Source organism: Salmo salar, chromosome 14 (assembly GCF_965601325.2).
Source record: "Salmo salar chromosome 14, fSalSal1, whole genome shotgun sequence".
Classification (NCBI taxonomy): domain Eukaryota; kingdom Metazoa; phylum Chordata; class Actinopteri; order Salmoniformes; family Salmonidae; genus Salmo; species Salmo salar.
Genome location: NC_138304.1, coordinates 109,552,267 through 109,696,445, shown reverse-complemented (window position 1 = coordinate 109,696,445; position 144,179 = coordinate 109,552,267). Strand labels below are relative to the sequence as shown.

The 144,179-nt window shown below is 43.1% G+C and overlaps 1 protein-coding gene across 1 annotated transcript; it reads right to left on the bottom strand.

Annotated features, from left to right (window-relative positions):
* Nucleotides 1-80,898: 80,898 nt before the first annotated feature.
* LOC106570773 (regulating synaptic membrane exocytosis protein 3) lies at nucleotides 80,899-142,888 on the bottom strand. The gene is made up of 9 exons (XM_014143271.3): nucleotides 142,640-142,888; nucleotides 123,886-124,025; nucleotides 120,358-120,513; nucleotides 119,846-120,024; nucleotides 110,023-110,164; nucleotides 97,307-97,419; nucleotides 83,463-83,564; nucleotides 83,204-83,343; nucleotides 80,899-82,794 (listed from the first exon to the last, which is right to left on the bottom strand). Exons 1-9 carry the CDS (start codon nucleotides 142,886-142,888, stop codon nucleotides 82,579-82,581), a joined length of 1,437 nt encoding a protein of 478 aa, XP_013998746.3. The 3' UTR covers nucleotides 80,899-82,578.
* Nucleotides 142,889-144,179: the final 1,291 nt, after the last annotated feature.

The following is a 144,179-nucleotide window of genomic DNA, read 5'->3' as shown; positions in this document are numbered from 1 at the left end:
AGAAGCTATGAACAGCAGACTAAAACGTGATTGTGGGCTTTGTTCCAAGCGGAATATCGTGCGGATAGACCGACATTTCAAGTCTGTCCATGCACTTAATTCAATAGCACTTATTTTTACACTCAGTGTGGGACGTTGATCCGTCTATTGTGGTCTTGCCTTTGTGTAGTAGCACTTATTATTGTCCTGTATCGGTACTTTTTATTTGTCGGGCGGTTTCCCACTCCTGAAATTCTACTCCTCGAAATCCTGATTCCCTATCCTAGACCCTTATATTCAACCCTAGCTTTAAAATCCTAATTATCTACCCTAATTTCTAGATCCTCATGGCTAACCTTAACCCCTAGATCCTAGATCTAAACCTGATTCTTGGATTGACCCTAACTTTAACCCCAACCCCTGGTTATTAGGTCCCAACCCTTATTTTTCCATTTTCACCTCAATCTCTGCACCTTTCTTACCTAACCCCTACCCGAACCCTCATATCCCTTTATCTAATCCTAATCCTCATACCCCTCTAGTTCTTATCTTAACCTTTATATCCCCTTATCTAACCCTAACCTTTACACCTGCTTACCTAATCCTAACCTTGATACCCCTTTATCTAACCCTAACCCTTATACTCCCTTATAATCCTAACCTTAACCTTTTGTATCCCTTTATGTAACCTTTATATCCCCTTAGCTCTAACCTTATACCCCTTATCTAACCCTATACCCCTTATCTAACCCTAACCCTTATACCTGCTTATCTAACCCTAACCTTTATACCCCCTTACCTACCCAAACCCTTACATCCCCTTATCTAACCCTCAGTTAACCCTTTATCTCTTTATTAAACCTTTACATCCCTTAGTTCTAACCTTAACCCTTATACCCTTTTATCTAACCTTAACCTTTATACCTTATCTAACCCTAACCTTTATACCCCCTTATCTAACTTTCATACCCCCTCATCTAATTCTAACCCTTATACCCCCTTGACCCTTATATCACCCCGTTTGGCCCTAACTCTTGGAGCTGGTGTGCCGAACTTTAACCCCTGTACTTTTATGACCATCCTAATTTCAGGTTGGTGGTCTTGACCTTGGGTTTTGGCTTCTATTCCTTAGGGATTGCATCTTGGGTTACAAACCTAGGTTTTATCTTCCGGGTAATCTGTTTATAAATATTTTTTATTTTCCTTCTTCCCCCCCCCCCCCTTTTCTTCTTTTTTCCCTCCCCTGTTCTTAATTAAGGTATTTTATACCAGGTTTTTACCATTTATTTAAAGTTTTGCCTGTGCCAGTGCATATCAGATTCGTCTGTTTTTTTTCAACCCTAACCCCTAACCCTAACCCCCTAACCCTAACATCCTAACCCTAACCCCCTAACCCCCTAACCCTAATCCTAACCCCCAGACTTTCCCTAGAAACCCCATTCCCACATTGGGTACGGGGCCGGAACCCAAGAGGCTACCAATCATCAGCACCTATTCACACATAAACCAACGCATACACTCAAGACTATAAAGCGCATTTTCTAACACACAACAGGCCTTCCCCCCACTACAACCATTCCGACCGATCTCAGCATATAGGAGGAACCCCAATCTGAAGGATCTCCTAGTCAATGCAACATTTTCAAACAGGCCCTCTCCCCCAGTACCCACTGAAAGCACCTACTACAGACAACTGACAAACATACACAACCCATACGCACACACCGGTAGCCAAATCACACAACTGATGAACATAAACAGCACCAACATAGTCTATGCAATCACCTGCGCATTATGCAGAAAAATCTATGTGGGGGAAACTGGATCGACAATTCTAACACGTCTCAAACAACATCTATATACAATCACCAATAATAAACTGTCCACGCATTTAGTTACACATTTCCAAATACACCATATTATACACCTCAATATCACTGGGCTAGAAACAGTCTACCTGGACCATAGCCCAGAGAAAGGCCGCAGAATCCAAGTGAATAGCCAACCTTAGATCTCTGGCTCCACTTGGATTAAATGGCAAAATATAAATAGGGAAACCATTCATACATTTCACATATTCATAAACACAACCCTCCCAATAAACACCAGACTGGAAACAATAACAGAGATCACAATAGGCCAGTGCAACACAGGGTAAAAAAAACACCAAAAAAAGTAGAATTTATCATAACCCTAACCCCTAACCCATCACCCAACACACACACCCCCCCCCCCCCCCCCTCCAGCCGTATAGAATAATCTCAGCATTTAGGAGGAACAAGAGTCTCCAAGACATCCTCATCCAAGCTAAATACAGTACCAAGCCCCCACAACCACCCAAACCCTACACGGCCCACTTCAGACAAAGAAAATTCATTTCAAACTCATACAGCAAGACCTCCACTCCAGTTTTTGACTCCATCTCACTCTACACTCCAAATGTCATATATATAATCACGTGCACATTTTGCAAAAAACACTACATTGGGGAAACCCAGTATACAATAGAAAATAGACTTAAACAACATCTATACAATATCAAACGGGCCCATCTACACACAGAACTAGTCACTCATTTCCAGGATCACCCCGTCACCTACCTCAATATATCAGGATTACAGTCGTGTTCTGGGTGGACCAGTGGGCGGCGAAAGGCAGTGGAACGTAGGTGGATAAGAGACCTACAAACAATTACACCCAGCGGTCTGAATGAGCGGTTTTAACAGATCAGATAGGATCCATGGAAAGGGACAGCACTTGTTTACAGGGTTCTCAAGGAGCTGGATGAAGGATGCACCATAAAACACAATAAATAAAGTTTGTGTGGTTTTTCTTATATTCAGCAGGTGCATGCTTATTTATAATAGTTTTATTCCTTTTTGTTTGTATGTATTTGAATTTGTTTTTACAACTCAGCACTTGACCTTATAGCACTTTTATAGATAAATGGGCTTATAACTGTGCATATGTACTAATAAAGCATCTATCCCCTGATCCCTTGTATATGTTAACATCTTAGTCCCTTCATGGTCATAGATAACCACTCAGACTATCATTTTTAGAAGCAATATTAACCTACTTACGTTTTGAAAAGGTTTTTAGGAGTCAATCTAGTGGATTTTAACAGTAGAATTTATTCAGATTGGAGGGGTACACAGCAATAGGCCTGCGCACCACAAGACAAATCAGTCCCTTTTTAACCCTACTTCAATTCAAAACCTAACCCTAACCCCCTAACCCTAACCCCAACCCTAACCCTAACCCTAACCCTGGACACCAGATACAGGGGCAAAAATACTCCAACATTGGATGGAACAGCTAAAATAGTGGGGGAGGGTATGCCTATATCACAGCCCCTCCAAGACACAAACATCCTTAATCTTTCATCCACATTTCACTTATCACCTTCTGAGACTCGGCTGCTGGAGAGGGGACTCACTTTTATCCCCACACCACTGCATTCTGACTATGGGGACCTCCAGAGGGACATCTACAGGTATCATAGAGCTCTGAAGCTTTTGGACCACTTTGATTATACATCTGATTACCAAACCCTACCATTCACAGCTCCATCCAGATGGGAACCAAAATCACAGACAATATCAGCACCCATTAGGAAACTCATTAAAACCAACACACACAGAGAATTCCATACCGCCACCATAACTTCACAACAGAATATCACAGTAGAAGAAAGACAAGCCATAGCTAAATTAAGGAAACAAACATATAACCATAAAACCAGCAGACAAAGGCTCAAAGATAATAATTATGGACAACCAACAGTACCTCTTTGAAGCCCACCGCCAACTCTCTAACACACAACACTATACTTCTATCCCTGCTTCTACACAGATCCAGACACAAATAAAAATTAGACAGATAATATCTTTATAAAAATAAATACATTACATATTGACAAAAGGAATATCTAGATGGACCAGACTTACCCAGACAGGGAGGAGATGGAAGAGTCTCTAAGATACATCAAACACCAGATACCTGGACAGTCCCTTTTGAGGTCCCGAAGGGAAGACCTATTGTGTCGGACTGTGGGAGTGAGTCCTCGCCAGCAGCGGAGTTTGACTACTTCCTCAACCCCATTTCACAAAGGCACCCCAGCTACCTGAAGGACACATACCACTTCATAGACACTCTTCACAACATTCCAGTCCCAGCAAATGCATACCTATTCACCATAGATATAGACTCTCTCTACACTAACATAGATATCTTGTCAGGTTTAACAGCGGTGAAATCTGCACTCCGGAGATACCCAGATCCAGACAGACCAGACTCACACCTCCTACAGCTTCTAGAACTTGGATTAAGAAACAATGACTTCACATTCAATAATAAACACTACTTACAGATTCATGGGACGGCGATGGGTAAAAAGTTTGCCCCAGCCTATGCTAATATTTATATGGCGGCCTGGGAGTTGACAGCCTTAGATAAATGCCCATTGCGTCCCATGTTTTATAGACAATACTTGGATGATATCTTCGGAGTGTGGGAACACGATCTGGTACATTTCAAAACGTTAATCGAAATACTCTAACAATCATCTAAATATGTCATTCACCCACATACAATCAACTTCCTGGATACAACAATATTCTTTCCAGATACTGACACACACAGTCTCTTTACAAACAAAAGTATACTTTAAAAGACACAGACACATGCCTTACTTCACAAGTCCAGTTATCACCCAAAACATACATTCATTGGTATTGTAAAATCACAACTCATTCGATTCCATGGACTATGTACACAACAGAAAGACTCATCTAGCCACACAGACTCTTTTTAGTGCACTGAGGAAGAGGGGATATTCAAAAGAGATCACTGAGGTACATAAAGGCTAACACACTGGCGGGCTTCCCCCAAAACAGATTGCCTGATCCTCCTAACCCTACCTCTAACCTTAACCCTAACCCTTTCCCGATTCTGGGTCCGTATCCCTATCCCCCCCATCCTATCCCTGTCCTCCACCCTTTCCCAGACCCCCTGTTCCCATTCCCCCAGACACAGAACCCCACATTATACCCATTATCAGCACCTTCTCTGACGTAAACAGACTCCTTCACTCTAGACTGAAAGCCGCTTTCACCCAAACAACGCACATTTCCCCCACTTCAGGAATTCAGACCCATATCAGCTTTCCGCAGAAACCCCAACTTAAGGGATCTCTTAATTTTTGCAAAATGTTCCAATAAACCCACTCCTAAACTACCCATTGAACAACAGTATTATAGACAACTCTCACACATTCAAAATCCACATGCACAAACCTCCAGTCCTATCTCACAACTCATGACCATTCAAAGCACTAATAGTCTATGCCATAACATGCACACTATGCCATAACATTTATATAGGAGAAACCGGTCACACAGTCTTGACACGCCTCAAACAGCACCTCTACACAATTGAAAAAAACATTTTACAAACACACCTGGTCAAACATTTTCAAACCCACCCAACCACCTCCCTCCGTATTACCGGTCTGGAGATGAAATCCACCTGGACCACAGGCCAGAGGAAGGCGGCCGAATCCAGGTGGATTTCAAAACGTAATACTTTGGCTCCACTGGGCATGAACATGAAAGAATAATAGAAAACACTAATAGTGGGAGGGGGTGGGGACCTAATTAAGGGGGCTGGAGGGGCCACTGGAACGAGGAGGAGGTTAAAATAATAAAAAATAAGCATTTGATTGCTGAACCTGGTGGTGTCTTTCTTTGTATTTGGTGCTGAATTTTATTATATTATACATTTTAACACGACAGGTGATTCCTTCATCTTATTTACTTGATTATTTATTCAACTTTTAAAAGAAATCAAATTTTTCTTTTTTAGTTATCTAATTGATCTGGTGGGCGTGTTTTAATGTGATTTTATATGAAATTTGGTTTAAGGTTAAACATTTTACTCCCAGGTTGTTTTTGGATGATTGTCCTCCTCCTACTTTTGAATTGTTGTGGATGGCCCCTCGGAGCTCTCAGTCTCCCATGTCCTCCCACTTTCTCCGGACCGGTAGGGGGTGCAATAGGCCCGTGCAACCCAAGGTTTGACACCAACACAAACATAAACCCTCTTAACCCTAACCCTAACCCTCTGGCCAGCGCGTCAGAACAGTGGAGTGCACCCATGACGGTTTCCACGTGTCAGAGATGGAAGTGGATCAACCTGAAACAATAACTAGAAAAACCTAACCCTAAACCCTAACTCTAAGGGCGGATGCATGACAACCGTAAAGAGGGCTTGCCCTTTGGGTTTTTGTCTGCTCAAACCATTGGAAGTTCAATGACTTACCACTCGACAGGGACACATGGCAACCAACTGAGGACCGGACCTACTAAGGTACGCTACTCAAGGGCCTTTGCCTGATCCTACGCCGAGTATACCCAAACAGACCAGCTGGATTTTACTAGACATGGGTTGATTGGGAGTTAGGATCCTGGAAGGGAATAACTCTTAATTATACCAATGATTGAAAACATCCAGGACTAAAAGACAGACGGACACAGAAGTAAACACATAGACAACGTGGAGAAAAAAAGAAGGATCAGATGGGGAGTAACTCCTAGGTTGAACTATGCTTTCCACTTCCGTGGACCAACAGATCTTGACAAGACTCACCTAAACCTAACCCCAACTCTTACCCTAAACCTAACCTTAACCACTCTAACCCCTACTCTAACCTTAACCCTAACCTTAACCATCCCTTAACCCGACGGACGGACGGTTCTAAGCCCAACCAATGCTACCCAGGGCATTTCTACAAGTGGGCAACCATGGGGTCTACAACTTTGGCCGGGTGCGCCCGGACCCCTCTGGCCAGTGCGTCAGAGCAGTGGAGTGCACCCATGACGGTTTCCACGTGTCAGAAATGGAAGTGGATCAACCTGAAACAATAACTAGAAAAACCTAACCAATAGCCGGTCACCGTGAGGTTGCTGGCCGCTGGGTCTGGACGCATCAAGCCATTGACCTTTTATCCTGGAATTTTATCCGGGACCTTTTTAAACCTTTTTTATCTTTTTAGACAAATTCATCTGACCTTTTTATTAGGGTGAATTTTTATCCACCAATTTTTAGGAATGATGGGTTGGTGAAAAGTTTTAAATTAGGTTAATCATATAATACATATCTAAAAGGCAACCTAAAAATAACTCCATACGGACTCCTCAGGACATCACCTCTGGAATCTTATTTTTGAACCAAATATCACTGGACATAGCGTAAAAGTGTTTTTCAAACACACTGCCTTCACAGAGGGATCTAATAACCTTCCACACATCACAGGAACTTCTGGAATGGATTATTCTAACCCTTGGGACTTCTAGTCTTATCCAAAATTCACCTTGAACTCCCCGGATACCCACAACGAAAACAGTACACCAAGATGTAAGAGGCTACCACCCTAGATAATTCCCCATAGGAATCAATGGAGGAGGTTTTTACCAACACAAACGGGCTACAGGCCCAACACCTTGAAAAAAACGGAGCAATTCCATTGGATGACAAGGGCCATACCTCTCACATGTACAGTGCATGCATGCCTCATGGACCAATAGGATTCGACCAAACCTGGGGACCACACCCCCCTCCTCTCCTATAAAAGAAGAGCATCCCCCAGTATCAGCACAATTCTGTCGAAAAACCTTTTTGAAGACGCTTCTACTGGAAGAACAGACAACTTGGATCTTTTAACCTTCAGTGAATACAGCATACTCTGGACCACCACCTTTCAACATACCACCAGGCTCCAGCCCCATTCTACACCCAGAACTTGACAACTCCAACCTACTTTAGGAACTTCCAGACTACAGAGCCTCCACCTCTCATCAAGAAACTTCATCAAACTTCAGACCATAGCGTCTCAACCTCCACGACACTCACCCACATACAAACACACACATAAACCATTTTTCCGGTCGAAAGAACGGCTTTTTTCCGTACTACGACCGAGTGCACATTTTTACTTTTTACCTCCCTGCTACCTGATGAAGCCGAGTAAGGCAGAAACGCGTCGTGGCTGGGATACCTCTAGATCCGTTGTGAAGCTGTAAGGAAGGCAGGACCCACACGGACTTCGGAGGCATCTTTTTGGCTATTATTTTCATTTGTACTTTTCTTCTCCGTTATTTTTAGTTTTACATTAGGTACATATATCATGGAAGAGGCTAGAAACAGCACATACTCCAGGCATCGTAAGGACACCCGGGAGCATAAACGGCACCTAGAAACAGACCAAAGATATCTGATACTGGACAATCATCCACTCAAACCCTCTACAGCTTCAAAAAGGAGACGCATAGAGGCAGAGGAACAACATTTCTTCAACCAACAAAATCACACCAAAGATACAGCACACCAAGAGCAACAATTTCAGACCACAACATACGAAGAAACCCACCACACACGGGACGCACCTTACCTCTACAGAAAAAAATATATTCACCAATCCACAAAAACCCATGAGAGAGAACAATCAGATGACAACACCCCTACAACATCTAACAGGAGATGTAAAGATCAACTGGAAGATGTCTCCAGCTGGAAACAAAACCCCATAAGAAATCTAACACGAGGAGACCTCAAAGAAATCCAACACCTCAATAGGATATGCTCCAAAGGTAATCAACAGGTCTCCTCCTCGAACAGAATACCACCATCACTCACCACGCCATTGGATGGTTAGAAGAGAAGGAAACGAACCAGAAAACAAATCTTCATATAGGAACAGGGAACATCAACACCGCCACGCTCCCTACGGGTACCAACGCGCTGCAGGAAACTCAAGCAGGAACATCTACTACATCCACCCTAACACCACATCACAACCACCAGAAAATCCAAAACCTTATGATAAGAGGGATAGGGACCCCCCAACAAAACAATCCACTCTGGGACACCGAACCCGCTCCATGTCGACCTCCAGAAACTCAAAGGGTGGGACCAATCGATCACATTCTGCAGAAGAACAAACCCAGCGGAGAGTTGAAAACCCACCGGTTCAGCAGCACAGGACTGATTACTCCACAAGTGAAAATATCACACAAAGAAACAGATACCGAAAGGAACACCAGGCTCACACCACGACAACCCCGACGAAACGGGTGTACTCGGTTTCTACTACCAAAGAGGAACTGGTAAAAATAAACCCCACTAGGGTAGAGACCCTTCCAAATAACCTCAACGCTACAGCCAGAACACTCTCCAAGCTAATCAGAGCAAGACATCATTTGGAGGCCATCAGCTACTACCTTTCAGGGAGTAACCTACCTCCGGGCTACATAAACAAAGCCAGAACCCTAACTGCAACATACATTCCATCAGGAGCATTGGATACCACACTGGAAGAACTCTCATCGGCTTCGACACTCTGGATAGAACAAAGCCATGAGATTCTACAACGACACTACAGGGAAGAGGAGGAAAAAATGTATGCTTCACTCTAACACACCTACATGCACCGACTGGAAGGAAGCCTGGTATTTAGGTATACAATGGTCAAGGAAACTACTCAGTGGACCACTGCTGGACCGCTTACTCCAGGATATCAGAGACTCACTCCCAAACTTCTATGGGAACTGGCCGATCCAAGACCTTAGCCAATTCAAACCACCACTTACCCGGAGCAGAAGGAATAGCGAGGAAAAGAAGAGGAAATACCAATAACAAGCACAAGGAAGAAATCACCACCTCCACAAACCAACAGATACCTCACCTACGAACGGTACCTCACGACAGATGGAAAATCATTTTCCCCTGAGGGAATCCTACATCCTACTACCTCAGGAAAAAACATTCATCAAGCAGAAAACCAAATAATGAAAGAAGCCCTCAAAGAAAGCAGCCCACCCCCACCACACCTAAGGGACCTGAGAAAAACTGGAACGGGAAGATATTAGAACCAGCAGGAACAGATCCGAATCCAATCAACATCCATGTCAACACACCTCAGCAAGGAAATAAACACCTCTCAGAAACAATGGGCTTACCAAAAGAAACAGGACTACATAGAATCCAAGGGGATAGAAGAACTAATCAACGAATGGGCAGCTCAGGCTACCAATCTCCCCACATTCCAAGACTTAACCATTCACTGGGACTCTCAGGACCACCACTCTCACCCATACCCCCATCAAAACCATCATCCCCACAGCACCCAGAAGAGTTAGAGTGAACAGATGATGACATCTTCATAAGTGCGGCATCAAAGATGGAGAAACTACACACCTCTACTTATACTTCACCACCAACTACCCCACAGAAGGATAATACTCAGAGAACAAACGACAATTCAAACCCGCCACCCACACAGAGACTAGATCTTTCCTCTTCTCGAACCCAAAAAAACCCCAACCTTCCGGAAAACCCCATGGACAGAAGGGAAGAGACCCTACAAATCCTGTGACTCACCAACATCAAGAAAACAAAAAGAAAAACATCAGGTAACAGAGGAGGAAAGTAGCTCCCAGCCTTCCACCAGCAAAACCAGTTCTTTCAACTCAACAGCTACACCAACACTACCATTGGAACCGCCAGTAACACCAACAGATCTGACACCACCAAAACCAGTAGAGAACAGCTACTTCAGAAAAAACCCGGGAGAGGGTAACAAAAATTGGTGGAGAATCAAACCAATCCGACCCATCCTAATCATGGGGGACTCCAATCTCTGCAGACTCCCTCCAACATACTCAGACCAGATCCAAATTGAAGCATACCCAGGAGCAAGAATCGAACATGCCACTAACATGCTAAAACGCCTCCTACCAAAAGGAGTACCTCTAGTTAAAAAGGCCATCCTCTCTTTCGGAATCAACAACAGAGAAGATAACATGACAGCGAAAAACTGGAAAAACATCAAACACCTCTACCAAACTGCCACCTCAGTCTTCCCAAACGCCGACATCCTCATCCCACTCAACTACTCACCAAAAATGCCACCTTTTGAGAGAAGGAACCTGAGCATCCTTAACAATTGGATCAAACAGCATGGACATATCCCACTCCTACCAGCTGAGAACTTCTACACCATCCAGGACTGCATACACTGGACACCGAAGACAGCCACAGCCATATGGAACTGGTGGAAACACTATACCGAATAGGATAACGCATCTCCTACCCTGACCAGGGGGAGAACGATAAAATCCCAGATGAAAGCCACTTTACCACAGAAAGAACTTAGGAATCAAATGAAAGGTAACACCCAATTACCAGACTACCCCCCCATCAAACTATTACCATTCAAAGGGAAAGAAAAGCAACTTCTTGAAAGGAATAAAAACTTACCAACACCACTTTCCACACCAACGGATAAACAACAAGAAACAACAAAATCTGAGGTGATACATTTATCACGCTCCTTCACACCAACCCCTAAAGAGCTTAGCCTCTTAAGCAGAGGCCTCTCCTTCATCCCAACAAAAAACGGAAACTCCACCCGCATCACATTAAAAACAGAAATCAACAACTACCACAATAAACTCAAAGTGGCATCATTCTTCCATAACCAAGAACACCTAGAGAATGGAACTATGGATAACAAAGAAAAACAAATAACATTTAAAAAACCCTCTGGTTGGATCCCCGAGGATGCAAAATTACCTTTAACAATACATAAACTTATCAAAAAAGACTGGAGAATATTCAAGACAACCACCTTTCCAAAATAACCAATAAACAACCTCATGAAGGAAGAAAAAATAGCACTGCAACAACTTAAAAATAATTCTTCTATCATCATAAAACCAGCTGATAAAGGTTCAGCAATTGTTATAATGGACAAAAAAACAATACCTCTTCGAAGCAGATAGAATTCAGTCTTTTGGAGTTGTCTATCACAAAATCCCGGGCCCAATCTACCTCCGATCCACAGCACTCATCAGAAAATAATTAAATAAATTAGAACGCAAGAAACACATCACCCCCAGAGAAAAGGAATACCTGATAGGAGATAAACCCACTAGAAGCAGGAGCTTCTACTCACTTCCCAAAATCCATAAAGAACCCTCCTCCTGGCCTCTCCCCTTCGAAATACCATCAGGAAGACCGATTATCTCGGACTGCGGGAGCGAAACATATGGAATATCACAATGGATAGACAAACACCTACGCCCATTGGCATCAAAACATTATAGTTACATCAAAGACACCAACGACTTCCTCGCTAAAGTTGCAAACACACCCATAACGGAAGATCCTCTTTACCATGGACATTGAGAGCCTTTACACTAACATCGAAGTAGAACCAGGACTTGCAGCAATAAAAACTTACTTGCTACGATACCCACAACCAGACAGACCAGATGACCACCTCCTACGTCTTCTGGAAATAGCACTCACCCGCAACGACTTTGAATTTAACGGCAGCACCTACCTACAGGTAAAAGGAGTGGCAATGGGCAAGAGATTCGCACCAGCATACGCGGACATCTACCTAGCAGAATGGGAAAATACTGTCTACCCTCTATGCCCACTCAAACCATTCCGCTTCTACCGATACCTAGATGACATATGGGGAATATGGAAACACAGCATGGCAGAATTTCTACAATTCACCACTATCCTAAACAACCACCATCCTTCCATCAACCTGACGCATGAAATAAACCACTCAGAAGTACACTTCCTGGACACTATTACCTACAAAGGACCCAACCTCCTCCAAACTAACAGACTGGATACAAAAATGTACTTCAAAAAAACTGACACACATGCCCTCCTGCATGCAACCAGCTTCCATCCTCCACACACCAGCAGAGGAATACTGAAATCTCAATTCCTTAGATACAAAAGGATATGCACACAACCAAAGGACCTAAAAGATGCAACCCATACCCTCTCAAAGGCCTTAACTAAAAATAGAGGATACGCCCGCTCAACCCTCAAACAAGCAAAAGAGGACCTCAGGAAACACGCATGGAAAGGAAAACCAAGAGTAAACACAAAAATAATACCTATCATCATCACCTACAACTCACCAAACCTCAGGATGGCGAAGGGTATCAAGAAAAGATTAATCTCTAAGAAACTACTCCCCCTTCACACACCAATCCTGGCATTTAAAAGAAATAAAAATTTGAGGGACACCTTGGTACACAGCCGCATCTAGAGCCTCAATTAATAAACCAAAGAAATCCCACCAAGAATTGCAGACCGAGGAGGACAGTCCCACATCCATTCGAACATTATACCACTACCACCAGCTGAATTAATCACCAAAAAGAACCACAAAATCTCAACCGGGTTCTACAGAAACAAGAGGGGACTCTCAAACCTTCTTGGACATCAATATCATCAATACAACGGGACCATCTCCAAAAAAAGAAAACAAACCTCCAAACAGCAAACCAATACATACTCCATACACCACACCAATACACCCATACTCCACACCTCATAAAAAAGAAAGAGGGTCATTAGGACCATAACAGATCTGTAAATAGCTCGAGTTACCGTGACCACGGACTCTCAAAAAAATAGTTCTTATTGATCACTTGGATCTTTATAAAAACAATTAATTAATATATATATATATATATATATACATAAATATTAACCTAAAAGCATCCTCTCACCAACCTACCATCTTCAGAAAACATTTTTAACTTATTTTTGGATATACCCACCTACACCCCCAACGGACGAGAAGTATTTTTTCTCCAACAACTCTGGGGAACCCGACCTTGGGGACTCCCCCGCAGCGATTGCTCTTCTAAGCAAAATAGGCCCTTCCACTCCCTGTAGGAAATCACAGGGTCAAGTGGATAGACTGGACTCCTTCGGGACCTCTCCGAGACCCGTTGTGCAGACCGACAGGCCAACAATCTCAACCCCGCCAAATGAGGGCTCACGTATCGCGCTGGACGACTACCTACCCCAGTTTAGAATTGGATTGGTAGTATGTCCAGTAGCGCGTGTTTACTTCGTGTGGGTGGAGTTCTTTTAAGTTAAGGTAAAATGGTGCTTTGGGAGGTGGGCGGTGCCGCTGGAATTATCCCCGGGCCGGGAGATCCCTGGGGTGCCCAGATGATGTCTGGCGGAGCATTTCATCCCACAGAACATTTTTTCACTGAGGGAGACCTCGCCCTGCCGTACTCAGCCTGGACAACCAAAACACTTTTTGACCTCTCGGACTACGACAAAATCCACTGTCTAGGGATGACATACCACTTGCACACTACGATCCTGAAAGGGAGTAGCCCAATTGGTCACTGCCACCCGCACCACCGGATGACCAAGGACTACACTTGGGGCGGATGCACGACAACTGGGAGGTTTCCTCCTTGAGGGTTTCTTTGTCTGCTGAAACTCACAAGTATGACAGACTGACATGACTGGTATGGAAACATGGCAACCAATCCGAGAAACCGGACCCTCATACAGTAAATGACTATGGGGTTTTGCCTGATCCTTAACCTGACATGTATCTACAAGGACGCTGGACGGAACTCTAAGGGCGGATGCATGACAACCGTAAAGAGGGCTTGCCCTTTGGGTTTTTGTCTGCTCAAACCATTGGAAGTGCAATGACTTACCACTCGACAGGGACACATGGCAACCAACTGAGGACCAGACCTACTAAGGTACGCTACTCAAGGGCCTTTGCCTGATCCTACGCCGAGTATACCCAAACAGACCAGCTGGATTTTACTAGACATGGGTTGATTGGGAGTTAGGATCCTGGAAGGGAATAACTCTTAATTATACCAATGATTGAAAACATCCAGGACTAAAAGACAGACGGACACAGAAGTAAATACATAGACAACGTGGAGAAAAAAAAGCAGGATCAGATGGGGAGTAACTCCTAGGTTGAAATATGCTTTCCACTTCCGTGGACAAACAGATCTTGACAAGACTCACCTAACCCTAACCTTTAACCTAACCCCAACTCTTACCCCAACCACTCTAACCACTCTAACCCTAAACCTAACCTTAACCACTAACCCCTACTCTAACCTTAACCCTAACTTTAACCATCCCTTAACCCGACGGACGGACGGTTCTAAGCCCAACCAACGCTACCCAGGGCATTTCTACAAGTGGGCAACCATGGGGTCTACAACTTTGGCCGGGTGCGCCCGAACCCCTCTGGCCAGCGCGTCAGAGCTGTGGAGTGCACCCATGACGGTTTCCACGTGTCAGAGATGGAAGTGGATCAACCTGAAACAATAACTAGAAAACCCTAACCCTATTTTACACCATTTTAAAGACAAGACTCTCGTTAATCTAACCACACTGTCCAATTTCAAAAAGGCTTTACAATGAAAGCAAAACATTAGATTATGTCAGCAGAGTACACAGCCAGAAATAATCAGACACCCATTTTTCAAGCTAGCATATGTCACATAAACCCAAACCACAGCTAAATGTAGCTCTAACCTTTGATGATCTTCATCAGATGACAACCCTAGGACATTATGTTATACAATACATGCATGTTTTGTTCAATCAAGTTTTACATTATTCAACCAGCTTTTTACATTAGCATGTGACTAGCATGTGACTAGCATTCCCACCGAACACTGCCGGTGAATTTACTAAATTACTCACGATAAACGTTCACAAAAAGCATAACAATTATTTTAAGAATTATAGATACAGAACTCCTCTATGCACTCGCTATGTCCGATTTTAAAATAGCTTTTCGGTGAAAGCACATTTTGCAATATTCTCAGTAGATAGCCCGGCATCACAGGGCTAGCTATTTAGACACCCAGCATGTTTAGCACTCACCAAAGTCAGATTTACTATAAGAAAAATGTTATTACCTTTGCTGTCTTCGTCAGAATGCACTCCCAGGACTTCTACTTCAATAACAAATGTTGGTTTGGTTCAAAATAATCCATCGTTATATCCAAATAGCGGCGTTTTGTTCGTGCGTTCAAGACACTATCCGAAAGGGTAAATAAGGGTGACGATCATGGCGCAATTCGTGACAAAAATTTGAAATATTCCATTACGGTACTTCGAAGCATGTCAACCGCTGTTTAAAATCAATTTTTATGCAATTTTTCTCGGAAAAAAACGATAATATTCCGACCGGGAATCTGCATTTAGGTAAATAGACGAAAGAAAATAAAGCATTCGGTCGACTCGGGCACGCGCCTAAGCCCATAGTACTCTGATCGGCCACTTGCCAAACGCGATAAAGTGTTTCAGCCAGAGCCTGCCTCGATATCGTTCAGCTTTTTCCCGGGCTCTGAGAGCCTATGGGAGCCGTAGGAAGTGTCACGTTATTGCAAAGATCCTCAGTCTTCAATAAAAAGAGCCAAGATGAAACACAACTTTTCAGACAGGCCACTTCCTGCATGGAATCTTCTCAGGTTTTGGCCTGCCATATGAGTTCTGTTATACTCACAGACACCATTCAAACAGTTTTAGAAACTTTAGGGTGTTTTCTATCCAAAGCCAATAATTATATGCATATTCTAGTTACTGGGCAGGAGTAGTAACCAGATTAAATCGGGTACGTTTATCCGGCCGTGTCAATACTGCCCCCTAGCCCTAACAGGTTAACACATCTAGGTGTTCCGCTAGCGGAACGCCACGACAACAACACAGAACGTGAGACACAAAATGAATTATTATAACTATTTTAACTTTCATAAAATCACAAGTGCAATACACCAAATTAAAGCTATACCTCTTGGTAATTTAGCCCCAGTGTCATATTTAAAAAATACTTTTCTGCGAAAGCAAACCATGCATTATCGCTCAGTAGACAAAACATTAAGTACAGCTACTAACGATGTATATTAGTCACAAAAGTCACAAATACCAATGAAATTCATGAATTACCTTTGAAAATCTTCTTCTTTGGCAATACAGAAGGTCATGATGAAACAATAAATGGTTGTTTTGTTAGATAAAATCTATTTTTATAGCCTAACACGAAACATTTTGTAAACGGCTTCTGTCGTGAATTCAGTGTCCTTCAACTTTTGGACGTAACTTCTCAGTCTAAAGTAGTGTTTATCTAGTCATGGTTGGCTTCATTGCAATACTGTGTTTGTTAGTAGTACAGCCAAACTTGCTTGTTCTTTCCCGGGACCTATTGACCGATAGGTACTCATTTGAACACACCAACCTCCGACCTCATTGCGCACCAATGATATGGCCATCGCTTCATTGATTGACTGTATTTCGGCCCAATGACACTGATCGTCTTGAAATCTAGCTTGGTAGATAGCCAATGAGCTGAGGTAAACGGCGATGTGGGCCGATTCTAACCAGGGAGATGATCCTACGTCTAAAACTCACGCGTAAAGACAAGACAACCATTCACCATTGAATTTCAACTGGAGTAGCCACGTTATTTACGCGCAGGATTTTCGCTTATTAGTATTGTTTTTACCTGAGTTATGGCAGCCAAATCAGGGAAATCTAAGGCGAAATTGAATTATAGAGATGTTAGAGAGATTATTGAGGAAATAGATCGTGAAAGTGATAGTGAATTATATACATTTGATACATTTGATTCGGATAGTTTGCACTCTGTGGATTCTAAAACTGAGGACATGTTCATTCATGGAGAAGACGCAATATTAGACATGTGAGTACCGTTATTTGAAATTAATAATATAAGATATTATTCATTTGAGTTATAATTTTATTTTAAAAAAAAATTTGGAAAGGCAGTTGACCTTAGTGAATGGTTCCCTGCTCCTATATAGAATCTGTGTCTGTGCGTCTGTATATGTTAGCAATTTTATTTACATTGTATATTATCAAAACAATATTTTGGAAATGCAATTTACCTTATTGAATGGTTCTGTGTGTGTTATTATTTCACAGTGATAGCGACTCTAACTGGGAGCCCCCATTGCCAAGATGCCCATCCCCCACTGAAGCTGGTCCTTCCAGGAGGACCCCTGCTGTCTCTGGCACCACACCCGCCCGGCCATCTAGAGGTGTGAAGTCCGGGACAAGAGGCGGAGGAGGGAAGGTGTGGAACCTGCTGGCAGAGAGCAGGGGTGCTGGCACTCTGTGGAAGAGGGGGATGTGGCCCCACCTCCTCCATTGTTCAGACCAAAAAGGCCACCAGGACCTCAGCTAGACATGACCTCCAAGTACAGCCCCATGCAACTTTTCCAGCTTTTTTTTACCACCTCTGTTGTTGATTCCCTGATCTTTAATACGAACAAGTATGGTGCAAAGAAGCAGGACGGAAAGAAAGAGGCATGGAAGCACATTTCCGTGGCACACATGTTCAGCTATTTTTCCATAGTAATTTACATGGGTATTGTAAAGCTAAAGACCCTCAAAGACTACTGGAAAACTGCACCCCTTTATAACCTGCCTTTCCCCACCACTGTCATTTCATGTAAAAGGTTCCTGACCATCTCACAGGCTCTTCACATCAGTGACCCTCAAGTTGATGAGGAGAACGAGAAGAAGCGAGGAACAGCAGGGTTTGATAGGCTCTGCAAGATCAAACCTCTCTACCACAGTATGGTTGAGGCCTGCAAGACCTATTTCCAGCCCGCCCAGAACCTGTCCATAGATGAGAGGATGGTAGCCTCAAAGGCCAGAATTGGACTAAAACAGTACATGCGTAACAAGCCGACCAAGTGGGGTTACAAGCTGTTTGTTTTAGCCAATTCTGCGTGTGCATACACGTGCAATTTTTTTGTCTACGAGGGGAAGAGCAGTTGTGCGACCGGTAAGCGGCTTAGCTACGACTGTCATGGAGTTGCTAGATTTTCAGCTCCTGGGGAAGGGCTACAAATTGTTTGTGGACAATTTTTATACAAGCCCTACCCTATTTGCTGACCTCAGGAAGCTGGAGGTGTGGGCCTGTGGCACCATCCGGTCCAATCGAGTGGGATTCCCCAAGACAAAGGTAAATTACATGCCTAAGCGGGCTGATCGGGGTGCCATGAGATGGATTCGCCAGGATGGACTACTCTTTGTGAAGTGGATGGACACCAGAGAGGTGGTCATGTGCTCCAGTATCCACAAGGCCTTCAGTGGTGATCACGTCGTCCGTCGCGTGAAGGGCGCTACTGGGGCATGGACCACCAAGAATGTGCCCATTCCTGCAGCAATAAAAGACTATAACAAGAGCATGGGGGGTGTAGACCTATCAGACGCACTGATCGGCTACTACAATGTCCTCCATAAGACGAAGAAATGGTATAAGACATTGTTCTACCATTTCATTGATATAGCTGTAGTGAACTCATTCATACTCCACAGGGAAATGGCAAAGAGCTGTGGGCAGTCCCTCATCTCACAGCTGGCTTTTAGAGAGCTGCTCATCAGCGAGCTTGCTAGCTTCAGCAAGTCCACTGTCGCAGCTTCTGTCCCCTCTACCTCTGTACCTCCTGCAACTGGTGGCCTTAACATGCTGAAGTTTATAATTGCAGGCAGGGATGTGCCTCAGGGCAAGAAGGGCTCAGTAGGGAGGCTTCGTTGTGCTCTCTGCCACAAGAAGTCCCCTGTGACCTGTGTAACTTGCTCGGTGACCCTGTGTTTCACACCAGAAAGAGACTGCTATGGGCTTTGGCATCAGCAGCAGGGTTTGGTGTAGAGGATTGAGGTCTGCACAACATAAGGCTGTATACTCAAACTGTAAATAGTTCATGTTATTTGTAATGTTTCTAAAATGTAAAAAAAATAAAAATAATAATGTTTCTGGTGTGTTAGAATTGATTTTTTGGTAATTTGTATATAGTCATTTGCATCAGTGTATCACTGTACCAATTCGGCCACTTGGGTACATTCGGGAAACTTGTGAGGGACACCTGGGTGACCTCATGCTCAAAGTCATGTTCCTCACTCATTCCTGAAGGTATCCGTCCAGAACTTTGGAAAAAATGTGTTGCCCACTTCTGTTATAATTTCAAATTATCTCCAGCATCATATCAATGTTTGTCTGAGTGTTTGTTCATTTCAATGAACCCACAACTACAAAAGAACAGAAAACGTATGCTTATTTCCTTGTCTTTTCTTCTACCAAATCTATTGTGTTATATTCTCCTACATTAATTTTACATTTCCAAAAACTTCAGAGTGTTTCCTTTCAAATGATACCAAGAATATGCATAACCTTGCTTCTGGGCCTGAACTACAGGCAGTTAGATTTGGGTATGTCTTCAGGCGGGAATTAAGACGAGGGGGGGGGGGGGGGGGTAGCCATAACAGGTTAACAGAGCCATGGTAATGTGGCCGTATTGTCTCATGAGTTTCACAAAATTGTACCCAACGGACCAGTTCGTAGCTGGATTATACACCGATCTTTTATACCTTCTCCAGAACATAAATGTCGTTCGGTTCTCCAGTCCTGTGAGGTGTAAGAATTCCTGGGTTCTTTATGAAACCCACTCTTTATACTGTGGCCATGAGGCGGGACATTTTCTTAGGAATTTACGACCTCTCTCACAGGGCCTGGGTAGGGGGAGATAGGGATGGTGCATAGAAAACCCAAAGAGGGCAACGTCATGACACTAACTTTAAGCATCAGCTATCTGAGCAGTTTGCTGCAGCAGTACACAGCCCATCTGTAAATAGCCCATCCAACTACCTACCTCATCCCCATATTGTTTTTGCTCACCAGTATTTCTACTTGCACATCTATCACTCCAGTGTCAGTTTACTAAATTGTAATGACCACTACATTGGCCTATTTATAGCCTTACCTCCTTACTCCATTTGCACACACTGTATATTGATTTTTCTATTGTGTTATTGACTGTACTTGTTTATCCCACGTGTAACTTGTTTTGTCGCACTGCTTTGCTTTCCCTTGGCCAGGTCGCAGTTGTAAATGAGAACTTGTTCTCCACTGGCCTACCTGGTTAAATAAAGGTGAAATAAAAAAATACAAATAAAATGCTGTTTGGTCAGGAAGGAGGGAGGTTGAAAAACTGGGAAGAGAGCCTGTTTCAGGTTACCAGGTGCATGTGGTTCCTGACAGCGGGACAGTAGATGTCTTCATGCCAGAGGCGAGGTTATGGAGGTGGCTGAGCCCCGGACGCATGCCCAGAGGGGTGTTGACCGGGTAGGCAGAGTAGGTGTGGAGGCCAGGATGTCTGTAGTTCCAGGGAGTAAGCTATACACACACACTCAGGCCCAGGGAGAAGGCAGGCAGGTGAGTGTAGGCCAATAGGCCTGGATGTCTGTAGTTCCAGGGAGTAAGCCACACACACACACACACACAGGGAGAGGGCAGGCAGTTGGGCAGGGAGCGTAGGCCGATAGCCTGGATGTCTGTAGTTCCAGGGAGAGGGCAGGCAGGTGGGCAGGGAGTGTAGGCCGATAGGCCTGGATGTCTGTAGTTCCAGGGAGTAAGCTATACACGCTCAGGCCCAGGGATAGAGCAGGCAGGTGGGCAGGGACTGTAGCCCTAGAGGTCTGGATTCAGGACACGCGACTCCCATTCATTCCCTATGAAAACTGAATTTATAAACTTTTTCAAAATCAGATTAATGGTGGGAATCCGTTTTTGATCGCTCCAACGTCACTTGGATAACTGTGGCAATTCTAGAGCTAATACATGCCAACGAGCACTGACCTCCGGGGATGCATGCATTTATCAGACCCAAAACCCATGTTGGGTGCCCTCAGGCTAGAAAATGAGCTACCTTCCAGTGCCTGCATTGTAACATTGGCTGAAATAGTACTCACACATAACTACTTCATGTTTCTAAATGATTTCTTTATTCAGACGAAGGGTACTGCTATGGGATCCCCCATGGCTCCTAACTATGCTAATTTGTATGTGGGTTACATGGAGAAACAATCCATTTTCAACCCTCTCAAAAATGTTTTCTTGCCTAACATCATTATTTGGAAACGGTATATTGACGATATTTTTGTTCTATGGAGGGGTGATGCAGAACTGCTCCAGGCGTTTTATGCTTTCCTTAACTCCTGTTCTGAACATTTGAGATTTACTATGCAATCTGATACACGTCAAATTAGTTTTCTTGATCTTCTGATCGTGTGTGAAGATGTTTTATACACTGATCTTTACAGGAAACCTACTGATCGTAACAGTTTGTTGAGGGCTGATAGTTGTCACCCACTGCCCTTGAAAAATAGTTTGCCCTACAGCCAATTCTGTCGAATCAAAAGAATGTATTAAACAATCAGATTGACAGAAATATGGCTGAGACTCAGGATAAGTTCAAGGAGAGGGGGTACAACAATGATCAGATTAATATTGCCATTGAGAAAATTCAAAACAAAACGAGACATGACCTTTTTCAAGGTCAGTCTCGCAAAAAGACGCATTCTTGCGTTCTCACTACCCGCTATTCAAAGTGCTCTGAACAAATTAAAGGAATCGTTCACAAACATTGGCACATTCTGAAATATGATGATAGTCTCGTTAATGCGTTTTCTGATCTTCCCCTGGTCGTATTCTCGCGGGGAAGAAATCTCAGAGACCAATTGGTACACTCTGATTTACCACCCCAAGATATTCCTGAACAACGTCTATTTGCGCCCATACTGGATGGAAATTACAAGTGTAATGGCTGTGCTCAATGTAATGGCACTTATAAATGTAGATCCTTCAAACACCCCCAAACAGGGAAATCTATCCCAATTAAAGGTGTTATTACGTGTTCCACTAAGGCAGTTATTTGTCTTATAACTTGTCCTTGTGGTAAAAATGATGTGGGTAAAACAAAGCGTGAATTAAAAGTACGTATCTCAGAGCATCGTAGCACCATTAGGTGCAAAAACTTAACTTACCCAGTTGCGGCCCACTTTTTGGAAGCAAACCATCCGATTTCGTCTCTGCGTTATATTGGAATTGAACATGTCACCCTCCCGAGGAGAGGGGGTGACCTTGATAATTTATTGTTGAAACGAGAGGCTGCCTGGATCTTTAATTTAAAGACCCTTGCTCCCTTCGGTCTCAACATAGACTTTGATCTGAAGCCATTCTTGTGATAATTGTGATTTTGCCATTGTAATTGTTTGTTAGATACATTTTAGACTACAAATGCTATGATCGTATGCTATCCATTTGTTTGTCTTTTTGTATGTTCTTTGTATGCCATTTTTTTAAATATTTGAGTTAACCAATGATATTAGGCCATACTTGGCCATGATTAAAAACACCTGTGTGTCTCTTGACACTATATAAATGACTCATCTCGCAGTGTTTGATGATACCCTGATGAAGACAGCTTCGCTGTCGAAACGTTGGTGATAAAATTTTTGCATCTGAGCTCTTAGAGTGTGCGGCTTTCCTTTATTTTCTAGTGTTCTACTCCGCTAGCCAGCACCTCGCCTTTAAAGGTGTGCGTTTCTTTTTTCTAGGGTGCCCTCAGGCTACCACATCCATATATTAAACACACCTGGTAAAACACTTTCAAATCCACCCTACAACCTCCCTCCGCATTCCCGGTATGGAAATTAAAGCCTCCTGGACCATAGGCCAGAGAAGAGCAGCTGAATAGCAAAATGTAAGACCTTGGCTCCACTTGGTATGAATGGTAAAGAGTAGGATAAAGCAATGACAGTGGGAGTTAGTGAGGGCTTAATTAAGAGAGCTGGAGGGGCCACCGACACGAGGAAGTTAAATAAAAAATAATTGATTTGCTCAATCTGGTTTTGTCTTTTTTATATTTAATTTTTATTATCAAGCACTTCATCCATTGGGGGGGATTTCTAATGATTTATTTATTCATTTAATTGAATAGTTTGCATTATGAGTTTATTTAAACCTTTATCAATAATTGTCTTCTTCCTGTTACTGAACTGTTGTGGGTGACCCCTCGGCCGTTACCTCTCCAGACCGGTGGGATGTACAATATAGAAACAGGGCAGAAAGTTGCAATAGGCCCGTGCAACCCAAGTTTTAATACCTGCATAAAACAGAAACCCTCTTAAACCCTACCCTCTACAACTGACAGACATAACCATCACACTCTATAACCAACGGGTCTACAATGGCAGTGACTGGTTCACTAGCCACAACACATCCAACCAGGAAGTGGAAAGTCTGAGAATTGTAGTTCTTTTGATTCTCTATCGAAACTACAGTTTCTGTGGGGTCACGTTGCACTTCCTAAGGCTTCCATTGGCTGTCAGCCTTCAGAAAGTTCTTTCAGCATTCTCCTGTCACTGGGCAGATAATAGGAGCTCAGTCACTGAGTGGACTGCCTGGAGACAAAGGGATTGGATATGCACGGTCCCGCGAGTGCGCCATTCCTTTTTCTTCTTGAATGAATATGCCATTGTCCGGTTGGAATATTATTGCAATTTTACGTTAAAAATACGGAGGTATTTGGACATAAATATGGATTATTTCGAACAAAAACAACATTTCTTGTGGGAGTAGCAGTCCTGGGAGTGCATTCTGACGAAGATCAGCAAAGGTAAGAGATATTTATAATACTAATTCTGAGTTTAGGTGACCCCGAACTTGGCGGGTGTCTGTATAGCTTGCTGTGATGGCGAGCTATGTACTCAGAATATTGAAAAATGTGCTTTCTCCATAAAGCTATTTTAAAATCGGACACAGCGGCTGCATCCAGGAGTAGTCTATCTATAATTCTTTAAATAATTGTTATATATTTTGTCAATGTTTATGAGTATTTTTGTAAATTGATGTGCACATTCACCGACAGTTTTGGTGGGAATACATTTTCTGAACATCACGCGCCAATGTAAAATGCTGTTTTTGGATATAAATATGAACTTTATCGAACAAAACATACATGTATTGCGTAACAATGTCCTAGGAGTGTCCTCTGATGAAGATCGTCAAAGGTTAGTGCTTCATTTAGCTGTGTTTTGGGTTTTATTGACACATGTCCTTGCTTGGAAAATGGCTGTGTGATTATTTTTGTCTATGTACTCTAACAATCTAATGTTTTGCTTTCGCTGTAAAGCTTTTTTGAAATCGGACAATGTGGTTACATCAAGGAGAAGTGTATCTTTAAAATGGTGTAAAATAGTTGTGTTTGAGAAAGTTGAATGACATTGTTGTTTTGAATTTGCCGCCCTGATATTTCACTGGCAGTGTCCCGCAGGTGGACGCTAGCGTCCCACGTAGCCCATAGAAGTTAACACCCCGGCCATCCAACAATCTAAGCTAGATGACCTCAACCTCACAAATGATCAATGAAGCTACCAGGTACAACCCCAAATCCATAAACATGGGCATATTTATTGCCTTACCTCCCTAATCTTACCTCATTTGCACACACACTGTATATAGATTTTTTTCTATTGTGTTATTGACTATGTTTGTTTATCCTACGTGTAACTGTTGTGTCGCACTGCTTTGCTTTCTCTTGGCCAGAACGCAGTTGTACATGATTACTTGTTCTCAACTGGACTACCTGGTTAAAAAAAAGGGTTTCCCCCATAGTGGAATCTGTCTGGGACAGGTAGGATGACTGACAGTGAAGGTGAACAGGTGGTCACGGGTCAGGTGACAGAGGAATGGATGAGACTGAGGCAGGAATTCCTTTAGCCATAAAGTGGTATATTTACTGAGTAGTCTGCTGCATAACAGAATATTTATCCAATCAAATTTATAATCATAACAGTCATTCATTATTAACATAATTAGGTAATTCAGCAATTCAGTTCAATAAGAATCTTCCTTGAGTCAATAAGGCTCTTAACTATTCATCATAATCATAAGAATAATACAATCAGTGATCGGTTATTCAATCTACAGTACCATCAGTTTGATATCAGAATTGATCAGTTCAGCAAATAATTACGTTTCATATTTCACCATTTCAAGTTCGTCTTCATATGTACATCTAATTTCATTACATATTAACCATATATCGATGGCATAATTGGCCTGTGATGATCTGTAGGGCCGTGATCATTGACCATTTACATTACACAATAGGTTTGACGCGTGCACTCCAAGCCACGCGGTAATAACTATAAACAACTGATGGCCCGTTCTCCCGATCGCAGCAGATAGTTCAGATGAAAAGGTAACAGTTGGTGGATTTACGTGGATTCATGGATGCACAGAACTTCTGGATTAGATGGAGTTAAGGAAGAGAAAGCAGCGAGATATGGCGATTTCCTTTTAATGAGATCTGTCGGACATTTCCACCTGACCTAATTAAAGCGCCCCTGGCCCAGCTGAGCAAGTGGCCATGAATTAAAGGATTATTCCACCAACTCCATGCACCTCCTCAAACCACCCTTCTGGTCAACAGGAGTAGATTGCTTTGGCCCCTTGACGATCAAGCTAGGTCGTTGAGTGGAAAAGTGCTGGGGTATTCTATTCAAGTGTTAGACAAGTAGATGTGTCCACCTGGACCTACTGGAGAGTTTGGATACTGAAGCCTTCCTCATGGCCCTACAGTGGTTTATCTCCCGATGGGGGAAAACCTTTCTTCAATTTTCGCCTAAAATGACATACCCAAATCTAACTGCCTGTAGCAAGGATATGCATATTCTTGGTTCCATTTGAAAGGAAACACTTAAGTTTATGGAAATGCAAAAGGGATGTAGTAGAACAATAGATCTGGTAAAAGATCATGAAAAAAAATAAAAATAACGTCTTTTGTATTTTTTGTAACATCTTTGAAATGCAAGAGAATGGCCATAATGTATTATACCAGCCCAGGTGCAATTTAGATTTTGGCCACTAGATGGCAGTGTATGTGCAAGGTTTTAGACTGATCCAATGAACCCTTGCATTTGTTAAAAAATGTTGTATAGACTGCCCAAATGCACCGAATTTGTTAATTAATAACTTTTCATGTTCAAAATTGTGCACTCTCCTCAAATAGCATGGTATCCTTTCACTAATAGCTACTGTAAATTGGACAGTACAGTTAGATTAACAAGAATTTAGGCTAATCGCATTAGCCTACGTTAGCTCAACCGTCCCATGGAAGGGACGCCGATCCCGAAGAAGTTTAACCTCACTAGAGTAGGGGGCACTATTTTCACCTCTGGATGAAAAGCATGCCCAAAGTAAACTGCCTGCTACTCAGGCCCAGAAGCTAGGATATGCATATAAATTGGTAGATTTGGATAGAAAACTCTAAAGTTTCCAAAACGGTTAAAATAATGTCGGTGAGTATAACAGAACTAATATGGCAGGTGAAAACCTGAAGAAAAAAAATCCCACTTCCTGGATGGATTTATGTTTGTAGTTTTCTATTGAATGCCATTACAGTATCCATTGAATTAGGACTCAAATTGCACTTCCTATGGCTCCCACTAGATGTCTGTCTTTAGAAATTGTTTCATGCTTGTATTCTGAAAAATGAGGGAGTAAGACCACTGAGTGAGTGGACCCTGGGAAGCCGCCAGACCTGTTTCCTGCACACGACCGAGAGCACGCCTTTCTTTTATATTGATGACTATTATCCGGTTGAAATAGTATTGATTATTTAGGCTAAAAACAACCTGAGGAATGATAAACATCGTTTCACATGTTTCTATGAACTTCACGGATACTATTTGTATTTTTCGTCTGCCTGTTGTGACTGTCATTGAGGCATTGGATTACTGAACAAAACGCGTCAACAAAGGTTTTTGGATATAAAGAGGGACTTTATCAAACAAAACAAACATTTGTGTAACTGGGAGTCTTGTGAGTGCAACCATACGAAGATCAAAGGTAAGGCATTTTTTATGTCGCTATTTCTGACTTGTGTCGCACCTGCCTGGTTGAAATATGATTTTCATGCTTTTGTATGCGGGGCTCTGTCCTCAGATAATTGCATGGTTTGCTTTTGCTGTAAAGCCTTTTTGAAATCTGACACGGCGGCTGGATTAACAAGTTGAGCTTTATTTTGATGTATAACATATTTTCAAGAATGTTAAATATTTGATTTGAGTAGTTTTGAATTTCGCGCTCTGCAATGCTGCTTCCATAGAGTACCAAATTCATGCACAACCCCAAATACATATCCGCTGTCTGTGTAAATAGTCAGTTTTATCCTTTGCCAAAATGAATGCTCTAGTCAAAGCAAACAGTTGGTAGCTTAGCACTTTCTAGGGCGGTGGCAGCAGTAGTTCTTGCATATGCCACCAATGGCTCACATTTATCTGACCTCTGAGCAGAGCCATCAACAAACAGTTCCAAATCAGCATTCATTAAATGGCACATCAGATAAGTCAGGGCATGGCTTTCAGACCTGTTCCACCAGGGCAGCACAATCATGCAGTTCACCATCCTGTCATTGGCAAAAGGGTAGCCGGATTAAGAACTGTACAGAGCTTAAGAGAGACATTCTTAGTAGCACATTCTGATAATGCAACAGTCTGGCAGGAGTAAGGTGTACAGTCTTAGCCTGAGAGGTAAGGCCATGAACTGCGTGAGGAACATGAATGGTCAATGGGCATACAGCCTCAGAAGCCACAGCTCTCAAATATACCAACCCCATTACAACACTGGCAAGTCGATTAAAAATATTCTATTTAATTAGGCAAGTCAGTGAATAACAAATTCTTATATACAATGACAGACAACGCTGGGCCAACTGTGCGCCACCCAATCACAGCCAGTTGTGATACAGCCTGGATTTGAACCAGGGTCTGTAGTGACACCTCTAGCACTGAGATGCAGTGCCTTAGACCACTGTGCCACTTGGGAGCCCCAGAAAAGTAAGCAGTTGACACCATCTTTGGCAAGAGATCAACACTGTCTAACCCAAGTGCACCCCTCTGAACAGGAACTGCCCAAGTACAGACTGAAACAAGACTCCAGTATCCTCTCATTTTACATAATCAGATCTAGCTAATGAAATGTGTGACACGCCTACATCAAACAAATAAAACTCATTCTGTTCCTCAGAAATATTGGCTACTATACATAACTGTTTACTTAGAAGGAGTTCTGTCAGCCAATTATTTTTTAAATGCAAGTCTCTTGTCAATGGTGAGAAATGGGAAGTACAATGTAAGCTAGTGCATGGCATGAAGTTGCCTACGTGATCCCAACAGCATTTTGCTGCTGAGAAAACACGCTCAACATCAGTGCAGTCATTTTTCACATCCCATGAATAGCGCGAGTCGCAGAATTCAGATATCACGAGGGAGCATTGTTCTCGGTCCTCATGGACAACAGTCAACCCCATTTCTTTGCAATGGATGTATACATTTAACTTAGAGGTCTCTCCCTAGCAAGCTAACAGCACTCAGTAGAGAAACTGGTGCGTAAGGGTTAAAAAATGTTTTTTTTTTAAATCACAGAATTCAACAGGAAGAGTCATCGATAGGCATTCTCTCATATGAACCCCCGATGCCCCCACCGTTCTAACTGATTCAGTTGACATGGGAGGTGGCCTAGACATAGCCTTACAATTAAGACATGGCAGCTCCCGTATCTACTAAAAATGAAATACTCACCATTGACAATGCAGATCGTAGGTTCGTTTAGGGATATTTAACTGTTGCAGTTTGATTACATCATGTCTCGTAAGGTCTTGTCTGGGTTGTAAAAAGTGGTGGAACGAGGCAGTCCCATTTGCCAACCCCCCCACTGCTCCTCCTGTTGTTTTGGTGCAGTGGCTAATAAAATGTCCTTCCCCACACCGGTAGCAGGCGTATGGTGGGCCCCCCTCTGCCTCTTCCCCTTCTTCCAGGAGCTCCCCTTGTGGCTCCTCTTCCACGACCTTCCCCAGCTTCGATCATCATTCTGGAAACCAACACCTTGTTGTTTGAACCCACCGCTATTATGTTGAGGCTCACCACTTCCTTGGTAGAAAGCCAGTTGGTATAGATGGTATAGCGTAGAGCATATACACATGGGATGAGTAATGTAGGGTATGTAAACATTATATAAAGTGGCTAGTGATAAATTGATTACATACATTTTTCCATTATTAAAGTGGCTGGAGTTGAGTCAGTATGTTGGCAGCAGTCACTCAATGTTAGTGATGGCTGTTTAACAGTCTGATGGCCTTGAGACTGAAAAACAGCTTCTGTCTCTCGGTCCCTGCTTTGATGCACCTGTACTGACCTCACCTTCTGGATGATAGCGGGGTGAACAGGCAGTGGCTCGGGTGGTAGTTGTCCTTGATGATCTTTTTGGCCTTCCTGTGACATCGGGTGGTGTAGGTGTCCTGGAGGGCAGGTAGTTTGCACCAGGTGATGCGTTGTGCAGACCTCACTACCCTCTGCAGAGCCTTCCGGTTATGGGCGGAGCAGTTGCCGTACCAGGCGGTGATAGAGCCCGACAGGATGCTCTCGATTGTGCATCTGTAAAAGTTTGTGAGTGTTTTTGGTGACAAGCCAAATTTCTTCAGCCTCCTGAGGTTGAAGAGGCGCTGCTGCGCCTTCACCACGCTGTCTGTGTAGGTGGACCATTTCAGTTTGTCCGTGATGTGTACGCCGAGGAACTTAACTCTCCACCCCTCCACTACTGTCCCATCAATGTAGATAAGGGGCTGCTCCTGAAGTCCACGATCATCTCCTTTGTTTTGTTGACATTGAGGGTGAGGTTATTTTCCTGACACCACACTCCGATGGCCCTCGCCTCCTCCCTGTAGGCCGTCTCGTCATTGTTGGTAATCAAGCCTACCACTGTAGTGTCGTCGGCAAACTTAATGATTGAGTTGGAGGCGTGCATGGCCACGCAGTCGTGGGTGAACAGGGAGTACAGGAGAGGGCTGAGAACGCACCCTTGTGGGGACCCAGTGTTGAGGATCAGCGGGTTGGAGATGTTACCTACCCTCACCACCTGGGGGCGGCCCGTCAGGAAGTCCAGGACCCAGTTGCACAGGGTGGGGTCGAGACCCAGGGTTTCGAGCTTAATGATGAGTTGAGGGTACTATGGTGTTAAATGCTGAGATGTAATCGATGAACAGCATTCTTACATAGGTATTCTGTGGACCTATTGGAGCGGTAAGCAAATTGGAATGGTCTAGGGTGTCAGGTAGGGTGGAGGTGATATGGTCCTTGACTAGTCTCAAAGCACTTCATGATAACGGAAGTGAGTGCTACAGGGCGGTAGTCATTTAGCTCAGTTACCTTAGCTTCTTGGGAACAGGAACAATGGTGGCCCTCGAAGCATGTGGGGACAGCAGACTGGGATAACGATTGATTGAATATGTCTGCAAACACGCCAGCTGGTCTTCGCATGCTCTGAGGACGCGGCCGGGGATGCCGTCTGGCACTACAGCCTTGCGAGGGTTAACACGTTTAAATGTTTTACTCACGTTGGCTGCAGTGAATGAGAGCCCGCAGGTTTTGGTAGCGGGCCGTGTCAGTGGCTCTGTATTGTCCTCAAAGCGAGCAAGAAGTTGTTTAGTCTGTCTGGGAGCAAGGCATTGTGATCCGCGACAGGGATGGTTTTTCTTTTGTAGTCCGTGATTGACTGTAGACCCTGCCACATACCTCTCGTGTTTGAGCCGTTGAATAGCGACTCCACTTTGTCTATACTGACGCTTAGCTTGTTTGATTGCCTTGGAGGGAATAGCTACACTGTTTGTTTCCGGTCACCTTGCCCTGATTAAAAGCAGTGGTTCGTGCATTCAGTTTTGCGAATGCTGCCATCAATCCACGGTTTCTGGTTGGGGAATGTTTTAATAGACGCTGTGGGTACAACACTGATGCACTTGTTAAACCTGTTAGGGCTAGGGGGCAGTATTGACACGGCTGGATAAAAAAAACGTACCCGATTTAATCTGGTTACTACTCCTGCCCAGTAACGAGAATATGCATATAATTATTGGCTTTGGATAGAAAACACCCTAAAGTTTCTAAAACTGTTTGAATGGTGTCTGTGAGTATAACAGAACTCAAATGGCAGGTCAAAACCTGAGAAGATTCTGTACAGGAAGTACCCTGTCTGACCATTTCTTGAACTTCTTTGCCATCTCTATCCATTACAAAGGATCTCTGCTATAACGTGACACTTCCTACGGCTGCCATAGGTTCTCAGAAGGCGGCAAAAAGCTGAATCGTGGCTTTGCAGGCTCTGGCTGAAACAAAGTAGCGCGTTTGGGTAGTGGCTGGTTACAGTACTGTGAGACTCAGGCTCGTGCCCGCGTCGACCGAAAGCTTTGTTTTCTTTCCTCTGTTTACCTAAAAGGAGATTCCCGGTCGGAATATTATCGCTTTTTTACGAGAAAAATGGCATAAAAATGGATTTTAAACAGCGGTTGACATGCTTCGAAGTACGGTAATGGAATATTTAGATTTTTTTTGTCACGAATTGCGCCATGCTCGCGACCCTGATTTACCATTTCGGATAGTGTCTGGAACGCACGAACAAAACGCTGCTATTCGGATATAACGATGGATTATTTGGGACCAAACCAACATTTGTTATTGAAGTAGAAGTCCTGGGAGTGCATTCTGACGAAGACAACAAAGGTAATCAAACTTTTGTAATAGTAAATCTGACTTTGGTCAGGGCTAAACTTGGTCGGTGTCTAAATGGCTAGCCGTGATGGCTGGGCTATCTACTGAGAATATTGCAAAATGTGCTGTCACCGAAAAGCCATTTTAAAATCGGACATAGAGTGTATAGAGGAGTTCTTTATCTATAATTCTTAAAATAATTATGTTTTTTGTGAACGTTTATCGTGAGTAATTTAGTAAATTCACCGGAGGTTTGCGGGGGGTATGCTAGTTCTGAACGTCACATGCTAATGTAAAAAGCTGGTTTTTGATATAAATATGAACTTGATTGAACAAAACATGCATGTATTGTATAACATAATGTCCTAGGGTTGTCATCTGATGAAGATCAAAGGTTAGTGCTGCATTTAGCTGTCTTCTGGGTTTTTGTGACATTATATGCTAGCTTGAAAAATGGGTGTCTGATTATTTCTGGCTGGGTACTCTGCTGACATAATCTAATGTTTTGCTTTCGTTGTAAAGCCTTTTTGAAATCGGACAGTGTGGTTAGATAAAGGAGAGTCTTGTCTTTAAATAGCTTTAAAATAGTAATATGTTTGAGAAATTGAAGTAATAGCATTTCTAAGGTATTTGAAAATCGCACCACTGGATTAGACTGGCTGTTACGTAGGTGGGACGAATTCGTCCCGCCTAGCCCAGAGAGGTTAATAAAACTCGCACACAGAATCAGCGTATTCGTCAATGTTGTTGTTCGCCGCAATGCGGAAGACATCCCAGTCCACGTGATCAAAGCAATTTTGAAGCATGGAATCCGATTGGTTGGACCAGCGTTGGTCGGACCAGCGTTGAACAGACCTGAGCGCGGGTGCTTCCTTTTTTAGTCTCCGTCTACAGGCTGGGAGCAACAAAATGGAGTTGTGTTCAGCTTTTCCGAAGGGAGGGCGGGGGAGGGCCTTATATGCGTCGCGGAAGTTAGAATAACAGTGGTCCAGGGTTTTACCAGCCCTGGTAGCACAATCAAAATGCTGATATATTTTGGGGAGCCTTGTTTTCAGATTAGCCTTGTTAAAATCCCCAGCTACAATAAATGCAGCCTCAGGATATGTGGTTTCCAGTTTACATAGAGTCCAATGAAGTTCTTTCAGGGCCGTCGATGTGTCTGCTTTGGGGGGGGAATATACACGACTGATTATGATCGAAGAGAATTCTCTTGGTAGATAATGTGGTCGGCATTTGATTGTGAGGAATTCTAAGTAAGGTGAACAAAAGGACTTGAGTTCCTGTATGTTGTTATGATCACACCACGTCTCGTTAATCATAAGGCATACACCCCCGCCCTTCTTACCAGAGAGATGCTTGTTTCTGTCGGCGCGATGCGTGAAGAAACCAGGTGGCTGTACCGCCTCAGATAGCGTGTCTCGAGTGAGCCATGTTTCCATGAAACAAAGAACTTTACAGTCTCGGATGTCTCTCTGGAATGCTTCCCTTGCTCGGATTTTGTCTACCTTGTTGTCAAGAGACTGGACATTGGCGAGTAGTATGCTCGGGAGCGGTGCGTGATGTGCCCGTCTACGGAGCCTGACCAGAAGACCGCTCCGTCTGCCCCTTCTACGGCGCCGTTGTTTTGGGTCGCCAGCTGGGATCCGATCCATTGTCCTGGGTGGTAGGCCAAACAGAGGATCCGCGTCGGGATCCTCCGATTCATTAGAGTATTGGGATTCATTAGAGTATTGGGTACACGAGTGGATGGCAGCCCAGTCAGTTTTAGGTGGATAGTGTCTTTAACCTCTCGTAGAGGCCGTGAAGCTGGTACTGGCAACTACCCCCAGTGGTCCAGGTATGGTTTTTGTCAAATTGCTTTTCTAAGTCCCCGCATCTGAGCTGCAGCTTTTTCCTAAAAATGTGAGCGACCTCAGCCGTGGAGGGTTTGTATTGTCTCACCAGTCGGATCATATTCATAACAAAATCAGCTGCATCCTTTGTTGGGTCAGAAAGGTATTTTGCAATGTCATTCAACTCATGGTCGGCAGTTTTTTTGTAGATAGGGCGCCACTCAGCATATCCGACATCACCAGCAGCTGGCCTCGGCTGCTAATTTGGATATGCCACCGACGGCGCGTGTAAGAAAGCTTTGTTCTCCATCATTTTAAATGTTCTAATCTCACCTTTGATCTAGTCACTGCTGGTGATGGATCCATAGGTCAACATGATGAGTCAGAGGTAGAGGCAGCAATATAGGAAAACGGATTTGTTGAAGCCTTTGGAGGCGAGACAAGACAAGACCGGTCAGTTGCTCTATCAGGAATACCGCTCTGTCTAGGTGCTGGTAGAGTCGAATCATTTTTTACATAATTCCATTACATTGCTTTTCTGATCTCAGTCCTGCCCCTTTCCCATTTTCTAAACATACCCCAATCTATCCTACTTGTCTTTCCTTGTTTTCTCAAAATCTTTTAACTCCTCTATAATCAACTCATTTTGTTTCCCTTAAAATGCCCTTCATAGGAAAGTCTGCTACTTTGTGCCATAGTTGGACCTGATCCAGAACATCCCTGCCCCACTTATCAGCCATTAACTTAACATGACCGGTCAGTGGATCAGGCAGACACGGCTCCTTACCATTTTCTGCTCCCATTGTGGCAACTCCCCCTGTTTGTTTTACCTGAGTGTTACAATCTAAGACCAAAACAAACATTAAGGAACATATTCCTTTCAATATCAAAATGGATATTTATTTCCCCTCGACATATTTTGTAACTTCTGGATGTTAGATCCAAAAAGGTATTTACCCTTACAAAGGGACATGCATACACTTTCTTTAAATTGATAAATACTTGACCATCGTGTGCTGACTTGTTTTACCAGTCCATTGATCACTCAGTTGTGGACTAAGTTATTTATTTTTTGATCTGCAGGAATTAGCTATTTTTTCCAAGAAAAAAAAAACAATTTTAAAACATGCATCTACTTCTCACTAGGTTGTACCATGTCACTGCATAGAACACCTTTGGCTTATTCCTAGGGTTCATAATAAGATACCCGTTTATCTTTTCCAAACCTACTCCACGTCCCTCAGGAATTCTATAAAGACAACGAACACCCTTTTCACCCAACTGCCCATTTCCTTCCTAGGTAAATAATGGACTATACATGCTTTTCCAACCTACCCCACAACTTAGGATAAGGGTAACATTTCTTTCAAGAGAAATCTCATTAGCTATTGGAAATGTTCTTGCCCACTCAACATTTGCCTAAACTGCTCACCTCAACATTAACAATGTTCAATTAATACAATTACATTCTGTGCACTTAAGTTTAATTTATTGAAATAAATCATTCACCCTTAATCTAATTCTGTTCAAAATTATGTATCCATTCAGCTGACGCTCCCAGCCAGGTGGGGATCCGATCTGCTCCCTATAGTGAAGTGTGGCTTCCCCAGCTGCATCTAATGCAACTCACAGTTAACTTGAGTTTCGCTGCAAACTCTGAGAAATTCAAGAGCCCATCCTCGACGCCAAATTGTCGTGGTAATTATTCTAATCAAAGGAGAGACTTTCAGATTCTCAAAACCAAACTTTATTAATAATTACTGCAGTAATGGAGCGTTAAGTCACCCAATGGTGTAGAGTTAAAGCCCAATTACCAGGGTTAGGTTAAAAAACTCTTTAGTCTTCAGACTGTGAAATTATACAAAGGTACATTGTTCTCTCATACAACAGACAGCAAGATTAACATTACACCAGGTTGTCTCCAGGTCATTTACTACTTGTTTATACAAAAATACTAATGCAAGATGGGACACTAGATCCTTCCCTTAATAAATAAAGTCCAGTATTCATTGGTCATGTGGGAGATATAAACTGGAGGGAGGGTCTGCCTGGCACCAGCAGACAGGCATCATGGAATGGAATGTTGTCTTATCACCAAACCATAAATCATCAATCAGCATTACTTCAGGAAGCTCCTTTCAGAAAAACAGTGTGAATGTACTAATGTTGGAATACATTCCAATATAAAAGTAATGTCACATATACTGCCTCTGGCCTCTAGGTCACCAGACTGCTGATTATTACGCACACTTGTCACACGCACCAGCGCTTATTGACACTCGCCTGGACTCCACCTCCTTGATTACCTGCCCTATTTATGTCACACTTTGGTTCCTTCCCCAGGCGTTGTTTGTTTCATGTTGGTGTGCTGTTCGTGTTTGTTTTGTTTGTTTATTTATTAAATGTATTCACTCCCTGAACTTGCTTACTGTCTCAGTGTACATTGTTACAGAATAACTCCTCAAAATGGAACCATCAGGGAGTGTTTTGTGTTGTAGGTGACGCCGTGTCTGGGTTCTGCTGCCGGAGAAACTGAGGATGCCTCAGCCGGCTCTTCAGGCTTTCATGGTGTCAAGACTCGGTTAGCGGGTCAAGTGTCTGTTGCCGAGTCTACTGAGGATGGCTCAGCTAGCGCATCAGGCTTCCATGCCTCAGCTGGCGTATCAGGCTTTCAAGACTCGGTAGGCTCTGCAGGTTCCTGTGCCTATACGGAGTGCTGCTGATTACACACATCTGTCACCGTCATTCTTGACCTGCTCGAAGTTAAATCTTCAAGGTCCATGACCTCGAGAACCACACCACCGATCAAAAAGACATGCATGTTCCTTTGAACTCGACATGGCTTTGTGATTCTGTCTTTCATCAGTTACGGAACTGTTGTCTGTGTGCTTCTGGGACCAACTCATAAGACCGAAAGATAGCAGCTTTAACAGTGTCATAATCTGAAATCTGGTCAAGAGAAAGTGGCATACACTGAGCTTTTTCCACCAGAACACTTGAGGAGCAGTGACCAAATATCTCATGGCCATTTTAGGAAAGAGGCAATCCGCTCAGAGTAAAATATACATCCACCATCTATTGAAAAAGGTGGTACAAGTTGGCTGTTTCAACCAAGCTCAAACTGTTGAGGGTGCAGGATGGCCTGATTGGATTCAGAGTGCTTCCAGAGCCCTTTGTTGCGCTCTTTTAAATCTAATGACATGAGCACACTGTTCTTGTTCTAGTCTGGCTGCACTTTTTCGTTCTTTGGCTCCTTCTCTGTGCTCGAGCTCAAATTTGTGTTACAACTTTGCGTTTAGTTCTAACTTCCTTAGTTGCACATCTACAGGATGTACCCTGCCACCCGTAGGACCCATTTCAGCAACTTCCCTCTCCGGAAGGATTTCCTCCACCAAAGCAGCACCGATCCACTCTGACTACTGCTTTTGGATCGCCAGATGCCACGTTGTCATAATGCTTTGCAATGACGAGCAGATTCACTTTTGTACAGCTATCTAGTATCTCCCATGTAGGGTTTTCCACAAATGCTTCCTACTTAAAGTCCATGGTTTTATTTTATTAGCCTGATTCCAATCTTATAACCATTCAAGTTTGATGTCAGTGACAAACTCTACCTAAGTGCATTTTGAACAGTCATATCTGGACACATCAAAGCTTCATAGTAGGTGACTAGAGGGACTACCATACTCATGGGAAACAACATCCCGGGCAAGCCCCCATTTTGTTACATTCCCACAAGATTAACTCAAAATGTTGTTCACAACAAAGGGAACTAACAAAGAAAATCACTGACAACCAAACATAACAGAAAGGGGTTCTGAACAGCACCTATGTGGGTGCCCACTGACAGTTGACAAAGCCACTAGTCAGGCAAAAGAAAAACCCACAACTACTTAGGATAGGGAGTAAAAATAATATGGAGCAAAACAGAGGTAACCAAAACTCAGACTTCTTTCAACCTTAGAGAGGTTGAGCTTGAATTCACACCTCAGCTGATGTGAAGTGTAGCTCTCCCTAACATCTCTCAAGCTCCACTGGAGCACTGGGCCAGCCACTCCTAAATAGCACCTGGGCCAACAGGTGAAACACTTTCCCACTAACGAGACGGCAACCAGCACAGGTGTAACACATACTGACTGACGAGGTGACACCAATCTGTGCGCCGTACGTGCTAAAATGCTATACGTGCTAAAAGTCCAACCTCAAAACATAAACGGAAAAACAAAAGCCTGTAACAGTTGTACCCTCTTGTCTCTCGACCCCAGTGGTGGAACTTTTTTAGAACTGACATCCTAATGAATACTTTGATGATTGATTGTGGGCTTGGAGCACCTTGTGCAATCTTCTCCCTGACCTCTCCCCCTCAGTCCTATTTAGTGTAGTGTTGAGGATCCCCGCCTGTCACGTGGGGGCCAGTTGTGTCCAGTCGTACCACGATTTTGGTGACCTTATTTGACCTTTTCTACCATTTTTTGAGACATGGTTTGATCTCACCCAGGGACACATGAGTATTTACAATACTTGTTACACTGTACTCAAATTTGAGTCCTATTATTAAAGTATACTCTGTTTATTAAAATAAACATGACAGTTTTAGTCCCTCAGACATTGGTACACTGTACTTAAAACAACAACAATTCCATTACAACTTGTGATGGTTTTAATATAATTTAATCAGTTAATGGCTTTTTTGTCTTAAATTCTTTATTATAATAACTTTTATTACCTCAGAGCAAATAGTTTTACAGGAGAGGAGGGGACCCACTGTGATGAACTAGTTTTACAGGAGAGGAAGGGACCCACTGTGATTAACTAGTTTTACAGGAGAGGAGGGGACCCACTGTGATTAACTAGTTTACAGGAGAGGAAGGGAGCCACTGTGATGAACTAGTTTACAGGAGAGGAGGGGAGCCACTGTGATTAACTAGTTTACAGGAGAGGAGGGGAGCCACTGTGATTAACTAGTTTTACAGGAGAGGAGGGGAGCCACTGTGATTAACTAGTTTTACAGGAGAGGAGAGGAGCCACTGTGATGAACTAGTTTACAGGAGAGGAGGGGAGCCACTGTGATTAACTAGTTTTACAGGAGAGGAGAGGACCCACTGTGATGAACTAGTTTTACAGGAGAGGAGGGGAGCCACTGTGATTAACTAGTTTTACAGGAGAGGAGGGGAGCCACTGTGATTAACTAGTTTACAGGAGAGGAGGGGACCCACTGTGGTTAACTAGTTTACAGGAGAGGAGGGGAGCCACTGTGATGAACTAGTTTACAGGAGAGGAGGGGACCCACTGTGATTAACTAGTTTTACAGGAGAGGAGGGGAGCCACTGTGATTAACTAGTTTTACAGGAGAGGAGGGGAGCCACTGTGGTTAACTAGTTTACAGGAGAGGAGGGGAGCCACTGTGATTAACTAGTTTTACAGGAGAGGAGGGGACCCACTGTGATTAACTAGTTTTACAGGAGAGGAGGGGACCCACTGTGATTAACTAGTTTTACAGGAGAGGAGGGGAGCCACTGTGATTAACTAGTTTTACAGGAGAGGAAGGGAGCCACTGTGATGAACTAGTTTTACAGGAGAGGAGGGGACCCACTGTGATTAACTCGTTTTACAGGAGAGGAGGGGAGCCACTGTGATTAACTAGTTTTACAGGAGAGGAAGGGAGCCACTGTGATGAACTAGTTTTACAGGAGAGGAGGGGACCCACTGTGATTAACTCATTTTACAGGAGAGGAGGGGACCCACTGTGATTAACTAGTTTTACAGGAGAGGAGGGTGTATTAATGGGGTTCTGAGTGATGGTTTACAACACTCTTTTATGACACCTGTGGTATATGTGTGGCAATGGCGGAATAACATTAAAACGTAACTATGATCGATAGTGTTGGTTGTTCTTGCTCGCTGTAACTAGCAAGGTAATACATGGTACCAGGAGTGGAAATCGTGTTTTTTTCTGTGAATGTTTATGGAAGTGCAATGGATGTAATGAAGTCACCAGAGGCTTTGATCCTGGATGGGAATGTGGACGCGAATTGGAAAACATTTTGGCAGCGTTTTTTGCTATATATGTCTTCCATTGGATTTACAAGGAGCCAGATGAACGTAACATTGCTCTCTTTCTTAATATAGCTTATTATATTATAGATCACAGGCAATTGATATATTCAAAACCTTCACGTTTGCAAATGAGGAGGATAAAGATGAGTTCATGGAGGGACTGATCAGTTTGATGCATAATGTTCACCTAAGACATATGAACGTTACGTTGTTCGCTGTCGTATACAACAGCAAGGTCAAAAGTTGGTATAAATAACTCCAGAGTTTGAGAAAGATTGCTGCAAGAAAGTGAGTTACATTTGGACACTGCAGTAAAAATATGTCAGGCGAATGAGCTGGCACAATTGCATATTAAAACCTTTAGCTCCACACCAGCCAGCGCTGCTATGGAGGTGGAAAGCGCAGCAGTGGATTTTGTAGATAAGGACACAAGGGGGTGCTATGAGCAAAGGAGCCACAAGCAATATGACTTTGATTAAAGGATTCACAACCAATATGATTGTAACAGGTGTGGTACCAGGCACCAGACTAGGAAGTGTCCTGCCTTTGGGAAATGTTGCTACAAGTGCAAGGGAAAAAATCATTTTCGAAAAATGTGTTTTGCAAAGGACAAGTAAGTATGGGAAACAACATTTTCACACCATTGAAATGGAGGAGAATGAACAAGGTGATTTGTTTGTGGGCACTGTGGATTGCATGGAGGACGGGCAAGAACCATCACAGGTCCAAACTGTAGCTAGTGACCACTGGATTATACCACTAGTGGTCAATGGTACAATTTTGACCTTAAAGCTGGATACAGGAGCTAAAGCCAACCTAATAAATATGAGGGATTTTCATGAGTTAAAGCACAAACCAGTCATCATGCAAAAGGCTGTGCCTCTCAAAGCGTACAATCACCAAGCAATTGAGACTAAAGGTTTGTGTCGACTAACTGTAAAGGGGAAAACAAAAAGCCACACACTTATGTTTGATAAGAAGGCTGACGTTTTACGTGTCCACAACCAATTGTGCTTTTTTGTTTGTTTCTTTGCGTTGTTTGTAACTTAGATTTTTTTACTTATTTTGTACATAATGTTGCCGCTAACGTCTCTTATGACCAAAAATAACTTTTGTACATCAGGACAGCGATTACTCACCACGGACTGGCAGAATACTTTTTCCTTTAACCAATCTGACGAGCCCGACGTGAATGATGTACTGCTTTCCCGGGAACATGCCCAGATCCCTGTGATCTGCGTGAAGAGAAGGTGGAGAAAAAGGGATCAAAGGGGGGGCTGCCTTCTGAGAATTCGTAGGCGATCGAATAAGCCCCCACTTCCTTCCATTCTGCTAGCAAACGTGCAATCATTGGAAAATAAAATCGATGACCTACGCGGAAGATTAAAATACCAACGAGACATTCAAAACTGTAATATCTTATGCTTCACGGAGTCGTGGCTGAACGACGACACTATAATACAGCTGGCTGGTTATACGCTGTACCGGCAGGATAGAACAGCGGCATCTGGTAAGACAAGGGGCAGCGGAAAATGTATTTTTGTAAATAACAGATGGTGCACGATATCTAAGGAAGTCTCAAGCTATCGCTCGCCTGAGGTAGAGTATCTCATGATAAGCTGTAGACCACACTATCTAACAATAGAGTTTACATACCACCACAGACTGAGGCTGGCACTAAGACAGCATTGAATGAGCTGTATTACGCCATAAGGAAACAAGATAACGCTCACCCAGAGGAGGCGCTCCTAGTAGCCGGGGACTTTAATGCAGGGACACTTAAATCTGTTTTACTAAATTTCCATCAGCATGCATGAGCAACCAGAGGGAAAACATACTCTGGACCACCTTAACTCCACACACAGAGACGCATACAAGGCTCTCCCTTGCCCTCCATTTGGCAAATCTGACCATAATTCTATCCTCCTGATTCCTGCTTACAAGCTCAAATTAAAGCATGAAGCACCAGTGACTCGATCAACAAAAAAGTGGTCAGAGGAAGCAGATGCTAAGCTACAGGACTATTTTGCAAACACAGACTGGAATATGTTCCGGCATTCCTCCAGTTGCATTGAGGACTACATCACATCACATGGGGCAGCAGGTAGCCTAGTGGTTAAAGCGTCGGACTAATCCCCAAGCTGTTGTTCTGCCCCTGAACAAGGCAGATAACCCACTGTTCCTAGGCCGTCATTGAAAATAAGAATTTGTTCTTAACTTCATTAGGGTAGGGGGCACTATTTTCACCTCCGGATGAAAAGCGTGCCCAAAGTAAACTGCCTGCTACTCAGGCCCAGATGCTAGGATATGCATATAATTGGTAAATTTGGAATGTCTGTGAGTATAACAGAACTAATATGGCAAGCGAAAACCTGAGAAAAATCGCCATGAACTATGTACTCAGAATATTGAAAAATGTGCTTTCGCCGAAAAGCTACTTTAAAATAATTGTTATGCTTTTTGTGAACGTTTATCGTGAGTAATTTAGTAAAATGTTAGCGAATTCCCCGGAAGTTTGCGGGGGGTATGCTAGTTCTGAACGTCACATGCTAATGTAAAAAGCTGGTTTTTGATATAAATATGAACTTGATTGAACAAAACATGCATGTATTGTATAACATAATGTCCTAGGGTTGTCATCTGATGAAGATCATCAAAGGTGAGTGCTGCATTTAGCTGTCTTCTGGGTTTTGGTGACATTATATGCTGGCTTGAAAAATGGGTGTCTGATTATTTCTGGCTTGGTACTCTGCTGACATAATCTAATGTTTTGATTTCGTTGTAAAGCCTTTTTGAAATCGGACAGTGTGGTTAGATTAACGAGAGTCTTGTCTTTAAATAGCTGTAAAATAGTCATATGTTTGAGAAATTGAAGTAATAGGATTTTTAAGGTTTTGAAAATCGCGCCACAGGCTGCCAGTGGCTGTTACGTAGGTGGGACGCAAGCGTCCCACCTAGCCCATAGAGGTTAATCTCTCTGGGCTAGGCGGGACGAATTCGTCCCACCTACGCAACAGCCAGTGTAATCCAGTGGCGCGATTTTCAAATACCTTAAAAATCCTATTACTTCAATTTCTCAAACTTCCGGGGAATTTACTAACAATTTACTAAATTACTCACGATAAACGTTCACAAAAAGCATAACAATTATTTTAAGAATTATAGATACAGAACTCCTCTATGTACTCGATATGTCCGATTTTAAAATAGCTTTTTGGTGAAAGCACATTTTGCAATATTCTAAGTACATAGCCCAGCCATAGCCTAGCTATTTAGACACCGGCAAGTTTAGCCTTCACCAAAATCAGATTTACTATAACAAAAATGTTATTACCTTTGTTGTCTTCGTCAGAATGCACTCCCAGGACTTCTACTTCAATAACAAATGTTGGTTTGGTCCCAAATAATCCATCGTTATATCCAAATAGCGGCGTTCCAGAAACTATCCGAAATGGTAAATCAGGGTCACGCGCATGGCGCAATTCGTGACAAAAAAATTCTAAATATTCCATTACCGTACTTCGAAGCATGTCAACCGCTGTTTAAAATCAATTTTTATGCAATTTATCTCGTAAAAAAGCGATAATATTCCGACCGGGAATCTCCTTTTCGGTCAACAGAGGAAAAAACACAAAGACGGGGGCGGCCAATGCACGCGCCTAAGCCCACAGTCCCTTGATCGGCCACTTGAGAAAGGCGATAATGTGTTTCAGCCTGGGGCTGGAATGACGACATTCAGGTTTTTCCCGGGCTCTGAGAGCCTATTGGAGCCGTGGGAAGTGTCACGTTACCGCAGAGATCCTAAGTTTTTGAAAGAGATGTCAAAGAAAGACAATAAATGGTCAGACAGGCCACTTCCTGTAAAGGAATCTCTCAGGTTTTGACCTGCCATTTGAGTTCTGTTATACTCACAGACACCATTCAAACAGTTTTAGAAACTTTGGAGTGTTTTCTATCCAAAGCCAATAATTATATGCATATTCTAGTTACTGGGCAGGAGTAGTAACCAGATTAAATCGGGTACGTTTTTTATCCAGCCGTGTCAATACTGCCCCCTACCCTCAACAGGTTAAAATCTGACACAGCGATTGCATAAAGGAGTTCTGTATCTATAATTCTTAAAATAATTGTTATGTATTTTGTCAACGTTTATGATGAGTATTTTTGTAAATTCACCGGAAGTTTTTGGTGGGAATACATTTACTGAACATCACGCGCCAATGTAAAAAGCTGTTTTTGGATATAAATATGAACTTCATTGAATAAAACATACATGTATTGTATAACATAATGTCCTAGGAGTGTCATCTGATGAAGATCATCAAAGGTTAGTGCTTCATTTAGCTGTGTTTTGGGTTTTATTGACATATATGCTTGCTTGGAAAATGGCTGTGTGGTTATTTTGGTCTATGTACTCTGCTAACACAATCTAATGTTTTGCTTTCCCTGCAAAGCCTTTTTGAAATTGGACAATGTGGTTGAATTCAGGAAAGGTTTATCTTTCAAATGGTGTAAAATAGTCGTATGTTTGAAAAATTGAAATTATTGGATTTTTTTGGTTTTTGTATTTCACGCCATGCGATCCCATTGGCTGTTGGCTAGGGGTTCCACTGGCGGAACGGGGTTCCGCTAGCGGAACGCCTAGATGTAAGAGGTTAAACACTTATTTGTTTTATGAATTTTTATCATGATTATTTCTGTTTTTGAATTTGGCGCTCTGCAATTTCACTGGATGTTGGCCAGGTGGGACGGTAGCGTCCCACACCCCCTAGAGAGGTTAACTGACTTTTCTAGTTAAATAAAAAAATTTAAAATTATAATGAAGAAAAGTCTGTCATTGGCTTCATCAATGACGTCGTCCCCACAGTGACCGTACGTACGTACCCCAACCAAAAGCCATAGATTACATGCAACATCCGCACTGAGCTAAAGACTAGAGCTGCCGCTTTCAAGGAGCGGGACTCTAACCCGGAAGCTTATAAGAAATCCCGCTATGCCCTCCGACAAACCATCAAACAGGCAAAGCGTCAATACAGGAATAAGATCAAATTGAACTACACCGGCTCTGACGCTCGTCGGATGTGGCAGAGTTTGCAAACTATTACAGACTACAAAGGGAAGCGCTGCCCAGTGACACGAGCCTACCAGATGAGCTAAACTACTTCTATGCTCGCTTCGAGGCGAATAACACTGAAAAAATGCATGAGAGCACCAGCTGTTCCAGAAGACTGTGTGATCACGCTCTCCGCAGACAATGTGAGTAAGACCTTTAAACAGGTCAACATTCACAAGGCCACAGTGCCAGACAGACTCCCAGGACGTGTACTGCGAGCATGCGCTAGCCAACTTACATGTGTCTTCACTGACATTTTCAACCTCTCCCTGTCCAAGTCTGTAATACGAACATGTTTTAAGTAGACCACCATAGTAGTGCTGCTTCAGGAGCATCAAGGAATGTGGAAGCATGTGGCTTATGCGGCCCGTTCTTTGACTGATGCTGAGAAGCGTTCTGGTCAAACGGAAAAGGAGTGTCTAGGGTTGGTCGTTGGTTGTGAGAAGTTTCACTGTTACATTTATGGATTACCGAAGGTGATTGTAGAAACAGATCATAAACCCTTTATTCCAATCTCTCTAAATCTGAATGACATGCCTCCTCGTCTTCAAAGGATGATGATGTGGTTGCAACGCTATGATTTTGTTCTAACCTATGTGGCTCGGTCATCGTTGGTGGTAGCAGATGCACTCTCAAGAGCTCCACCAATGGTGGCCCAAATCAGCCTCAGTCAGGAGTCTCTGGAGGAGGAGGTTGCCTTGCATGTGGATATGGTCATGGAGTCCCTTCCTGTTTCTGAGCAGCAACTAAGGAGAATAGCTGAAGAGACCACAACAGATCCCAATCTTTGCAAGGTGATCCATCATCTGGAACATGGCTGGCAAAAAGGCTCTTGTATGCAGTACTTCCCACTAAGCGCAGAGCTGTCAGTGGTTAATGGCATGCTGTTGAAGAATAACAGAGTGGTGATACCTACTTCAATGTGTCAGGAGATGCTAAAGAGAGTACATGAAGGACATCTGGGAGCTGAGAAATGTAAGCGAAGGGCCAAAGAGTCCCTTTATTGGCCAAATATACATTCTGACATTTAGCAAATGGTGGGACATTGTGGCACATATCTCAAATTTCATTATAGACTGCCCAAGGAGCCCATGGGTAAGGGAGAGGTATCCACCACAGCCTGGGAGAAGGTTGGAGTTGACTTGTTTCACAGCAATGGTAAGGACTGTTTGTTGACTATTGACTACTTGTCAAATTACACTGAAATTGCAGTGTTGTCCAGCACAACAGCAAAGACTGTCATTTTGCACTTGAAATCCTTTTTTGCTAGGCATGTGATTCCCCTAGTGGTGGTTTCTGATAATGCACCTCAGTTTGCTTGCAGTGAGTTTAAGATGTTTGCAGAGCATTATGAGTTCAGACATATAACCTCTAGTCTGCTATATCCTAAAAGTAATGGAAAGGCTGAAAAGGGTGTGAAAATTGTGAACAGAAAAAAGGCGGCACATAGTGGGACTGATCCATACTTGGCTTTATTGTCTTACAGATCAGCTCCCTTGGAATTTGACTGGTCACCTGCGGAAGTCTTAATGGGGCGAAAGTTGCGTTCCAGGTTGCCTAGTTTCTGTCTGAATGACTGCCCATTAGTTGTGAAGGATAGGGCCCTACAGCTGAAGGCAAGAAAAAATTCTACTATGACAAAACTGCTAGAGTGTTGTCACCGTTGGCAGCTCAGGATGTGGTTTGAATTCGGGGTCCCGATTCATGGGATAGAAAGGCTATGGATTGGAGGAGGTTGCGCCTCGGTCATATACAGTCAAGACAGAAGATGGGGCTGTGTATTGGCACAATAGGGGCGGCACGTAGCCTACTGGTTAGAGCATTGGACTAGTAACCGCATGGTTGCAAGATCAGATCCCTGAGCTGACAAGGTGAATATCTGTCGTTCTACCCCTGAGCAAGGTAGTTAACCCATTTTTCGTTCCTAGGCCATCATTGAAAATAAGAATTTGTTCTTAAGTAAAAGAAATTAAAAAAACAGACAAAACCTTTTGAGAACACAGGAGACATTTGAGGACACTCAGGACACCGGCATACTGCCACTTGACACACAAGGAGAAAAAACGAGAACAAGTGGGGATGTGACAGAAGGTACTAGGAGTATGACAGAAGCTTCGGACACAGTGCCTCAGACCCTGCGCAGGTCTGAGAGGGGCAGCAGGCCTCCAGAAAGATTGAATATTCAGTGGTGATGTTTAATGGACCAAAGACTGACTCATTGAGTTGTTGGGGTTGTCGCTGTTCACATGACTGTGGCCGCTGCCATGAGTTGGGGGGCAGCGGCCATTTGAAAACAGAGATTAATTGATATTTGTGAATTTACATTGCTTGTTGATGAAATGTGCACATTTGTATAAAAAATCATTTGTGTAAAAAATATATAAAGGAAGATGTATTGATGGGGTTCTGAGTGATGGTTTACGACACCTTTGGTATATGTGTGGCAATTAGAGGTTGATTAATCGGAACGGCCGATTAATTAGGGCCGATTTCAAGTTTTCATAACAATCGGTAATCGGTATTTTTGGCCACTGATTTGCCGATTTTTTTTTTACATTTATTTTATATATATATATATATATATTTTTTTTTTTACCTTTATTTAACTAGGCAAGTCTGTTAAGAACACATTCTTATTTTCAATGACGGCCTAGGAACAGTGGGTTAACTGCCTTGTTCAGGGGCAGAATGACAGATTTTTACCTTGTCAGCTTGGGGATGCAACCTTATGGTTAACTAGTCCAACGCTCTAACCACCTGCTTTACGTTGAACTCCACGAGGAGCCTGCCTGTTACGCGAATGCAGTAAGAAGCCAAGGTAAGTTGCTAGCAAGCATTAAACTTATCTTATAAAAAACAATCAATCAATCATAATCACTAATTAACTACACATGGTTGATGATATTACTAGTTTATCTAGCCAGTCCTGCGTTGCATATAATCGATGTGGTGCGCATTTGCGAAAAAGGACTGTCTTTGCTCCGACGTGTACCTAACCATAAACATCAATGCCTTTCTTAAAATCAATACACAAGTATATATTTTTAAACCTGCATGTTTAGTTAATATTGCCTGCTAACATGAATTTCTTTTAGCTAGGGAAAATGTGTCACTTCTCTTGCAAACAGAGTCAGGGTATATGCAGCAGTTTGGGCTGCCTGGCTGGTTGCGAACTTTGAAGACTATTTCTTCCTAACAAAGACAGCAATCTTTGCCAAACGGGGGATGATTTAACAAAAGTGCATTTGCCAAATAAAGCACAATCGTTGCACGACTGTACCTAACCATAAACATCAATGCCTTTCTTAAAATCAATACACAGAAGTATATATTTTTGAACCTGCATATTTAGCTAAAAGAAATCCAGGTTAGCAGGCAATATACCAGGTGAAATTAACCAGGTGAAATTGTGTCATTTTGCATTCCTTTGCACGCAGAATCAGGGCATATGCAACATTTTGGGCCGCCTGGCTTGTTGCGAACTAATTTGCCAGAATTTTACGTAATTATGACATAACATTGGAGGTTGTGGAATGTAACAGGAACATTTAGACTTATGGATGCCACCCGTTAGGTAAAATACAGAGACCATATTAATGACCTAAGGCACGTGTTTCTGTGTGTTATTATGTTATAATTAAGTCTATGATTTGATAGAGCAGTCTGACTGAGCGATGGTAGGCACCAGCAGGCTCGTAAGCATTCATTCAAAATAGCACTTTTGTGCGTTTTGCCAGCAGCCCTTCGCAATGCATTGCGCTGTATATGACTTCAAGCCTGTCAACTCCCAAGATGAGGCTGGTGTAACCGATGTGAAATGGCTAGCTAGTTAGCCGGGTGCGCGCTAATAGCGTTTCAAATGTTACTCGCTCTGAGACTTGGAGTAGTTGTTCCCGTTGCTCTACATGGGTAATGCTGCTTCGAGGGTGGCTGTTGTCGATGTGTTCCTGGTTTGAGCCCAGGTAGGAGCAAGGAGAGGGACGGAAGCTATACTGTTACACTGGCAATACTAAAGTGCCTATAAGAACATCCAATAGTCAAAGGTATATGAAATACAAATCGTATAGAGAGAAATAGTCCTATAATTCCTATAATAACTACAACCTAAAACTTCTTACCTGGGAATATTGAAGACTCATGTTAAAAGGAACCACCAGCTTTCATATGTTCTCATGTTCTGAGCAAGGAACTTAAACGTTAGCTTTCTTACGTGGCACATAATGCACTTTTACTTTCTTTTCCAACACTTTGTTTTTGCATTATTTAAACCAAATTGAACATGTTTCATTATTTATTTGAGGCTAAATTGATTTTATTGATGTTTTGTATTAAGTTAAAAGAAGAGTTCATTCAGTATTGTTGTAATTGTTATTATTACAAATGAATAAATAAAAAAATTGGCCGATTAATCGGCATCGGCTTTTTTGGTCCTCCAATTATCGGTATCGGCGCTGAAAAATCATGATCGGTCGACCTCTAGTGGCAATGGCGGAATAACATTAAAACTTGTTAACTATGATCGATGGTGTTGGTTGTTCTTGCTAGCTGTAACTAACAAAGTACCCACTGTGATTAACTCGTTTTACAGGAGAAGAGGGGACCCACTGTGATTAACTGAGTGCCTCTTCAGAGCAAGGCATCTATATCATGTGAGATGTAAAGTCAATAAAATCTACATCTGATGATAACAACATAAAATAAAAACATTTTAACACCTATTTATGAATTTCTTATGCAACAAACCTAGATAGTTGTTTTATGTCTGTTTAGTGTAAACAGTTTGATAGGTGAATGTAAATACATTGCTTTTTATTTTAGTAAAATGGCACTTACTTAACAAGAGGCACATCTCAACAGGTAGTCCAAGTCATGACATAGCACAGTTGTGGCTTTCCTCTTTTGTTATTGGTTGTTCCTCAAACAAGATGACGTCACAGTTTCCCATCAGACCAACACCTTGAATGCTTAAAAAGTTGTCTAACAAAACACATAAGTAAAAGATCAGACATTGCTAGAGGACTTCTTGCAGTTGGAAGACATTGCCTTTGCCATTGTAATGCATATAAACACAATTAAAAAAAGAGAAGATTGCTTTATGTTCGAGGTTTACTTTATTGAAATCAAAGGCATATTTATGAGCGTTAGAGCACAATTTAAATGCATGTACAGTTGAAGTCAGAAGTTTACATACACTTATGTTGGAGTCATTAATTCAACCACTCCACACATTTCTTGTTAACAAACTATAGTTTTGGCAAGTCATTAGGACATCTACTTTGTGCATGACACAGGTAATTTTTCCAACAATTGTTTATAGACAGATTATTTCACTTTTCACAATTCCAGTGGGTCAGAAGTTAACATACACTAAGTTGACTGTGCCTATAAACATCTCGGAAAATTCCAGAAAATTATGTAATGGCTTTAGAAGCTTCTGATAGGCTAATTGACATCATTTGAGTCAATTGGAGGTGTACCTGTGGATGTATTTCAAGCCCTACCTTCAAACCCAGTGCCTCTTTGCTTGACATCATGGGGAAATCAAAAGAAACCTCAGAATGGTGATACCTAGACCTCAGAAATTTTTTTGTAGATCTCCACAAGTCTGGTTCATCCTTGGGAGCAATTTCCAAATGCCTGAACATACCACGTTCATCTGTACAAACAATAGTACGCAAGTATAAACACCATCGACCACGCAACCGTCATACCGCTCAGGAAGGAGACGCATTCTGTCTCCTGGAGATGAATATACTTTGGTGCGAAAAGTGCAAATCAATCCCAGAACAACAGCAAAGAACCTTGTGAAGATGCTGGAGGAAACAGGTACAAAGTATTTATATCCACAGTAAAATGAGTCCTATATTGACATAACCTGAAAGGCCGCCAAGCAAGGAAGAAGCCACTTCTTCAAAACCGCCATAAAAAAAGCCAGACCACGGTTTGCAACTGCAAATGGGGACAAAGATCGTACTTTTTGGAGAAATGTCCTCTGGTCTGATGAAACAAAAATAGAACTGTTTGGCCATAATGACCATCGTTATGTTTGGAGGAAAAAGGGGGAGGCTTGCAAGCCGAAAATCACCATCCCAACCATGAAGCACGGGGGTGGCAGCATCATATTGTGGGGGTGCTTTGCTGCAGGAGGGACTGGTGCACTTCACAAAATAGATGGTATCATGAGCGAGGAAAATTATGTGAATATGTAGAAGTTGTGGCAAAATGGCTTAAGAACAACAAAGTCAAGGTATTGGAGTGGCCATCACAAAGACCTGATCTAAATCCTATAGAAAATGTGTGGTCAGAACTGAAAAAGCATGTGCGAGCAAGGAGGCCTACAAACCTGACTCAGTTACACCAGCTCTGTCAGGAGGAATGGGCCAAAATTCACCCAACTTATTGTGGGAAGCTTGTGAAAGGCTCCCCGAAACGTTTGACCCAAGTTAAACAATTTAAAGGCAATGCTACCAAATACTAATTGAGTGTATGTAAACTTCTGACCCACTAGGAATGTGATGAAAGAAATAAAAGCTGAAATAAATCATTCTCTCTACTATTATTCTAACTGACTTAAGACAGGGAATATTTATTCGGATTAAATGTCAGGAATTGTGAAAAACTGAGTTTAAATGTATTTGGCTAAGGTGTATGTAAACTTCCGACTTCAACTGTATCTATCATAAAGACAACATCAAAGCAACTCAGAGAAGATTACTCTGTGGTTTACTTTAATGAAGTCAAAGCCATATTTGTGATAGTGTTGGAGCACAATCCTTTGTACAACAAATTTATTCACACACTAACTATAGAAATTGGTTTATAATACAAGACATATTCACCGCGATTAGAATAAACTGTTGATCTTTGTGCAACATTTACACAAAATAGCAATGCAATTAAAAACAAAATTGAATCTAGTCCTAGGTCTTCAAGTAATTCTACAGATTGCCTGAATGTATGACATGGCAAAAATCAATTTCCCAGATGATCACTGTTTTGGATTTCTTCAACTTCAGGTGAGACGCATATCATTCTCCTTCGCAGTGTGGAAGAACAGTGGAAACCAGAAGCTTTTCTGCAATAAAATAAAGAATAAGCCATCACTTCTCCTCATTATGTTACAATTTCAATGAATGATTAGAATGCAACTTCAGAGCTAAAGAAAGTTGATTTGATGTTAAGTTATATGAAGCTAATATAAGACATTTTATCTGACCTTTATTTAACAAATTCTTATTTTCAATGACAGCCTAGGAACAGTGGGTTAACTGCCTTATTCAGGGGCAGAACGACAGATTTGTACCTTGTCAGCTTGGGGATTTGAACTTGCAACCTTTTGGATACTAGTCCAACACTCTAACCACTAGGCTACCCTGCCGCCCCATTACATTAAGCCAATATGATATGATGTTATATAAAGTTGATATGACATTATATGACATTGATATATGACATTATATGAAGGTAATATGTTATGAACTTATATATGAAGGTAGTGCGATATGACGTTTTATGGAGTTATACGTAGTTAATATGATATGACGTTATATGGAGGTAATGTTATAGGAAGTTTCATGAAGTAGATAGGAAATTAAGTTTTCTGAAGTTAAAATGTTAGATGAAGCTATTATGATAAAGTTATATGAAGTTGATATGATACAGTGAAGGAAAAAAGTATTTGAACCCCCTACTGATTTTGTACGTTTGCCCACTGACAAAGAAATGATCAGTCTATAATTGTAATGGTAGGTTTATTTGAACAGTGAGAGATAGAATAACAACAAAAACATCCAGAAAAACGCATGTAAAAAATATTATGAAATGATTTGCATTTTAATGAGGGAAATAAGTATTTGACCCCCTCTCAATCAGAAAGATTTCTGGCTCCAAGGTGTCTTTTATACAGGTAACGAGCTGAGATTAGGAGCACACTCTTAAAGGGAGTGCTCCTAATCTCAGCTTGTTACCTGTAAAAAAAGACACCTGTCCACAGAAGCAATCAATCAATCAGATTCCAAACTCTCCACCATGGCCAAGACCAAAGAGCTCTCCAAGGATGTCAGGGACAAGATTGTAGACTCCTCAATGCCATTGGATGAATCACGGAACATCTTCCAGTCTGTGCAGCAGAACAGTCCTGTAGTGTAGCATCCGTGTCATCTGACCACTTCTGTTTTGAACGAGTTACTGGTACTTCCTGCTTTAGTTTTTGCAGGAATCAGGAGGATAGAATTATGGTCAGATTTGTAAAATGGAGGGCGAGGGAGAGCTTTGTACGCGTCTCTGTGTGTGGAGTAAAGGTGGTCTAGAGTTGTTTTTCCTCTGGTTGCACGTGACATGCTGGTAGGAATTAGGTCTTAAGGATTTAAGTTTGCCTGCATTCAAGTCCCCAGCCACTAGGAGCACCGCTTCTGGATGATTATCTTTTTGTTTGCTTATGGTCTTATACAGCTCGTTGTGTGTGGTCTTAGTGCCAGCATCGGTCTGTGGTGGTAAATAGACAGCGACAAATAATATAGATGAGAACTCTCTTGGTAGATAGTGTGGTCTACAGTTTATCATGAGGTATTCTACCTCGGGCGAGCAATACCTCAAGACTTCTTTAATATTAGACATCGCGCAACAGCAGTAATTGACAAATACACACACCCCCACCCCTCGTCTTACCAGACATAGCTGCTCTGTCCTCAGGATTGTAAGTTGGTGTTAGAAGATATCCCTCTGGTGGTGTGGGGGCTGTGCTTTGGCAAAGTGGGTGGGGTTATATCCTGCCTGTTTGGCCCTGTCCGGGGGTATCATCAGATGGGGCCACAGTGTCTCCTGACCCCTCCTGTCTCAGCCTCCAGTATTTATGCTGCAGTAGTTTATGTGTCGGGGGGCTAGGGTCAGTCTGTTATATCTGGAGTATTTCTCCTGTCTTATCAGGTGTCCTGTGTGAATTTAAGCTCTCTCTAATTTTCTCACTTTCTCTCTCTCGGAGGACCTGAGCCCTAGGACCATGCCTCAGGACTACCTGGCATGATGACTCCTTGCTGTCCCCAGTCCACTTGTTCATGCTGCTGCTCCAGTATCAACTGTTCTGCCTGCTGCTTTGGAACCCTGACCTGTTCACCGGACGTGCTACCTGTCCCAGACCTGCTGTTTTCAACTCTCTAGAGACAGCAGGAGTGGTAGAGATGCTCTCAATGATCGGCTATGAAAAGCCAACTGACATTTACTCTTGAGGTGCTGACCTGTTGCACCCTCGACAACTGTGATTATTATTATTTGACCATGCTGGTCATTTATGAACATTTGAACATCCTGGCCATGTTCTGTTATAATCTCCACCCGGCACAGCCAGAAGAGGACTGGCCACCCCTCATAGCCTAGTTCCTCTCTAGGTTTCTTCCTAGGTTTTGGCCTTTCATGGGAGCTTTTCCTAGCCACCGTGCTTCTACACCTGCATTGCTTGCTGTTTGGGGTTTTAGGCTGGGTTTCTGTACAGCACTTTGAGATATCAGCTGATGTAAGAAGGGCTTTATAAATACATTTGATTTGAACTCTATCAACCAATAGGATCCTTTTTCCTTTTTTTCTTTAATTAATAAATAAATAAATAAATAAATTAATCTTTAATTTAATTAATTTCCTTTATATTAATATTATATATTTTTTATTATGTAAATGTTGGTAATTTAACAGACACTCTTATCACACCATAGAACCACCAGACTACTGATACCAATGCAGGAGGAAAGGTATAGAACAGTATTGTGTATTTAGACAATGTAATTCAAAGTCTGGAAGTATCTTGGTACAAAATACATTGGATTGTAGTTCAGGCCAGTGTTACACAAATGACAAAATACTCAAAAGTTATTCAAAAGTGACTAAATACAGTATGTAACACAGTACCACCACCCCTCCACATAGTACCACCACCCCTCCACATAGTAACACAGTACCACCACCCCTCCACATAGTAACACAGTACCACCACCCCTCCACATAGTAACACAGTACCACCACCTCTCCATATAGTACCACAGTACCACCACCCCTCCACATAGTACCGCAATACCACCACCCCTCCACATAGTACCACAGTACCACCACCCCTCCACATAGTACCACCACCCCTCTCCATAGTAACACAGTACCACCACCCCTCCACATAGTACCACCACCCCTCCACATAGTAACACAGTACCACCACCCCTCCACATAGTACCACCACCCCTCCACATAGTAACACAGTACCACCACCCCTCCACATAGTAACACAGTACCACCACCCCTCCACATAGTAACACAGTACCACCACCCCTCCCCATAGTAACACAGTACCGCCACCCCTCTCCATAGTAACACAGTACCACCACCTCTCCACATAGTACCACCACCCCTCCACATAGTACCACCACCCCTCCACATAGTAACACAGTACCACCACCCCTCCACATAGTAACACAGTACCACCACCCCTCCACATAGTAACACAGTACCACCACCCCTCCACATAGTAACACAGTATCACCACCCCTCCACATAGTAACACAGTACCACCACCCCTCCACATGGTAACACAGTACCACCACCCCTCCACATAGTACCACCACCCCTCTCCATAGTAACACAGTACCACCACCCCTCCACATAGTACCACCACCCCTCTCCATAGTACCATAGTACCACCACCCCTCCACATAGTACCACCACCCCTCCACATAGTAACACAGTACCACCACCCCTCCACATAGTAACACAGTACCACCACCCCTCCACATAGTAACACAGTACCACCACCTCTCCACATAGTACCACAGTACCACCACCCCTCCACATAGTACCGCAATACCACCACCCCTCCACATAGTAACACAGTACCACCACCCCTCCACATAGTACCACCACCCCTCCACATAGTAACACAGTACCACCACCCCTCCACATAGTAACACAGTACCACCACCCCTCCACATAGTAACACAGTACCACCACCCCTCCACTTAGTAACACAGTACCACCACCCCTCCCCATGGTAACACAGTACCACCACCCCTCCACATGGTAACACAGTACCACCACCCCTCTCCATAGTAACACAGTACCACCACCCCTCTCCATAGTAACACAGTACCACCACCCCTCCACATAGTAACACAGTACCACCACCCCTCCACATAGTAACACAGTACCACCACCCCTCCCCATAGTAACACAGTACCACCACCCCTCCACATAGTAACACAGTACCACCACCCCTCCACATGGTAACACAGTACCACCACCCCTCTCCATAGTAACACAGTACCACCACCCCTCTCCATAGTAACACAGTACCACCACCCCTCCACATAGTAACACAGTACCACCACCCCTCCACATAGTAACACAGTACCACCACCCCTCCCCATAGTAACACAGTACCGCCACCCCTCTCCATAGTAACACAGTACCACCACCTCTCCACATAGTACCACCACCCCTCCACATAGTACCACCACCCCTCCACATAGTAACACAGTACCACCACCCCTCCACATAGTAACACAGTACCACCACCCCTCCACATAGTAACACAGTACCACCACCCCTCCACATAGTAACACAGTACCACCACCCCTCCACATAGTAACACAGTACCACCACCCCTCCACATAGTAACACAGTACCACCACTCCTCCACATAGTAACACAGTACCACCATCCCTCCACATAGTAACACAGTACCACCACCCCTCCACATAGTAACACAGTACCACCAACACTCCACATAGTAACACAGTATCACCACCCCTCCACATAGTAACACAGTACCACCACCCCTCCACATGGTAACACAGTACCACCACCCCTCCACATAGTACCACCACCCCTCTCCATAGTAACACAGTACCACCACCCCTCCACATAGTACCACCACCCCTCTCCATAGTACCATAGTACCACCACCCCTCCACATAGTACCACCACCCCTCCACATAGTAACACAGTACCACCACCCCTCCACATAGTAACACAGTTCACCACCCCTCCACATAGTAACACAGTACCACCACCCCTCCACATGGTAACACAGTACCACCACCCCTCTCCATAGTAACACAGTACCACCACCCCTCCACATAGTAACACAGTACCACCACCCCTCCACATAGTAACACAGTACCACCACCCCTCCACATAGTAACACAGTACCACCACCCCTCCACTTAGTAACACAGTACCACCACCCCTCCCCATAGTAACACAGTACCACCACCCCTCCCCATAGTAACACAGTACCATCACCCCTCCACTAAGTAACACAGTACCACCACCCCTCCACATAGTACCACCACCCCTCCACTTAGTAACACATCTTGATGCAAGATGGCTCCATCTGAGATGGTCGCCTCGCTTCAAGTCCTTAGGAAACTATGCTGTAATTTGTTTTTTCATGTATTATTTCTTAAATTGTAAGCCCAGCAAATCGTAAGTGTTATTACATACAGTTGATGTCGGAAGTTTACATAAACCTTAGCCAAACACATTTAAACTCAGTATTTCACAATTCCTGACATTTAATCCTAGTAAAAAGCCGATTGCCAAGCTCAGTTAGGATCACCACTTTATTTTAAGAATGTGAAATGTCAGAATGATTTTTTTCAGCTTTTATTTCTTTCATCACATTCCCAGTGGGTCAGAAGTTTACATACACTCAATTAGTATTTGGTAGCATTGCTTTTAAATTATTTTACTTGGGTCAAACTATTCGGGTAGCCTTCCACAAGCTTCCCACAATAAGTTGGGTGAACTCTGCCAACAATATTTCTATGAGACTAAGGTCAGGGCTTTGTGATGGTCACTCCAGTACCTTGACTTTGTTGTCCTTGAGCCATTTTGCCACAACTTTGGAAGTATGCTTGGGGTCATTGTTCATTTGGAAGACCCATTTGCGACCAAGCTTTAACTTCCTGACTGATGTCTTGACATGTTGCTTCAATATATCCACCTAATTTTCCTTCGTCATGAAACCATCTATTTTGTGAAGTGCACCAGTCCTTCCTGCAGCAAAGCACCCCCACAACATGATGCTGCCACCCCCGTACTTCACGGTTGGGATGGTGTTCTTCAGCTTGCAAGCCTCCCCCTTTTTCCTTCAAACATAACGATGGTCATTATGGCCAAACAGTTCTATTTTTGTTTCATCAGACCAGAGGACATTTCTTCAAAAAGTACAATCTTTGTCCCCATGTGCAGTTGCAAACTGTAGTCTGGCTTTTTTTTATGGCGGTTTTGGAACAATGGCTTCTTCCTTGCTGAGCGGCCTTTCAGGTTATGTCGATATATGAATCGTTTTACTGTGGATACAGATACTTTGAACCTGTTTCCTCCATCATCTTCACAAGGTCCTTTGCTGTTGTTCTGGAATTGATTTGCACTTTTCGCACCAAAGTACGTTCATCTCTAGGAGACAGAACACGTCTCCTTTTTGAGCAGTATGACGGCTGCGTGGTCCCACGGTGTTTATACTTGCGTACTATTGTTTGTACAGTTGATGGTGGTACCTTCAGGCATTTGGAAATTGCTCCCAAGGATGAACCAGACTTGTGGAGGTCTACAATTTTTTTTCTGAGGTCTTTGCTGATTTCTTTTGATTTTCCCATGATGTCAAGCAAAGATGCATTGAGTTTGCAGGAAGGCCTTGAAACACATCCACAGGTACACCCCCAATTGACTCAAATGATGTCCATTAGCCTATCTAACGCTTCTAAAGCCATGACATCATTTTCTGGAATTTTCCAAGCTGTTTAAAGGCACAATTTAGTGTATGTAAACTTCTTACCCACTGGAATTGTGATACAGTGAATTATAAGTGAAGTAATGTCTGTAAACAATTGTTGGAAAAATTACTTGTGTCATGCACAAAGTAGATGTTCTAACCGACTTGGCAAAACTATAGTTTGTTAATAATACATTTGTAGAGTGGCTGAAAAACGAGTTTTAATGACGCCAACCTTAGTGTATGTAAACTTCTGACTTCAACTGTACAGCCGCGAAGAACTATCGGATACAAGAACAACGTTACCTTGCCAACATCACGACCAGGAAAACGACTTTCCTGAAGCGGATCCTTTTTTCGGACCACCACCCAGGTCATTGGATCTAATCCCAGAGTCTGACCCAAAACAACATCGTCGCCGCAGGAGAGTCAGATGGAGCGGTCTCCTGGTCAGACTTAGAAGGCGAGCACACCATCAACTGCTTCCGAGTATATTACTTGCCAATGCCCAGTCTCTAGACAACAAGGTGGATGAAATTAGGGCTTAAGTTGCCTTCCAGAGAGACATCAGCGATTGTAACATTCACTGTTTCACGGAAACATGGCTCACTCAGGAATTGTTGCAAGAGTCAGTACAGCCACCAGGTTTCTTCATGCGTCTCGCCGACAGAAACAAACATCTCTCTCATAAGAAGAAGGGCGGGGGTGTATGCCTCATGATTAATGACTCATAGGGTAATCATAACAACATACAGACTGTGGGCTCTCCTTCTCCATGGCTGACGTGAGTAAAACATTTAAACGTCTTAACCCTCGCAAGGCTGCCGGCCCAGACGGCATCCCTAGCCACGTCATCAGAGCATGTGCAGACTAGCTGGCTGGTGTGTTTACAGACACATTCAATCAATCCCTATCCCAGTTTGCTGTCCCCACATGCTTCAAGATGGCAACCTTTGTTCCTGTTCCCAAGAAAGCTAAGGTAACTGAACTAAATGACTATGGGCCCATAGCATCCACTTCTGTCATCATGAAGTGCTTTGAGAGACTAGTCAAGGATCATATCACCTCCACCCTACCTGATACCCTAGACCAGAGGTGCACAATTGGCAGACCTCGGTCCGGGTCTGGACCTCGAAGCATTTCTAATAAATAATAGTTCAATTAAATACTGATGAAGCCACCCTTTTTTCAATGTACACATACTGCACTGGCTCAGCGCAGCTGGGAAGGTCCCAGACAGCGCAACATAATACTGTGTGTTGTCCAAGCACGTGCATTATTTAAATCACTTCACGAAACTCAGCCAATCAAAGCGAATGTTTACAATCCATGTTAGGAGACTGATGTTGTCAGAGAGAGAGACAGCGAGAGAAGCAAAAGCGGAAGCGAAAGGAGAAATTATAGAATGGCGTGCGCAAAAGTCAGGCGATACAGAAAATCGAGCTTTCAAAGAGGAGTGGACAGAACTAAGCCAACCTCGGCGTGAGCTTTGGTGGCGAATGGTATGAACTTTGAGCTTATTCACTACAGAAGTGATACTTCCTAGCCGTTGAGTAGCAGCGGCCGCTGTAGACGGGGGCTAGGAAAGGACGGACGACGGATCCAGTCTAACAGACGGACGAAGATACCACCATGTATCCAATTTACCACCAGAGACATTCTTCCGAGTTTACAGGAAGATCTGTTGGCCAACCCGGCCAGCATCTACGACCAATCTACCGAAGCGCAGCTCAGAGTAAATATTTATTGCATTTTCCTTTTCCAAATGGGCGGTAATTTAGAATGCATAAGATAATGTATTTACGATAGCATAGCTGCTGTTTCTTCGTTCCTAAGTCTTCCCGCTCTTTCATTCAAGCCCAACCCCCTTTCCTTTGTGTAACCAGCCATGATACAGGTTCCGTCCACCAGGACGTTTTCTGTATGACATCATATGTATTCGGTGTATTTGTAATTCTGTGTGATTGTTTAGGTATTTAGTAAATAAATAATTAAACCCAATTTTGTATTGCTGATTCAACTTGTTAGCCAGGGTTCGTGAAGATAGCCAAGAATTTACAACTTTCATTATGAGACTGAAAATAAGATAAGGGTTAATATTGACTGCTATCGATGTAAAATATTACTAAGTATTTTAAGAGTTTATTCGGAAGATAACGGCTCTATAAACGTTCTTCCGTGGTGCCCCGACTTTCTAGTTAATTACATTTACATGATTAGCTTAATCAGGTAATATTAATTACAGAGAAAGAATTTTATAGGTTAGCATGTCATATCACTTATCCCGGCATAGCCAAAGACACGACACAGGATAGTGTACAGAGGCTTTCTGTGAAAGTGGACGACCTGGAGGGCCGATCCAGACGTCACAACCTTCGCGTTGTTGGGCTGGCAGAGTGGATAGAGGCTGGCTCTCGCCCCACCGACTTCTTCGCCAAGCTATTGAAGGATGCAATGGGATCGGATGTTTTGGCTTCAGATCCCCAACTGGACCGTGCACATCGCGCCCTTGTCCCAGTGCCTCGACCGGGCCAACGTCCTCGCCCAGTAATCATCTGTTGTCACAGTTTCAAGACCAAGGATCTTATCCTGCGCGAGGCTCGATTGAGGGGCAACCTGTTACATAAAGGGCACCCCTTCCGTGTCTATGAGGATTATGCGCCCGATGTGGCAAAGCAACGTGCCGGCTACAGAGATGTCATGACCAAACTCTACAAACTCCATCTTCGCCCAGCCTTGCTCTTCCCTGCAAGACTAAGAATTACCCCGCCTTCCGGAGAGAAGATTTGGCTCTCCTCGGTTTTGGACGCAGAGAAGTTTATCCGGGAATATACGCCAATCCCCCATACAGGTTAGAGTGCCTTGTCATTGTGTGTTAGGGTCTGCTCATGGACTCGAACCCATACTATACCATAACGGGTGAAACCGTACTAAACGGTCTCGTCAGGGCCTGTCGAACATGTAACACGCTGAGCTGACCAATGGAGGGTGGTTAGAGCTCTCATTTAACGTCAGTTTCACTTTAATTCCGACTGGGTTCGGGGGGGTGCCTGTTTGGGAGGCCTTCCAGGTCTGATCATTGACACTTTCGGATGGATATACTTATGTTCCCCCATTTTTGTTTTGTTTCGTTATTTATTTTTCAATTCTTACATTCCTATTACCATACCAGTTAGTTATTGCTTGCGGGGGTCTGGGGGTGATGGCTGGGAAGGGGCAGACGCAGACACCTGGATAGCAAGTTGATGTTTTGTGCTGTTCTGCCTTTGTCATAGCCTGGCCCGCTCTCACGATTAGATTTCCACCAGACCTCCGTGGGGCTTGTGTCTGTGTAGGTAGGTGTGCGTACATGTAATTACTATGTGTACTTTATTATTATTTTCTCTTAGCATTTTAGTATTAGGTATGTGTATATTTTAAATTAGTGTAGATTACTATTCTGGGGTGTGTGTGTGTGTGTGTGTGTGTGTGTGTGTGTGTGTGTGTGTGTGTGTGTGTGTGTGTGTGTGTGTGTGTGTGTGTGTGTGTGTGTGTGTGTGTGTGCTGTATATATATTTTTTTAAATATTTATTTCTATAAGTATATCTTTTTGGATGTATGTGTATGTTCGTAAGTGTATGTGTGTGTATGTGTATGCACGTGTGTACGTATGTGGGTATGCGTGTATATACTTGCGCATGGGTGTGTGTAGGTAGGTATGCATGTGTGTGTGTGTGTATATATGTGAACGTGTGTGTATGTATGTATGTATGTATGTATGTATGTATGTATGTATGTATGTATGTATGTATGTATGTGATGTATATGTACATGTGTGTGTATGTGTATGTATATGTGTGTGTATATGTGTTTGTGTGTATGTGTGTGTATATGTGTATATGTGTGTATGTATGTATATGTGTGTATGTATGTATGTGTGTGTATGTATGTATGTATATGTATGTGTGTATATATATATATATATATGTATGTGTGTATATATGTGTATGTATATCACTATTGTTTTTTTAGTTATTAAAAATATAATTTAAAAAATGTTCTTTATAAAGGAAAAAAATGTATTTTTTAAATTTTTTATTATTATAAAAAAAAAAAAAACTTTTGGGGGGTACGTTCAATTTATCGAAATCCTTGTTCCCATCTCCTAACCCACAATATGTAATTGTACTGCTGTCTATGTCGGTTGCTGATGGTTTATGTTCAGACTGGCATTGCTTAGCAATGTAATCTTGTGATGCTATATCTTGCTTATCTCAGGGATTGACCCAAGATGAAGCTTAAGTGCACAATATGTTTAAGTTGCAACTTATTCTGTTTAGGTTTAATAGATGCTAATTGAACACTTTAATCGCGGGAGCCTCCTCAGTTCAGATGTTAGTAGAAGTTCTAGGATAATGAGAGGTGAACGTACAGTTGGGATTTTATTTTTGTTTTACCTCTTGTTCGAGGTCGCGCCGTGCTTTTTTGGCATCGGCCAGACAATGTGTTTATTATTTTTATTTTCATGTTTTTTTCTCTCCTTTTTGTGTATGCCTGTTAAATGTGGGTTGATGGGAGGGGTAAATGTTGGGGTAAGTAGGGGAATAGGGTGGAGAGTAAAGGTGCTTGCAGGGGGGGAGGGGTGGGTTGGATACTGCTCGGGTGTAGGTGCTACATATGCTGATCGTGATGGTTTGGTGCGCTTTCTTACCTTTTTAGTAACTTACATGCTACGCAGGCCACCATAGGAACTACAAATGAGAGGAGGGCGGAGCTTACATTCACTTCCTGGAATGTCAAGGGTTTAAATTAACCAATTAAGAGAGGCAAGGTCCTAGCCCACTTGAAAGCACTCTCGTCTGATATTATATTTTTGCAAGAAACCCATCTGAAAAACAATTCTCATAACAGACTTAAATGTAAGTGGGTGGGGCAAGTGTATCACTCTAACTTCTCTGCCAAAACGAGAGGCACAGCGATTCTGGTATGGAAAGGAATTCCCTTTCAACATAAAACCACTATTGTGGACAAAGAGGGTCGTTATGTGATCGTAATAGGAGAGATCCACTCTACTTCTGTAACTCTACTAAATATCTATGGGCCAAACATTGATAACCCCTCTTTTTTCAAAAGAGTCCTTGCCCTGATTCCAGATATCTCCCATACTAACCTGGTCATTGGAGGGGACCTCAACTGTGTACTAGACCAATATTTGGATAGATCCTCTACCCGGCGAACCCCTACCTCCTATTCAAGCGAATTCTTGAATACCTACATAAAAAATTCTAACTTATTTGATATATGGAGGATCTCTAACCCTACGGGTAGGGAATACTCCTTTTACTCTCATGTTCACAATGGTTATACTCGAATTGACTACTTTTTGGTTGATGCTAAACTACTCCCCTATACCTGTAATGTGAGATATCATGATATTATAATCTCTGACCACAGTCCACTCACCTTCTCCCTGAGATTGGGTGACATCGTACCAAACGAGAGGGTCTGGAGGTTGAATCCTCAGCTCCTCACAGAACCAACATTCTGTGAACATCTTAAAGATCAAATTTTTCTTTGATACCAACGACAACACAGAGACTTCCCCAGCATTATTGTGGGAAACACTGAAGGCTTATTTGAGATGCTGTATCATCTCCTTTCAGACTGCCAGGAGTAGGCAAAACAGAAGAGAATTGGTAGAACTGGAGGGACAAATTCACTTACTAGATAGGGAGAATGCTAGACACCCATCTAGGGAGAAACATGAAAAAATTATGTCTTTAAAATTTAAATACAATCAGATCCTCTCTGCTAAAATTGCTAAATCTTTTCTCTATGCCAAGCAAAAATATTTTGAGTTTGGTGACAAACCACACAAACTACTCGCCAGACAACTTCGTAAGAATGTGAGTGACCGTATGATTCACAAAGTTAAATCTGCATCTGGGGAATTACTCTCTTCCCCCAAAGACATCAATGACAGATTCCGTCAGTTTTATGAGACTTTATATACATCTAAAGCGGACCCTAACCCCTTAATTATGCAAAACTTTTTGGAGAACTGTAATCTTCCTGCCCTGAACCAGGAAGACTCTAACTTCCTGAATAAGGAAATATCTCTTGAAGAAATTACAGAAACAATAAAATCTCTAAAGAGTGGCAAGACCCCGGGCCCAGATGGATACCCGAGTGAATTCTACAAAACATTCAGCAACATGCTCTCTCCCTACCTACACAGAATGTTGGTTCAGGCCAACGAGGATGGAGTGCTCCCATCCACTTTGGATGAGGCGTTTATTACAGTTATACATAAGAAGGGTAAGGATCCGGAAGAGGTAGGGTCATACAGACCAATATCCCTCCTTAATACAGACCAAAAGATTTTAGCAAAAACTTTGGCTAACAGGCTGAGCACTTTAACCTGTTAGGGCTAGGGGGCAGCATTGACACGGCTGGATAAAAAACATACCCGATTTAATCTGGTTACCACTCCTACTCAGTAACTAGAATATGCATATACTTATTACATATGGATAGAAAACACCCTAAATTTTCTAAAACTGTTTGAATGGTGTCTGTGAGTATAACAGAACTCAAATGGCAGGTCAAAACCTGAGAGATTCCTTTACAGGAAGTGGCCTGTCTGACCATTTCTGGAACTTCTTTGCCATCTCTATCATTTACTAAGGATCTCTGCTCTAACGTGACACTTCCCACGTCGTCCATAGGCTCTCAGAGCCCGGGAAAAAAGAGAATGTCGTCATTCCAGCCCCAGGCTGAAACACATTATCGCCTTTCTCAAGTGGCCCATCAAGAGACACTAGCTTATGCGCGTGACCCCGACCGCCCCCGCCTTTGGGATTTTTTCCTCTGTTTGCCGAAAAGGAGATTCCCTGTCGGAATTTTATCGCTTTTCTACGAGAAAAATGACGTAAAAATTGATTTTAAACAGCGGTTGACATGCTTCGACGTACGGCAATGGAATACTTTGAATTTTATTGTCAGGAATTGCGCCAAGCGCGCGACACTTCTTTACTATTTCGGATAGTGTCTGGAACGCACGAACAAAACGCCGCTATTCGGATATAACGATGGATTATTTTGGACCAAACCAACATTTGTTATTGAAGTAGACGTCCTGGGTGTGCATTCTGACGAAGACAACAAAAGGTAATGACATTTTTATAATAGTAAATATGATTATGGTGAGTGCTAAACTTGCCGGGTGTCTAAATAGCGAGCCCGTGATGCCTGGGTTATGTACTTAGAATATTGCAAAATGTGCTTTCACCAAAAAGCTATTTTAAAATCGGACATATCGAGTGCATAGAGGAGGTCTGTATCTATAATTCTTAAAATAATTGTTATGCTTTTTGTGAACGTTTATCGTGAGTAATTTAGTAAAATGTTAGCGAATTCCCCGTAAGTTTGCGGGGGGTATGCTAGTTCTGAACGTCACATGCTAATGTAAAAAGCTGGTTTTTGATATAAATATGAACTTGATTGAACAAAACATGCATGTATTGTATAACATAATGTCCTAGGGTTGTCATCTGATGAAGATCATCAAAGGTGAGTGCTGCATTTAGCTGTCTTCTGGGTTTTGGTGACATTATATGCTGGCTTGAAAAATGGGTGTCTGATTATTTCTGGCTTGGTACTCTGCTGACATAATCTAATGTTTTGCTTTCGTTGTAAAGCCTTTTTGAAATCGGACAGTGTGGTTAGATTAACGAGAGTCTTATCTTTAAATGGCTGTAAAATAGTCATATGTTTGAGAAATTGAAGTAATAGGATTTTGAAGATTTTGAAAATCGCGCCACAGGCTGGCAGTGGCTGTTACGTAGGTGGGACGAATTCGTCCCGCCGGTCCCATAGAGGTTAATTGGCAAATTGGTCCATTCAGACCAGACCGGCTTTATCCCTAACAGAAACTCATTCTTCAATCTCAGGCGCCTATTCAACATTATGTATTCTCAAAGGTTACCTAATGTGGACCTAGCCATTATATCTCTTGACGCTGAAAAGGCCTTTGACCAAGTTGAGTGACCCTATCTATTCAAGGTCCTACAGAAATGTAATATTGGAGATGGGTTCATAAAGTGGATCCAGCTTTTATATAGGAACCCCTGTGCGAGAATACTCACTAACCAATCATTGTCGCCTCGATTTAACCTTCACAGAGGGACAAGGCAGGGTTGTGCGCTGTCGCCTATGCTCTTCGCCCTAATTATTGAACCTCTCGCTCAAGCGATCAGATCTCATGCAGCAATACACGGCTATAATACTAAACATACTCTAAATAAGATTTCCCTATACGCAGATGACATTCTCCTCTATGTAACAGAACCCCAAGATAGTATTCCAGCTATTCTGGAGGTGATTAATTTGTTTGGTACCTTCTCGGGATACAGAATAAATTGGAACAAGAGTGAATTAATGCCCATTCGGTTGCAAAACACCTCCTGGCTAGAACATCTTCCAGTTAAGCTATCTTCAGATAAATTTACCTACCTTGGAATTGTAGTTACCAAACAATACTCCTTACTATTTAAAGAGAATTTCCCCTCTCTGATGCAAAAACTTAAGGCAAACATACCATTTTGGAGAACTCTCCCAATTTCTCTGCTCGGAAGAATTAATGCCATTAAAATGGTCTTCCTCCCACAACTGCTCTACCTATACCAGAACATCCCAATATTCATACCTAAAACCTTTCATAAACAACTGGACTCTATTATCAATCCTTTCATCTGGGATTATAAAACACACAGGATAGGTAAAAAACACCTCTGTAAATCCAAGATGGAAGGAGGATTGTCTCTCCCAAACTTTATATTTTACTACTGGGCCGCCAACCTCCGCGCTGTTACGTTTCTGCTGGATGACGCACTTCCGCTATCCAGCTGCTTAGTATGAAGCGAGAGGAGTGCCACCCCTTCTCTATTGGTGCTGTGATTTTGTCACCTGTCAATCTGGAGATTATTATACATAGCACAGTCCGAATCTGGAAGCAAATTAAAGTCCACTTTGATCTTAGACCAATATCATTCATGCTTCCTGTTGCCAGGAATCCCTCCTTTGCCCCCTCTAACCTTGATAACACCTTTGAGCGGTGGGGAGAGTTGGGGATAAGTACCATAGGGGATTTATATATAGGGGAAACCTTTGCTTCCTTTGAATCGCTGAGGGAAATTTATAATCTTCCCAGAAGTAACTTTTTCAGATACCTACAGATTAGAGACTATGTTAGAAAATACCTCCCAACATTTGGGAATGCTAAACCTTCCACTTTTGACGGATGCATAAAAATATGCCCCACCTCAGACAAACTGATATCTCGTATATATGATGCTTTTCAATCTGTTAGCGTACCCTCTACTGATGCCATTAAGGCAAAATGGGAGGAAGAACTAGGGACTGACATTTCGGTGGCAGACTGGGAAGATAGCTTGGTGTATATCCACACCTGCTCCATTAACTCCAGACATCGTCTCATACAATTCAAGGTATTACACAGATTACACTATTCCAAAACCAAACTGCATAGGATATTTCCTGGTACATCCCCTATGTGTGATAAATGTCAGGCTGAGCAGGGTACACTACTCCACTGCTTTGCCCTATGCTCTAATTTGTATGGGTATTGGTGTGGAATTTTTGGGGTCCTCTCTGAAGTTCTGGAGACTTCAATAGACCCAGACCCGCTTCTGATAATCCTGGGAGTGTCCGATTCCCTAAACGGATTAACCAACTCCCAAAAACAACTCATCTCTTACAGTCTCATTTCGGCAAAAAAATTTACCTTGTTGTTTTGGAAAAAGAGGGAAGCGCCCTCTACCAAATTATGGCTCAGCGAATTGGCAAACACTGTACACTTAGAAAGAATTAGATATATTTTGAACAATAAATTATCAACATTTGATCAAATCTGGCAGCCTTTCCTCTCTTACTTGGACCAGGCGGCTCTGTGAATTTGCACTTAACCTGTTAGGGCTAGGGGGCAGTATTGAAACAGGTGGATAAAAAACGTACCCGATTTAATCTGGTTACTACTCCTGCCCAGTAACTAGAATATGCATATAATTATTGGCTTTGGATAGAAAACACTCCAAAGTTTCTAAAACTGTTTGAATGGTGTCTGTGAGTATAACAGAACTCAAATGGCAGGTCAAAACCTGAGAAGATTCTGTACAGGAAGTACCCTGTCTGACCATTTCTTCCCCTTCTTGATTATCTCTATCCATTACAAAGGATCTCTGCTGTTACGTGACACTTCCTACGGCTCACATGGGCTCTCAGAAGGTGGCAAAAAGCTGAATCGTGGCTTTGCAGGCTCTGGCTGAAACAAAGTAGCGCGTTTGGGTAGTGGCTGGTTACAGTACTGTGAGACTCAGGCTCGTGCCCGCGTCGACCGAAAGCTTTGTTTTCTTTCCTCTGTTTACCTAAAAGGAGATTCCTGGTCGGAATATTATCGCTTTTTTACGAGAAAAATTGCATAAAAATGGATTTTAAACAGCGGTTGACATGCTTCGAAGTACGGTAATGGAATATTTAGATTTTTTTTGTCACGAATTGCGCCATGCTCGCGACCCTGATTTACCATTTCGGATAGTGTCTGGAATGCACGAACAAAACGCCGCTATTTGGATATAACGATGGATTATTTTGGACCAAACCAACATTTGTTATTTAAGTAGCAGTCCTGGGAGTGCATTCTGACGAAGACAACAAAGGTAATCAAACTTTTGTAATAGTAAATCTGATTTTGGTGAAGGCTAAACTTGCTGGGTGTCTAAATAGCTAGCCCGTGATGGCTGGGCTATGTACTTAGAATATTGCAAAATGTGCTTTCACCAAAAAGCTATTTTAAAATCGGACATATCGAGTGCATAGAGGAGTTCTGTATCTATAATTCTTAAAATAATTGTTATGCTTTTTGTGAAAATTTATCGTGAGTAATTTAGTAAATTGTTAGTAAATTCCCCGGAAGTTTGCGGGGGGTATGCTAGTTCTGAACGTCACATGCTAATGTAAAAAGCTGGTTTTTGATATAAATATGAACTTGATTGAACAAAACATGCATGTATTGTATAACATAATGTCCTAGGGTTGTCATCTGATGAAGATCATCAAAGGTTAGTGCTGCATTTAGCTGTGGTTTGGGTTTTTGTGACATTATATGCTAGCTTGAAAAATGGGTGTCTGATTATTTCTGGCTGGGTACTCTGCTGACATAATCTAATGTTTTGCTTTCGTTGTAAAGCCTTTTTGAAATCGGACAGTGTGGTTAGATTAACGAGAGTCTTGTCTTTAAAATGCTGTAAAATAGTCATATGTTTGAGAAATTGAAGTAATAGTATTTCTAAGGTATTTGAAAATCGAGCCACGGGATTCAACTGGCTGTTGCGTAGGTGGGACGAATTCATCCCGCCTTGCCCAGAGAGGTTAACGCACTCTCAATTGTCATACGGTAATCTACCTTTGGGCAGCGTGTGCTGGCCCCACCACCCGAGCAGTTGGGAGTGGAATAGGGTGGAATAAGGGGGGATAAAGTGGGGTATAAGTGGGGGGGCTACATCGACCCTTTTTTTTCTTTTTCCCTTTTTTATTTATTTTTATTATTATTATTATTTTTCTACCTGTCCTTGTTTTGTATGTCTTGTTTTGTAATATTTGTTTTGTGCCCAGAACTCTGGGTCTTTTGGTTAATGTCGGTTCCCTTATGTTTAGATAAGAACTGTAAACTTGTCTTTTATACCTATACACCATTCTTGTGTATGTGTTCAATAAAAAAAAAAAAAAGAAGAGTATGCTGAAGTGATGAATACAATGATGAAACGCATCAACTAACTCAGGGCATCCTCATCTCATCAACATCGCCTGCAAAGTAGAGTCGTAATTCAACGGCTCAGACACGAGACGTATGTGGCAGGGTCTACAGTCAATCACGGACTACAAAAAGAAAACAGCCCCATCGCAGACACTGATGTCTTGCTCCCAGACCAACTAAACAACTTCTTTGCTCGCTTTGAGGACAATACAGTGCCACTGACACGGCCCACTACCAAAACCTGTTGGCTCTCCTTCACCGCAGCCAACGTGAGTAAAACATTTAAACGTGTTAACCCTCGCAAGGCTGCTGGCCCAGACGGCATCCCAAGCCGCGTCCTCAGACCATATGCAGACCTTCTGGCTGGTGTGTTTACAGACACATTCAATCAATCTCTTTCCCAATCTGCTGTTCCCACGTGCTTCAATAGGGCCACCATTGTTCCTGTTCACCATAGTACCCTCCAAACTCGTCATTAAGCTTGAGACCCTGGGTCTCGACCCCGCCCTGTGCAACTGGGTCCTGGACTTTCTGACGGGCCGTCCCCAGCTGGTGAGTGTGGGAAACAACAGCTCCACCCCACTGATCCGCAACACTGGGGCCCCACAAGGGTGCTTTCTCAGCCCTCTCCTGTACTCCCTGTTCACCCATGACTGCATGCATGCCTCCAACTCAATCATCAAGTTTGCAGACAACACTACAGTGGTAGGCTTGATTACCAACAACGACGAGACAGCCTACAAGGAGGAGGTGAGGGCCCTCAGAGTGTGGTGTCAGGAAAACAACCTCTCACTCAATGGTCAACAAAACAACGGAGATGATTGTGAACTTCAGGAAACAGCAGAGGAAGCACCCCCCTATCAACATCGACAGGACAGTTGTGGAGAAGGTGGGAAGTTTTAAGATCCTCGGCGTTCACATCACGGAACAACCTGAAATGGTCCACTCACACAGACGAGTGGTGAAGAATGCGCAACAGGGTTCTATTTTATAGTGGCATGTGTGTTAACCATTGGAAGAATGCTCTGGAGATTCCCTTCCCCGATTTGCTCTCCTAACTACTCGGTTGCTGTTGTCATGGGCAGTTTGATTTGTTAGGTCTCTAACCTTCTTACTGATTGTAGTGGACTGACTGTTGCTGGCATTGGTACTCAAAGGGGATCAGTTATCCTACCGATTTATTCTGAAATATTATCGTACCAGAACACATGATTAGAGAATTTTACTAGTTGTATTGTAGTTGGGCCTACACATTGCAAGCCATTACTATTTTTGCCATTCGTTTTGGAGTTGGAAGTCCACTGGACTTCTTTTACGACCAGTGTAGTACACCTCAGTAATATCTTAATGTGTTCTAAGATTATCCCCGTCTAGGGGCTCATCTGTTCCTCACTGTTCTCACAGGGGAGTTTACAACTAGATTTGTTTTATGCTCTGGCGGCCTCGTATGGTGTTGTACGGGTGGTGTGGGTCTCTGAGGCACAAATGAAAAGGTCTGACCCTATGTACAAGTTGTCAGCGGCCACGTTGGAATGAGAATGGCTTCAACTAAATCTCCTGTGTTTGTGCTTCAAAACGCTCAGTGGCTGTCGAGGTCTGTCAGTCACCACAGCATCTGTGTGTGGCAAACTCTTCAGTACCTGCGAACTGGGATGAGGATATCTGTCTGTAATATCGCAAAGTGTTTCACCAGTGGGAGTCATCGGGTCAGTTGCTGGACTGACACCATTAGTGTAATTGTAAGGGGTGATAGTCCCCCACAAAGCGGAAGGTATATCATTGCACAAAGCGGAAGGTATATCTTCCCTCCTCCTTGCAGTCGTGCAATACGGTAGTTGAGAATAACTTCTCTTGCACTTCGGACACTTCCACAAGCACTGTGGCCATCTCAGCAACACTCTGCGCAACAATGTTTTTCTTGCTGAGATGGCCACAGTGCCGGTATGCTCGGTGCCAGCGTCCCGCATATGCTGGGGGGAAGCGGGCACCCAGCCAGTAAGGGTGGTGCCAGTCCTGCGCTTGAGACCGCCAGTGCGCCTTCACGGCCCAGTGTATCCTGTTCCCGCTCCCCGCACTAGCCCTGAGGTGCGTGTCTCCAGTCTGGCGTCTCCAAAGCCAGCCCCACGCACCAGGCCTCCAGTGCGTCAGCCCAGTCCAGCTCGTCCTGCACCTGCTCCTCGCACTAGCCCTGTGGTGCGTGTCCTTAGTCTGGCACGTCCTAATCCAGCTCCACGCATCAGGTCTTCAGTGCGCAGTCCCCATCCAGAGCTTCCGGCGACAGATCCTCGTCCAGAGTGTCCGGCGACAGTGCCCCATCCAGAGTTTCCGGCGACAGTGCCTCGTCCAGAGTGTCCGGCGACAGTGCCCCGTAGAGAGACGGCCCACAGTCCGGAGCCGAGAGAGACGGCCCACAGTCCGGAATCGGCGCAGCGAGAGTCGCCCTACAGTCCGGAATCGGCGCAGCGAGAGTCGCCCTATAGTCCGGAATCGGCACAGCGAGAGTCGCCCTACAGTTCGGAATCGGCGCAGCGAGAGTCGCCCTACAGTTCGGAATCGGCACAACCAGAGTCGCCCTTCAGCCCAAGGTCTCCAGCGACGTGCATCAGCCCGAGGTCTCCAGCGACGCGCATCAGCCCGTGGTCTCCAGCGACGCGCATCAGCCCGAGGTCTCCAGCGACGCGCATCAGCCCGTGGTCTCCAGCGACGCGCATCAGCCGTGGTCTCCAGCGACGCGCATCAGCCGTGGTCTCCAGCGACGCGCATCAGCCCGAGGTCTTCAGCGATGCGCCATAGCCCAGAGACTTCGGGAAGGGTAAAGTTTAATGAGTATTTAGCAGGGATGGACAGGGTAGGTTGGGGAGTAAGGCCGGAGCCTGAGCCACCTCCGTAGTAGGGGGTTGGGGGAGGGGGGTGTAGCACAAGAACCATCGGTGACGGTGGCCACCCTCCCTTCCCTCCCTTTAGTTGGGGATTATTTTTTGTTTGTGTTTAGAGTTATTGGATTAGGTTTTGTTTTGTTGTTTTAGGTGCATCCGGGGTCTGCACCTTTGGGGGGGGTACTGTCATATCCTGATCAGTAAAGGGGTATTTTGTTATTGTAGTTTTGTCAGGACGTGGCAGGGGGTGTTTGTTTTATGTGGTTTGGGGTTTGTTGGGCTATGTTATTATGTAAGAGGGGTGTTTGTTTAGAGTGTTCCGGGGTTTTTGGTCTATGTTCTATGTTAGTGTATTTCTATGTTCAGTCTAGTCTTTCTATTTCTATGTTTAGGATTTGTTGATTCACCTTCAATTGGAGGCAGCTGTTCCTCGTTGCCTCTGCCTCCTATGTAAAGGGGTGTTTGTACTATGGGGGTTTGTGGGTAGTTGTCTCCTGTTTTGTGTCTGTGCACCTGACAGGACTGTTTTATGTCGTTCGTTGTTTTTGTATACGTGAGTTGTTTGTTTTTCCTTCTTTTAAATTTAATAAAGAAGATGAGTATACACGTTCCCGCTGCACCTTGGTTCAATCCTTACGAAACCCCGTTACACCCCTCTGATAGCTTGCACATTATTAGAACATTTTAAAGGAAAAACGTTTTTCCTATTGTTCCAAAGTTTGGTTTTGGAATATGTTGGAAGCTGCAAGGACAATTTTAATATATTTATAGACGTTAATGAACCATCAGTACTGTACCAGTACAGTGGGAGTTGGACGTGAATTAATTTGCAAAAGCAAATTTAATTAATCAATGATAATGATTAATCATACCTTGATAGGCTATCTGGGAATTAAACTTTAATTAACCTGGGAAGTTGGTTCATCTAGGTTACTATTGCAATGTTTCAAATGTCTCATATAATTGTAAGAGCCTAAAAAAGTATATAAATCACCCTGATTAACTCTTTAGTCCTATCACAGTTCACCTATTTGCTTATGGTTTTGCCTACACCTAGTGACCTGATTTTAAAATATGAACAACAAATATTCAATTTTATTTAGAATGGCAAGCCAGACAAAGTTAAAAGGGCCTATTTATATAACAATATGAATTCAGAGGGCAGAAATGATTAATTATTAAGGCATTAAACCTCTCACTAAAGGCATCTGTCACACAAAAGTTATACTTAAAACCATACTGGTTCTCTAGTAAATTGGTAGGAATGTCTCACCCCATGTTCAAGAATGGCCTTTTTCCCTTTATTCAGATTACAAATGCTCACTTTCGGTTGTTTGAAAAGGATATAATCTCCAAAATATCGTTATTTTTTTTAAAAGCCTTAGAAAGTTGGTTACAATTTCAGTTTAATCCACCTGAAAAGACAGAACAAATAATACAACAGATATTGTGGTTAAACTCAAATATACTAATTGATTAAAAAAAATGGACAAAAAAAAACATTTTTGATGAAATGTTTAAAAAAGGTTTAATTTTAGTGAATGATATCATAAATATGACTGGTGGAGTTGTGTCACACATGCAGCTAACACAGACATATGGACATGTCTGCTCTACCCAAAATTACAACCAACTAATTGCAGCATTACCACAAAAATGGAAGAGGCAAGTAGAAGGAGGAAAAGGAACTTGATGTTGGCCCTGCATTAAAGAACAAATGGTTAAAGAAAAGTGTGATAAATAAAAACATATACCAATTTCATTTAAGGACCAAAAAAATTGACAGCTATGCCATATAAATTGCAAAATAGTTGGGAAGAGATTTGATGTACCCATTCCATGGCACATGGTTTATGAATTGACACGCAAAACAACGCCGGATTTAAAACTTCGAATAGTTTCTGTGTTGTGGGTTTGTGTATATGTATGTATGTGTGTATTTCAGGAAATGGCTTCCTGGATTCCCCCAAGCAGCTGATTGGTCGCCCCATTGCAGATTGGAGCTCTGATCCCCCCTCTCGTTAGGGGATACAGCTGTCTACAATTACAAACTCCTTCTGCTCGATAAAAGCCAGTGGTCCTTTGTTAGGAGAGAGTTTCTTGGATGTCCTGTGTTGGTTGTTGCTCAGAGACAGTTTTGTTGAAAGTATTTTGTAGGCGCTACTTCTGAATTATGTGTGCCAATAGGACTGTGTTTTTGATTATTGAAATGTTTCACTTTAAGTTTGTATTATTCTGTTTCATTTGTTCCCAGGGGGGAAGGATAAGGCACCTTGGGAGTGCTTAGGCAAGAGGCATACATATACCCATAGTATGTACTCTATTTATGCACACTAGGTAAGACCTGGGTGGACCACCCCCTGTATTTTGGTTAGTGCGCCAGGTGGTGTTAAGGTTAAGTAAGTAGTGGGTAGGCAGGTAAGGAAGGAGAGGGGGCTCTTTAACTTTAACTTTCTTTGGTTCCATCCAGCCACTTTTCCCCACATTACCGTGTTAAGGAAATAAATTCCCAGTAAATGGTAATATTCTCTGCCTCTGTCATCCTTACCCGCACCTATAATCACATACCTCTTTCACTCCACGGGGAGTTGTGTAGCAGGGTGTTGCCTTCCCTCCTCCAAGAGGCGTGCGTAACAAAATTCTTACAACCAATAGAATGTCATATATATATATATATATATATATATATATATATATATATATATATATATATATATATATATATATATGGGGGGGATACAGTCTTCCCAGCTCTGCAGAGTCATTAGAACATTTATTTTGGTATTGCTCATATGTAGCTCGTTTTTGGTCACAGGTCCAGGAATGGCTGAAGAATTGCAACATTTGCCTAGAACTAATGCTGCAGATAGCAATACTGGGTGATTTGAAAAGCCACAGTCAATCAATAATACAATTATTTTAGCCATGGGAATAGAAAGGTTCAGTACTTTTGTGAAGTATCACAGCACAGTTGAAAAATATATGGCAAATAGAAATCCAAAATGGATGGTGTTAAGAGATGGGAGGGGTTGAATGAAGCTGAAGGGTGGGACTAATAAGAGAACCAATGTAAAACATACGGGGTCTGTGAAGTGTGTATATAACCCTAACTCAAATAGAAATCAAACTGGATGAACATCAGAAATAGAGGAAGGACTAAAAACAAACAAAATATAACTATTGTAAAATAGATTGTGTATAATATGTATAAACTGAAGGTAGAAGACTAAGTGTTATTGTTTATTAGTTTACTCCAATTGGGGGAAGGGTGGTATGGTTTGCGGGGAATAAAGGTATATTCAAAAAAAAAAGTATGGGTATGGATATATATATATATATTTAGCAAAAAAACATATGGGGGATTGGAAATGATGCAGACAATTACATTGATGGAAGCAACAATCTTTCCGCAATAATAAGCTGATCCACCACAAAAAAAGCATGTTCGACAATTTAATTTATTAAATTGAATGAGACGATGATATCCAATCATTTGGGACTGTCTGGATTATCATAAAAGTGTAACCAGTAGTTTAAATGTTAGGTTACATTCACCACTAGGTTAACCTCTCCCTAAGGCCAAAGCCACATGGGATTCCGCTGGAGGCGGGATTTCGTCAGAACTGGGGTTTACTGAATGTGCTTTGCAAAAGCAAATTTTACCGATTTTGATCTATTTTAATGATAAATCAAATCTGTTATTTGGGAATGAAACGTTAATTAACCTGAGAGCATTGCTTCATCTATGTTAAAAACCTCTTAGTGATCCCTTAACGCGCCAATCCCGTTAACGGGATAGATTTGATAACATCCGGTGAAATTGCAGAGCGCCAAATTCAAACTACAGAAATATCAATATTCAACATTCACAAAAATACAAGTGTAATACATCAAAATAAAGTTTAACTTCTTGTTAATCCAGCCGCTGTGTCAGATTTACAAAAGGCTTTACGGCGAAAGCACACCGCGCAATTATCTGAGGACAGCGTCCTGCATACAAACACATGAAAATCATTTTTCAACCAGGCAGGGGTGACACAAAAGTCAGAAATAACGATATAATAAATGCCTTACCTTTTTGAAGATCTTTTTGCAATCCCAAATGTCTGTGACACAATGAATGGTCGTTTTGTTCGATAAATTCCTTTACATCCCCAAAATGTCAATTTATTTGGCGCGTTTGATTCAGAAATACACCGGTTCCAACTCGCCCAACATGGCTACAAAGTATCTAATAAGTTACCTATAAACTTGGTCCAAACATTTCAAACAATGTTCCTAATCCAACCTCAGGTATCCTAAAATGTAAATAATCGCTAAAATTTAAGACGGGATAATCTATTTCCAATACCGAAGAAAAATAACATGGAGCGTGCTCCTGTTCACGCGCAACAAAAGACTAGGGACCTTCAGAGTGACACGTACAAAGAACAGCACTACTTCTTCATTTCTCAAAAGAAAAACATCGACCAATTTCTAAAGACTGTTGACATCTAGCGGAAGCCATAGGAACTGCAACCAGGTTCCTAATAAATAGGGTTTCCCATAGAATTCTACTTATTAGTTCAATTGAATGAGACGTCGATATCCAGTCAAATGCGATTGGCTGGATATCTTAACGTGATGCACGTTTGGATGTTTCCTAATTCCTTTTGAAGGAAATGTACTGGCAATTCTTCACCACCAGGGGGTCACTGATCGCAGAAAGCTGAAATCTACAGAAGTACAAAGGCAGGACTTCCGTCACGCAACGCAGAGGAATTTCAATGTGACAGAGGAAAAAGTAAATGCTGTTTTCCCTTTCTTAGCTGTAGAATCTAGTGCTACGCTAATCCTATTTGTACAGACAAATCACTTCCAAATAACAAAATAAGGTCTCCTTCAACATGGAATGGAGGGTTTACTAGTGACGTCTCAAATTAACAAATTCGGCATACCATTTGCTAGCATTATATTACCGGAGCGCATGGTACATAAAAACAGATATGCCTGTGGCCTACCCACACTGGCTTAGCGCGGTAGGCGGACAGATAACTTCGGCTCGGTCACTGAACAGATCTATCCTCTAATTTCTAAACTTACTGGCTCTATGCCCTTCCTCTAAAAAAAATATTGACTGACAGAAATCGCACCGTTTTGCCTAACGGACTAAGTCTGGAATTTACAACTACAGTCGTATGAAAAAGTTTGGGCACCCTTGACAATTTCCATGATTTCCATTTATAAATAATTTGGTGTTTGGATCAGCAATTTAATTTTGATCTATCAAATAACTGATGGACACAGTAATATTTCAGTAGTGAAATGAGGTTTATTGGATTAACAGAAAATGTGCAATATGCATCAAAACAAAATTAGACAGGTGCATAAATTTGGGCACCCCAATAGAAAAATCACATCAATATTTAGTAGAGCCTCCTTTTGCTAAAATAACAGACTCTAGACGCTTCCTATAGCCTCTAATGAGAGTCTGGATTCTGGATGAAGGTATTTTGGACCATTCCTCCTTACAAAACATCTCCAGTTCAGTTAGGTTTGATGGTTGCCGAGCATGGACAGCCCGCTTCAAAATCATCCCACAGATTCTCAATGATATTCAGGTCTGGGGACTGGGATGGACATTCCAGAACATTGTACTTGTTCCTCTGCATAAATGCCCGGGTAGATTTTGAGCAGGGTTTTGGGTCGTTGTCTTGTTGAAATATCCAGCCCCGGCGTAACTTCAACTTTGTGACTGATTCTTCAACATTATTCACAAGAATCTGCTGATATTGAATCCATGCGACCCTCAACTTTAACAAGATTCCCAGTACCGGCACTAGCCACACAGCCCCACAGCATGATGGAACCCCCACCAAATTTTACTGTGGGTAGCAAGTGTTTTTCTTGGAACGCTGTGTTCTTTTGCCACCATGCATAACGTCCCTTGTTATGACCAAATAACTCAATCTTTGTTTTATCAGTCCACAGCACCTTATTCCAAAATGAAGCTGGCTTGTCCAAATGTGCGTTTGCATACCTCAAGCGACTCTGTTTGTGGCATGTGTGCAGAAAAGGCTTCTTCCGCATCACTCTCCCATACAGCTTCTCCTTGTGCAAAGTGCGCTGAATTGTTGAATGATGCACAGTGACACCATCTGCAGCAAGATGACGTTGTAAGTCTTTGGAGGTGGTCTGTGGGCTGTTTTTGACCATTCTCACCATCCTTTGCCTCTCCGATATTTTAGTTGGCCTGCCACTTCTGGCCTTAACAAGAACTGTGCCTGTGGTCTTCCATTTCCTCACAGTGGACACTGACAACTTACATCTCTGCGATAGCTTTTTGTAGCCTTCCTCTAAACCATAATGTTGAACAATCTTTGTTTTCAGGTCATTTGAGAGTTGTTTTGAGGCCCCCATGTTGCCACTCTTCAGAGGAGAGTCAAAGAGAACAACAACTTGCAATTGGCCACCTTAAATACCTTTTCTCATGATTGGATGCACTTGTCTATGAAGTTCAAGTCTTAATGAGCTCACCAAACCAATTGTGTGTTCCAATTAATCAGTGCAAAGTAGTTACAGGTATTGAAATCAACAGAATGACAAGGGTGCCCACATTTTTGCATAGCCTACTTTTCACATCTGATTTAATTTCATACAACGTAATATTGCTACACTAAAAATCTTTGTCTGGGCAATACCCCAGTACTCAGCTTTTATTAGAAAATGAATGGCATGCCACTGTGATCATTTTCTGTGACGACAGAGAAAATTATTATGCAGCCTCAGAGGGGTGCCCAAACTTTTTCATACGACTGTAATTGCTCTGACACTATCGACACACGACCAGAGGCACTTCCAAATAGCTTGTTCAAATGGAAACACATATGCAAACAATATCTTTCTCTATTCGCGTACAACAGTCTGTCTGCACAGTTTTGTTTGCACAATTGATATATCCAACAGCAAAGCCTCATTCTATCTTAGATTCCTCACAGGGGGCACCATAATATGTCATGTCTTTGGCATTACTAAAGGTGAAGACTTATTTTATCAAATAAATTCTCTGTAATTATTATTACGTGATTAAACTAATCATAAACTTAACTAGGAAGTTGGGGCACCACGGAAAATCTTCAGATTACAAAGTTATACTGTTCCGAATATAACTCTTCAGATATTTTAATATCTGATCAATTAGTCTTCTATTAATGAATTATTCTTTACCTCACGTCAGTCTCATTCCTAACGTCGTAAATTGTTGGTTGTCTGCATGAACACAGCCTAAACTATGGATCATCCATACACCAGTTGGCTTAATCATTTATTTACTAACTAAATAATCACAGAAATGCATAAACGAACAAACAGTAGATATTGGTTACTAACAATGATAGGGAAGATTCCCTAGTGGGCTAAACCAATATGACAGCTTAGTGGACAAAGGGAAAGACAAAATGGATTCATTACAGTCTATAATTTTATACATTGAAATGCTAATCCTTCGCACATGAACGGCCGCTCATTCGAGAATAATTGCAAGTACATATTTACGGTGTCATTTTGTCTTCTTTGTTGGAATCCGGTCCATCTGCTGGAGAGTTCATCCGAGTCTCTCTTTTTGTTTCTCTGAAGATCAGTCTTTCATGGTTAGAATGGATACTTCAGAGTACCATTCAGAAATGTTCTCATAGATGTTTGAGGTTGTCGGTATTCTCATCCCAGGTTTACATCATTTCTAGCTGCAGACTAGTAACTAGTATCTAAGGTTTGCTCTTGTCGGGATTGATAATCTCAGAGTTTAACCATTTCCAGCTGTGTAGCCAATGCTCTACGTGGTATGGTTTTCTAGTCTTGGTACTCAAACCTGTGCCACCTCAGCTTACACCGAGGTATGCGTGGTCTGAACTATTCACAATCACAGCTCACACTGTGGGTTTGCTTAATCTGATGAGGATTTCCTCAGGAGGGGGTTTTATTCGTAACAATAGAAAAGGCGGTTCCATGATGCCAGATCATGTCTGTGCTCATGGGTTCGGGCCAATGACTTAGTTAAACTTTAAAGGGAATACAATTCTCTCACATTAAAGGTTTAACATCACATTACATCATTTCACAAAGAGTTTCATCCTTACTCATTCATTTTATACAATAATTAGATGAAAACACCATCATTGAGAAATGTACACAGAGATATAGTTATGTGTGTTTCCTGTCCTTCGTGAGGTCACCAAATGAAACACAATCAACATAACTGTCCCTTAAGTGTCCACGGACCCTTCCCACATTCTCACAAGTGGACATATAGTTTCATTTTCCCATTTTGGGGATTTAGGAGTTCGGCCACGTGAAATCCTTTGTTCTCTCTGCATGAAAAGGGAAGAGAGCCTCCGCCAGGAATTTACAACCTGAGATAACAGAACCTGGGTGTAGGAGAAAGCGAGAGAGGGGGAAGCCACGATCTACACCCAGAAAGGGCCACGTCATGACAAACTGTACAACTAACCCTAATCCAACTCATGAATTAGTTATTCTATTTCCTCATCATGGATTTAACAGAGACTGAAATCTAGTACCACTGAATTCATTCCACTTCTTCTTTCCTTTTCTTGCCGCAGCTTCATGTGCCTGTCTGGTCCTCCCTAGGAGGGGCGTAGACCCGGGGGGTTAGCGTTAGGGTTTGCCTGACCCATGTTGCTGTGAGACAGTCCCACCTGCAGGGGGCACCTTGTTGCAGTAAGATCAGATGGCCTGCTCCAGACTCTACCCTCCCTCTTCATGGGCTCAGAACATCAAGCATGCAGTGTTACCAGGGTAACCAAGGCTTGGCCCAAGAGGGTGTGGCCTGGCATACTTACCTCCTGTTGCTTATTTCTATGACAATGCTAGCTGTCCCTTAATTTTGCTGCATTTGCAGCTTGTTCTGCTACTGCTGCTTTGCTAGTTAAAGGTGCCAAAGTTGGATCCACCAATGAGGTGGGGGGGAACAGTTTGAACCAACCAATCACCATGTTGGATAAGTCTAAATCATCTAAAAGTATCTGAGCAGCTCCCATAAAGGATTTGTGGTCCATGCGTCCATAGTCTCCCCACACGATTATCTGGAGAAGAGAACACAGGTATTACATACTACTTCGTAAATAGTACTAACCCTAACCCCTAGGTTGAAGAGCAATGGTTAAAACAAGAGGATTCTAATATCCCATAACTCTTTGCATAAATGAGGATGATTTCAATACAATGGGAACAGCTATGCTAGTTAGCAATGGCCCTGGTCCCATGACGCAGGTTAACTTTCTAAAGCTTCCTCATGGAATTATTAGCTTGTCCTAACCTGGGAATCTTCAACCTACCCTAACCCTAAAAGTAACACTAACCATATTCTCCCCACAGGATAATCTGGAGAAGAGAAAACACTGATTATGTGTTACTCAAACTACTCATAATAGACTCAAATAGACCTATAAAGGACAATTGAATATGTCAAATAGAGTGCATTTCACGAGTTACCTGTAAAACCTTCCCCTCTGGACTCTCCTCAAACTGAAGTTGCTGCTGGTAGAGGGGATCCAATGTTTTTTTAGCCAGTCTGGTTTTCTTTTTGACAATGCATTTCCCGTTGTCCATCAGATATACTTTCACATAGGGGGCTTGAGAAACAAGCAGAGAGGGCAATAAGACACTGTGCTTTCTGGACCTAAATGCCCTTCCATGGGGACATTGTGCTATAATGATAATATATATAATACCAGTAATAAATCATGCTTACCTGGCAGCTGCTTGTTGCCTTGTTTACCCACAAGTCCTCTGGCCCTGATGACCTCCACGTCCAGACGTTCTTTCCTGTACACCATCCCTATCTGGATGTCACCTGCAGAGAACATATATATTAATATTGTAACCCAACCCTAACCATCCCTATCTGGATGTCACATGCAGAGAACATATACACTGCTCAAAAAAATAAAGTGAACACTAAAATAACACATCCTAGATTTCAATGAATGAAATAGGGCACTATTTGCACGGCCGGATAAAAAAACGTACCCGATTTAAACTGGTTACTACTCTTGCCCAGAAATGAGAATATGCATATAATTAGTAGATTTGGATAGAAAACACTAAAGTTTTTAAAACTGTTTGAATGGTGTCTGTGAGTATAACAGAACTCATATGGCAGGCCAAAACCTGAGAAGATTCCATACAGGAAGTGCCCTGTCTGACAATTTGTTCTCCTTCTGTGGCATCTCTATCGAAAATACAGCATCTCTGCTCTAACGTGACATTTTCGAAGGCTTCCATTGGCTCTCAGAAGGCACCAGAAAGTGTAATGGGGTGTCTGCAGTCTCTGGGATAAGTACAGCAGCTCTGTTTGTGAGTGCAGGCTGGGAACAGTGACACTGGAGATGCGCGTTCATGAGAATTCTCAATTTTTTTCTTTCAGCCTTTGAATGAATACAACATTGCCCGGTTGGAATATTATCGCTATTTTACGAGAAAAATCGCATAAAAACTGATTTGACATGCTTCGAAGTACGGTAATGGAATATTTAGAATTTTTTGGTCACGAAATGCGCTTGCGCATCACCCTTCGGATACTGACCTGAACGCACGAACAAAACGGAGGTATTTGAATATAACTATGGATTATTTGGAACCAAAACAACATTTGTTGTTGAAGTAGAAGTCCTGGGAGTGCATTCTGACAAAGAACAGCAAAGGTAATCAAACTTTTCTAATAGTAAATCGGAGTTTGGTCAGGGCTAAACTTGGTGGGTGTCAAAATAGCTAGCCGTGATGGCTGGGCTATCTACTCAGAATATTGCAAAATGTGCTTTCACCGAAAAGCTATTTTAAAATCAGACACCTCGATTGCACAAAGGAGTTCTGTATCTATAATTCTTAAAATAATTTATGTTTTTTGTGAACGTTTATCGTGAGTAATTTAGTAAATTCACCGGAAGTGTTTGGTGGGAATGCTAGTTCTAAACATCACATGCTAATGTAAAAAGCTGGTTTTTGATATAAATATGAACTTGATTGAACAAAACATGCATGTATTGTATAACATAATGTCCTAGGCGTGTCATCTGATGAAGATCATCAAAGGTTAGTGCTGCATTTAGCTGTGTTTTTTTTTTTTTGACATTATATACTAGCTTGAAAAATGGGTGTCTGATTATTTCTGTCAGGGTACTCTCCTGACATAATCTAATGTTTTGCTTTCGCTGTAAAGCCTTTTTGAAATCGGACAGTGTGGTTAGATAAAGGAGAGTCTTGTCTTTAAAATGCTGTAAAATAGTCATATGTTTGAAAAATGGAAGTTTTTGTATTTTTGAGGAATTTGTAATTCGCACCACGCCTATCATTGGATATTGGAGCAGGTGTTCCGCTAGCGGAACGTCTAGATGTAAGAGGTTAACGAGAGTCTTGTCTTTAAAATGGTGTAAAATAGTCATATGTTTGAGAAATTGAAATTATTGCATTTTTGAGGTATTTGTATTTCGCGACACGCGATTCCAATGGCTGTTGACTAGGTGGGACGCAAACGTCCCACCTTGCCCAGGGAGGTTAAATACTTATTTCTTTACATAGTTGAATGTGCTGACAACAAAATCACACAAAAAATAATCAATGGAAATCCAATTTATCAACCCATGGAGGTCTGGATTTGGAGTCACACTCAAAATTAAAGTGGAAAACCAAACTACAGGCTGATCCAACTTTGATGAAATGTCCTTAAAACAAGTCAAAATGAGGCTCAGTAGTGTGTGTATGACCTCCCTACAATGCCTGGGCATGCTCCTGATGAGGTGGCGGATGGTCTCCTGAGGGATCTCCTCCCAGACCTGGACTAAAGCATCCGCCAACTCCTGGACAGTCTGTGGTGCAACGTGGCGTTGGTGGATGGAGCGAGACATGATGTCCCAGATGTGCTCAATTGGATTCAGGTCTGGGGAACGGGCGGGCCAGTCCATAGCATCAATGCCTTCCTCTTGCAGGAACTGCTGACACACTCCAGCTACATGAGGTGGCATTGTCTTGCATTAGCATTGTCTTGCATTAGGAGGAACCCAGGGCCAACCGCACCAGCATATGGTCTCACAAGGGGTCTGAGGATCACATCTTGGTACCTAATGGCAGTCAGGCTACCTCTGGCGAGCACATGGAGGGCTGTGCGGCCCTCCAAAGAAATGCCACCCCACACCATGACTGACCCACCGCCAAACCGGTCATGCTGGAGGATGTTGCAGGCAGCAGAACGTTCTCCACAGCGTCTCCAGACTCTGTCACGTCTGTCACGTGCTCAGTGTGAACCTGCTTTCATCTGTGAAGAGCACAGGGCGCCAGTGGCGAATTTGCCAATCTTGGTGTTCTCTGGCAAATGCCAAATTTCCTGCACGGTGTTGGGCTGTAAGCACAACCCCCACCTGTGGACGTCGGGCCCTCATACCACCCTTATGGAGTCTGTTTCTGACCGTTTGAGCAGACACATGCACATTTGTGGCCGTCTGGAGGTCATTTTGCAGAGCTCTGGCAGTGCTCCTCCTGCTCCTCCTTGCACAAAGGCGGAGGTAGCGGTCCTGCTGCTGGGTTGTTGCCCTCCTACGGCCTCCTCCACGTCTCCTGATGTACTGGCCTGTCTCCTGGTAGCGCCTCCATGCTCTGGACACTACGCTGACAGACACAGCAAACCTTCTTGCCACAGCTCGCATTGATGTGCCATCCTGGATGAGCTGCACTACCTGAGCCACTTGTGTGGGTTGTAGACTCCGTCTCATGCTACCACTAGAGTGAAAGCACCGCCAGCATTCAAAAGTGACCAAAATATCAGTCAGAAAGCATAGGAACTGAGAAGTGGTCTGTGGTCACCACCTGCAGAACCACTCCTTTATTGGGGGTGTCTTGCTAATTGCCTATAATTTCCACCTGTTGTCTATTCCATTTGCACAACAGCATGTGAAATGTATTGCCAATCAGTGTTGCTTCCTAAGTGGACAGTTTGATTTCACAGAAGTGTGATTGACTTGGAGTTACATTGTGTTGTTTAAGTGTTCCCTTTATTTTTTTGGCGCAGTGTATATTAATATTCTAACCCAACCCTAACCATCCCTATCTGGATGTCACCTGCAGAGAACATATATTATTTAGTGTCTTGTTTTGAACGCTTTATTTTATTTACTTTATTTTAAGAATTTGAAATGTCAGAATAATAGTAGCGATTTATTTCAGCTTTTATTTCTTTCATCACATTCCCAGTGGGTCAGAAGTTTACATGCAATCAATTAGTATTTGGTAGCATTGCCTTTAAATTGTTTAACTTGGGTCAAACGTTTCAGGTAGCCTTCCACAAGCTTCCCACAGTAAGTTGGGTGAATTTTGGCCCACTCCTCCTGACAGAGTTGGTGTAACTGAGTCAGGTTTGTAGGCCTCCTTTCTCGCACATGCTTTTTCAGTTCTGCGCACACATGTTCTATTGGATTGAGGTCTGGGCTTTGTGATGGCCACTCCAATACCTTGACTTTGTTGTGCTTAAGCCATTTTGCCACAACTTTGGAAGTATGCTTGGGGTCATTGTTCATTTGGAAGACCCATTTGCGACCAAGCTTTATCTTCCTGACTGATGTCTTGAGATGTTGCTTCAATATATCCACCTAATTTTCCTGCCTCATGATGCCATCTATTTTGTGAAGTGCACCAGTCCCTCCTGCAACAAAGCACCCCCACAACATGATGCTGCCACCCCCATGCTTCATGGTTGGGATGGTGTTCTTCGGCTTGCAAGACTTCCCCTTTTTCCTCCAAACATAACGATGGTCATTATGGCCAAACAGTTCTATTTTTTTTTTCATCAGAACAGAGGACATTTCTCCAAAAAGTACGATCTTTGTCCACATGTGCAGTTGCAAACCAGAGTGTGGCTTTTTTATGGTGGTTTTGGAGCAGTGGCTTCTTCCTTGCTGAGCGGCCTTTCAGGTTATGTCGATATAGGACTCGTTTTACTGTGGATATAGATACTTTTGTACCCGTTTCCTCCAGCATCTTCGCAAGGTCCTTTGCTGTTGTTCTGGGATTGATTTGCACTTTTCGCACCAAAGTACGTTCATCTCTAGGAGACAGAACGCCTCTCCTTCCTGAGCGGTATGACGGCTGCATGGTCCCATGGTGTTTATACTAGCGCACTATTGTTTGTACAGATGATTGTGGTACGTTCAGGTGTTTGTAAATTGCTCCCAAGGATGAACCAGACTTGTGGAGGTCTACATTATTATATATATTTTTTTGAATATTTTATTTTTGCATTTTCCAATTAAGAACATTCAAAACAAAAGTGAAAATATGTTAGACAACAAAGGACAAAGTGACGGTAACAGACGAGCGTAATAAAAAATTAAAATTATGTATACGGGCATACATAATACATAAAAAACATACATGATACATAAATCAAAATAAAATAAATATTAATAATAATAATGAGACATTGATTCATATGGTCACCTGCTGTAAGTGTCACAATTGTCTTCGTCTTCTGACGATAATGCGAAATCGTCATCAGAAAATGTGGACCAAAACGCAGCAGGTACGTGAATGCTCATCTTGATTTTTAATTATCTTCAAAATGAACGTACAAAATAACAAAACACGAACGATCAACAAAAACAGTCTGGTAAGGCACAAGGCAAAACACAGAACAATCACCCACAAATCACACATACAAACACACCCTAATATATGGGACTCTCAATCAAAGGCAGATAGACAACACCTGCCTTCAACTGAGAGTCCCAACCCCAATCAACCAAACATAGAAACACACAACCTAGACTAACCATAGAATTAACTAAACATAAACCAAAACCCGGAATTACTAAATCAAACACCCTTTACACAAACACACCACCCCGAACCACATAAAACAAATACCCCCTGCCACGCCCTGACCAAACTACAAAACAATTAACCTTATATACTGGCCAGGACGTGACAGTACCCCCCCCTTAAAGGTGCTACCCCAGAAGCACCTTAACAAAAAATAACCCCAAGCAACACCAACAAAAAGTCCCCTTTTCTAAAGGGAGGGAAGGGAGGGTGGCTGCCGTCAACGACGGCACTGTGCTACACCCCCCCTCCCCAACCCACCTATTTCTGGAGGTGGCTCTGGTTCCGGCCGTTCCAGGCTGTCGGGCCAGTCTGGCATCGCCGGGGGGCAGTCTGGGCAGTCTGGCAATTCGGGACAGTCTGGGCAGTCTGGCAATTCGGGACAGTCTGGGCAGTCTGGCAATTCGGGACAGTCTGGGCAGTCTGGCAATTCGGGACAGTCTGGGCAGTCTGGCAATTCGGGACAGTCTGGGCAGTCTGGCAATTCGGGACAGTCTGGGCAGTCTGGCCACTCGGGCCACTCCGGCAGTTCAAGGCAGTCTGGCCACTCCGGCAGTTCAGGGCAGTCTGGCCACTCCGGCAGTTCAGGGCAGTCTGGCCACTCCGGCAGTTCGGGCAGTCTGGCCACTCCGGCAGTTCAGGGCAGTCTGGCCACTCCGGCAGTTCAGGGCAGTCTGGCCACTCCGGCAGTTCAGGGCAGTCTGGCCACTCCGGCAGTTCAGGGCAGTCTGGCCACTCCGGCAGTTCAGGGCAGTCTGGCCACTCCGGCAGTTCAGGGCAGTCTGGCCACTCCGGCAGTTCAGCGCAGTCTGGCCACTCCGGCAGTTCAGCGCAGTCTGGCCACTCCGGCAGTTCAGCGCAGTCTGGCCACTCCGGCAGTTCAGCGCAGTCTGGCCACTCCGGCAGTTCAGCGCAGTCTGGCCACTCCGGCAGTTCAGCGCAGTCTGACCACTCCGGCAGTTCAGCGCAGTCTGACCTCTCTGGCGACTGTTGACTGGCGGGCAGCTCTGACGACTGTTGACTGGCGGGCAGCTCTGACGACTGTTGACTGGCGGACAGCTCTGACGATGACTGTTGACTGGCGGGCAGCTCTGACGATGACTGTTGACTGGCGGGCAGCTCTGACGATGACTGTTGACTGGCGGGCAGCTCTGACGATGACTGTTGACTGGCGGGCAGCTCTGACGATGACTGTTGACTGGCGGGCAGCTCTGACGATGACTGTTGACTGGCGGGCAGCTCTGATGATGACTGTTGACTGGCGGGCAGCTCTGATGATGACTGTTGACTGGCGGGCAGCTCTGATGAAGACTGTTGACTGGCGGGCAGCTCTGATGAAGACTGTTGACTGGCGAGGCTGGGTTGACGCACTTGTAGCCTGGTGCGTGGTGCTGGTACTGGGCTTACCAGATTATGTACACGCACCTCCAGGCTAGTGCGGGGAGCGGGAACAGGACGAGTCGGACTGGGTTGACGCACTTCCGGGTCCGCACGAGAGACAGGAGCTGGAAACCCAGGGCTATGGAGGCGCACAGCCGGTCTAAATCTTACCTCCTGCACAACCCGCCTTGGCTGGATGGAACTAGTAGCCCTGTACGAGCGGGGTGCTCGTACAGGGCAGACTGGGCTGTGCAGGGGCCTGATGGTAGCCGTGCGTAGAGCGGGAGTTGGGTAGCCTGGTCCTCGGAGGCGTACCGGCGACCAGATGCGCTGCGCAGGCATCCTCCTACCAGGCTGGATGCCCGCTCTAGCACGGCACCTGCGAGGGGCTGGAATAACGCGCACCGGACTGTGCGTGCGTATGGGTGAGAGTGCGCTCCTCAGCGAAACATAGCGCTCTCCAACCCATACGCTCCTCCATATAACCACGAGTAGCTGGCTTCCGGCTCTTCTTACACCTAGCCAAACTACCCGTGTGCCCCCCCCCAAAATTTTCTTGGGGGTGCCTCTCGTGCTTCTCCTTCAGCGCGTACTTGGCCTCGTACCACCGCCTCTCTGCCTTGGCTGCCTCAATTTCCCCCTGCGGGCGTCGATAATCCCCAGCCTGATGCCAGGGTCCGGCCCCGTCCAGAACTTCCTCCCAAGTCCACTTCTCCCGCCAGTCCAACTCGAACTCCGTCTGCTCCTTCCTCTGCTGCTTGGTCCTTTGGTGGTGGGTGATTCTGTCACAATTGTCTTCGTCTTCTGACGATAATGCGAAATCGTCATCAGAAAATGTGGACCAAAACGCAGCAGGTACGTGAATGCTCATCTTGATTTTTAATTATCTTCAAAATGAACGTACAAAATAACAAAACACGAACGATCAACAAAAACAGTCTGGTAAGGCACAAGGCAAAACACAGAACAATCACCCACAAATCACACATACAAACACACCCTAATATATGGGACTCTCAATCAAAGGCAGATAGACAACACCTGCCTTCAACTGAGAGTCCCAACCCCAATCAACCAAACATAGAAACACACAACCTAGACTAACCATAGAATTAACTAAACATAAACCAAAACCCGGAATTACTAAATCAAACACCCTTTACACAAACACACCACCCCGAACCACATAAAACAAATACCCCCTGCCACGCCCTGACCAAACTACAAAACAATTAACCTTATATACTGGCCAGGACGTGACAGTAAGCTACATATTATACATTACGTGTGAAACATTACATAAGAATTATATAGAGATTCAATCAATGTGGTGTGGGGGGAGATTCTCCATATAGTCAATAAAAGGTTGCCAAATTCTGTAAAATGTCTTTAACTTATTCCTCAAGCAGTAAGTGATTTTCTCCAGTGGGATACAACTATTAACTTCCGATAGCCACATTTCCACTGGTAGGGGGGAATCCGATTTCCATTTCAAGGCAATACATTTCTTGGCAATCGCTAGCAATATTTCTGTTAGCTTTATAGTATGACTTTGCCTAAGACTGGTGTTAGTATAGTTACCCAGTAGGCAGACCTCGGGGTCTAAAGGGAATGCAACCCCGTGGATTGAGGATATGGTATCGCATACCCCCTGCCAGAAACCATGTAGTTTTGAACACTGCCAAGTGGAATGGAGGAATGTTCCTTCATCTGAGCCATATCTAAAACATAGGGAGGAGATATCAGGAATGAACTTGTGCAGTCTAGATGGGGTGATATAGAGCTGATGGAGGAAATTAAACTGGATCAATCTGTATCTGGAGTTCAATGTGGATGTAACACCATCCCTGCATAGGTCACTCCATAGGCCCTCATCAAGATCAATACCCAGATCTTTTTCCCATCTAAGTCGGGGTTTATCTAGCTCAGGCAGTGTTAGTACTGACATTAGAGCATCATAAACACGGGAAATGGTCTTGAGTAGTGGTTGGTCTGCATGGCAGAATTGTTCAATAGGTCACATCTTAGGTAGGTTCCATTGTCCCTTGAGAGTCACCCTAATAAAGTCTCGTAGTTGTAGGTAGCTAAAGAAGTCCCTGTTAGACAAGTGGTATTTCTGTTTCAGCTGTTCAAAAGACATAAGAACTCCCTCCTCATAACAGTGTTCCAGAAGAGTGATCCCCTTATCAGACCATGGTCTAAAGTTACTATTCTGGAAAAACATAGGGATCAATCTATTGTTCCATAAAGGGGTTTTAGGGGAGAGAAATCCCCCTCGTCCGAACAGCTCATGCAGTTTACAACATGCCAGGACAGAATGTATGATTAAAGGGTTGTCTGTGATGGTTTTTATAGATTTTCTGTCCCATTTGTAAAACAATTCTGCCCCCGTGTCATCATTCATCTCAAGCTTTTCAATGTTCAACCATGATGGGGAGGGACCATTGTCAAACCTCTGAGCCAGAAACCTAGACTGAGCAGCCCAGTAGTACATTCTAAAATTGGGGAGGTTTAAGCCCCCTTGACCGTAATCCAGGGTCAGTTTGTCCAGGCTAACCCTCGGGGTTTTGCCATGCCAGATAAACCGTCTGGTCAGCTTGTCAAGAGAGGAAAAGAATGCTGCGGGCACAGGGATAGGGAGAGATTGAAACAAATATAGAAATCTGGGCAGGATATTCATTTTAATCACATTGATTCTACCCAGTAGGGTGAGAGGCAAGTCCATCCACCTACACAGGTCACCCTCCACCTTCTGCAACAAGCCGGCCAGATTGAGTTTATAGAGGTTGTTCAGGTTAACATCCACCATTATGCCCAAATATGTGAAGCCCAGAGGCGACCATCGAAAAGGAAACTTGTGCTTGATGGTATGATGGTCAAAGACAGACAGCGGTAAGATTTCGCTTTTATCGAAGTTAACCTTATATCCAGAGAAAGAGCTATAACACTGTAGTAGGATCTGCAAGTGAGAGAGGGAGTGTTCTGGGTTTGTTAGAAATAAGATAAGGTCGTCCGCAAAGAGTGATAGTTTATGGGTATGGGGGCCCACCTCAAAGCCATGTATGTCAGGGCACGATCTAATAGCCTCAGCCAACGGTTCGATGGCGAGGGCAAAGAGGTGGGGGCTAATTGGGCAACCTTGTCTGTTCCCCCTATAGAGAGGGAAAGAGGAGGAAGTAATCCCATTGGTAGCAATCCTAGCTTTAGGAGATTTGTAGAGTGATTTTATCAAATTTACAAAAACGGTACCTAAACCAAACTTTTCCAAGACGCGAAAGAGGTATGGCCATTCAACCCTATCAAAGGCCTTTTCAGCGTCGAGGGAGACTGCGACAGTAGGTATTTTGTTTTTGTTAGCAAGGTGAATTATATCAAAGAACCTTCTGAGATTATTGGAGGACAGTCTATTAATTATGAAGCCAGTCTGATCTGGGTTGACCAACAGGGGAAGACATGACTCCAGTCTCTTAGATAGCATCTTGGTGACCAGTTTACAATCTGTGTTAAGGAGAGAGATTGGTCTATAGGAGGCGCACTTTAGCGGGTTTTTCCCTTTCTTGTGGATTACAGTAATCACTGATTGAGAGAAAGACTCTGGAAAGCAGTTGTCTTCCCCGGCTTTTTTAAGTACCTCCATGAGGTAGGGGACCAACAGCTCCCTAAATTCTTTATAGAACTCTGGAGGGAAGCCATCCTCCCCAGGAGATTTATTAGAAGGTAAGGATTTAATGGCTTCCACCAATTCAGGAACAGAGAAGTTTTCACTCAGGCGCTCTCTGTCTTCCTCTGACAGGCATGGGAGGTTGAGAGAGGAGAGAAAGGAGTCGATCTCCGACAGATCATCGCTTGATTGGGAAGTTTAGAGGTCTTCATAGTATTTCTTAAAGGTATTATTAATTTCGGTAGGGTCGAAATATATCTCATTAGTAAGGGTTTCTATAGCATTAATTGTCCTCTTACTTTCCTCTGCTTTCAGTTGCCATGCCAGTACTTTGTGAGCTTTCTCTCCAAGCTCGTAATAACGCTGTTTTGATTTAGTGATGGCCCTCTCAGCTTGATATGTGTTCAGAATATTATATTTGTTTTTTATTTACCAAAAGCCTATATAGATCTTTAGTCGGGCCTCTTTGGTAGGTTTTCTCCAGCTCAGAGATTTCAGATTCAAGGACATTCAGTTCCGCACCGTATTTTCTCTTCAACCCTTTAGTATAGGAAATGATCTGTCCCCTCAGATAGGCTTTCAATGTGTCCCAAAGAATGAAACTGTCAGGAGCGGAGGGTTTGTTTGTCAAAGTAAAAATATTGATCTGCTCTTTGATAAATGCACAAAATTCTGGTTGCTTTAGGAGTGTAGGATTTAGTCTCCATCTATATGCTCCGTTTACCTTGTTAGGAATGGAGATTGATAATACCAGAGGAGAATGGTCGCTAAGCAATCTGGGGAGATACTCGATATCTAACACTCTATGAAACAGTTGGGTCGATAGTAAAAAGTTATCTATGCGTGTGTGTGTCTTGTGTGGGTGTGAATAAAAAGAGTAGTCCCTATCCTGTGGGTGCAACTGTCTCCAGATGTCTAGTAAATTAAGATCTTTCATGAATGACATGGTGAGCTTGGCGGCTTTGGTAAGAAGGGAGGGTTTATCCGAGGACCTATCAAGGACTGTATCTAAACAAAAATTTAGATCTCCTCCAACCAGTAGCCATCCTGGTGGTGCTTGAGCGACCTGAAGGAAGACATTCTGTATAAACATATGGTCATCGAAGTTAGGAGCATAAATATTCAGCAGGGTCCAAGACTCTGAAAACATATGCCCCTGCACCAAAACAAACCTGCCCGAGGGATCAGAGATGGTGTTGTTGACGCAGAAGGGGATGTGTCTACTTATCAAAATTGCAGTTCCTCTTGCTTTGGAGTTAAAAGAGGACGCAAAAACTTGTCCTACCCATTCCCTCTTCAATTTCTTGTGTTCGCTGGCTGTAAGATGTGTTTCTTGTAGAAACACAATATCGGCCTTTAATTTCTTAAGGTATGTATAGACTCTTTTCCTTTTAATCGGGCTGTTAAGGCCTTTTACGTTGAATGTGACATATTTTAGTGGATTAAGCATAGGTTGGGTTTGAAATATGTAACCGAATGGAAATCTCTCATATGTAAATAGTCAGGAAATGTTTCAACTTTGGTTTGAACACAGAAGTGACCTATGTGCCTCTTTAGGAAGGAAACAACAATAAACATGGAAAAAAAGGGGAAAAAAAACCCACCCACCCCGATTGTCAGACTAAAACAACAATCCCAACAATCAAACATGAATACACTTGTAGAGATACGTTGCTGCTCGCTTTCCACCTTACTCTTACTAACTAAACCTTGGCGTAAACTAAAACCTGCGAGCTCTCTAAATTGAAAACAAACGTTGTGAATAAGCATTTATGGCTGAATAATTACTGCCCACGGTAAGGGCTGCTTGAGTCTCTTTTCAGGAGAGGAGAAACATAAATGGGGGGGAAGCGGTGGGCCTAAACCCACTTATTGCTTCGTCCAGTGGATATTGACTAAACCAAAATATAGTCTCCTGTAAATGTAATAGAACTCACCCCGGGGAAAAACGGTTAGTTGAAAATGTACAAATCAATTATAGCGACCGGATAGCGGGGTAGACGGATCCGATATCAGCAGATCAGTCCAGTTAAGAGAAAACAAACAGATTGGATCTTATCCCCCAGAGAGACCGTTTTTCAGTCGCGGTTCGGTTCTTTGAGAAAAGTGAATACTTCTCCCGGTGTGTTGAAGATATGGCATCGGCCTTTGTACTGAACTTTCATCCGCGCAGGGTGGATGAGGTAGCCGGTGATGTTCTTCTCCTTCAGTGCTTTGGCGGCAGGTCTGAACTGCTTGCGACGTCTGGCGAGATCGGCACTCATATCCGGGAAAAGGCTGACCCTCTTGCCATCGAAGGTGATGTCCCCTTTGGCTCTTGCGAGTTGCAGTATCTTCTCTCTGTCTTGGAAACGGAGGAACCTGACCAGAACGGCACGTGGGGGCTCCTCTGGCCGGGGTTTCGGCGCTGATGTTCTGTGGGCGCGTTCGATTTCCAGCGGCTTGGTGAAGTTGATTATGCCTAGGACATCCGGGATCCATTGAGTGAAGAAGCGGACCGGGTCACGGCCCTCGCTGTCCTCTTTCAATCCCACCACACGGATATTACTGCGTCTGCTCTGGTTCTCCATCTGGTCTACTTTGTTTTTGAGGTAGGCATTATCCTTCTGCAGTTCTATCAGAACCTGGTCATGTCGAGCGACGTGGTGTCCTCAACTGTGCTAATGCGCATCTCGGCCTCAGTCGTTCTCAGAAGGAGATCATTCATGGAGGATTTCAGGTCGTCGATGGAAGAATGGAGTTCAGCCGATTTCTTGTCAATTTTCATAGAAAGACCTTTGTTACCATCCTGAATTTCCCGGAGGAGAGTAGCCAGCATGTCTTGCGAGGCTGCCGAGAGCAATAGTCTGGAACCGTCATCTGAGATATGAGGGCTAATGCTAAACTTGCTAGCTGTGGCGTTATCGTTGTGTTGGGATTCAACGACGTTTTGGTCGTCCTTCTTGCCTCTCGGTCGGAGGTCCATGGCTCTTTGGGAAGGTAAGTATTTGACAATTTATCAGCCGATGTTAGAATATTGTTTCAACGTTGTTATTTAGGTAATAATAGGATAAATTTCAAGAGCTCGGTTTGTCAACGTCTGTTCAGCTCCGCGGCATCACGTGTCTCCTGAGGTCTACATTTTTTTTCTGTGGTCTTGGCTGATTTCTTTTGATTGTCCCATGATGTCAAGCAAAGAGGCACTGAGTTTGTAGGTAGGCCTTGATATACATCCACAGGTACACCTGAAATTAACTCAAATGATGTCAATTAGCCTATCAGAAGCTTCTAAAACCATGACATAATTTTCTGGAATTTCCCAAGCTTTTTAATGACCCACTGGAATTGCGATACAGTGAATTATAAGTGAAATAATCTGTCTGTAAACAATCGTTGGAAAAATAACTTCTGTCATGCACAAAGTAGTTGTCCAAACCGACTTGCCAAAACTATAGTTTGTTAACAAGAAATGTGTGGAGTGATTGAAAACGAGTTTTAATGACTCCAACCTCAGTGTATGTAAACTTCCGACTTCAACTATATATTAATATTCTAACCAGAACACTATCCTAACCGTCCCATCTGGATGTTACCTGCAGAGAACAGCATAACAAGTAGGAGTGTCAAAACAAGGAGGAGGGATTATGGCCAAGGGGGAGGAGTGATTACTAGGAGTTGTCATAAAAAGGGAAAGGAGTCATGGTGCTTACCCATTGGTGGCGTGGCAAGTGTCTGTCTACCAGCTAGCTGTGCGGGGCCCAACCCTTCCAGGAACTCAGTGAAGTGGATGTCAGATGTGATACGGACACCGGGGAAGATAAGACTATGGAAAGACAAAACAGACTAGTTGTTGACATCAGGGAAGATTAGGCTATGGAGAGACAAAACACACTGGTTGTTGACATCAGGGAAGATGAGGACATGGAGAGACAAAACACACTGATTAGTGTGTTCTGTTCTGAATATTAATATACATGTTCTCTGCAGGTGACATGCTGATGGAATCGTTAGGGTTGGTTGTGATTATAATACTAATATATATATATATGTAAAAACACTACCATTCAAAAGTTTGGGTCACCTTAGAAATGTCCTTGTTTTTTAAAGAAAGCACATGTCTGTCCATTAAAATAACATCAAATTGATCAGAAATACAGTGTAGACATTGTTAAAGTTGTAAATGATTTTATAGCTACCTGCCCTATTAGGAAACCCGTACTGTGGTGAGTCAGACTGGGGGTTCCCTAATTCCCATAACCTGCACACCCCTTTTTGCTCTTGTGCTGTGGGGAGACCAATCTAAGTCTCTCCGAGTGCTCATTGACTCTGGGGCTGATGAATGTCTTATGGATGCCACGATGGCTTTGGAGCTTGGTATTCCCACTCAGCCTCTCTCTCTGCCCATGGATGCTAGGGCACTGGACGGCAGCTCTATAGGGCAAGTCACCCATAGTACTGTGCCCGTTCAATTACGGTTTTTGGTAACCACAGTGAGACCATACAGTTCCACCTCATTGCATCTCCCCATGTTTTGACATTTTCCTGGCTCCAAAAGCACAATACTGTAATTGACTGGACCACAAGCTCCATCCTGGGTTGGAGCCCTTTTTGCCATTCCCACTGCCTTCAAGCAGCACAGCCTTACCCAAGTCGTCCTCCTCAGGATGTTAGCTAGACTGTGGATGTCTCTGCTATTCCCACATAATACCATGACCTCCTGGAAGTGTTCAGTAAGGCACGTTATACTTCCCTTCCCCCGCACAGCCTTATGATTGTGCCATTGATCTTCACCCAGGCACTACACCACATCGGGATCGGTTGTACTCTCTGTCCTGACCAGAGAGCATTGCTATGGAGGAGGACATAGAGTAGTCTCTGGCCACTGGGGCTGTCCGTCCGTCTGCATCTCCTGCCGGCGCTGGGTTTTTATTTGTGGAGAAGTAGGACAAGACCCTACGCCTGTGCATTGACTAGCGGGGCTTAATGATATCACTGTCAAATCGTTACCTCCTACCTCTCCACAGCGTTTGAACCTCTCCAGGGGGCTACCATGTTTTCCAAGTTGGACCTTCGGAATGCCTACCACCTGCATAGGATACGCGAGGGGGATGAGTGGAAGACATTCTTCAACACAGCCTGTGGACATTATGAGCACCCGGTCATGCCATCAGGCTTTGGTCAATGATGTGCTTCGGGACATGCTGAACCGGTTTGTGTTCGTCTACCTTGACGACATCCCTCTTTTTTCCCGATCTGCCCAAGAACATGTACCCCATGTCAGACAGGTCCTTCAGTACCTCCTGGAGAACCAATTGTTCGTGAAAGCCGAGAAGTGTGAGTTCCACCGCTCTACTATAACCTTTCTGGGATATGACATTGCTGAGGGCAATGTTCAGATGGATCCTGGAAAGGTGAAAGCAGTGGTGGATTGGCCTCAACCAACGTCCAGGTTTCAGTTGCAACGGTTTCTTGGTTTTGCAAACTTCTACCGCCGTTTTATTCGGGATTACTGCACCCTGGCAGCCCCCCTCTCAGCATTCACCTCCCCCAAGGTACCGTTCAAATGGTCTCCAGCTGTCGACAAAGCCTTTGTAGACCTGACTCATCGGTTCACAACAGCACCCATCCTCATCCATCCGAACCCCTCGCGTCAATTTGAGGTGGAAGTGGATGCTTTGGATGTTGGAGTGGGGGTCATCCTGTCCCAGCGATCTGCCCAGAACCAGAAGCTTCATCCCTGTGCTTTCCTGTCCCATTGTCTCAATCCTGCTAAGAGGAACTACGATGTGGGCAACCGAGAACTCCTGGCGGTGAAGATGGCGTAGGAGGAGTGGGGGCACTGGCTGGAAGGATCAGAACAGCCATTCCTGGCCTGGAACGACCATAACTTGGAATATCTCCGTTCAATCAAGCGCCTCAACTCAAGGCAGGCCCGGTGGGCCCTTCTGTTTACCAGATTCAACTTTACCATTTCTTACCATCCAGGATCTAAAAATGTGAATCTTGACGCTCTCTCCCGCCTATACAGTTCCTCTGCCAAACCCTCGACTTCCGAAATCATTCTCCCTACCTCATGCCTTGCTGCCACTGTGGATTGGGGTATTGAGAACCTGGTTCGCGAGGTGCAACGCTCCCAGCCTGGACCTGAAGGGGGCCCGGCTAACCGGCTGTTTGTCCCAAACCCAGTCCGGTCTCGGGTCCTGGAATGGGCTCATTCCTCCAGGCTGACCTGTCATCCAGGGTCCCGTCGTACACTAGCCTGCCTTCGACAATGTTTCTGCTTGCCCACAATGGTGCCTGACGTCTCTGCTGTCGTCACCGCATGCACTTTGTGTGCTCAAAACAAGACTCCGTGGCAAGCTCTGTCTGGCCTCCTGCAGCCACTACCGGTTCCTAATTGTCCCTGGTCTCATATATTCTGACAGTAGTCGACCGGTTCTCCAAGGCTGCCCATTTCATCCCTCTCCCCAAACTACCTTCTGCCAAGGAGACGGCCCAGCTTATGGTGCAGCATGTCTTCCGGATCCATGGACTCCCGGTAGACATGGTCTCCGATCGGGGTCCTCAGTTCTCGGCTCAGTTCTGGAAGGCATTCTGCACCCTTATTGGGTTGTCAGCCAGCCTGTCATCTGGATTCCATCCCCAAACTAACGGTCAGTCGGAGCGAGCCAACCAAGACCTGGAGACCACCTTAAGGTGCCTGGTCTCAACCAACCCCACTACCTGAAGGCATCAACTGGTCTGGGTGGTGATGCCCGGAACACTCTTCCTAGTTCTGCCATGGGACTCTTCCCTTTCGAGTGCACCATGGGGTATCAGCCTCCACACTTCCCTGAACAAGAGCAGGAGGTCAGCATACCCTCGGCCCCAGATGTTTGTCCGCCGCTGTCGACGTACCTGGAGAAGAGCCAGGGCGGCTATTCTCAAGACCAACTCCAGGTATCGTCGACAAGCGGACTGTCGCTGGACCCTAGCTCCACGCTACCACATTGGGCAGAGGGTATGTTACTGCTAGTACATCATCCTTAAAACAACGTTACTGCTAGTATATCATCCTTAAAACAACAATGTTACTGCTAGTACATCATCCTTAAAACAACGTTACTGCTAGTATATCATCCTTAAAACAACAATGTTACTGCTAGTACATCATCCTTAAAACAACGTTACTGCTAGTATATCATCCTTAAAACAACAATGTTACTGCTAGTATATCATCCTTAAAACAACAATGTTATTGCTAGTACATCATCCTTAAAACAACAACTTTAGTACATCCTCTTTTAATACCAATGTTACTGCTAGTACATCCTCTTTTAATACCAATGTTACTGCTAGTACATCCTCTTTTAATACCAATGTTACTGCTAGTACATCCTCTTTTAATACCAATGTTACTGCTAGTACATCCTCTTTTAATACCAATGTTACTGCTAGTACATCATCCTTAAAACAACAATGTTACTGCTAGTACATCATCCTTAAAACAACAATGTTACTGCTAGTACATCATCCTTAAAACAACAATGTTATTGCTAGTACATCATCCTTAGTATCAATTGTACATCAGCCTTAATACAGTAATCAAATCAAGCTTTATTTGTACAGCACATTTCAGACATGATGACAAGGTGCTTCAAAGGAAAAAATAAATAAAAACAATTTAAATAAACTGAAATATTTACTAAACAACACATTTAAGAGAATAAAATAAAAAAAAAGAATAACAATACAAACTGAACGACTACAAAGTACCCTGAGGAAAAGCAAAGGTGTTTTTTAAGATATCTTTTAAAAAATGTCCACAGTTGCAGCCCCCCTCAGATTCTCTGACAGGCTGTTCCAGAGGGCTGGGGCCATAGTAGCTAAAGGCTGCCTCTCCATCCCCTCTTGGTCCTAGGCCACTGCCAGAGGGACCTGAGGGACCTACCGGGTACATAACTTAAAAGCATGTCTGACATGTAATGGGCTGGACAATCATGGATATATTTAAAAACCAATAGAATAATCTTAAAATGAATTCTAAAACTCACAGGCAGCCAGTGCAGAGACCATAAAACCGGTGTAATGTGGGCTCTCTGTCTGGTCTTGGTCAGTACCCGTGCTGCAGCATTCTGTATGTTTTGCAGTTGACCAATGGCTTTCTTGGGTAGACCAGACAGGAGAGCATTACAGTAGTCAAGCCTGCTTGTAATAAAAACATGGATGAGTCGCTCTGTATCAGCCTGAGAGAGAAATGATCGCACCTTGGCAATGTTCCTCAGATGGTAAAAATATATATTTTAGTCACATTCCTAATGTGTGATTGAAATTGAGTTCAGAATCTAAAATAATACATAGGTGTTTTATCTTTATTGCCCTTGAATTAAAATGTGCGGCCAGATTCTCTCTGTGATTCGGCTCTAACAATAAGTACCTCGGTCTCATCTTGATTGAGCTGGAGGAAGTTGTGAGCTATCCAAGTATTTTAATCACTGTTACAGTCAAATCATTTATCCGTAGAGCTAAAATCCTCTGGTGACACAGAAATGTAAAGTTGTGTATCGTCTGCATAGCAGTGAAAATCAATGCTGTGCTTTCTGATAGTGTTGCCAAGGGGTAACATATATAAACTGCGAACAAGAGAATACCTTTCCTCGAGCTCTGCAAGCGAAACTGAAGGGAAGCCGCCATCTAAAATTACAAATTTAACATTGGAGGGGGACGTTTTTATAACTATGTCTCTAGAAGATAGAGTATTGCTTACAAGCATGAGAGAGCGGTTAAAAAAACGGGATATATTGCCTGGGCTACTGGGGGAGGTTGAGGCCTTAAAAACAGCAATGGATTACAGTAATAAAATGATGGAAGAAATATGAGCAGAAAATAAGATATTGAAAACTACCGTGGACTCCCTAAATGACACTACAGAGAGCCTACGGTATGATAATAAAACAACGAAAGCTGAATAACTTGATCTAAAGTGTAGAAGTATGAAGAATAATATTGCTATAATGGGAATAAAGGAGGGTGAAAACAAGCTAGGATAAAGGATTATAGAATGAGAAACCTGCATAGGATCTCTGGAGTAGGCCTATACAATCCTAAAATAATTGGTGTCATTACCCTTTTACATTTAAAAAATGTAAAGGATTACTATTATTCCGATACACACTGGCCAATTGGATTAGGTATTGTCAACAGGGTTGTTGTCTCTATTAGTGTGTGGTGGGCTGGCTAACACTGGGATAAACTGATTAATGTTAACGGTAGAACCAACACAATAACTGGCTTATGGAAGCACTTCTCTAAGTGAGGTATATTATATATTTCAATATAAGATATTTATTTTTTGTTTTCCATGTTATTTGGTTAGTTCTCTTAAAAAGCACCCTCATAGATATTTATGTTATCATGGGACTGCCCATATTTCCCTCTGGCCTAAGCCAATTAGGAGGCCAAGGGTTTGCCTTAGGACGTAAAGGTGCGTCATGAGTCAGGGAGATGGTCTGGTGGTCTTAGTGACAACCGACCCAGATATGGGGGTAGGTTTTAGTGGGTGGAATATTAGGACAACTGGAGGTTTACATGGTTGCAGCTACAGTATGCTTAACAGTGCAAATATTACGCTACAGCTATATGGACACAATCATCATGGTGCTTTTTAATGGTAAGTTTACAAACACTGGTTGGGGTAAGTATAACTGAAACGTGGGTATCATTATGGTAAGTGGGGAAATAAGTATAGCAAGTTATAATTGAAGATCATGGATACATTAGAACTAGTGGATACATGGAGGCTGAAAAACCTGACCTAGTGAGATATAGAGGAGGCTTAATCAAGCTAGCAGTCTTGATTAATTCCTATTCTCATTCTTGCTGGCATCAAAAGTAAAAAACCAAAGCAGTTTAGATCAAAAGAGATTAGACTAATAAAGGAAATGGTGGAAGTAACAGCACAGGTAGATGGTAAAGGAAACTGTACTATAGAGACACAAAATAGGATAGAGAAAAAAACCATTGAAATGCTAGCTATTAAAATGAGATCCAAGAAGAACATCAAGGGGTTAGAAATCCAGGGGATAAAAACAAAACTGTCAATGTATGCCGATGACTCAAGTATTTTCTTAAGTCCGCAATCTGGATCCCTGCACAATCTCATTGAAGATGTTGATCACTTTTCTAGCCTCTTTGGACTAAAACCTGATAACCCCTCTTTGGACACTGTGTTAACTAACCTCCAGACGAGCTTCAATGCCATACAACACTCCTTCCGTGGCCTCCAAATGCTCTTAAACGCAGGTAAAACTAAATGCATGCTATTCAATCGATCACTGTCCGCACCTGCTCGCCCGTCCAGCATCACTACTCTGGACGGCTCTGACTTAGAATGCGTGAACAACTACAAATACCTGGGTGTCTGGTTAGACTGTAAACTCTCCTTCCAGACTCACATTAAGCATCTCCAATCCAAAATTAAATCTAGAATCAGGTTCCTATTTCGCAACAAAGCATCCTTCACTCATGCTGCCAAACATACCCTCGTAAAACTGACCATCCTACCGATCCTCGACTTCGGTGATGTCATCTATTAAAATAGCCTCCAACACTCTACTGAACAAATTGGATGCAGTCTATCACAGTGCCATCCGTTTTGTCACCAAAGCCCCATACACGACCCACCATTGCGACCTGTACGCTCTCGTTGGTTGGCCCTCGCTTCATACTCGTCGCCAAAACCACTGGCTACAGGTTATCTGCAAGTCTCTGCTAGGTAAAGCCCCGCCTTATCTCAGCTCACTGGTCACCATAGCAGCACCCACTTGTAGCATGCGCTCCAGCAGGTATATCTCACTGGTCACCCCCAAAGCCAATTCCTCCTTTGGCCTCCTTTCCTTCCAGTTCTCTGCTGCCAATGACTGGAACGAATTGCAAAAATCTCTGAAGCTGGAGACTCATATCTCCCTCACTAGCTTTAAGCACCAGCTGTCAGAGCAGCTCACTGCACCTGTACATAGCCCATCTGTAAACAGCCCATCTATCTACCTACCTCATCCCCATACTGTATTTATTTATTTATTTATCTTGCTCCTTTGCATCCCAGTATCTCTACTTGCACATTCATCTTCTGCACATCTACCATTCCAGTATTTAATTGCTATATTTTAATTACTTCGCCACCATGGCCTATTTATTGCCTTAACTTACCTCATTTGCACTCACTGTATATAGACTTTTTTTCTTTTGTTCTACTGTATTATTGACTGTATGATTTGTTTATTCCATGTGTAACTCTGTTGTTGTGTGTCGAATTGCTACGCTTTATCTTGGCCAGGTCGCAGTTGCAAATGAGAAATTGTTCTCAACTAGCCTACCTGGTTAAATAAAGGTGAAATAAAAAAATAAAATAACAAAGAATTATGACAACTGTACCATATTACGGATTGGATCGTTAAAAAATCCAGTGTTTACACTGCCTTGTAGTTTACCAATAAAATGGGCAGATGGTGAAGTAGATATTCTTGGTATTCACATCTCAAAAAATATAAATGAACTTACCACAATCAATTTCAATAGAAAGTTGAAAGCAAAAATAAACAAGATTCTGCAACCATGCAGAGGTAAATACTTGTCTATTTATGGAAAAATCACATTGATTAACTCTTTGGTCCAATCACAGTTTACTTACTTAGTAATGGCACTGCCTGGTCCAGATGAGTCATTTTTTAAATCATACGAGCAAAAAATATTTCATTTTATTTGGAATGCAAAGCCAGACAAAATTAAAATATTTATATAATGAATATGAGTTTGGGGGCCTAAAATTATTAAATATTAAAGCTTCACTCATACATAAATGATACTTAAATCCAAAATGGTTCTCCAGTAGATTATTATGAAAGGCTCATCCTTTGTCCAAAAATGGCCTTTTTGCCTTCATACAGATTACAACTTTCTCTGAGTTATGTTCACCAATGGTGACAAAAAAACTATTGACCGGTTAAATAGATCCTAAATCAATGTATAACTGGACCGGAGAGGCCAAGCCACCTCTCCAGTCTGTCCAGATGGACATCACGGTCACCAGTGTCGAACTTAAATCCAAGAGTACAAGCACAGAGAGCTGTTTGGCATCTGTGTTGTCTCTTGGATAATTTAACACTTTGACTAAGGCTGTCTCAGTGCTGTGGTGGGCCCGAAAACCAGATAGGATTTTTTTTAAAATACAGTTGGCACTTAAAAAATAATTTAGCTATTTGAAAACCCATTTCTCCAGAATTCTGCTTAAGAATAGGAGGTTGGAGATTGGCCGGAAAATTCTAAAAGCTGAAGAATCTAGATACATTTTCTTCAGAAGGGGTTTCACCATAGCAGTTTTTAGTGCCTGTGAACAGGGAGTGATTAACAAAAGCTTGCACTTCTTCATATATGCAATTAAACCTTTTTTCCAAGGTGGTGGGGAAATTCAATGGCCTTGGAGTCAGTCTCTTTGTCAACATGAATATTAATATCACCCAACACAATGATTTTATCATAGTTCTCAAGGACAATAGACAATAGTTCAGACAAAACAGTAAAGAAATTGGGGCATTGCTTTGGTGGCCTCTACAAGGATATGGTCAGCACTGGTGGCTGACATTTAAACAGTATAGCATGATGCTCAAAAGACCCAATGACACCAAACAAAATGTCCTTACAGCTGAGAGCATTAGTAAAAATAGAGTCTGTCCCCCACAATCATTTTCCCTTTTCTGATCGAGTATGAAAAGCTGTAGTCTGGAGGGAGGCTTCAATAAGAGCGGCACTACAGTATGAAGACAGTCATGTTTCAGTGAGAAACATGCAATCAACTTCGCGCTCAGCAATGAGGTCATTCACGAGAAAGGTTTTATTACATTTAAAATATTCAATGTGTGGGCCACCCTGCCCCTGGGGCATCTGCCTAGATGTAACCAATGGAATAACAACAACATTATTAATGTTACAACCACATTTTCTGACAGTATCCAATCTAACAGAATGGTAGGAGATGACAGTTTGTATTAACTCATTAGAAGGCAGAGTTAAAGGAACATAAATGAGTTAATTAGTCTTCTGTTGGTTATTCTGAAAGGGAGAACAGGAGCACTACCAGGCCCTGTCCATCAGTCTCTAAAACAGTTTGATGTTGCTGGGACTGGAGCACTACCAGACCCTGTCTGTCAGTCTCTAAAACAGTTTGATGTTGTTGGGACTGGAACACTACAAGACCCTGTCTGTCAGTCTCTAAAACAGTTTGATGTTGCTGGGACTGGAGCACTACCAGACCCTGTCTGTCTGTCAGTCTCTAAAACAGTTTAATGGTGTTGGGACTGGAGCACTACCAGACCCTGTCTGTCAGTCTCTAAAACAGTTTGATGTTGCTGGGACTGGAGCACTACCAGACCCTGTCTGTCTGTCAGTCTCTAAAACAGTTTAATGGTGTTGGGACTGGAGCACTACCAGACCCTGTCTGTCAGTCTCTAAAACAGTTTGATGTTCCTGGGACTGGAGCACTACCAGACCCTGTCTGTCAGTCTCTAAAACAGTTTGATGTTCCTGGGACTGGAGCACTACCAGACCCTGTCTGTCAGTCTCTAAAACAGTTTGATGTTGCTGGGACAGGAGCACTTCCAGACCCTGTCTGTCAGTCTGTAAAACAGTTTGATGTTGCTTGGTCCGTAGCACTACCAGATCCTGTCTGTCAGTCTGTAAAACAGTTTGATGTTGCTGGGACAAGAACACTACAAGACCCTTTGTGTCAGTCTCTAAAACAGTTTGATGTTGCTGGGAGTGGAGCACTGCCAGACCCTATCTGTCAGTCTGTAATACAGTTTGATGTTGTTGGGACTGGAACACTACAAGACCCTTTGTGTCAGTCACTAAAACAGTTTGATGTTGCTGGGACTGGAGCACTACCAGACCCTGTCTGTCAGTCTCATTAAACTGTTTTAGTTGCTGGGACAGGAGCACTACAAGTCCCTGTCTGTTAGTCTCTAAAACAGTTTGATGTTGCTGAGACTGAGCATTAACAGACTCTATTTGATGTTGTTGGGACTAGAGCACTACCGGACCCTGTCTATAAGTCTCTAAAACAGTTTGATGTTGTTGGGACTGGTGCACTACCAGACCCTGTGTCAGTCTCTAAAACATTTTGATGTTAATGGGACTGGAGCACTACCAGACCCTATCTGTCAGTCTCTAAAACATTTTGATGTTAATGGGACTGGAGCACTACCGGACCCTATCTGTCAGTCTCTAAAACAGTTTGATGTTGCTGGGACTGGAGCACTACCAGACCCTGTCTATAAGTCTCTAAAACAGTTTGATGTTGCTGGGACTGGAGCACTACCAGACCCTATTTGTCAGTCTCTAAAACAGTTTGATGTTCCTGGGAATGGAGCACTACCAGACCCTATCTGTCAGTCTCTGAAACAGTTTGATGTTGCTGGCACCAGAGCACTACAAGACCCTCTGTCAGCCTCTAAAACAGTTTGAGCTTAACTTGATCACTTAGCTACGTTGTTCTCTTTATTATCAGACAATAAATGGAGGACACGCATGAACCTTATGATCTTGTGTTTGCTTGTGAGTTCTGCAAGTAGCGTCAGTCAAGATTTGAAGGGTAACATCTGTCCTTTTCTTCTACCAATTCATGGCAATGTGAATACTTCAATGATACGGATACTGTCTCTGACATCGATCTACCAGCTAACCTTCGTGCAGAAACTGGAAGAGTGCAAAACGCTGGGAACATAGCCTAGGGAAATTATATAGCTATTGATTTATTATTTTTTTACACTCCAAAAACAAACTTATACATATGAACAACTTACAGACACACAAAAACAATGACTACATCTCATCTGCCCAGACCCACATTGTCACGGTTGTCGTAGGGTAGAGACCAAGACGCAGCGGGAAAATATGTACTCATCTTCTTTTTATTTGGTGAAGAAGGGAAACACAACAAACGTATACAAACCACAAACGAACTGGACAGTCTTGTCAGGCACACAGCTAAACAAGCACAATCTCCCTCAAAACCCATGAAAAACAAACTCCTACTTATAGGACCCTCAATCAGAGGCAACAATAACCAGCTGCCTCCAATTGAAGGTCCAACCCCAATTAACTAAACATAGAAATACACAAGACTCGATAGAACATAGAAAATATACTAACATAGAACAATCTAACAAACCCCGGACTAATAAATCAAATACCCTTCTACCTAAACACACCCTGAACCACATAAATCAAACACCCCCTGCCACATCCTGACCAAACTACAATAACAAATAACCCCTAAACTGGTCAGGATGTGACACACATGCCTCCATTATTGTTTGCCACTTGGCATTAATTTGTTTTCTCGGTCACCCATGCTATTTCAATATTTTAATAAAAAATAATTACATTTTTTCATTGGGTTAATTATGGCAGATTGATTTACTTCCAAGTTTTAGTATAGGGGTGAAGTGCGTTACCCCAATGGGCTGGATGATTCTTTTCTCATAACTCATCTTCAATATTTGTCAGGTATATCAGGAGATCATCTGCAAATAAGTTTAGTTCAAATTCATGTTTACCAATACGGATACCTTTTACGTTTGGGTCCTGCCTAATTCTTTCTGCAAGCGTTTAAATTGCCAGAGCAAACAGGAAGGGGGAGAGAGGACATCACTGTCTTGTGATCCTTTCTAAAGCAATTTCATCAGATAAAATGTACACTAATAACACTATCAAATGTTTTTATTAAATGTATTATTTCAGCTGGAAAGTTGAAAGCTTCCAAAGTCTTAAATAGAAAAGGACATTCAAGAAGGTCAAAAGACTTTTCGGCATCAACAGCCATTATTGCTAAATCTATATCTTACTTTTTTGTTTATTGTATAAACTGAAACATGTTCTTGTATTTGTAAGTGTCTTTTTAATTAACCCTGTTTGATAGATAGATAGATATGTAGTCTGGCAAATCTGGTAAGACTTTTTCCAATTCTATTGCTTATAAAATTTGTTATTATTTTATTGTCACAATTTATTACATTTATGGGTCTATAATCAGCAGGGGATTCTCCTGAAATATTAACAGATTACTTAAATTGAGAAACTACCCTGCTCATTACCACAAGAAAATAATCTGAGTACTCTGTGTGACTTTGTAATGTGTTACCCACAATACTACTGCAAGTATATCATCCTATCCTATAACGCTCAGGTAGTGTATTCATAATAACAACACATTGAAATGGGACATTATGTTATCAATGTTTGATCTAGGTAATCCATTGATTTTGTACTTCATTCACAAACTACTATGTTAATATTGGGAGATTTCCAGTGCACTATAAAGGATCCAGATTATCTGTATTTATAGTGTATCCTAGAGGGGGAAGAATGATAGGATAAAGAGAGGGATGCTTACTTTCCCGGCTTGGCCTCAGCGTCAGGGTCGGAAGACTCTCGGCTGATCTGCCGTGTCAATCTGCTCTTGAACTCGATGGCCAATCCCGTCTCAACACTCCTCTGGACTGGCAGACGAATTATCTTCTTCTTCCCTTCCTCCTCTGAGAGAGACAGACGGGGACGTGTTAGCCTTGAGTGGTAACATCTAACTATAATGTTACACGGAGAGCGATACAGACGGGGACGTGTTAGCCTTGAGCGGTAACATCTAACTATAATGTTACACGGAGAGCGATACAGACGGGGACGTGTTAGCCTTGAGTGGTAACATCTAACTATAATGTTACACGGAGAGCGATACAGACGGGGACGTGTTAGCCTTGAGTGGTAACATCTAACTATAATGTTACACGGAGAGCGATACAGACGGGGACGTGTTAGCCTTGAGTGGTAACATCTAACTATAATGTTACACGGAGAGCGATACAGACGGGGACGTGTTAGCCTTGAGTGGTAACATCTAACTATAATGTTACACGGAGAGCGATACAGACGGGGACGTGTTAGCCTTGAGTGGTAACATCTAACTATAATGTTACACGGAGAGCGATACAGACGGGGACGTGTTAGCCTTGAGTGGTAACATCTAACTATAATGTTACACGGAGAGCGATACAGACGGGGACGTGTTAGCCTTGAGCGGTAACATCTAACTATAATGTTACACGGAGAGCGATACAGACGGGGACGTGTTAGCCTTGAGCGGTAACATCTAACTGTAGTGTAACATATTGATTTGAGGTTCCACAACCTGTCAAGAGAGGTCAGCAACCCTCTCCCTGTAGCATCAAATCATTTACTTTAGCGTCATCATTATCCGTCTCCCTTCTGACGGCCCCGAATTTGTCTGAACCGTCTCAGTGGTTCTCCTCCTGACACTTCGCTTCGCCTTTAATTCGCTATTAAATAGCCAGCATCAGATGCCCAAAGATGGTGACAGGTGGTACAAATGAGGAAATCAAACCCTCAGTTCCACAGCTCATTTAGACCATTCTGTTCCATTTAATAGTGTGCATTTTAGCCATGTTGTAAGATTAACAAAGACTGGATCCAAAAATGTCTATTGTTGGACATCTACAAATCTCCGTTGGTACCAGCAGTTGTGGCCATCTCCGCTGGAGATCTGTTGACAAATTGGATTGACTGACTGACCGACTGAATGCAACTTTTCCAAGTGCTTTTTCATTTGTTTTTATTGTGATTTACTCCGTATTGGGTTGGGATATGTGTTCAGTTGTTGGTGAAACAGTGAATCATTATAATTTGTATTTGAGTTTATTTTTTATTTTATTTTTACAGGGACAGTGCACATTAATCAACGTTTCAGTAAAAGTGCCGGTTTTAGCCAGCCGGCTAATTTTCAACCGCAGTCCCTGGGCAGGTTATTAAAAACCATTACAATATAGACAATCATTGAACAGTGAGCACACGCAGAGTAACATAGGACAAGCAAGACATAGCATACAGACAGAACAACATAGGACAAGCAAGACATAGCATGCAGACAGAGCAACATAGGACAAGCAAGATGTAGCATACAGACAGAGCAACATAGGACAAGCAAGACATAGCATGCAGACAGAGAAACATAGGACAAGCAAGATGTAGCATACAGACAGAGCAACAAAGAACAAAAAGCAACAAGACAAAATCCATAAAAACAACAAAGTGTTTCCACACCTCTCAAGCTACAGACAACAGACATGGAAAGCGGCAATACACAGCTAGGGATTATGTTCACAAGTCTGATTGACCTTTAGCCATGTCTTCATGTATTTTGTGAAAGTGTGATATGTGGTGCAGTTATGTGTGTCTGATGGCAGTGTATTCCAGACATGGGACGCTCTCACAGAGAAAGCGGATTTACTAAAGGTGCTTTTCCTTAAGGGAACTATACAGTCACCTCTCATGGCAGACCTTGTGGATCTGCTGCCATATGTTTGGGTTTTCTGTTTAACAAAAGTACTGAGTGGAGGGGGAGCCAGGCCATTTAGGATCTGGAATACAAGACATGCGTCGGTGTATTGCACCAGATTTTCCCAACTCAGGAGCTCATGCTTTCTGAGGATGTAACAGTGATGATGGCTATTGGGCTTTCTATCGAGCACTTTGAGAGCCTGTTTGTAGACAGACTGAATAGGTTTTAATGTTGTATAGCAAGCTTGGGTCCAACTAGTCAAGCAGTATGTTAAGTGGGGGAGTATCATCGATTTGAAATACAGTTTTGCTACCTCTGTGGTCAAACAATTTCGTATAAATCGGAAATTAGCTAGGTTGAATTTGGTTATTTGAATGACCTTTTTCACCTGATTTTTAAAAGAGAGGTTGGAATCAAGTATGATTCCAAGGTACTTAAAATCAGATACCACCTGGAGCTTCTCCCCTGATACACAGACATCTGGTTCAGTAGCATCAGATACCACCTGGAGCTTCTCCCCTGATACACAGACATCTGGTTCAGTAGCATCAGATACCACCTGGAGCTTCTCCCCTGATACACAGACATCTGGTTCAGTAGCATCAGATACCACCTGGAGCTTCTCCCCTGATACACAGACATCTGGTTCAGTAGCATCAGATACCACCTGGAGCTTCTCCCCTGACACATAGACATCTGGCTCAGTAGCATCTGTTGCCCTCTTTGTGAAGAACATGCAAACTGTTTTTTTCACATTGAGATGCAAACACGAGTCACTGAGCCACTTTGTAACCTGGACCATTACAGTAGTGAGTTCTTGTGCAGCTTGTTGTTTGCTCTTTGCATGCACATATATCACTGTATCATCTGCATACATTTGAACTTCAGACCCAGTGCAGACGGAAGGCAGATCATTAATGTACAAGCTGAACAGGAGGGGCCCCAGTATTGACCCTTGGGGCACGCCCACATCATAGCTAAGAGTGGGCGACAGCTCATTGCTCACTCTGACACACTGAGTTCTGCCTTCAAGGTATGATTTCATCCATCTCAAGGCATCGGGGGAAAAGTTGAACTTGGACAATTTTGTGATGAGAATCTCATGGTTAACAGTATCGAAAGCCTTCCTTAGGTCCAGAAACACAGCCCCAACAACGCCCCCTTTGTCCATCTTGGACTTCACATTTTCCAGAAGAAAGCAGTTGGCCGTTTCTGTGGAGTGTTTTGCTCTGAAGCCAAACTGCATGGAGTGTAATGTGAAGGGGCTGTTGTTGAGGTGGGAAATCAGTTGTTCTGCTACACACTTTTCAACAACCTTCGACACTACAGGTAGTATACTAATGGGCCTGTAGTTACTCACATCAGCAGGGTCGCCCGATTTAAAGATGGCCGTTATTATGGCTGACTTCCATACCCTTGGAAACACCCCCAGACCAATAGATGTGTTGGTGACCTTAGTAATGGGGCCAATGAGTGACTCTTTGTAGTTTTTAAGAAAGGTAGAGTCCAGCCCAAACACATCTTTGGATTTAGAGTTCTTTAGTGAGCTAATCACCTTGTTCACCTCCCTTATGATGAAGACAGGTTGAGCGTCATTCACTAGCACTGAGCCCAATAAACCAGTGGAGGGGTTCTGTGTCAGTACCTTGACAGAGTCAATAAAGTAGGAATTGAAGGCTATTGCTATTTCAACTGCATCCTGTGTTATATTGTTATTCACCAGGATTTCTAGTCTTTTTGCAGTGTTACTATGGTCTTTCCCTGTTAACTTTTTTAGATTCTCCCAGATCAATTTAGAATTTCCCTTTGCCTCACCAATTATGTTAATAAAAAAGTTTGCCTTGGCCTGTCTGATTTCTTTCATCACCTTATTTCTCAACATGGTAAACCTACGTCTGTCATGCTCTAATTTGGATTTTAGGGCTGTTTTTAGAGCATAATCTCGTTCCTGTGTGGAACACGTGGTTACTGCATTATGAATTTATGAATGGATAATTACTTTTCTACTGAGGTCATCATTAACAGAACCTGAGGTATGGGAAATTTACAAGTAAACCTTAGGTATTATTACATTTGTGAGATCATTTATGTTGAATATACAGTGCAACCAACATCAAAGAACACAGTTGTTTTGAAGTTCTTTCTTTACATATTTAAGGGTTTTTATGCAAAGTGTAATTACAAAACAGACTTTTAAATAAGTATTTTCGATGGCAGCTTCATTATATAATACCCGCAAAACACCAGTCTCAACGTCAACAGTGAAGAGGCGACTCCGGGATGCTGGCCTTCTAGGCAGAGTTCCTCTGTCCAATGTCTGTGTTCTTTTGCCAATCTTAATATTTTATTTTTATTGGCCAGTCTGAGATATGGCTTTTTCTTTGCAACTCTGCCTAGATGGCCAGCATCCCGAAGTCGCCGCTTCACTGTTGACCTTGAGACTGGTGTTTTGCGGGTACTATTTAATGAAGCTGCCAGTTGAGCACTTGTGAGGCATCTGTTTCTCAAACTAGACACTAATGTACTTGTCCTCTTGCTCAGTTGTGCACCGGGGCCTCCCACTCCTCTTTCTATTCTGGTTAGGGACAGTTTGCGCTGTTCTGTGAAGGGAGTAGTACACAGCGTTGCACGAGATATTCAGTTTCTTGGCAATTTCTCGCATGGAATAGCCTTCCCTTATCAGAACAAGAACAGGCTGACGAGTTTCAGAAGAAAGGTCTTTATTTCTGGTCATTTTGAGCCTGTAATCAAACCCCTAAATGCTTATGAACCAGATACTCAACTAGTCTAAAGAAGGCCAGTTTTATTGCTTCTTTAATCAGAAATAGTTTTCAGCTGTGCTAACATAATTGCAAAGGGTTTTCTAATGGTCAATAAGCCTTTTAAAATTATAAACTTGAATTAGCTAACACAACGTGCCATTGGAACACAGGAGTGGTGGTTGCTGATAATGTTCCTCTGTGCGCCTATGTAGATATTCCATAAAAAAATCTGCCATTTCCAGCTACAATAATCATTTACAACATTAAAACCTGTTGGGGCTAGGGGGCAGTATTTGTACGGCCGGATAAAAAATGTACCCGAATTAAACTGGTTACTACTCTTGCCCAGAAACGAGAATATGCATATCATTAGTAGATTTGGATAGAAAACACTCTAAAGTTTCTAAAACTGTTTGAATGGTGTCTGTGAGTATAACAGAACTCATATGGCAGGCCAAAACCTGAGAAGATTCCATAAAGGAAGTGCCCTGTCTGACAATTTGTTCTCCTTCATTGGCATCTCTATCAAAAATACAGCATCTCTGCTGTAGCGTGACATTTTCTAAGGCTTCCATTGGCTCTCAGAAGGTGCCAGAAAGTGGAATGACGTCTCTCCAGTCTCTGGGCAAAAAACAGCAGGAGTTTTTGTGAGTGATCCGGCTGAGAACAGTGACACTGCAGGGTGCGTCGACGAGAGGACTCCATGTTTTTCTTTCTCTCTTTGAACAAATACAACGTCGCCCGGTTGGAATATTAAATGTATGCATTCACTACTGTAAGTCGCTCTGGATAAGAGCGTCTGCTAAATGACGTAAATGTAAATGAGAGGACCATGAGGGGTGGTGCCAATTCACTGTTGAAGAGGTTAAGCTGCGTCCCTGTCTCACCCCATGGCCCTGTGGAAAGAAATGTGTGTTTTTTTGGCAATTTTAAAAGCACACTTGCTTTTTGGGTTTTATGTCATACGTTTTTCCCCCATCACCACTTTCCATCAATTTGTATAGCAGAACCTAATGCCAAACTGAGTCAAAAGCTTTTTTGAAGTCAACAAAGCATGATAGGATTTTTTCTTGTTTGTCAATTAGGGTGTGCAGGGTGAATATACATTTTACCTTTATTTAACTAGACAAGTCAGTTAAGAACAATTTCTTATATTCAATGATGGCCTAGGAACAGTGGGTTAACTGCCTTGTTCAGGGGCAGAATGACAGATTTTTACCTTGTCAGCTTGGGGATTCAATCTTGTTACCTTTCGGTTACTAGTCCAACACTCTAACCACTAGGCTACCTGCCGTCCCTGTGATCTGTTGTACGGTAATTTGGTAAAAAGCCAATTTGACATATGCTCAGTACATTGTTTTCACTGAGGAAATATACAAGTCTGCTGTTAATGATAATGCAGAAGATTTTCCCAAGGTTGCTGTTGACGCATATCCCATGGTAGTTATTGGGGTCAAATTTGTCTCCAGTTTTGTGGATTGGGGTGATCAGACCTTGGTTTGAAATATTGGGGAAGATGCCAGAGCTGAGGATGATGTTAAAGAGTTTAAGTATAGCCAATTGGAATTCGTGGTCTGTATATTTTATCATTTCATTCAGGATACCATCAACCTCACAGGACTTTTTGTGTTGGAAGGTGTCTATTTTGTCCTGTAGTTCATTCAATGTAATTGGTGAATCCAGTGGGTTCTGGATCTTTAAAAGCTGATTCTAAGATTTGTAATTGATCAGGTATATGTTTTTGCTGTTTTGTTATAGAGTGAAAAAGATTGGAAAAGTGGTTTATCCACTCATCTCTGTTTTGGATAGATACAGTTGAAGTTGGATGTTTACATACACCTTAGCCAAATACATTTAAACTCAGTTTTTTTTTTACAATTCCTGACATTTAATCCTAGTAAAAATCCCTGTCTTAGGTCAGTTAGGATCACCACTTTATTTTACGAATGTGAAATGTCATAATAATAGTAGAGTGATTTATTTCAGCTTTTATTTCTTTCGTCACATTCCCAGTGGGTCAGAAGTTTACATACACTCTATTAGTATTTGGTAGCATTGCCTTTAAATTGTTTAACTTGGGTAAAACGTTTCAGGTAACCTTCCACAAGCTTCCCAAAATAAAAAGTTGGGTGAATTTTGGCCCCGTCCTCCTGACAGAGCTGGTGAAACTGAGTCAGGTTTGTAGGCCTCCTTGCTTGCACATGCTTTTTTCAGTTTTGCTCATACATTTTCTATAGATTGAGGTCAGGGCTTTGTGATGGCCACTCCAATACCTTGACTTCGTTGTCCTTAAGCCATTTTGCCACAACTTTGGAAGTATGCTTTGGGTCATTGTCCATTTGGGTCAAGACCCATTTGCCACCAAGTTTTAACTTCCTGACTGATGTCTTGAGATGTTGCTTCAACATATCCACATTTCCTACCTGCAGCAAAGCACCCCCACAACATGATGCTGCCACCCCCGTGCTGCACGGTTGGGATGGTGTTCTTTGGCTTGCAAGCCTCCCCCTTTGTCCTCCAAACATAATGATGGTTATTATGTCCAAACAGTTCTATTTTTGTTTCATCAGATCAGAGGACATTTCTCCAAAAAGTATGAGCTTTGTCCCCATGTGCAGTTAGTTGCAAACCATAGTCTGTTTTTTTTTATGGCGGTTTTGGAACAATAGCTTCTTCCTTGCTGAGTGGACTTTCAGGTTATGTCGGTATAGGACTCGTTTTACTGTGGAAATAGATACTTTTGTACCTGTTTCCTCCAGCATCTTCACAAGGTCCGTTGCTGTTGTTCTGGGATTGATTTCCACTTTTCGCACCAAAATATGTTCATCTCTAGGAGACAGAACACGTCTCCTTCCTGAGCGGTATGACGGCTGTGTGGTCCCATGGTGTTTATACTTGCGCACTATTATTTGTACAGATGAACGTGGTACCTTCAGGCATTTGGAAACTGTTCCCAAGGATGAGCCAGACTTGTGGAGGTCTACATTTTTTTTCTGAGGTCTTGGCTGATTTCTTTTGATTTTTCCCATGATGTCAAGCAAAGAGGCACTGAGTTTGAAGGTAGGCCTTGAAATACATCCACAGGTACACCTCCAATTGAAGCAAATGATGTCAATTAGCCTATCAGAAGCTTCTAAAGCCATGACATCCTTTTCTGGAATTTTCCAAGCTGTTTAGTGGCAAAGTCAACTTAGTGTATGTAAACTCCTGACCCACTGGAATTGTGATACAGTGAATTATAAGTGAAATAGTCTGCCTGTAAACAATTGTTGGAAAAACAAAGTAGAAGTCCTAACCGAGTTCCCAAAACTATAGTTTGTTAACAAGAAATTTGTGGAGTGGTTGAACGAGTTTTAACGACTCCAACCTAAGTGTATGTTAACTTTAGACTTCAACTGTAACTCTTTGTGTTGTTTGTTTAGTATGTTCCAATTTTCCCAGAAGTGGTTAGATTCTATGGAATCTTCAATTACATTGTGCTGATTTCTGACATGTTGTTTTTTTCCCAAGTGTATTTCTGTATTGTTTTAGTGATTCACCATAATGAACGCAGAGACTCAAGTTTTTCTGGGTCTCTATGGTTTTGGTTGAATAGGTTATTCAATGTCTTTCTTAGGTTTTTTCCTTCTTCATCAATCAAACCATTTGCAATTGTTGCTAATTTTCTTAGGTTGAATACTTGAAAAGTTTAGATTTAATATGGAAGCTGAGAGGTCAAATATAGTGTTCAGGCTTTCTACTGCCAAGTTCACACCACTATTACAGTGAAATGTTTTGTCCAGGAAGTTGTCTAAAAGGATTGAATTTGTTTGCCTAATTGTTTTTTGGTAGGTTTCTGCATTTCCTTCCATCTATAGAATTTGTGCAGTTTCTTTGGCTTTGATGCCTCATGATTAAATAAAGGCTAAATAAAATAAATACAAAATTTGAGTATTGCTCTGTTCAGGTTCTGATAGTGGTGTTGGTGGACTGTGAATGCTCTGAGAGAGACTCTGGGTTGAGGTCGGTGATAAAGTAATCTACAGTACTACTGCCAAGGGATGAGCTGTAGGTATACCTACAGTAAGAGTCTCCTCTAAGCCTACCATTGACTATGTACAGACCCAACATGAGACAGAGCTGCAGGAATTGTGACCCGTTTTTGTTGGTAGCTGTTTGTCCCCATGTGTGCTGAGAGTGTCAGGTTCTTGTCCAGTTCTGGCATTTAGGTCGCCACAGACTAGTACATGTCCCTGGGCCTGGAAATGGTTGATTTCCCCCTCTAGGATGGAGAAGCTGTCATCGTTAAAGTATGGGGATTCTATTGGGGGGATATAGGTAGCACACATGAGGACATGTTTCTCTGTTGAGATCATTTCCTCATTAATTTCTAGCCAGATGTAAAATGTTCCTGTTTTGACTAATTTAATAGAATGGGTTAGGTCTGCTCTATATCATATTAGCGTACCCCATGAGTCTCTTCCCTGTTTCCGACCTGGTAGTTTGGTGGATGGGTCTGCCAGCTCTCTGTAACCTAGAGGGCAACCAGGGGGTCCATCTCCTCTATAATATGTTTATTATAGGACGACAGTCTGTATTCAAAATGTTTTATTTATTTGATGACCCAGTCTCTCTCTGATGCATCAACTCTCTCCCTGTAGCATCAAACCTCTCCTTGTCTCTCCCCGTAGCATCAACCTTGTCACTGTCTCTCCCTGTAGCATCAACCCTCTCCTTGTAGCATAAAACCTCTCCCTATCTCTCCCTGTAGCATCAACACTTTCTCTGTAGCATCAACTCTCTCCCTGTAGCATCAACCTTGTCACTGTCTCTCCCTGTAGCATCAACCCTCTCCTTGTAGCATAAAACCTCTCCCTATCTCTCCCTGTAGCATCAACACTCTCCCTGTAGCATCAACACTTTCTCTGTAGCATCAGCTCTCTCCCTGTAGCATCAACCTTGTCCCTGTCTCTCCCTGTAGCGTCATCTCTCTCCCTGTCTCTCCCTGTAGCATCAACCCTCTCTCTGTCTCTCCCTGTAGCATCAGCAAAGGTGAGGTAAAACAGTGTGGACTCACCCTCAGGGTTAGGGTTATAAGTTGAAGTAAAACAGTCTGGACTCACCCTCATCATTTATCTGTGTGGCACTCTGGCTTTTCTTCCCGAGGCCGACCATCCCCATTATTTTAGCACCGAAGCTTGAGCGCCTCTTCTTGTCGTCATCATCGTCATCATTCCTGTTCAGAGAGCACATCTCCCCTCCCACACTGGAGCTCCTCTGGATGGGAGCCGCTGCCACCGGCCTGTTTTTCATTTTGGACGTAAACTTAATGTTAGTCAGCAACGTCAGCCAGGGCAGGGCAGGGTAGCTCAGGGCAGTATGTTACATAGACGGGACAGAGAGCAAAGATACAGGGAAGGAATGGAAAGAGGACAAGTGGAGATGGGAAGGAGAAAATAGGAGGAGAGGAGGGAGATGGAGAGAATTGCAGAATCAGCTACAGGGAACTACGACACTGACAACGGTCAAAGGTCACAGGTTACAGGTATAAGTGGAACAGGAGCAGTGTCAGGGGTTAGGGTTAGTGACAGGTTGTCGCTGGTTAGAATTCACCAGGTATACTTTACAGACTTACTTGGTCTCTGCTGTGTCTTCTTCCTCCTCCTCTTCCCCTGACACTGCCCCCTCCCCGCTCTCCACCCCACTTCCGCCCCCCTCCGCCCCCACTCGGCCTCCTTCTGCTCCTCCCACTACTTCCTCAGCCAAAGTCCCCACCTCCAACTGGCCCTCACTGAAGACACACAACAGGATGAACGATCGGAGGCATGCAAAACAGAACAGAGGGCAGAGAAAATGGGTGACCATGAACATAGAACATATTCAGAAACAGGCAGACATGGAACATTTTCAGAAACAGGCAGACATGGAACATATTCAGAAACAGGCAGACATGGAACATTCTCAGAAACAGGCAGACATGGAACATATTCAGAAACAGGCAGACATGGAACATTCTCAGAAACAGGCAGACATGGAACATTCTCAGAAACAGGCAGACATAGAACATTCTCAGAAACAGGCAGACATGGAACATTCTCAGAAACAGGCAGACATGGAACATTCTCAGAAACAGGCAGACATGGAACATTCTCAGAAACAGGCAGACATGGAACATTCTCAGAAACAGGCAGACATGGAACATTCTCAGAAACAGGCAGACATGGAACATTCTCAGAAACAGGCAGACATGGAACATTCTCAGAAACAGGCAGACATAGAACATTTTCAGAAACAGGCAGACATGGAACATTCTCAGAAACAGGCAGACATGGAACATTCTCAGAAACAGGCAGACATGGAACATTTTCAGAAACAGGCAGACATGGAACATTCTCAGAAACAGGCAGACATGGAACATGTCTATAGGGAGGAGGTCAGAGACCTGGCAGTGTGGTGCTAGGACAACATCCTCTCTCTGTGTGAGCAAGACAAAGGAGCTGATTGTGGACTACAGGAAAAGGAGGGCCGAACAAGCCCCTACTAACATCGACGGGGCTGAAGTGGAGCGGGTCAAGAGTTTCAAGTTCCTTGGTTTCCACAATAAACTATCATAGTCCAAACACACCAAGACAATTGTGAAGAGGGCACGACATCACCTTTTCCCCCTCAGGAGACTGAAAAGATTTGGCATGGGTCCCCAGATCCTCAAAAAGTTAAACAGCTGCACCATCGAGAGCATCCTGATGGGTTGCATCAACGCCTAGTATGGCAAATGCTCGTCATCTGATCATAAGGCGCTACAGAGGGTAGTGTGTACAGCCCAGTACATCACTGGGGCCAAGCTTCCTGACATCCAGGACCTATTTACTAGGCGGTGTCAGATGAAGGCCCAAAAATTGTCAGACTCCAGTCACCCAAGTCGAAGACCGTTCTCTCTGCTACCGCACGGCAAGTGGTACCGGAGCGCCAAGTCTAGGACCAAAAGGCTCCTTAACAGCTTCTACCCCCAAGCCACTTTGATTTATTTGAGCTTTAATTTATTTCATCACATTCCCAGTGGGTCAGAAGTTTACATACAGTCAATTAGTATTTGGTTGCATTGCTTTTAAATTGTTTAACTTAAGTCAAATGTTTCAGGTAGCCTTCCACAAGCTTCCCAAAATAAGTTAGCTGAATTTTGGCCCATTCCTCCTGACAGAGCTGGTGTAACTGAGTCAGGATTGTAGGCCTCCTTGCTCGCACATGTTTTTTCTGTTCTGTCCACACATTTTGTATAGGATTGAGGTCAGGGCTTTGTGATGGCCACTCCAATACCTTGACTTTGTTGTCCCCAACTTTGGAAGTATGCTTGGGGTCATTGTCCACTTGGAAGACCCATTTGCAACCAAGCTTTAACTTCCTGACTAATGTCTTGAGATGTTGCTTCAATATATCCACATAATTTTCCTGCCTCATGATGCCATCTATTTTGTGAAGTGCCCTCCTGCAGCAAAACACCCCCACAACATGATGCTGCCACTCCCGTGCTTCACGGTTGGGGTGGTGTTCATTGGCTTGCAAGCCTCCCCGATTTTCCTCCAAACATAACGATGGTCATTATGGCCAAACAGTTATATATTAATTTCATCAGAACAGAGGACATTTCTCCAAAAAGTATGATCTTTGTCCCCATGTGCAGTTGCAAACCGTAGCCTGGCTTTTTTATTTCAGTTTTGGAGCAGTGGCTTCTTCCTTGCTGAGCGGCCTTTCAGGTTACGTCGATATAGGACTCGTTTTACTGTGGATATAGATACTTATGTACCTGTTTCCTCCAGCGTCTTCACAAGGTCCTTTGCTGTTGTTCTGAGATTTTTGAACCAAAGTACGTTCATCTCTAGGAGACAGAACAAGTCTCCTTCCTGAGCGGTATGACGGCTACGTCGTCCCATGGTGTTTATACTTGCGCACTATTGTTTGTACAGATGAATGTGGTACCTTCAGACATTTGGAATTGCTCCCAAGGATGAACCAGACTTGTGGAGGTCTACAATTTTTTTTTCTGTGGTCTTGGCTGCTTTCTTTTGATTTTCCCATGATGTCAAGCAAAGAGGCACTGAGTTTGAAGGTAGGCCTTGAAATACATCCACAGGTACACCTCCAATTGACTTATATGACTCATATGTCAATTAGCTCGATACTGATATCTCCCTCACTAACTTTAAGCACCAGCTGTCAGAGCAGATCACTGCACCTGTACATATGCCATCTGTAAATAGCCCATCCAACTACCTCATCACCATATTTATTAATTTTCTAGTTCCTTTGCACCCCAGTATCTCTACGTGCACATTCATCTTCTGCACATCACTCCAGTGTTTAATTGCTAAATTGTTATTACTTCACCACCATGGCCTATTTATTGCCTTACCTCCCTTAGCTTACCTCATTTGCACACACTGTATATAGACTTTCTTTCTATTGTGTTATTGACTGTATGTGTGTTCCATGTGTAACTCTGTGTTATTTGTGTCACGCTGCTTTGCTTTATCTTGGCCAGGTTGCAGTTGTAAATTAGAAATTGTTCTCAACTAGCCTACCTGGTTAAATAAAGGTGAAATTAATATAAAATTCAAATAGAATATTGTAAGAAACAGGCAAGGCAGACATACAACATAAAACAAACCAAAGTGAAATATCAACACCCAGAAGACAAGTGAACTATCTGACACATACAGGCAACATGAAAACCAGCAGACACTTGCCCAAAAGGATTGGACTTGCACATCCCTGACAAAGGGTTTTCTCAAACATACTGTATGCTCTTCTGTTTGAAAACCCATTGTAATATCCGTAATACACCATAGCAACACCATAACATATAGCCAAGCTTGTGATGGAAAAACCCTCAAAAAACATGTTCAGTCATTCGCTTCTAGTCTAAGCGAAGTCAATCATGAACAAAACCGCCAAGAGAGCAGTACTTGTCTGCATAGAATACACACTTCCCCTTTCAAATAGTAGCTGGGTGCAAATATTTTCATATGGAACATTTCTGCGCATAGCAGAGTAATGAACAACCATGAATTGAGGCAGTTGAGGGCTTTCCCATCGCCAGTGGCATTAGTATTAGTAGGTTCCAGAGGTAAGGCAGGCCAGACAGGCCAGACACAGAGCTCAGTCCCACCTGATGTTGTGGCTTCCCTTTGCCGTCTCCGACTGGACAGACATGTGGCTCATGCTGCTGAGCTGAGAAGCACACGTCATAGCGGACACGTCGCTAACATCACTGTCCAAGGATTTGGCAGTGTCTGAGCCTCTCAGCGTCTGCAGCAACAGGGATGGAGGGAGAAATACATTGAGTTAGCCAAGACACTCAACATAATGTTGGAGAAATATATTATGTGTTAGCCAAAACATTCAATATAGTGTTGGAGAAATACATTGTGTTAGCCAAGACACTCAATATAACATTCTATTCCACTTACTAGGCCTAGACCAGAAGACATGAGCTATAGAAGCAATAGCCATTCCATAATTGTATACTATGCATGTAATAATTGAAAGTATAACAGAAGTGAAGTCAATAATTATTCTGAATTATTGTTGAATAGTCGTTTCTGATTGGCTTGAAGGACATTCTAGAGCATGTATTATTTCCCTATAATGCAGGGCAACATTCTGGAAAACTTCACTTAATACTCAGCGTCATAATCTGTCATAACAGCTGACATAGCATGGTCATAACAGTATCTAGACCCATATATTTACACCTGTTGTGACATATATTGTGTTGCGTTACGATTATTTTCCCTTCCAAGAATTTCCTTTTAATCCTTTGTTGTTGTTGTTGTAATTAATTATTTACAGTCATGTTTTTTTAAATATATATTTTAAATAACTTGCATAAAATACACTTTATGACACTGTCAAGAAGCATTATGACAATCATAATCATACAAGACTGATAGGTTTATCACATGCATGCCATATCAGTCAAAACGAAGGTGTCCTGCTCCTAAAATCTGCTCCTGCATTCATCAGCAACATAGCATTGGGGTAGGTGCATGTCTGACATCAATTTGTGATCAATTGCAATAATTGAATATGGTCAATTTCAGAAAATAACAGCCTACTTGTCAACAGTATGTTTATGGTGTAATGGAACTTTTTGCCTTGTGTGGTAGGTTTAGTAGGTTTTGACACTCTTATGTAGGTGTCATAACCACCCATAAAATAACACAATATGTCTCAACAGGTCTAAATATATGTGTCATGACCATATTATGACATGTTATGTCAGCAGTGTGACGACCCTCCCACTCTGTCTGCCGAATTCTTTCTCTTTTCTCGTTTCCTTAATAGGATGTTGGTGGGCGGAGCCAGAAGGGTCGTCAGCGAAATAGGACACACCTGTGCCCGATTTGGGGCACTCGGCTGAGAGTCAGACTCGGCCGTCGTCATATGGCCGGGTCTGGGCCGCTTTTGGCAGTATTACTTATGGCTAGGATGCGGGGATTGAGCTCAGGCCGATTCCGGTGTGAGTTATCTGGGCCAAATGTATTACTTGGGGCTCGGGACCATTGGGGCTACTCTCTGGCAGATGATTACACAGGCTGCTTTTTTACTATTTTGATACTTTGTGCAAGGCAATTGATAAGCATGAAAAACTTAGTGGATGGAACTTCTTGAGTGGTACAGCGGTCTAAGACACTGGATCACAGTGCAAACTGCGTATCTACAGATGCTGGTTCGACGCACAACTGGCCCAGCGTCGTCCGAGTTAGGGGAGGGTTTGGCCGGCCGGGATGTCCTTGTCCCATCGCGCTGTAGCGCCTCCTGTGGCGGGCTAGGCGCATGTACGCTGACACAGTCACCATGGTGTGTGGTGTTTCCTCCGAGACAAAATGTTTTTTTTTTGTGGATGGGTATAATTTGTATGTATAATAGTAATATTTAAAATTACTAAATCGGGTAAATTTGTATATGTTTATTTAAATTTGTTTCAGGCCGCTTCTGGGGGGATTCTGGTAAGATGCCGGCAAAGTTTGCTGAATTCTGGTTGACGGAAACATCCCGGTGTACTTGGGCCGATTCTGGGCAGTCATTCATTTTGATTCCGGGCCGAGTCCAACACCCGATTCCGGGTCGATTCAATCAGTTCCAGCCCCCGGAAGAGGGCCGCTTCCTCATTGCTAGCTGGGTGGGTGTTAAGTGTTACCCAATACTCAATGGCTACAGTACATCCTTGCATGTCCTATGGTTGAGCTGCTTTTGAAAACAAAAGTCAAATTGAAAACATTATTGGTATTGTTGAATTCAATTTTCATAATAGAAAGCAAGGAGTTTGGTTTGTTTGCTAAGCTAGCAAATCTGTTTGTTTGGTTACCAAAGCAACTATTGTAGCTATCTAGTAAATCTGCCAGTTACTTCAATGGATTTCGAACACATTTATACTTGCAAATGGCAACATTTCGAGCGGCAAATCATGGTAACCACATTTCTAGCGTAAAAATGAAGGATGACTTGTCAACTGTGCTACCATAGGTGTGTTACCATGAAGGATGACTTGTCGATAGCGATAGCTCTGCTTCTACACCCTACATAGGGAAGGAAACTTGCTGATGTGTTTAGCTAATGCCATAATCTCGATGTGTTTGGTTAATGCCAATCTACTGGTAGGGTGTTAAGGTGGTGAAATAAACATTGCTTTTAGAGCTGAACTGATAATACATACCAAATGATACAACAGACTCTCTCACGTCTGTAGGCTTTACCATGCCTGAAATATAAAACAATTGTGTGTCCGAATTCTGGGCAAAAGGTCATGGGAGATAATGCACAGGTCAATGGTGAGGCCTTTTCCAAAAATAGCACCAAAATGACAGGTGGGCTCAGAACTTCTTAGGCCCCTTTTTTCTCAATTTCCGCTTGAATGACATGCCCAAAATAAAATGCCTGTAGCTCAGGCCGTGATGCCAGGATATGCATATAATTGGTACCATTGTAAAGTTCAAATAATTTTAGGAGAATATAACACAATAGATATGGTAGGAGAAAATCCAAAGAAAAACCAACCAGAATTTTTTTGAGAGAGAGACCATCCTCTTAGAAATGCAAGAGAAAGATCATATAGTAAATTAGCTCCCTGGATGCATTCCTATGGCTTCCACAGGGTGTCAGCAGTCTATGTTCAAGGTTTCAGGCTTGTAACTTCCAAAACGAATAAGAAATAACAGTTTTTGTAGAAGGACACAGTCTTGAAAATGTGTATCTGCGCACGTCATGAAGAAATTACGCACTTGCTAAAATCGGTTTCCTATTGAACATACTTCTTTCCGAAATAAATATTATAGTTTGATTACATTTTAGGGTATCTGAGGAGTAAATAGAAATGTATTTTGACTTGTTGAAACACAGTTTAGGGGTAGATTTTCGTATTCCTTTCTCTGCAAGTTAAACGAGTGGATTACTCAAATCGATGGAGCCATCTAAACTGACTTTTTGGGATATAAAGAAGGATTTTATCTAACAAAACGACACTACATGTTATAGCTGGGACCCTTTGGATGACAAATCAGAGGACGATTTTCAAAAAGTAAGTAAATATTTAATCATTGTGTGTATGTATGAAACCTGTGCCGGTGGAAAAATATTTTGACGTGGGGCGCCGTCCTCAAACAATCGCATGGCATGTTTTCGCTGTAATAGCTACTGTAAATCGGACAGTGCAGTTAGATTAACAAGAAATTAAGCTTTCAGCCGATATAAGACACTTATGTACCTAAATGTTTAAAATCCATGATTATTTATTTGAATTGTGCGCCCTCCAGTTTCACCGGAAGTTGTCCCGCTAGCGGGATTATCCTACCAACGTTTTCAGGGGTTATGCAATAATATGAACATGTTCAAATTAAATATAATTAAATACATATATGCAAATCTATTAATTTGTGAATTTTTCATGTACGCAGTACTTTATTGATAATCATTGACAAATTAGTATTTGTTTTCATTTATTTTGACCTAGATATACTACTGAACTAACCAGAGGTAATATAGCACTTTTAGGGTTTAGTGTTCTTGTAACAGCAACACTTGTTTTATTTGACATACTCTTATTTTTCTTCGTCCTAACCCTGCTCTAAAACCATTGTGCTAGAGACACCAAATTAACATTACAGACTGCTTCAGACTACATTAGCTGAGAAATGTTTCTACTTTTCAAACCATAGAAATATATGCATTCAATTCAATGCATTCCAATGAAAATTTCGATGTGGAAATATCCATTCCCAACTCCTCCCACACCTTCTATGCTAGACTCACCAAACCTTTACCGCTCTCACTGTGTGTGTGTGTGTGTGTGTGTGTGTGTGTGTGTGTGTGTGTGTGTGTGTGTGTGTGTGTGTTGGCGGCTAACCTTCCTGATAGCTACTCTAGTAAAAGTGTGATTGCAAGTGATCATAAATGTGTGCACAACAAACTTACGGTGGCCTTTTGGCATAGATGCAAGGTTAGTTCCTAGTACCGTCTCAAAAGTCCAAAATCTGTAATACATTTCTGACAACTTGCCTCTGAACCATCAAAATGCTTAATAACATGGACCTACGCAACCTGAGGACACTCAACTAAGGCACAGGAAAGCCTAAAAGCGTCCCTAACAAAGAAAGACACCGAGCCAACTAAGACCAGTGAGGATACATCCAACTCTGCCATATTGAAGGCTCTGAATCAACAACAAACTTCGGTGCAGGCAATGGTCAAACAAGCAGCTAAGGAATCCCTGGAGGAACTGCTTTCTGGAGAAATTAAATTACTTAAAGATATGATGGAAGCCTCCAAAACGTCTATCTTAAAACTCTCAAACGACATAGCCAGCCAATCTGTCACATGCAAGTCTCTGGAGCGGTGCTGTGAAGAGATGCAGGTTAGCACCAGGGCTAATACAGACGACATAGCCACCTGCCGAGATGCAGTGATGCAACTGAGGGAGAAAATGATGTTGCTTGAAGACAGAGAGAGGAAACTGAACATACGTCTGGTGGGCCTGGATGAAACTGCAGAGGGTTCTGACCTAAAAGGTTTTCCTCAGGATAATCTACCAAAATGGATACTGTTGCTACAAGGGAGCAAGATTGAAATTCAACGGGCACACCGAATGTACATTGGCAATAATAACCGCAGCCATCCCCGCAACCTCATATTCTGCCTGTTAAGATATGAGGACTGAGTGGATACTCTGAACCAGAGCCCTCAAGAACCCACCGAGATGGGAGATCAAATCTGGCATTCTACCCAGACTACAGCAACGAAACCACACTGAAGATGAAATCCTTTGACTACGTCAAACGACAGATGACAGCAAGAAGACTTCACCCATTCCTGACATACCCAGCCATCCTGGAGATCAGGAAAAATAGAACACTTCTTGAATTCCATACTGTGAAAGAAGCAGAGGCATGCCTTGCAGCTGAGGACAACTACAAGAGAAGAAGCCCAGTTGTCACCAACAATTCCTCCAGATTCTTCCCACTGCAGACCGAAGAACAATTACAATTACGGCCCCTGCCTTCTTTGGATACCCCACTGCATGAAGACCCATCTTAACTAGTAAGATGGAAACTAATGCTAAGCTAAGTAGCTAATGTTACCCATGTTTATTTGTTATTCAGCTATATAACTTAGTTAATTTGCTAAGAGGGGCCTGGTTGATTTGTTAACTTGGCTGTTGTCATTCTGGTTATACAGTATTGCTTAACTGCAGCTGGCTGGCCTGTAGCTTGCTAGCTGAGTTGGCTGGTTGGCTAGATGGCTAGGTTAGCTGGCTGGATATTTATTTGGTTCAGGCTGCAAATATTAGCTGGCTAAAATATTTAGCCATGTAGGTAAGTAGTCCTGGGATAGGGTAAACTTAATGGGGATTAACATAGAGCGCTCAGCTTGGTATGAACATTTTCTGTGAAAAGTTATTTTGCCGCGTATTCATGTCATGTTGGATAAAGACAAGTGACTGACATAATGGGACTGACTTGGGACGTGCGTCGCTGCTTGGGAGCCTCCTGATGTTAGTGAATTTGAGTTCCTACCAGCCAAAGAGAACAGCTGAAGCTATAGATTTCCTCACATGCGGGTGGTTACTGGTTTTGTTTCTATTATTGTTAAAACTTGCTGTCAGAGTTTGTTCACAAACATGTATAATGATATATAAAAATATATTTTCCTGTTTATATTGAAATAGGTGATTTGTATTTAATTTCTTGATTAAAAAATGATATAATTATCCACACATTCTATATTCTATATTCCATATGAATGTGTTCCTCACTCCTCAACCACTAAGAAAATGAAAGGTGTCTGTAGTGACGCCTCCAGCAATGAGATGCAGTGCCTTAGACCGCTGAACCAGGGTCTGTAATGACGCCTCCAGCACTGAGATGCAGTGCCTTAGACCGCTGAACCACACTTCCTGTTTCCGGTCACAACTTGCAGACTTGTTTACGCTGCTGTGCGTTTTTGTTGCCGATCTTACTTTGATACCTGACGGTTTTTTACTTTTTCATTACCGTATATTTTTACTTTTTCCCTCACTCAACTTTTTTCCTCACTCAACTTTTTTCATTCATCCCCGGAGGTTTTATCTGGACATGGTTCGTCAGGACTTCAAACAGCCGAAGCTAAGTAACATTAACATGATGCCTTCTAATTGCAGTCGTTGTACTTATAATATACAGGAGAACGATCGCCTTACGGCAAGGATAGCTGTGCTGCAAGCCCAGCTTCAGACGCGATCGTTAGGCAAGGGTAATTTCAGTGTAGGAAAGGATGAAACAGCGTCTGTGCCACCAGTAAGTACAGATAGTAACGTTAGTATAAACCCCCTCGCACGGTCCCCGCAGCCGGACATCTTTCTCATGGCTTCTGGAGGGAAACGCTGTAGGAATGCTCAACCGGTGTCGCTTATTCAGCCGACAGAAACTTTCAACCGGTTCTCCCCATTAAGCGAGTCGGAGTCGGAGGCCGAGACTTCTCTGGTCTCTACTCCTCCCGTTGTGGGGTCTGAGACGCCGACGGCTCCCACCATTAGCTCTGACAAATTGAAAACCCTAGTCATTGGCGACTCCATTACCCGCAGTATTAGACTTAAAACTAATCATCCAGCGATCATACACTGTTTACCAGGGGGCAGGGCTACCGACGTTAAGGCTAATCTAAAGACGGTGCTGGCTAAAGCTAAAACTGGCGAGTGTATAGAGATATTGTTATCCACGTCGGCACCAACGATGTTAGGATGAAACAGTCAGAGGTCACCAAGCGCAACATAGCTTCAGCGTGTAAATCAGCTAGAAAGATGTGTCGGCATCGATTAATTGTCTCTGGCCCCCTCCCAGTTAGGGGGAGTGATGAGCTCTACAGCAGAGTCTCTCAACTCAATCGCTGGTTGAAAACTGTTTTCTGCCCCTCCCAAAAGATAGAATTTGTAGATAATTGGCCCTCTTTCTGGGACTCACCCACAAACAGGACCAAGCCTGGCCTGTTGAGGAGTGACGGACTCCATCCTAGCTGGAGGGGTGCTCTCATCTTATCTACGAACATAGACAGGGCTCTAACTCCTCTAGCTCCACAATGAAATAGGGTGCAGGCCAGGCAGCAGGCTGTTAGCCAGCCTGCCAGCTTAGTGGAGTCTGCCACTAGCACAGTCAGTGTAGTCAGCTCAGCTTCCCCCATTGAGACCGTGTCTGTGCCTCGATCTAGGTTGGGCAAAATTAAAAATGGCGGTGTTCGCTTTAGCAATCTCACTAGTATAAAGACCTCCTCCATTCCTGCCATTATTGAAAGAGATTGTGATACCTCACATCTCAAAATTGGGTTACTTAATGTTAGATCCCTCACTTCCAAGGCAGTTATAGTCAATGAACTAATCACTGATAATAATCTTGATGTGATTGGCCTGACTGAAACATGGCTTAAGCCTGATGAATTTACTGTGTTAAATGAGGCCTCACCCCCAGGTTACATTAGTGACCATACCCCCCGTGCATCCGGCAAAGGCGGAGGTGTTGCTAACATTTACGATAGCAAATTTCAATTTACAAAAAAAAAAACAACAATGACGTTTTCGTCTTTTGAGCTTCTAGTCATGAAATCTATGCAGCCTACTCACTCACTTTTTATAGCTACTGTTTATAGGCCTCCTGGGCCATATGCAGTGTTCCTCACTGAGTTCCCTGAATTCCTATCGGATCTTGTAGTCATAGCAGATAATATTCTAATTTTTGGTGACTTTAACATTCACATGGAAAAGTCCACAGACCCACTCCAAAAGGCTTTCGGAGCCATCATCGACTCAGTGGGTTTTGTCCAACATGTCTCTGGACCTACTCACTGCCACAGTCATACTCTGGACCTAGTTTTGTCCCATGGAATAAATGTTGTGGATCTAAATGTTTTTCCTCATAATCCTGGACTATCGGACCACCATTTTATTACGTTTGCAATTGCAACAAATAATCTGCTCAGACCCCAACCAAGGAGCATTAAAAGTCGTGCTATAAATTCTCAGACAACCCAAAGATTCCTTGATGCCCTTCCAGACTGCCTCTGCCTACCCAAGGACGTCAGAGGACAAAAATCAGTTAACCACCTAACCGAGGAACTCAATTTAACCTTGCGCAATACCCTAGATGCAGTTGCACCCCTAAAAACTAAAAACATCTGTCATAAGAAACTAGCTCCCTGGTATACAGAAAATACACGAGCTCTGAAGCAAGCTTCCAGAAAATTGGAACGGAAATGGCGCCACACCAAACTGGAAGTCTTCCGACTAGCTTGGAAAGACAGTACCGTGCAGTATCGAAGAGCCCTTACTGCTGCTCGATCATCCTATTTTTCCAACTTAATTGAGGAAAATAAGAACAATCCGAAATTTCTTTTTGATACTGTCGCAAAGCTAACTAAAAAGCAGCCTTCGCAAATGGAGGATGGCTTTCACTTCAGCAGTAATAAATTTATGAACTTCTTTGAGGAAAAGATCATGATCATTAGAAAGCAAATTACAGACTCCTCTTTAAATCTGGGTATTCCTCCAAAGCTCCATTGTCCTGAGTCTGCACAACTCTGCCAGGACCTAGGATCAAGGGAGATACTAAAGTGTTTTAGTACTATATCTCTTGACGCAATGATGAAAATAATCATGGCCTCCAAACCCTCAAGCTGCATACTGGACCCTATTCCAACTAAACTACTGAAAGAGCTGCTTCCTGTGCTTGGCCCTCCTATGTTGAACATAATAAACGGCTCTCTATCCACCGGATGTGTACCAAGCTCACTAAAAGTGGCAGTAATAAAGCCTCTCTTGAAAAAGCCGAATCTTGATCCAGAAATTATAAAAAACTATCGGCCTATATCGAATCTTCCATTCCTCTCCAAAATTTTAGAAAAAGCTGTTGCACAGCAACTGACTGCCTTCCTGAAGACAAACAATGTATACGAAACGCTTCAGTCTGGTTTTAGACCCCATCATAGCACTGAGACTGCACTTGTGAAGGTGGTAAATGACCTTTTAATGACGTCAGACCGAGGCTCTGCATCTGTCCTCGTGCTCCTAGATCTTAGTGCCGCTTTTGATACCATCGATCACCACATTCTTTTGGAGAGATTGGAAACCCAAATTGGTCTACATGGACAAGTTCTGGCCTGGTTTAGATCTTATCTGTCGGAAAGATATCAGTTTGTCTCTGTGAATGGTTTGTCCTCTGACAAATCAATTGTAAATTTCGGTGTTCCTCAAGGTTCCGTTTTAGGACCACTATTGTTTTCACTATATATTTTACCTCTTGGGGATGTCATTCGAAAACATAATGTTAAATTTCACTGCTATGCAGACGACACACAGCTGTACATTTCAATGAAACATGGTGAAGCCCCAAAATTGCCCTCGCTAGAAGCCTGTGTTTCAGACATAAAGAAGTGGATGGCTGCAAACTTTCTACTTTTAAACTCGGACAAAACAGAGATGCTTGTTCTAGGTCCCAAGAAACAAAGAGATCTTCTGTTGAATCTGACAATTAATCTGGATGGTTGTACAGTCGTCTCAAATAAAACTGTGAAGGACCTCGGCGTTACTCTGGACCCTGATCTCTCTTTTGAAGAACATATCAAGACTGTTTCAAGGACAGCTTTTTTCCATCTACGTAACATTGCAAAAATCAGAAATTTTCTGTCCAAAAATGACGCAGAAAAATTAATCCATGCTTTTGTTACTTCTAGGCTGGACTACTGCAATGCTCTACTTTCCGGCTACCCGGATAAAGCACTAAATAAACTTCAGTTAGTGCTAAATACGGCTGCTAGAATCCTGACTAGAACCAAAAAATTTGATCATATTACTCCAGTGTTAGCCTCCCTACACTGGCTTCCTGTTAAGGCAAGGGCTGATTTCAAGGTTTTACTGCTAACCTACAAAGCATTACATGGGCTTGCTCCTACCTATCTTTCCGATTTGGTCCTGCCGTACATACCTACACGTACGCTACGGTCACAAGACGCAGGCCTCCTAATTGTCCCTAGAATTTCTAAGCAAACGGCTGGAGGTAGGGCTTTCTCCTATAGAGCTCCATTTTTATGGAATGGTCTGCCTACCAATGTGAGAGACGCAGACTCAGTCTCAACCTTTAAGTCTTTACTGAAGACTTATCTCTTCAGTAGGTCCTATGATTAAGTATAGTCTGGCCCAGGAGTGTGAAGGTGAACGGAAAGGCTGGAGCAACGAACCGCCCTTGCTGTCTCTGCCTTGCCGGTTCCCCTCTTTCCACTGGGATTCTCTGCCTCTAACCCTTTTACAGAGGCTGAGTCACTGGCCTACTGGTGTTCTTCCATGCCGTCCATGGGAGGGGTGCGTCACTTGAGTGGGTTGAGTCACTGACGTGGTCTTCCTGTCTGGGTTGGCGCCCCCCCCCCCCCCCCCCCCTTGGGTTGTGCCATGGCGGAGATCGTTGTGGGCTATACTCGGCCTTGTCTTAGGACGGTAAGTTGGTGGTTGGAGACATCCCTCTAGTGGTGTGGGGGCTGTGCTTTGGCAAAGTGGGTGGGGTTATATCCTGCCTGTTTGGCCCTGTCCGGGGGTATCATCGGATGGGGCCACAGTGTCTTCTGATCCCTCCTGTCTCAGCCTCCAGTATTTATGCTGCAGTAGTTTATGTGTCGGGGGGCTAGGGTCAGTCTGTTACATCTGGAGTATTTCTCTTGTCTTATCCGGTGTCCTGTGTGTATTTAAATATGCTCTCTCTAATTCTCTCTTTCTCTCTTTCTGTCTTTCTCTCGGAGGACCTGAGCCCTAGGACCATGCCTCAGGACTACCTGGTATGATGACTCCTTGCTGTCCCCAGTCCACCTGGCCGTGCTGCTGCTCCAGTTTCAACTGTTCTGCCTGCGGCTATGGAACCCTGACCTGTTCACCGGACGTGCTTGTTGCACCCTCGACAACTACTATGATTATTATTATTTGACCATGCTGGTCATTTATGAACATTTTAACATTTTAACATTTTGACCATGTTCTGTTTTAATATCCACCCTGCACAGCCAGAAGAGGACTGGCCACCCCTCATAGCCTGGTTCCTCTCTAGGTTTCTTCCTAGGTTTTTGGCCTTTCTAGGGAGTTTTTCCTAGGGAGTTTTTCCTAGCCACCGTGCTTCTTTCACATGCTTTGCTTGCTGTTTGGGGTTTTAGGCTGGGTTTCTGTACAGCACTTTGAGAATATCAGCTGATGTACGAAGGGCTATATAAAAATAAATTTGATTTGATTTGATTTGAACCAGGGTCTGTAGTGACGCCTCCAGCACTGAGATGCAGTGCCTTAGAGTCTCCTTCCTGAGCGGTATGACGGCTGTGTGGTCCCAAGGTGTTTATACTCGCGCACTATTGTTTGTACAAATTATCGTGGTACCTTCAGGCGTTTGGAAATTGATCCCAAGGATGAACCAGACTTGTGGAGGTCTACCATTTTTTTCTCAGGTCTTGGCTGATTTCTTTTGATTTTCCCATGATGTCAAGCAAAGAGGCACTGAGTTTGAAGGTAGGCCTTGAAATACATCCACAGGTACACCTCTAGTTGACTCAAATGATGTCAATTAGCCTATCAGAAGCTTCTAAAGCCATTACATAATTTTCTGGAATTTTCCAAGCTGTATAAAGGCACAGTCAAGTTAATGTATGTTTACTTCTGACCCACTGGAATTGTGATACTGTGAATTATAAGTGAAATAATTTGTCTGTAAACAATTGTTGGAAAAATTACTTGTGTCATGCACAAAGTAGACGTTTTAACCGACTTGCCAAAGCTATAGTTTGTTTACAAGAAATTTGTGGAGTGGTTAAAAAACGAGTTTTAATAACTCCAACCTAAGTGTATGTAAACTTCCGACTTCAACTGTATATGTAGATATGGTAAAGTGACTATGCATATATGATAAACAGTGTCAGGCGTGTGTGTACTGGTGGTGAAGTCAGGTGCAGGAGAGCAGAGAAATGTGAACAGGTACACCCTTTATTACGACAGGAGAGATATTCAGATGAACGCAGCTGCGTCAAAAACCTCCTCCAGCCAACAGGCAAAGTGTATAACGCGCACAAATGTCACAAAACATAAATGTATAGCAATACAAATAAGCTTCTTGAAAACACACGGAAAATAACAAACGCTTAGCCTAGTGCGTACAACACGTAACAAATAATCACACACAAAGACATGAGGGGGAACAGAGGAATAAATACATGTAGGGTGATTGGGGAAGGAAAACCAGGTGTGCAGGGAACAAGACAAAACAAATGGATACAAGAAAAATGGAGCGGCGATGGCTAGAAAGCCGGTGACGTTGACCCGCCGAACGCTGCCCGAACAAGGAGAGGAGCCGACACAAACAGAGAGTAGTAGTAGTAGTGTTAAAGAGGTGTTCCCTGTGGCTCAGTTGGTAGAGCATGGTGTTTGCAACGCCAGCATGGTGTGTGCAACGCCAGGGTTGTGGGTTCAATTCCCACGGGGGGCCAGTACAAAAAAAATTAAATGTATGAAATCTATGCATTCTCTACTGTAAGTTGCTCTGGATAAGAGCGTCTGCTAAATGATGTTGGTGGGTGGCGGTACATAATGCCCAGTTAGCCAATTTATTTTTTTATTTCACCTTTATTTAACCAGGTAGGCTAGTTGAGAACAAGTTCTCATTTACAACTACGACCTGACCTAGATAAAGCAAAGCGACACAAACAACAAGTTACACATGGAATAAACAAACAATCAATAACACAATAGAGAAAAAGTATATATACAGTGTGTACTAATGAGGTAAGATAAGGGAGGTAGGCAATAAATAGGCCAAAGTGGTGAAATAATTACAATTTAGCAATTTAACACTGGAGTGATAGATGTCCAAAAAATGAATGTGCAAGTAGCGATACTGGGGTGCAAAGGAGCAAAAAAAAAAATAGAATAAATAAGAGTATGGGGATGAGGTAGTTGGATGGGCTATTTACAGATGGGCTATGTACAGGTGCAGTGATCTGACTGCTGGTGCTTAAAGGTAGTGAGGGAGATATGAGTCTCCAGCTTCAGTGATTTTTGCAATTCGTTTCAGTCATTGGCAGCAGAGAACTGGAAGGAAGCTGGAGGAATTGGCTTTGGGGATGACCAGTGAAATATACCTGCTGGAGTGCGTACTACGGGTGGGTGCTGCTATGGTGACCAGTGAGCTGAGATAAGGCGGGGCTTTACCTAGCAAGGACTTATAGATGACCTGGAGCGAATATGACGAATATGAAGCGAGGGCCAGCCAACGAGAGCATACAAGTGGCAGTGGTGGGTAATATATGGGGCTTTGGAGACAAAACGGATGGCACTGTGATAGATTGCATCCAATTTGCTGAGTAGAGAGTTGGATTTAATTTTGTAAATGACATCGCTGAAGTCAAGGATCGGCAGGATAGTCAGTTTTACTGTTTGGCAGCATGAGTGAAGGATGCTTTGTTGCCAAATAGGAAGTCAATTCTAGATTTGGAGATGCTTAATGTGAGCCTGGAAGGAGAGTTTACAGTTTAACCAGACACCTAGCTATTTGTTGTTGTCCACATATTCTAAGTCAGAACCGTCCAGAGTAGTGATCCTGGACAGGTATGCAGGTGCGGGCAGCGATCGGTTGAAGAGCATGCATTTAGTTTTACTTGCATTTAAGAGCAGTTGGAGGCCACGGAAGGAGAGTTGTATGGCATTGAAGCTCGTCTGGAGGGTAGTTAACACAGTGTCCAAAGAAGGGCCAGAAGTATACAAAATGGTGTCGTCTGCGTAGAGGTGGATCAGAGAATCACCAGCAGCAAGAGCGACATCATTGATGTATACAGAGAAGAGTCGGCCCGAGAATTGAACCCTGTGGCACCACCATAGAGACAGCCAGAGGTCCGGACAACCGGCCCTCCGATTTGACACACTGAACTCTGTCTGAGACGTAGTTGGTGAACCAGGCAAGGCAGTCATTTGAGAAACCAGAGCTGTTGGGTCTGCCGATGAGAATGTGGTGATTGACAGAATCGAAAGCCTTGGCCAGGTCTATGAATACAGCTGCACAGTATTTTCTCTTATCGATGGCAGTTATGATATCGTTTAGGACCTTGAGCATGGCTGAGGTGCACCCATGATCAGCTCGGAAACCAGCATAGCGGAGAAGGTACGGTGGGATTCGAAATGGTCGGTGATCTGTTTGTTAACTTGGATTTCGAAGACCTTGGAAAGGCAGGGTAGGATAGATATAGGTCTGTAGCAGTTTGGGTCTAGAGTCTCTCCCCCTTTGAAGAGGGGGATTATCGCGGCAGATTTCCAATCTTTGGGGATCTCAGACAAAATGAAAGAGAGGTTGAACAGGCTAGTAATAGAGGTTGCAACAATTTCCGCTGATAATTTTATAAGAGAAGGTCCAGATTGTCTAGCCCTGCTGATTTGTAGGGGTCCAGATTTTGTAGCTCTTTCAGAACATCAGCTATCTGGATTTGGGTGAAGGAGAAATGGGGGAGGCTTGGGCAAGTTGCTGTGAGGGGTGCAGGGGTGTTGACCAAGGTAGGTGTGACCAAGTGGAAAGCATTGCCAGCCGTAGAAAAATGCTTATTGAAATTCTCAATTATTGTGGATTTATTGGTGGTGACGGTGTTTCCTACCCACATTGCAGTGTGCAGCTGAGAGGAGGTGCTCTTATTATCCTTGGACTTTACAATGTCCCAGAACTTTTTGGAGTTTGCTGCAGAATGCAAGTTTTTGTTTGAAAAAGCTAGCCTTAGCTTTCTTAACTGCCTGTTTGTATTGGTTCCTAACTTCCCTGAAAAGTTGCATATCACGGGGCTATTCGATGCTAATGCAGTATGGCACAGGATGTTTTTGTGCTGGTCATGGGCAGTTTGGTCTGAAGTGAACCACGGTCTATATCTGTTCCTGGTCCTAATTTTTTGAATGGGGCATGCTTATTTAAGATTGTGAGGAAAGCACTTTTAAAGAATAACCAGGCATCTTCTAATGACGGAATGAGGTCAATATCTTTCCAGGATACCCACACCAGGTCGATTAGAAAGGTCTGCTCGCTGAAGTGTTTTAGGGAGCGTTTGACAGTGATGAGGGGTGGTCGTTTGACCGCAGACCCATTACGGACGCAAGCAATGAGGCAGTGATCACTGAGATCCTGGTTGAAGATAGCAAAGGTGTATTTGGAGGGCAGGTTGGTTAGGATGATATCTATTAGGGTGCTTGTGTTTACAGATTTGGGGTTGTACCTGGTAGGTTCATTGATCATTTGTGTGAGATAGAGGGCATCAAGCTTAGATTGTAGGATGGCCGGTGTGTTAAGCATGTCCCAGGTTAGGTCAGCTAACAGCATGAGCTTTGAAGATAGATGGGGGGCAATCAATTCACATATGGTGTCCAGGGCACAGCTGGGGCCAGAAGGTGGTCTATAGCAAGCGGCAACGGTGAGAGACTTGTTTCTGGAAAGGTGTATTTTCAAAAGTAGAAGCTCAAATTGTTTGGGCACAGACCTGGATAGTAAGACAGAACTCTGCAGGCTACCTCTGCTGTAGATTGCAACTCCGCCCCCTTTGGCAGTTTTATCTTGTCAGAAAATGTTGTAGTTAGGGATGGAAATTTCAGGGTTTTTGGTGGCCTTCCTAAGCCAGGATTCAGACACAACTAGGACATCCGGGTTGGCAGAGTTTGCTAAAGCAGTGAATAAAACAAACTTAGGGAGGAGCCTTCTAATGTTAACATGCATGAAACTAAGGCTTTTATGGTTACAGAAGTCAACAAATGAGAGGGCCTGGGGAATGGGAGTGGAGCTAGGCACTGCAGGGCCTGGATTAACCTCTACATCACCGGAGGAGTAGGATAAGGGTATGGCTAAGGGCTATAAGAACTGGTCATCTAGTATGTGCGGGACAGAGAGTAAAAGGAGCAGGTTTCTCAGTGAGGTAGAATAGATTTAATTCATAATGTACAGACAAAGGTATGATCAGGATGTGAATAGAGTTGAGGTAAACCTAGGCATTGAGTGATGATGAGAGAAGTATTGTCTCTAGAGACCAATTAAATCAGGTGAGGTCACTTTATGTGTGGGGGGTGGGACAAAGAGGGTTAGCTGAGGCATATTGAGCAGAGCTGGAGGCTCTACAGTGAAATAAGACAATCACGAACCAAAACAGCAATATTGACATTATGGAGAGGCATAGCTGAGTGATCATTGGGTCCAATGAGTAGCTGGACGGGCTGGAGACATGGCGATTCAGACAAATAGCGGGCCGGGGCTAGCAGAAGGGCCTTAGAGGGATGTCGCGACATAAGAAGTCTGTTGTTGCAGCCCCCTCATACGGTTATGTCGGCAGACCAGTCATGATGGAACAGCAGGTGTCTGTGTCGTAAAAGGGTCCAGGCCAATTGGCAAAATAGGAATAAATGCCGAAGAAATTGACTGATTGACCACTACAGCTAACAGTCCGGTGTGCTCTGGATAGCTTGTGGGCCGCGGCTAGCAGGCTAGCAGATGGGCATTCAGGGGACGTCGCGATGAAGGAGCCAGTTGAAAAAGCCCTCAGGCGGACTACGTCGGTTGTCCAGTCGTGATGGATCGGTGGGGCTCCATATCGGCAATAAAAGGGGTCCAGGTCAATTGGAAAAATAGGTATTGTAGCCCAAGGAGTGGCTGATGGTCCTCTTCAGCTAGCCGGGAGATGGGCCTAGCATAGGCTAGCTCCAGGCTAATTGGTGCTTGCTCCGGGACACGGACGTTAGCCAGGAGAAGCCAATCGGATAGCAGTTACCTAGCTGCGGTGATCCAGGTTCAGAGCTTGTGGTAGGAATCCGTGTTGGGGCACTGGTTGGTGGGGCCAATTGAGGTACTATGTACATGAATGCATAGTTAAAGTGACCATGCATATATGATACACTCTGTTTAAGAGCAGCATAAAAGAGGGGTTAGGGGGGCACACAATACAAATAGTCCGGGTAGCCATTTGATGTACTGGGCTGTATGCACTACCCTCTGTAGTGCCTTGCGGTCGGAGGCAGAGCAATAGCCGTACCAGGCAGTGAGGCAACCAGTCAGGATGCTCTCGATGTTGCAGCTGTAGAACCTTTTGAGGCTTTGTCGTGGCCTCTTTGGTGCGAAAAGTGCAACTCAATCCCAGAACAGCAACAAAGGACCTTCTGAAGATGCTGGAGGAAACAGGTACAAAAGTATCTATATCCACAGTAAAACGAGTCCTATATCAACATAATCTGAAAGGCCGCTTAGCAAGGAAGAAGCCACTGCTCCAAAACCGCCATAAAAAGCCAGACCACGGTTTGCAACTGCACATGGGGACAAAGATTGTACTTTTTGGAGAAATGTCTTGTGTTTTATGTTATTGTCTTGCAGAAAGGTGAATTTTTGTCACGACTTCCGCCGAGGTCGGTCCCTCTCCTTGTTCGGGCGATGTTCGGCGGTCGACGTCACCGGTCTTCTAGCCATCGCCAATCCACCTTTCATTTTCCATTTGTTTTTTCTTGTTTTCCCGCACACCTGGTTTGCATTCCCTCATTACTCATCTTGCATATAACCCTCTGTTTCCCCCCATGTCTGTGTGTGGAAATTTTATGTGTAAATGTATGTGTACTCCAGGCTGGTTTGCATTAACCCGTGTGTGTTTAGTTTTCTGAGTGCCGTGTTTTGTTCACCTCAATAAAGGGCTCCGTTGCTACCCATTTCTGCTCTCCTGCGCCTGACTTCCCTGCAGCCAGTTACGCACGCCTTTACACAGTGTCTGGTGGAAAGCAGACTGAACAGGTTTTCCTCTAGGATTTTGCCTGTGCTTTTTATTGAGGTTAATGATGACGAGCATACCCATAACACGATGCAGCCGCCACTATCCTTGAAAATATGTGGAGTTGTTCTCAGTGATGTGTTGTGTTGGATTTGCCCCAAACATAACGCTTTGTATTCAGGACAAAAAGTTAATTTCTTTGACACATTTTTTGCAGTACAATTTTAGTGCTTTGTTGCAAACAGGATACATGTTTTGGAATATTTGTATTCTGTACAGGCTTCCTTCTTTTCACTCTCATTTAGGTTCGTATTGTTGAGCAACTATAATGGTGTTGATCCATCCTCACTTTTCTCCTATAACAGCCATTAAACTCTGTAACTGTTTTAAAATCACCATTGGCCTAATGATGAAATCCCTGAGCTGTTTCCTTCCTTTACGGCAACCAAGTTAGGAAGGAGGCCTGTATTTTTATAGTGTCTGGGTGTATTTATACGCCATGCAAAGTGTAATTAACAACTTCACCATGCTCAAAGGGATATATTCAGTGTCTACGTTTTTCATATTTACCCATCTGCTAAAAGGTACCCTTGTTTGCGAGGCATTCGAAAACCTGCTACAGTCCAAAAGGTGAGGGCGTACTCTGCAGCGGGCTGGGCAACCTGCTGGAGTTGGAGAAGTTTCTTACCTCCCTCTCTGCCCACTGGAGAATGGTTGAAGACCGCCCTGAACAGAGCCATGAACCTCACAAAGGAAACCAGCTCCTCCTCTCCTCTCTTCCAGACGGCCGTAGCCCACTCCAATGCCTGACTGGTCAGCAGGGAAATTACAGTGGCAATCTTGGACCTCTCGGTGGTGGGGGCTCCCATGTGATGGGCAAAATAGAGGGAGCACTGGAGTAGGAAGCCACGACATTGGGATGGAGTACCATCATACTTCTCTGGATAGGACAGTCAGACATTCTGACCTAGGGGGATGGCTGGGTAGGCTGGGGGACTGACTCCCTGTGACGACCCATGGTAGGAGGCCCTCTGATAGGGGTATGGAGAGCCTCGGTGTTGAGGCGGTGGAGAAAGTGGAGGACATCCACCATGGCCGTACCCAATTGCGCCAGCTGGTCGTGGTGTTGATGGAGTAGATGACCCTGTTCGTTGACAGTTCGGAAGACGGTTTTATCTTCTGCTGCTTCCATATTGCGAGGCAGTATTCTGTCACGAATATGCAGGGAGTCAGGAAATAGGGAGTTAAGAAGCAGGTGCAGAAGGAGAGTTTAATAACAATGATGAAAGGTAAATGATCAAAACAGGAGATGCCTACTGAACATGAAAACAAACCAATACTGCCTGATTACTGAGGCTACTGAGGGCAAATAAAGGGAATGTAATATAGATGATGATGAAGTCTAGGTGTGCGTAATGATGGGGAGCAGGTGTGCATAATGATGGTTTCCAGGTGGTTAGTAGACAAGTGACGTCAAGCGCTGGAGAGGGGGAGCGGGCGTAGGCGTGACTTCATTGCACAGAGGGTGATTCCATGCAACTTATGAAGTGACTTGTTAACCTCTCTAGGGGGTGTGGGATGGCCAACATCCAGTAAAATTGCAGAGCGCAAAATTCAAAAATACTCAATTCAAATATTTAACATTCTTGAAAATGTGTTATATATCAAAATAAAGTTTAACTTCTTGTTATTCCAGCCGCCATGTCAGATTTCAAAAAGGCTTTATGGCGAAAGCAAACCATGCGATTATCTGAAGACAGCCCTCAGCACACAAAACATTATGTACAGTTACCAGCCAAGTAGATTAGTCACGAAAGTCAGAAATAGCAATAAAATTAATCACTTACCTTTGATGATCTTCATATGGCTGCACTCACAAGACTCCATGTTACACAATACATGTTCGTTTTGTTCGATAAAGTCTCTCTTTCTATCCAAAAACCTCAATTTTGTTGGCGTGTTTTGTTCAGTAATCCAATGGCTCAAATGCGGTCACAACAGGCAGACAAAAATTACAAATAGTATCCGTAAAGTTCATAGAAACATGTCAAGCGATGTTTATAATCAATCCTCTGGTTGTTTTTAGCCTAAATAATCGATAATATTTCAACCGGACAATAGCGTTGTCAATATTAAAGAAAAACAAGAAAGGCGCATTCT

Coding starts and splice junctions, on each gene's coding strand:
- LOC106570773 (XM_014143271.3), bottom strand. CDS start 142,888: ATGGGAGCCCCCACCACCGAGAGGTCCAAGATTGCCACTGTAATTTCC. Junction 120,514..123,885: donor AAGGGAAGCCACAACATCAG/GTGGGACTGAGC, acceptor GTGTGTCTTCAG/TGAGGGCCAGTTGGAGGTGG. Junction 83,565..97,306: donor ACTTGCCACGCCACCAATGG/GTAAGCACCATG, acceptor TGTTCTCTGCAG/GTGACATCCAGATAGGGATG.